Source organism: Phascolarctos cinereus, unplaced genomic scaffold, assembly GCF_003287225.1.
Source record: "Phascolarctos cinereus isolate Bilbo 61053 unplaced genomic scaffold, phaCin_HiC Scaffold_726;HRSCAF=1367, whole genome shotgun sequence".
NCBI classification, from domain to species: domain Eukaryota; kingdom Metazoa; phylum Chordata; class Mammalia; order Diprotodontia; family Phascolarctidae; genus Phascolarctos; species Phascolarctos cinereus.
The window spans coordinates 299535098-299669385 of record NW_027556098.1 but is presented as its reverse complement, the minus strand read 5'-3'; the positions used below and the strand labels follow the sequence as shown (position 1 = coordinate 299669385).

General features: G+C 38.3%; 2 protein-coding genes across 2 annotated transcripts; one reads left to right on the top strand and one right to left on the bottom strand.

Moving 5' to 3' along the window:
* Positions 1–237: 237 nt before the first annotated feature.
* On the bottom strand, positions 238–22143 carry RAB39A (RAB39A, member RAS oncogene family). Its single transcript, XM_020996132.2, has 2 exons — positions 21523–22143; positions 238–5159 (listed from the first exon to the last, which is right to left on the bottom strand). The coding sequence occupies exons 1-2, from the start codon at positions 21747–21749 to the stop codon at positions 4733–4735; spliced, it is 654 nt and encodes a 217-aa protein (XP_020851791.1). The 5' UTR covers positions 21750–22143; the 3' UTR covers positions 238–4732.
* Positions 22144–54475: 32332 nt separating this feature from the next.
* On the top strand, positions 54476–127874 carry SLC35F2 (solute carrier family 35 member F2). Its single transcript, XM_020996174.2, has 8 exons — positions 54476–54930; positions 99082–99257; positions 100343–100470; positions 107566–107725; positions 109499–109655; positions 111229–111281; positions 115059–115213; positions 126573–127874. Exons 1-8 carry the CDS (start codon positions 54827–54829, stop codon positions 126756–126758), a joined length of 1119 nt encoding a protein of 372 aa, XP_020851833.1. The 5' UTR covers positions 54476–54826; the 3' UTR covers positions 126759–127874.
* Positions 127875–134288: the final 6414 nt, after the last annotated feature.

Here is a 134288-nt window from a genome sequence, read left to right as displayed (position 1 = left end):
TAACTGTGATATTTTACATCTTTGTACTCCTAGTGCCTGGCACAGTAGTTTGCATGTGGATGGCATTTAATAAATATTTCCTGAATTAGATTATATTTTCAATCATTTTGAGAAATTTCTGTGAAAACTGTCAGAGCTGCAATTAACATGAATGTTAACATGAATGCTCCCACTAAAAAAAAAATCTGCTGTCTATAAATGCTATCGTAGATAACATAAAATAGTCCTCTGACAAGATTTCTTCACATTCTTTTTATTAACTTTTTTTTACAAATAACATTTACAACACATTTCAAAGAGGTTTAATACCATATGTTCTCTTAGCAATTTTCTTCAGTCAACTATCATCTTCCAAAAATGCTAAAATTTAGCTATAGCAAAACATCTTTTATTACAGGATATCTGCGATGAAAACTGAATCTGTGGAAACTGAATTTCATAGTGTTGGTTCAAAATCATTAAGATCAAACATTAACTCAGTGTCTATACGTGGAAGACACTATCCTAGGCACTATTCAAGAGAAGACATGAATTCTCCTTATAATCTAACAGAGATCAAACAAACAAGAAGGCTAATATTTTTAATTATTCTGTATTCTAGTTCTTTTCCTTTCATGTGGGTAATTTATTCTTTTCTGTCTGGTTCATTATCAGTATTGATTGTCATAGCTGAATCAGTCATGTTGTTCTGTAGCAATTAAGACTGTTGAAAAGAAAATATCAGTCATGATACAGTTTATTCTTCTGGCATTTTCTTTTGGGCTCAGAGGTGTGGTTTGCTAGTTATTTTAGGGTCCAATGGAGAGTTGCAGCTCACTTCCACTTAATAAGTGAAGGTTTCTGGAATGAACTTAATTTTGAGGAGGTTTTTGAAGAAGAGGAGACAGCTTATATATGTGAAGTTTCACGCCAATAGGTTTATAGTTGGTACCGCATTTCATTATTTTAAAATAGTAGGACCTAACTCTATAGTGGTTAAAGTAGCCTGCATACTGCATATGCCTCAAGCTTGCATATGCCCTCTGTATAACTAAACAACTGAAGGCACAGTTCTTTGTTAATAAAAAGCCAGGATATGTACTGGTGTATGACTGTTATAGGCTTGCAACATCTTACTTCATACACTCAGATATCAGCTCAATATAGTGCACAGTTTCAAGTAAATGGGGAGTCTGTAGTTGAATGTGTTCCAAAAGCACTATGAAAGCTGGAATAAAAAAAACAAAAAACAACAACAAACCTCTTGTCAAACTGCTAGTCTTGTGAATTCAAACCTTTGATATTATAATTACTCAAAGGTCTAGTAGATGAAGTCTTTGTTTTAGGAACGTGCTATTTTAACCCAAATAGAAAAGCATTCACTTCCCCTCCCAAAATGAAGTCCATTCAGGGCATGCTTGAAGTAAAAGGTTTTCTGAAACCATACAATATGTTTATAAGAAGTTTTGAATTGTTAAGTTTTTTTGAGAAGTTTAAGAAACATTTCTGGCTATTAAGTATGCATATAGATTTTTAAGGGCCATATTTACAAATCTTTACAGCAATGTATAATCATTTTGGCTCAAATATACCATTTAATAAATTGTTACATCATTAAATGCTACCACAGTGGTCTGAGTTAATGTATCACCATATAAGCAGTTATTTCTCAGGAAGTGTACCTATTACATAGGTAATACCAGAATATCTATCTTTCCCTTCCTTCCTTTCTTCTTTCCTTTCTTGTTGATCTATGACATTTAGTAATCAGATGTCATCATTTAAATTTTTTTTTAAATGAAATGGCTGACTTCCAAGAAACCACTAGGCAAAGTAATTTTTCTGAACCAGAAAGATTCTCTGGCATGACCCTACTGACCACATTCATACTAATGTTATTTAAGAAAACAGCATTTTCCACACAACTAAGTTTATTAGGCTTATCTCATGTAGAAGTGAATTAGAACTGGAATTCTCAGTTCTTTTCTTTAGATTATATTGTATATTACTGTTTGACTGTAAGTGTTCCCCTTTTATATCAACATATAATTTCACCCTATTCTAACCTGCTTGTCATTTGCACAGTTGCAGATATATCATGTGCCACATCCCATCCCACAAGAAACAGCATGGTAGAATCAAAGGGTACTTTCCACCACTGGATTTTATCCAGGCTTTGCTACTAACTAACAACCATGTGTGAGCCTGAACAAGGCACTTGAACTGTCAAGGCCTTGGTTCCGTTATCTGTTGGATTAGATGTTCTCAAAGATTAGAGCTTGTGTTTCTGTTCTAAATGTAATCCTACATCATAGCCATTAATCCAGTTCTAAGTCAGTATTATATATGTGTTCTACTATATATCAAAAGCACTTTGGTATTTTGGCTGCTTATCTAAGGAAACTTAGACCTCTGCAGTGTACACTGAGATGACATCATCAATTTCAAATGTGGATAGAGAGTCAATATATGAATTTGTCCCAAGTAAATTACTTGAATATACAATTAAAATCACATAATATTCAAAATAAATTGAACTATATTTACTTTCCATTTTTCTGGTCTTGTATTTTTCTTAAGTGTTCACTTTTGTAAGTGGTCAAAGCATATCTTCAACCATAATTAATTCATACATATCAATGGAATGTAGAGAGATTTTCAAAATATTTTGTTATATTTTAATTCATGTTCCTTTCTCTCTATAAGCCCTTAGAAAAAGAATACTTAACCAGGCCTAGAAAATGTACAAAGTATGTACAAATACATAAATACAGATCTTGAAGACAGGAAAAAAAAACCTCAACCTCTAAAGAAAAATGAATTAGTATCAATACATTTATATACTATATCTGTACTAGCAAAGAGGAATAGATAATTGAGACAATTATCTAGATAATTTGGCCTAGAAAAAAAGCTATCTTTTGCTTGATAATTCACCATAATAGAGTCTGTTAATGGGTGTCAGTCCCTCTTAATTGATACACTGACAAGATGGAAACTAGTTGGGAAGATCCCCAGTGGAATTGTTCAGAAAAAGTTATTGTCAGAAAAATCCCTGTTGTGGTCTTAAGAAAACTTTTAAAGATGAAGACATGCAATAATTTAGTCAAGTGGTTCAATGATTTAAATACCATGTTCCAGCCAGGGCTTCTAATTAACCTGAAGTTCTCTTGGCTTTTTCTGCCAATCACTTCTACTACTAAGAAGCAGTTTTTCAATACAGGAAGGCTGAGTCAGAGGGGCAGCTCAGTGCCAAGGAATTCTTTAATTATATGAAACTCAATAAGAGTTACCAATAAGGACTTTCTATAGGAAAGAGAAGGCAGAGGAAGAAGGGATTGGGGAAAAAAAAACGAGAAAACATGATTCTCAACTTTTTTGATGATATGCACAGAAGTACTTAATATACAAAATAACTTGTGATTTAACAATAATGCAATTAAGATTGCTAGAAGAAATAATATTTACTTGTCACTGCTTTCTAGTTAACTATATAAATGGTTGTAAAAATGCAGTAAAGTAAAAAATTTCTAATTCTGATTAAAATGCAATTATTGGAAATGAGCTACAAGAAGACAAGTAACTGTTTCGCATGTGTGTGTTTGTGTGTGTTTACACACATATACACATCAAAATTCCTGCAACTTTCACTAATGATATTGGAAGGTTTGAATGGCAAATGTTTTAAACAGTTTCCTTTTCTACAAATTACTCTGCAATATTGATACAGTATTTTATTAGAATACCCTTTCTACATCCTTGTTGAAGAAATGAAGTCTTCTTGGACCTAATAATAAATATTTTTTAAGCTTAAAAGTTCACTCAACTAGAACTTATGACCAAAATATTTTATATTTCATTTCTTTTTGTTTTAAATTGTACTTCACCAGTCTAGGTAGTTCCTAGTAAGAACTTCCTCTCTCAATGCAGATTGCTAGTTTCTCTGCAGTTTTTAGTTTTTAGAACAGTTACTGAGTACATTAAGAAATTAAATGACTTGCTCAGGATCACACAGCCAGTAGTATATATCAGAGGCAAGACTTGACTCTTAAGTTCTCCTGATTCCCAGGCTAGTTCTCGAGCCATTCCGCAATACTGCCTCTCAGATTTATTTGCACTGAAAAGTCAGAAAACAAACTGGATCTGGATCAATTGAATTTCCTCTCTTTGAAATTTCCAGGTAGATCTATGATTTCAAAAATGTGGGGAAGTTTAAAACATATTATTATCATTATTATATCAAAATGTTTGCTTATGAGTAATTCTTTAATTTCCTTTCTTTAAAGTTATTGGGAATATAATATACTGACTGTAATCTCAACTGTCTCTATAAAACATAAAAACTTTATTTCAGAAGCAGTGAACCAATAAAGGAAAATAATATTAATATAATATGTAATTTTTTCACATTCAATACTTGTTAAGACATAGGAATGCATGAAAAATCTGGTCCCTTGAAAATGGACTTTAGTCCTAGTCAAAATCTTTGATATGTTAACTTGCTAAGTAAATATTGCACTTTTGTTTACAAATATTAATGTCTTCAAAATAATATATTTTCTGCTTTAACTATATTACTGCTTTAGTATTTTAAATTAAATATCTTATAAAAGGATGCAAAAACAATGATTAGTGACCCAGACAAATCAATGATTTTTATGCTTCCATAACTATCACTTTGCTTTTAATGTTGGTATTTGTCTTAAAACAAATACCTGATCTACTCATACCCATTTTGGAGCTGCTTCTGAATTCAGCAAAGACATTGTTTCATAGGCTTTACTGCTTCTTCTGAAGAATGCACAATATTTGGAACAAAGCCACTTTTAACCCCTTCCCAACCATCTTGAATGCAAATTTCTCCTTTTTTAATAAGTTCATATATATCTCTTGTCAGGATTGTGAAAGATTCTTCAACATTTGTAGCATCTTTTGCTGAGGTTTCTATATACTTCATACCACAGGCTGCTGACATTTTTTCAGCTTCTTCCCTTGAAACTTGACGCTGTGACACAAGGTCACATTTATGTCCCACTAATAGAAATACAATCCGAAATGGCTGCACATACATTTTGGCTTCTTCTAACCAATCTCGCACATGTTCAAAAGATCTCCGGTTTGTGATGTCAAATACCAGAAATCCACCAACTGAGTTGCGGTAATAAGATCGAGTTATTGATCTGAAAAATGAATAGAAACTTGTAAGCAAAACATTTTTCTTTCTTTGCATTTCCAAACAGGGTAATGTGTTTGTGTGAAGAAATGCAGCACTGATGTCAAAGCTGGGAAATGGTACAAGCAGGGTGAGTGGGAATTTAGTCATCAAAGATGGGTCAGTTCAACTAAAGAAAAACATTCTATGAGGTAAAAAAGTAGGTGAGTTAGTTGTGAACTGACAGAATTTTGAAGTAGTAAGCAGCAAGACAGATTCTTAATAATAAGCACTTTCATAGTAATTTCACTTCAGATTGCCTGTTTTTCTTAACTTGAACTAGAAAGACCAAGATGAATAATCCAAATTCACTTCTCCTTTGACAGGGTGCCACCACTCTGGTGCAAGCCCTTATACCTCAACTGCTAGTCTCCTGTGAAAGCCTGCAAATGGGTCTCCCTGCCTCAACTTTCCTCATTTCAGTCTGTCCTTCATTCATCAAAGTGATCTTAAAACAGAGGTCTAATCATGTTTCCCTACTCTTAATAAACTCCAATGGCTCCCTATCACCTCCAGAATCAAAAATAAAATCCCCTGTTTGGCCTTCAAAGCTCTTCATATACTGCTCCCTCTTACCTTTCCAGTCTTCTTACACCTTACACCCTCCCACATACCCTACAATCTAGTGATGCTGGCCTCTTTGCTGTTCCTCAAACAAGACACTCCATCTCTAGGCTTTAGGCATTTTATTTTGCTGTCCCCCATGGCTGGAATGCTCTCTCTTTCAACACCATCTTTTGGCTTCCCTGGCTTCCTTCAAGTCCTAGGTAAAAATCCCACCTTCTAAAGGAAGCCTTCCCTGATTCCTCCTTGATTTTAGTGCCCTCTCTGTGTTATCTCCAACTTATCCTGTATATAAGTTGTTTGTTCATAGCTGTTTTCATGTCATCTCAGTAGACTGTGAGCTCCTCGAAAGCAGGGACTGTCTTTTACCTTTCTTTGCATCTACTGCACTTAGCACAGTGACTGGCACATAACAGGCATTTCATAAATATTAGCTAACTTCAAAACCACCAACTCTCTTTTTCTTTTTAACCCCATTAGTGTAAAATTAGACATAGGTAGGTATCAGAGGCTGACATACAGAGAAACTGGGGCATAAAAATTACCTTACTTATTCCTTAAGGCAGAACTTGTCCTAAGTAGTATGTCAAGATAACAGGAGTGACCAAGAAGGGTTCTATCTTCTTAAAAAGGGATGGTGCAAAATAAACAAAGGGACACAATGCTAGTGGCCTCAGTTTCTCATTTATAAAATAAAGATAAAATAAGATAAAAGTTTTAAAAAATTAATTTGTCACTATAAGGGTAGAAGTTAACTGCATACCCAAGCTGCCAAATTCTTGCTATAAGGCAGGTAGAACTCTTCAGAAACACCAAATTTTAATGTACTCCCTGCAATTTCTGTCAGAGCCCTTGGATCACAAACCCTTTGTTCTGCTATGTAGGGAAGAAAATCCTCTAGTTTCTCCCCATTACTCGTGCTTCTTTCTAATCCCCATTTGTATTTCAGAGTGTCTGTAGAAAGGCACAAACCAAAGTACGGGGTTAGGTTTTTTAGGGGGAGGGAGAGATCAAGAATTGCTAAATCATGGCACCCTTTTACAATCAAGAAAGATCTTTTCATCCTCTTCAGCAGACTGTGAATAAGACAGTGGTGTTTTAATTTTGTGTTAAAATGTAACTTGATATTTTGTATCATAATATCTCTATGTATATCTAGGCAGATCTATAGTTTTTTAGAAAAACTAGTTAAGACTTTTTTCATGAAACTGAAAGCTTTAAGTCTATTGACCACAGTCTGTAAAAAAAAAAAATAATAACCTTCCATCAGAGCAACTTTAAAAAGCATACTTTTTACAACTGAAAAACATCATTAGATATTTGCACCTTAGACACAGCTATAACTTACACAGCAGCCAGACCAATATTTTGTTAAGATTTTTAATTTTGGAAAGACATAGGGACTATATTAGGATAAAATCATAGCACAGTATAGATTGTATCTCTGTGTGTGTGTACAATAAACAGAAATCCATTACAGATACCTTATTACCAGAGCTGGGAACAAGACATGGCTGACCTACTTTCAGAAATTTTCCTACTCTAGATGCTGCCTCCACACATTGGGGCTGGGACGGGATACAGCCCTGTAAGTAACTGCTTCTAACCCTGTATCCAAAGGACATTTATGTGGTTTATTTGAGCAGAATGAAAACAAGGAAAGGGGAGGGACTGGCAATTACGGGAGAAGGAATTTGTGGAAAGAGAGGCAATAGCAGTGAAGTTGGAACAGGGTAAAAGGAAGCCCCCTGGGCCCCTAAGTAGTATGCCTTCACTTTGTTGGAAACTTCTGGAATGTGAGTTGAGTACTTCTGCATGTAGTGAAGTTGGAGGTAGGGGAAGTCATGTGGCTAATGCTCAGATGCCCTACTCAGGACACTGGGTTCTCCCCTTGGTTTCTATTTGTTAGGGCTGCTTCAGGAACAGAATGGAATGACATATCTTAGCATAACAAAGCAGGCAGTTTAGAAAAACTGTGGACACAGCACCCAGCCAAAGTGGAGCTGACATCTGCATAATATTCTGGTAGATTTGAGGAATATACACATTCAATCCATAGCACAGGCCACACATTTCACTTTCATCTGAATTACTTAACTAGCCCAAATTTACCAGACAATTAAGCAACTTCTGCTTTAACTTACTTACATGGAGATGTCATTTGCCAATCCTGTTTGAATAAAAAGCATAAACAGCATTATCACAGGGCCTATTGCAAACTTCTCAAGCTTCCTATATAACATTCTCTTTTTCTCTCAACAGATATCCTTAACTCCAACTTGGCTGAGAAAAGCAGGCTCTCTTGCTGCAAGCAACTGCTCTCCTATTTCATATGTGAAAACCTCTTTACCCATCTCTTTCTCTTTGTTAAAGCCCCTTTATTTGTTTCCTTTATCCCAAACCCTTCCCATCTTTTCCTGGAGTTTACCTCTCCAATATTCTCTCAACTTTAATCTCTCCTTATCTATAGGTAGGGTCCTTATTTGCTCCCTGCAAACATCCCCAGGTCTTAACCTGTTTTAAAAAAACAAAATCTCCACTGGACTCTGTCATCCTCTCCAGGCCTCATCTTAACATTTCTTTTCTTTTTCCCTGACAAACTGCTCATAAGAATAATCTGTATACTCTGCTACCTCTACTTCCTCACTTCCTGCTAGCTTCTTACAGTCTGACTTAGCAATTTTTGTGGTTCCCCTGCCACTCACTTTATGTAATCACAGAAAGTAAGGGGCAAAGGACAGAAACATGTTAACCTAAGGGAAAAGATCAGTCTATATGCCCTGTTATCCTTTGCAAAGTGAGCCTCAGATTTAGGAGGTGGGGAAAATACTCTAGCTACTTTTTTTATTCCATTTTAATAAATGCCTTTGTTTTGAGTTACTTGTACTCAATGGCTGTTTATTAATCGTAAGCTCATTGGTAGGAGCTCTTGAGCTGTAGTTTTAGGAGTGTGGACCCCCAGGCTATCTTTTGAACCCAAAAGAGCACTAGTTTTCCCTTGGGGAACCAATCTATAAATAACCGAGTGATAAGTTAGGGAAATGACCCAGAAAAGGTATTATAGCAATTGAATCTCCACCCCTATATTGTCTACCTTTGTAATGTCACCTACTACCTGACCAATCTTAGTGACCCCATTTGGGGTTTTCTTGGCAAAGAGACTACAGTGGTTTTCCAGTTCATTTTACACATGAGGAAACTGAGGCAAAGAAGGTTAAGTGACTTTCCCAGGATCACACAGCTAGTAAATGTGTGAGGCTGGATATGAACTCACATCTTCATTATTCTAGGCCTGGCACTCACTCTATCCACTGTGACACCTAACTGCTACTAGACATTATTCTAGGCCTGGCACTCACTCTATCCACTGTGACACCTAACTGCTACTAGACTACCTAATAAATTGATCATGCTTAGGCCACTGTCTCTCAGTTTACCTTAATTTTCAAAGGTAACACATTTCATTCTCTACAAAGCTGCCAAAATAACTTTCCCAAGGTCCAGGTCTGACCATATCACCCCACTACTCAAAAATCCTCAATGGCTCCCTCTTACCTCCAGGATAAAATATAAATGCCTCAGCTTGGCATTTAAAGCTTCCCACAACCTGGCTCCCATTTATCTTTCTAGACCTATTTCATATCAATCCCCTTCATGCACTTTACAATCCAACAATGTTGACCTACTTGCCATTCCCTGAACCTTGGCATTCCATCTCCTAACTCTGTATTTTTGTAGAAGCTGACCCCCATGGCAGGAATGCTCTCACTCCTCATCACTGCCATATATCTTCCTGCCAGGCTGAACTCAGGTACTATCTCCTATACTTATCTTCAGAGCCTAGCATAGAACTTTGCACGTGTTAGGGGCTTAATAAATTTGTTGAACTAAGCGGAATCCCTAATTCAAATTTGAATTGTGATTCAATGATTCACTGAATCTAGTAATGTCAGTTGTAGAATGAAGGAGATTATAAGGAAGAACAATTAGCTTATCCTTCTAGTCCTTAATGATTCTGATATAAAAAATAAAAGGCAACAAAATATTTAAACACTGAATAAACTAATCTGAAGGAATTAGTTGTTAAAGAAAATACTTAAAAATCTCCCAGATGAACTTGATAGGTAAAGACCAAAGAAGGTAAAAATGACTTAGCTGCCCTTAGTTGTTAACTAAGAAACAACCTTGTGATTGGTTAGTTGTCCTTTGTGTTCAAAGAGGACCAAAATGACATCACTATGTTGGGGTCAAGGTGCAATGTGTTTGACTGTGGCTGATCAGCAAATATGAGCTCCACCACAGGTCAGGCACATATGAACATTTGAAGTTGAGATGTCTCTAAAGTTGCACACTTCATGTTTCTTTTGAGCTACTGCATTTCTGCTTTATTCATAGAGCACAATGCCTTATTTGATGTGGGCACTCCATGCTGGGCAGTCCTGTGCCAGTGTCTCCCACGTCTCACAATTATCTCCAAACTTCTTCAGAGAGACCTTGAAAATGTCCTTGTATTGCTTCTTCTGACCTCCATGGGAGCATTTGCCTTGTGTGAGGTCTCCATAAAATAGTCTTTTGGGTAAACATACATTTGGCCTTCAAACATGCCAGCCCATCAGAGTTGCACTCTTTGAAGTAGAGTTTGAATGTTTGGCAGTTCAGTTTGAGAAAGAGCTCAGTGTCTGTTACCATATCTTGCCAGGTGATCTTCAGAATCTCCCTAAGACAATTCAAATGGAAGCAATTCAGTTTCCTGGCATGGTGCTAGCACACTGTCCAGATTTCACGGACATACAATAAGGAGGTCATCAAGACAACTTGTAGACCCTCAATTTGGTAGGCTGCCATTATAATACTTCCTCTCTCCCACACTTTCCTTCATGGCCTCCCAAACACTGAGTTAGCTCAAGCAATGTGTGCATCACCTCATCATTTATATGTACATCTCTGGAAAGTATACTGCCAAGGTAAGTGAACTTATCCAGAACATTCAAAATTTATCCATTTGCTGTAACTGATGGTTCCATGCATAGATGGTGTGGTGCTGGCTGGTAGAAAACCTCTTTTCTTGGTATTAATTGTCAGGCCAAAATTAGAACAGGCAGCAGAGAATCAATCTATTCTTTGTTATATCTCAGCCTCAGAGGTTGCATTGAGGGTACAATTATCTGTAAATAAAAAGTCATACACCAACTCTCCCCTCTACCTTAGTCTTGGCCTGTGTCCTTTTCAAGTTAAATAATTTACCATCAGTGCACTAGCTGACCTTGATGCCATTTTCATCCTTGTTGAAGATGTCCCACAACACCATTGAAAATGTCAAGCTAAAAAGCATGGGAGCAAGCACACAGCCCTGCTTCACTCCACTGGCGAGTGGGAAAGCACAAAAGCATTGTCCATTATCCAGAACTCATGCAAACATGCCATCATGAAAATGACCTACAATACTGATGAACTTCTCTGGGCAACCAAATTTTGCCATGATCTTTCAATACTGCCATGATCTTCCATGAATAAATATATATCAAGTTAATGATAAATAATTTCACAACTAGGTACAATTGAGCCCAAACAAAGACTATTAGGATACCTTACAAAATTTACTCTCTACCTGCTTCCCTCTTTGGCAAGAGATCCTGGTACTGTGAATTCTAGAGGCAGAACAACCCTTCAACTCCCTGAATCTTAAAGTCAGACATGTAGTTTAGCCTTATTTAAATAAATTGCCACGTTCCTAAGGAATCTTACCACCAGTAGATATTAGACCAACATCATAAGGACCATACTGGTATCAGTTCAGTTATTATTAACAGTCATTTCCATTATCAGAAAATCTTTGATCAAATTTGAAAAATTATTTTCATCTAGAAGGATGGTAAAAAAAAAATAGCTGTTGCCTTCTTTTCCAGTTAGTTTATGATTCATTATTGTACCTAAAAAAATTTGAATTAAGGCAAAGAATCTTACACTATGCTAAGGGAACAAAACTATGCAATTTAATATGTTTAAATATATCTTTCCCCAAACAGTTTTGTCTGTGTGGCTTATAATGAAATGGAGTGAGAGAGCAAACACATGGTTTGCGTGGGCTTGTCTTACTTCTCAAAGGAATCACTAAGTAGGAGGGAAGGTTTTAGTCAGAAGCTTTAAAGATCTGAGTTGTAAATAGGTAGGAAAAACCTTTGGGATGGAAGAGGAAGTAGAATAATTACAGAATAGGTAGGTCTCAAGTTCAGAGACATGGTTCAGCAAAGTAAACCATGGCAAATCTGATGTCTCTGATGGTTTAGGGTCCACTATACTCTTCCTCCTCTGACTGAATGGTCATTCTATTGGCTTGTCTGTCCTGATATTCCTTCCTTTGGACTGTTTTTGGGAGAGGGCTCAAACTGGTTATAAAAAGAGAAGTTCTCCTCTATCCCATCTTCATTTCCCCCATTAATTTGTACTGAATAGGCAGGAGACATCTTGGTTCAGGGTTCACTTAACTATCTCTCTCCTTTCCACAAACAAATTACACTCTTTCTCTGGTCAAGCATCAGGAGCTAATATTTTTTTGGTGGAGGAAGGGAGCTGGGGAGGAGGATATAGATGGGGATTCTTTCTATATAAAATCATATGACTTGGAGTCAGGAGGACCTGAGTTCAAATCCTGATTCAAACATTATCAGATGTGTGACCCTTGACAAGTCACTTGACCTCTCTGTGCCTCAACTTCCTCATCTGTAAAGTATGAAGATTAGAGTCAGCCTGTAAGGTTCCTTCCATCTTTTAATGCATGATCCTATGATCCTTTGTGTGGAGCAACAGAGGATATACAAAACTAAAGATGGCACCCAGTGGGCTCTATTCTCCCTCTTGAGCCTAGGAGAAAACTATAGAAATGAAGAGGGGAAATGACATTTCCACTGTGGCCCCTTTATATTTTCTTCTCAGAAGAGGTTGCTATATCACTGGTGGATGTGACTGGAATCCAACTCTAGACTTTGTTCAAATTGCCCAGCTAAAAGAGTTGACCAAAAGGAAGAATTCCAAGGGAGAATGTCTGTCACCTTTCAGGACATATGGTAGAGTTCCCTCCTAAGCTAAAATTGTTACTAGACTAGGTAAACTGGGAGATGCTGTATTCCTAGTATGCCTAGATTTCAAAATGACATTTGAACATGGCATTCGTGTTGTTATTCTTATGGATAAGATGGAAAGATATAGATTAGATAATAGTGTAGATAGGTAAATTTAGAACTGGTCGAGTGGCTGGAGCCAAATAGTAATCATTTAATGGTTTGATGTCAGTTTTTAAGGTCTCTAGTGGAGTGGCCCAGGTATTTGCACTCTGCATTGAACTTTAACAGATTTAGAGAAAGGCATACATGACAAGCTTCTCAAATTTGCAGATGACACAATGCCAGAAAGGATAATTAACACAGTAGATGAGATTCAGGATCCAAAAGGAACTTGATAGGTTAGAACACTGGCCTGAATTGAGTAAGAGGACATTTAATAGGGATAACTATAGAATCTTCCATTTGGGTTAAAAAAAAGTCCAGAAGCCAACAGCTGGAACTCATAGATCTTCTGAGGTTAAAATTATAATAGTGGGTTGCACATACCAGGTACTTAATGTTTATTAGATTGAGTTACTATTACTAGTAGTAATCATAATAAAATCAATGAGATCAAGGGAGAAAGAAAAGAGGAGAAAGTATATCCTTAAAGATATAACATTGCTTCCTATTACATTGGCCTTAAGACAGACCCAAATCCAAACCATATTTTCATACTTAATCTGGCACTTAGAAAACTTGACTGTAGCTTATAATCGAGCTTTTAGTGGTGAAGATACAGCTTAATCCTTCTTGGTTTCCCAGCAGCAGTGGAAACCATAGCAACTACTTCCTCAGCAGCATACATTAGCTAGGGAAGCCTGTGTCAGATGCTCTGGTTGTTCATGCTAAAAGGTAAGGGAGACCTATCTCTTCTGTCTTTGCATGCTTTTGGGGACTGCTAGAATCTCTGCCCTTCGTACCTCAAAATCAAGGATCTTGTGAACTCTCCTCTAGGCTGAAATGGATGAAGGGAGGAGATCTCCCAAGAGCTTGCAATTTTAATGGGATCTTCTTGTAGCTGCAGATGTGGTGGTCAAATAGGCAGGGGTAGGAAGAAGAACAGATAGATACACAGAAGAGTGGGGTTTACAAGCTTTGCAAATGAGTAAGGGGCTATCTAAAAGAGCAGAGGAAGAGGGGAAGCTGTAAGAGAAAATGAGCATAACTTAATGGTATTAGCTTTCTCCTGAGTGACAAAAGTCTACTGAATTTCTAAGTACCATGTATCTAAACTAGAATACTGTAGCAAAAATTTTTCAATATATATCTGCCTCTGTGTTCTACTAAAATCTTACACCAATGCCTCATCAAGAGTTCTCAAACGCTGTACAAGCAGTGCAAGTTCTAGAAGGTCCTATTTAGCTAGAAGGGCTTTGACTATAACAGACTGAGTCTTTAATTGGAGGATTAGCCTAAATTTGGAGGCTCTTCATCAAAGAGTTGGGGGTAAGGTGATAACTTTTATAGGCACAGCAACTCAAGAAGACAATTTACTAAATAAAGAGCAGAGAGGGTTGTAATCTCTATTGGCTAATCTACACCAATAAAATCACATTCATAGATTTAGACCTGGAAGAGCCCTTAGAGGCCATCTAGTTCAACCTCTCATTTCATAGATGAAGAATTAGGGCCCTACAAAGCTAAGTAACTTGCCCGAGATCACTAAGATGGAAAATAGCAGATCGTTGAAGTACTGAAATAAGTACACTTATTTTTTTCTTTTAAAGAGAATTCACTTCATTTTTTAAAAAAGATTCATTTTAGTGATATGGCCTACATTCTAAAAAACCTTATATTTGAACCATACTTGAATATCTGTATCTCTCCCAACCTACAATGCACAAAATTGACACTTAATAATTATCAGTAGAGATGAATGAATATCTTAACAAGCATTTATTAAGTATCTACTATGGGCCAGGCAATGTGGTAATCAATGGGAGTATAAATACAAAAGTTTGACAATGCCTGTCTTTAAGAAGCTTACATTCCATCCTTGTGGGGATACAAAATAAATGAGGCAGATAGAGAGGTTATACAGTATAGGAAAAAACCAAAGAAACAGGTAGAGGAAGAGATAGAAAGTAAGAATAATGGGAAGAAAAAGTGAAGGATGGAAAGTGACAGAGAGGGCATATGGGACACAATAAGAAAAACAGAGTGTTAGTGGCAAAGACGTAGAAGGAGAAATATACACAAAGAAACAGAGGGAAAGAAAAAGGCTGGAGAAACGTGTGTAGACAGCAGAGAAGAAAAAATCAGGTTTCAGGATGAGTGTTATTTGGAGGTCATACCCTGTTCAATTAGGCTAAGACTTCAGATTGCTATCGTTTATTATTTATTACTCTTTGGAAAGCTGATTAACCAGAATTCATACATTTTTAACTGCTCTAATGTTCAGTAGTTTGGACACTATACTCAGAAGGGGTTAACTGGAGTAGATTATTAAAATGAACTTATCCTTTGTGGCACTTTTCCGTTATAGTGCTGTGCAAATTCTTCCATTGACACTGTATGACTGTAATCAAGCCACTTAATTTAAGTCTCAAACAACTTTCTAATACGTGCTAAGACCAATGAAATCCCCAATCCTCCAGGCATTGGTGCTCTTCCCTGGGCAACAGCAGGAGCCAGGAGACTAGAGCATTATCATCCCAGGGCTCCACAAGGCTCCCTGAGGACAAATTCTTCATCCTAGCTCTAGAACCTGATAACAATTTCTTGTCTCACTTTATCTTTAGTACTTCCTTAATATCTACATTTCTTCTAGCTTTCTATATGAAAAATTCAAGTACAGTACTTGACAATTTTCATACTTTTGGGCCTTTCTACATGACTACTTGTACTAGACTAAACAATCTGCTTGTCTCTTTCCTAAGTTTTCTTTAGGAGCTTTTCTCACATTTGATTTTTTTTTATGAAAGCTATTGTTTGCAATAATGTTAATTTAAACTTAAATTGGGAAACCATGGGATTTCTATTTAATTTTTTAAAAAATCATTATACTGTTACCTTACAGTATATTTCTGTTTTCAAATGTTAAGGATGTAATAAAGTATAGTGGAAAGAGAGGCAAGTCTGAAGTCTAGTCAACCTGGGGTTGAATCCTAGCTCTGACCCTTCTTAGCTGTGACAATGAGCATGTCACAATTTCTTGTACTGGAGGCAAGACTGTATGTGGCCTAGAGTACTGTACTGTAGTGGACAGAGCGCTGTGCCTGGAGTCAGGAAGACTTGAGTTCAAATTTGACTTCAGACGCTCACTTGCTATGAGGGGAAGTCCCTTAACCTTTGCTACCTCAGTTTCCTCATCTGTAAAATGGAGATAATAAGTGTACCTCCAGGGTCATGAGGATTGAATGAGATGATATTTGTAAAGTATGCAGCATAGTGCCTGGCAAAGAGTGGGCACTTAATAAATGTTCCCCAACTCCTATACTCCAGGTGACTGACTGTTGTCAACCTCAGGTTCTGATTATGTATGTATGATATAACTGTAAGATGTAAACCTATATAAGAGGTTTCAACTAAAGACAGAAATGTTTTCAATAAAGAATAAATAGATATCCATAAATACATACATGTATAGTGACAGTTTTGCTAAATTCTTTTATTACTGAATTTTGAGTATAGTGAATTTTGAGTGGCCTCACTATACAACCATCTCTTCCTTTCCCCCATTTCAAGGCTATATGTATGTATATAATGTCATCTGCAAGGTCATGCAAGTGGTTCCTCAACATATGCACTGATCACATGCTCCATCACCTCTCATCAATAAAGATATTTAAGACTTTCAATTAAAAAGTCTAGAAGTGACATAGTGGCAAAAGAGGATGCTTTGTCTCATTAGTTAAAATGTTGGAAAGTTCGAAGTAGAGATTAAGAAGCAGGAAACCAGAGACAGTACCCTTGAAACAGGATCCCTGAAGTATAAAGGCACAAAGATTGAGCCACTGTGTACAGCCTTTCCCCATGGAAGACTCACACTTTATGTTGGCACAGGACTACAGAGGACCTGAAAACATGTGCTTGCAGGAAGAATTGGAAAATCATGTATGAGGAGCCAAAGACAGCAATAACTTGTTCTAATTAAGGATCAACCGGCTGTGGAGCATCATGTGTTATTTAATTAGAATAAACCAAGGCTACATAAGTGAGTTCATTGTTTTATTTCTCCAATGAAAGGTGTACAGCATTTTTCACTGCATCCAAACTCTGGAAATGGGAGGGCCTGATGACCCTGCTTCCTAGGGTGAATATTAAGCTTAGTGTCTCCTTCGTCCAGTAAAATTAAATAGTCTCTTGCCACCCCAAAACTCTTTTTTGAGCTTTAGGCAAAATGTGAATAACAAAATATTTCTATCATCCACCTTATAGGGTTGTTTTTAAGTGCTTTTAAGTACTATATAAAAGTGAGTTATTTTTACATCATGAACTTTCCCCTGTAAGTTTTCTTTCTTTTTTTTTTTTAAGGTCCTTCATGTTAAGCTGACTTTAAAATTGATTACAACTGCTAATAAACTTCAAACACGATAGTTGGCAGGAATCTATTTTTCATCAACTTAATACCTTCCCTTGGAATAAAATTCACTCTCCTATCTATAATTTAAGAACAAATACCTCTCATTTCTTTGATAAAATAGAAAATGCTTTATAGTAATTGTTTCATTTTGATTTTATTGCTTCTTAGTATGAAAACAGCCAAAGCATTCTTATGAATGAAATATGTGAAACTAGTTCTTCAAATATGTATGCATTACATTTTAAAGACAAAATATCTATAATACATATCGAATTAATAAAATGTTAAAAAAATAGTCTCAACCAAGTATCTACTTGTGAAAAGTTACTGAAACATCTAAGAAATCAAATCAAAGCATTTAACAACTCTTTTGTCTTCATGTCAAAAAGTTGACTGGGGCTTTTAAAGTGGCCACTTTTGAAGTGGGCTTTTAAAAATTTTTTTCTGCTTTGTGTAGCTGCAATTTAGCCCATAATGCTAAAAGTTTAGGAGAAAGTTTTTTTTAAATTATTACCATATCAACTACTGAGAAATTGGTTCAAGAACAGCTAAATAAACATACTGTCATCATCCAATATCTTGATTCACACCTGGTTTATATAACAAATAAGTCTAGTAAACAAGATCAGAATCATAGAATTTTAGAGCCAAACCACCTAAACTAATTCTAAAATGAGGAAACTAAGGCCCAGAGAAGTTAGTTTAATCAAGCTTGACCTCCCGAGAAGGCTGAAACACTTCTTGCAATGAGTTATTAGTACTGCATAAATAACCCCTAGTAATTCATAGCATGTTAGAAGTGGAAGCAACATTAAAGATCCAATACTGAGGCTCAGAGTGGTAAAGCCACTTGCTTCAGAGCTAGAACTAGATTGTAATCTTCCTGAGTTCAAATCCAGCCTCAGGCACTTACTAGTTCTGTGACCCTAGGCAAGTCACTTAACCCAGTTCACCTCAGTTCCTCTACTGTAAAATGAGTTGGAGAAGGAAATGGCAAACCACTCCAGTATCTTTGCCAAGAAAACCCTAAATGGAGTCACAAAGAGTCAGACAGGACTGAAACTACTGAACAACAAACAACATACATTCATATATAGATATATGAGTGTGTGTGTGTGTGTGTGTGTGTGTTCCTATATAAATACCTAAAATGCACATGTATTCATTTCAGTTCAATACCACCTCCCAAGTGCAAGGCACTGTGGATACAAAAGCAGTCTCTACCTTTAAGGAGTGTGCATTGTTCTGGGGGATACAACATGTAAATACAAAATATGAGGAGTGTGAAGAGGGAGAGAGCATGAGGGTGGTGGTGAGGTTGGGAGGCAGAGAATCAAGAAAGGAATCCCATAGGTTGGAGTACCTGAGCTAACCGCTATTAGAAACTAAGGATTCTAAGAGGCTGAAATGAGGAGAGAGCGCACTCTAGGGATGGGACAGTCTATGCAAAGGCATGGAAGGGAGAGATGAAATCCAAACTTTGGGAAGCAGCAAGTAGGCCAATTTGGCTACTGTGCAGAGTGTATGAACAGAGAGTAATGTATATATTCTACATTTCAGCCTCAGAACTGAGAATATACAGCAAGACCTTGAATCATTACCTAGTGTGCTCATATGGAAGCTGATGTCATCCACAGAGGATGACAGTGTAGGGAGAGGTTAAAAAAATAAAAGACATCATTTAAAACTCCATAGAGGATGACAGTCTGCTGAGAGGGAGGTTAAAAAAAAAAGACATCACTGGAAAATTCCACTCCTACGACTCTGTCGTGTTGTTGAATATATGGTACACATAACAAAGTACCTGTTTGTATGAACTCAATCAGTGAAGCTTATCTTTCCTTTTTCCAAACTTTCCAGTCATTTCTCCTCCTCATTTCCTTCTCCCCAAAAATAGCCCTTACCCTAATAATGTTAAAAATGTTGGTCCATTTGTTTAAAGTGGTAGAATAGTATAATGCAAAGAACAATGGATTTGGAGAAAGCCCTAAGCAGGCTTAGAAAATGGCACTTTTTAGTTTGTTGCTCTCTACCAGAGGTTTTGAACCTTCAATGTAATAAAGAATATTCAAGATGCAAGCAATTTTATAAATTGTTTAGTCCAACCCACTCATTACATAGATGAGGAAACTAAGACCCACATAGGCTAAAATAACTTCCCTAGGTCATACAAGCATTAAGTAGCAGAACTAGGATTCAAAGCCAAGATGTCATACTGCACATATACCACCCTTTCCACCATACTGTGCTGCACTTCTGCCACAATGAATGGAATTTCTGGCATTAAAGAAGTAAATTTATGAAAAGCAACATTAAGGTATCTCTCCCTTATAAGCATCCCCCTACCCATTATGGACTTTTAGTGAATCCTAGAACTAGTGGCTTGTTTTAGGCATATGAAAAATGTTTGGTGATGCGCTGCTTCATTGGTTTGGAGACTTGGTTTATAATTCTGCCTAAGTAGCTGTTGTTCAGTAATGTAGTGTCTAACTCTTCTGGACTTGGCAAAGACTCTCGGAGTGGTTTGCCATTTCTTTTCCCAGCTCATTTTACAGATGAGGCAACTGAGGTAAACAGGGTTAAGTAACTTGCTGGGTCACTCACATGGTTAGTAAGCGACTGAGGGCAGATTTCAACTCGGGTTTTCCTGAGTTCTGACTTCTTTGCTCTACCTACCTGCCCTAACTAGCTGTAACCCTCACCAACACACTTAACCTTTCTAAACCATGTGCATAAAGCAAGAAGTTAGATTGGACCAACTCTAAAGTCTCTTCTGGTTCTAAAATCTTATTATTTTGTAATATTTAGATAAGAAATAAAATGTTGCTTATTCCTGAGAATTTTAGCTGTGTGACCCTGGGCAAATCACTCAACCCTTGTTTGCCTCAGTTTTATGATATGTAAATATCTGTAAAATGAGAATAATAGTACCTACCTGAGGATCAAATGAGATAATAATTGTAAAGTGTTTAGCACAGTGCCTAGCACATAGTAAGTGCTATATTAATGTTGGCTATTATTTTTTAAATCTTTCATTCTAAGTATGAAAAATCAGGTTTTTTTGTCATCCTTCCTTTTACATAATATTAAGTGAGGATGCAGTTTTAACACGCTGCCATTTACCCAAGAAAATTAAATACGAAACATGCAATACAGGTAAAACAAAACAACTCCTGAGATTTCTGGATGGCACCCTTCCCTAAACAGAACCTCACCTCAGTGCTTGAAAACTTGTGAAGGGAATTTACCCCTTTAAAAAACCCTTGGCTATGCTGTTCTGCCCCTCATGTTTTGTCCAATTTTGAGGAAGAGGCACTCAAATCTCTACCCGTAGCCACAACAGGATTACAGATCTAGAGCTGGTAGGGACCTCAAGAAGCCATCTGGTCCCAAACCCCTCATCTCACAGATGACAAAACTAAGACCCAGGGAAATTAAGCGAATTACCCAAGGTTACAAATGTGACACGTATGTGACACATATCCTGAGGAAGGATTTGAACCCACTTTTGTCCTCTGACACCACAGCACACCACCTTCTGAAGTACTGCGTGGCTCCAGTAATCATCATCCCATTCATCTCCCTCCTGACGGTGCTCAATGATCTCATACAACCAAACTGGGTTGGAACAGCTTTTGCTGTAAATCTGACAAATGATTATTAAAAGCCTACTATACTCAAGGGACTGGGCTCCACAAAACCTAACTATGATGTCTATGAAGGAGAAGGACAGATGAGTCATGGGGTATGGCAATATGGGAGAAAGAAAAGGGGGACAGGGGATGAAGGGTCACAAAGGGCAAGTGGGAGCCGGGGCTCGTGGACAACAGTGCTGGCGTTGGGGTGGGGAGGTGGGAGAGCAAAGTGAGAGACGGGAAGAAGTGCGTCTGGGGGTGGGAGGTGCGTGGTGGGGAGTGGAGGAGGGTGTATCTGGAAAAAAGTGAACCTGGGGGCGGGTCGCATTTGCAAAGGCAAGGACACAGGAGAGGGAAGTGAGAACCGGGAAAAGAGGAAGAAGCCTTTGGATGGCCGGAGCATGGGCAGGGCCGGGCCGGGCAGGTTGGCAGGGGCAGACTGGGAAAGCGGAAGAGGGGCGGCCGGGGGCCGGGTCAGCCCGGGAGGTTGTCACGGGCGGGTACCTGAACCTCTCCTGCCCGGCCGTGTCCCATAGCTGCAGTTTGATCCTCTTGCCGGGCTCGATCTCCAGCAGGCGGGAGAAGAAGTCCACTCCAACTGTGGGGTCGCAGGCTGGGGACAGCATCCCCGGGAAGCGGCCCTGCGTGAAGCGGTGCAGGAGGCAGGACTTGCCCACCGTGGAGTCGCCGATCACGATCAGCCGGAACTGGTAGATCCAGATGGCCTCCATGGCTCACATCCCGCTCGCGCCCGCCCGGCTCCCGAGCTCCGGGGCTGGAGTTCGTGGCCTCGTGGCCGGGCTACCTGGGTCAGGGGCGGAAGGTTCTGGGCGGGAACTGTCCCTTCAGCACCGCCTCACTGCTTCGCGGTCGCCTCCTTCCAGCACATTCCTCCCACTTCGGCCGCCTGGGTCTCCACCCTGGAGACACGGGGTGCGGGCCCAGGGAGAGGCGAAGGCGAAGGCGGGGCGGGGCGGGGCGGGGCGGGCGGCTGGGGCGCGGCTAGGACACCCTCACGGGGCGGGGCGCGACGCCGGAGCCGGAGCCGGGGCTGGAACGGGAGACGCCCCGGGCGATGGACCGCTCACCTCGCGCCATCCGAGAGACTGAGCATTCCTTTTCGGGGGCGGGCCGGGGGGAAGTGGGGGAAGAGAAGGGGTCGAGGCGGGGACTTGGACATCGGGAGGAGATTGACAGCAGAGGTAACCAATCAGGACTAGGCAACGGCGGCCGCTCCAGGCAGATCCGAGCCAATGAAAAGTAAGGCTTCTGAGTAGCCGCCCAACCCAGAGCGCTTTGACAAAGGTTTGTTCCGAGCTGTGGTTTGCTAAGCCTAGTGCTGAGAAGGGGAGGATTACAAAGTTCTGTACCCACGAAACACGGTAGTTAGAACCCCTGTCCAGAAGACCTGAGTTCAAAGCCTGCCACAGACACTAGCTGGGCACTAGATTCCTGCTGTGCCAGTCATTTGTCCTCTCAGCCTCAGTTTCCTCAGGGCGCTCTCTGCCTTTATGAACTTACAGTCATCGGGAATTTAGCCAAGATACATCAACAAAACAAGGAAGAAAAATGATGCACAAATCACTGAGCGAGCATACTCAACAAATTTCTCCAACTCTGGTTTTATTTCCTTCCCCTTTTTCATATCTTCGTGTCCCAATTTCCTTCCTTCTTTCTTATGTAAGGTCTTTCCCACCAGAAATTTACTGAGGTTTTTGGTTCTTAAAAAAAAAAAGTACCTTGGTGTAGTGGTTAGAGAGCTAACCCTGGAGGCAGTAAGACCACTGGTTCAAGATCCTCCCTCTGACATACGGAACAGCCAACTTTCTTAAGACAGTAAACAGCAGAATAGATATCAATCTCTAAGAAATTCCTTACTAGTGAAATCACTGATTTGGGAAGGAAGGGGGAAAAGTGCTTTAGAATGATGAAAAACAAGGTGTTAGTTGCCTTAAAGTATCCCTCCACCTGCTTCCTGGTCACCATTTACAAACTATAACCCCCAGCACCTCTCCTTCCCGCATTCTATATCTCCAGTATGTGTAATCTTCCTCGATTAGAAAGAAAATTCCTTGAGGGCTGCCTTGATTTCTTGTCTTTGTAGCTGGAATGCCTGGAACTAAGTGCCTAATGAATGCATTTTCTTGATGGCTGGCTACCCAGCAGGTCATAATCCATTCAGTTGATCCATTTCTTAACCTTCTACTCTCTCCAAACTTGCTGCAAACTTTTCTTGTCAAAGGCATATACCTTAGTAGGAACACAGCTAATAATAATAATAATAATAATAATAATAATAATAATAATAATAATAATAATAATAGAGTTAGGAGGAACAAAGGTTAGACTAAGTTCACAGTACCAGAGTTCTAGAGGGGCAAAACATTTACTGTCACTCTTTCTCCCCATCCCTCCCACCAAGTGCTTCAAATTCCCAATCCAGTTGCTCTGGGGGAATAATCCTACCTTAAAAGGGAGGAGAGAGAATATGAAATATTGAGAAGCCAGAATCTGATTTAACTGAACCTCTGAAGCCATCTAATTCCTAAGAAAAAAATTAATTATGTTTAAAAATCTTTCAAAAGGGGGTACTCTGGCTTCTACTGAAGATCTATGATGATGCAGACCTCGGGACTTAAAAAGACACATTCCATTTGGGGACAGATTTTAGCGTTAGAGAGTTGCCTGCATGTTAAGTTGAAATTTGCTTCCCTGTCACTTTCACCTATTTTTCCTAGTTTTGCCCTCTGGGACCAAGAAGAATAAATCTACACCCTCTTCCAGATACAGATTTTTGAGGTCAAATATCAAATCCCTCTTAAACTATGTTTTCTCCAGGATTTTCAACTGATCTTAATATGGAATGGTTTCTAATCTCCTGACCATCCTATTTACCCTTTCTGAGTGTGCTCCAGCTATTCTGAGATCCTTTGTAAAATGCAGTGCCCAGAATTGGATAGAGTGCCCTAGAAAAAGACAGAGTACAATGGAATAGTTACCTCCCTTACTCTGCACATGATAATTCTACTAATGCAGGCTATGATCTCATTCGCTTTTTTTTTTGGTATGCTTCATAGCTGTGTTTACTGAGATTGAACTTGCCAACCACTTAAAACCCTTAGGTGTTTTTTCATATGAGCTGATTTCTATCTATGCCTTCCTTATGCCAACCAATCAACCAATTGAAAAGCATTTATTAAATGCCTTCTATGTGCCAGGCATCATGCTAGGTACTGGGTACCTAGACAAAATGACACAAATGAAAATCCTCTAGAAACTCCACATTCTGTTGGGGGAGACAACATGTATACACACACACACATTTATGTCTGTATACTGTGTACAGACATACACACACATATATAGATATAAGTATACGTATAGGTATTTGGTGTGCATAGGTGTGCAGCTTCCCTAAGGGGAAGGAGAAGGACAAATGAAAATGTTCCCCCAGAATGTGCTCCTACACCTGGCTATAGCCCTAGGCATACAAGATGTATACAAAATAAATATGAAGTAGTTTTTTTGTAAGGAAGGAAAGTAAGCTGGAGGGGAATGTAGATCAAGAAAGGCCTCATGTAGAAAGTGGTACTTAATCTGAACTTTGAAGGAAAAGTACTTGTGTAGTTGAATTTTTGAACCCATGTACAGGACTTTACATTTATACCTATTAAATGTTATCTAATCTTAACCCATGACTTGGGCCTGTGGAAATATTTTTTGGATCTTGATTACTAATGTATTATCAGCTGCTCCTCCTAGGTTTGTGCCATAAACAAATCTGACAAATTGCAACTATGCCTTTATCCACATCACTTTATCCACATCACTGAATAAATTTGTTGAAAGAATAGGGCCAAGAATAGAGCTCTGGAGCCCTCTACTACAGTTCTGTCTACAGATTGACATCTAGCAGAGGTAATCTTTAACCAAGATAATCTTCTTTAATCAATACCATTTGTGTCTATTTAGTCAAGCAGCTCCAAATTCACCTAACTGAACAACCTTTTTGATCACATCTGGTTTACAAGTACATACTGAGAGCATTCCTCTTATCTACTAGTTAAGTAAGCCTGTCAAAAGAAGAAACTTGGCTAATTTGGCATGGATTATAGAATGTGGAACTGGAAGGAACATTAAACATCATTTCATTAACAAGCAACAAATTTTGCCATGCATCAGGAGAAAGGCCTTCTAATATAAAGGAGATACATGATTTTCTATATTCATCACACATAATTTCTTACAGTATAATAATACTCCATTATATTAATGTACTACATTAATGTTTAGCCATTTCCTGATAGATAAGTATCTACTTTGTTTTCATTTCTTTACTATCACAAAAGTGCTGATATATGTGTGTATATGTATGTTTATGTATATGTGTATACATACACATATATATCTTTTTATCAAATGGCTTCCTTGGAAGATAAGCAGTAATAGAGTATCTGGTTTAAAGGATATGAACATTTTAGTCACTTTTTTGGCATAATTCCAAATTGCTTTCTAAAATGGTAGTATCATTTTACGGCTCCACCAACAATACAATGGTGTACCTGTCATTCTACAATTCCTTCAGCATGGACTATAGCTATTTTTTTTTGTCATCTTTGCTAATTTTCAGCATGTGAAATGAAACAACAGATTTTGATTTGCATTTCTCCTAGTAGTGATTTAGAGGATTCTTTTATGGGATTGATAGGAAGATTTCCTATTCACCCACTTCCCTTCTTATCCTACATATGTTAGTGATGGGCTTAGGGCCCAAGCCCTTAAGACCTTTGCCCCTTACCCCAAAAAGAATTTGGATCCTATTTAATCTAAGGGATTCTCCTTGAATTCTTCCACTTGATCAAGGAGGTCTCTATTGTTCCCCTGAGGCTATAATCCTATCAACTGGCCTTTCATTATTACCTATGCCCAATCTCCCAATTCTCTGTTACCCTTAACCTAGCCTAGCCCTCCACTCTTTTACCTCCCTATGTCCCACCCACCCCCACTCTGTCACTTCCCACCCTCAATACTATCTAGGCTCCATTCTCCCTCCAGGGAGACCCTCCAGGTCCCTGGCTTTCTTTTACCTGGAAGTCCCTGTGCCCCCCCCCCAACTACTTGGCCACTCCTAGATCCTTCCCATAGTCTTTCTGTATATAAGGTCCAACTTGTCTCCACTAAGGTGCTCAGATTCCTTAAGAACCTAGCCAGTAGCTCCCAAATGCTCAGATTCCTCAAGACCCTAGCCAATATGATGGATCTTTAATAATAAACCTTGTCTTTGGCTGAAAGAAAGCTGGGGTCGAATTCATTCGGATAGGACCTACGTGTTGTGATTTTGGGGTCCCAGCACCCCTAAACCTCTAGACATCAACATTACTTTTGTCTATGCAGAAGCTTTTCAGTTTCATGTAATCAGTTATCTATTTTATCTTTTATAATTGCCTCTATCTCTTGCTTAATTAAGAATGAATCTCCTATCTAAAACTATGAAAGGTACATCATCTACTTCTCTTTTACTTTTTTTTTAATAGTATGATCTTTAATATTAGGGTCACAGATACAAGAAACACATCTTAAAAATGAAGACATAGGGACAGCCAGGTGCCACAGTGGGTACAGCACTAGCCCTGAGTCAGGAGGACCTGAGTTCAAATCTAGCCTCAGACACTTACTAGTTGTGTGACCCTGGGCCAGTCACTTAACCCCAATTGATGGGGTTGGAATCTGGACCCCAAAAAGGAAAAACCCTGGATTTTCCCACATGGCCAAATCTCTGGGCATTTGCCTGAGGTTATAATCCATCAACTGGCCTTTCATTGTGGCTACTACCCAATCTCCCAGTTCTCTGTTACCCTTAACCTAGCCTAGCCCTCCATTGTCTTGCCTCCCTAGGGCCCCCAGCCACTTCCCACCCTTAATCCTAACTAGGCTTCATTCTCCCTTGACCATGTGGTCCAGGTCCCTGGCATTCTATTATCTCACAGTCCCTTCAGACTACTTGGCCACTCCTAGATCTCTACTACAGTCTTTCTGTATATAAGGTCCATCTTGTCTCCATTAAGGAGCTCAGATTCTTAAACTCTAGCCACTGCTGAGATTTAAGAACCTAGTCAATAGCTCACAAATGTTCAGATTCTTTAAGAGTCTGCCCAATATGGCAGATATTTAATAAACCTTGATCTCTCCCTGAAAGAAGGTTTGGGTCACATTCATTTGGGCAGGACCCACGTGTCTTGATTTCAGGGTCCCAGCACCCCTAAACCTCTAGACCTCATCACAATTGCCTCTGTCTCCTCAAATGAAGACAAAACAAAAATGAGGGATAAAAAAAAAGTTTGCTATTTTTGATTGAGAACAACCCCCAAAACCTGAAAATTTTTAGAAAGAATTTTATTAAGCCATTTGGCTGGAAAAAGGTGCCACTACCCCTTGAATCTCTGCTAAATTTCACATTATATAGAGTTCAAACAAGGGTCCTGGGTTTACTTGAGACATACATTAACAGATAAAATATAAACATTCCATAAAACTTGGGCAAAGCCAAAACATGAGCTATTGAGCACAACCAAAACATAAGCCTTGAATGAACCCAAGACAAGACCTAGGTGGGATCTAAGAATTCTTTTCAGCAGTCTCCAGCTTCCTTGGAGGGTTTCTGAGGTCAGTGGTTTAAACCAGGGGTGGGGAACATGTGACCTCTAGGTACTCAAGTGTGGCCCTTTGTCTGAATCCAAATTTCACAGAACAAAACCCCTTAATAAACAGATGTGTTCTATAAAATTTGGACTCAGACCCAAGTACCTAGAAGGCTACATGTGGCCTTGAAGCAGCAGGTTCCCCACCTCTGAACAATATTTTAGTCACATAAAGCTTAGTTCAAATAATATTAACAAATAATGAAATATTTTCCCCATATCATATATAAAATGAATCTAAAAAAGCAAGAGTAGTAATTATGCTATGAGACAAAGCAGAAACAAACATGCAAAAACTTTAACGATATAAACAAGGAAACTACATTATGCTGAAAAAACCCCACAAAAACCAGTATCAACATTAAACTCATATATTATAAATTTCTTAGCATCTAAATTCATAAGGGAAATGTTAACTGAACTACTTCTTTTTTAAAGGTCCACTGAGAAATCAGATCTTCTGGCCCAATAGCCAGGCAGAAGATTGTTTCATCATTTCAAAGCACTCATGTCTTGCAGTGCTGAGTCACATGAATAGTCAGGTCATTTTCAATGCACTCAAGTACAGCAGATATAGTCATCCAGAACTAAGAAGAGCACTTGTGAGCATTCTCCAAAGGATAGCCCTCATTATGTAGACACAAAAAGAAGACATAGACAATAATATGACAGCAACGGGAGATTTCAATGTCCCTCTCTTAGCTTTGGATAAATCTAACAGATAAAAGGGAAAATATAGAACTGAACAAATTGCTGGAGAAACTAGAACTATAAGACTTATGCTGTTTTCTAAATAGGATTGTGAAAGAATAAACATATATCCCAGGATTACATGGAAATTTAAAAATATTGACCATTAGGATACAAAGAAATTGCCAAAAACAAAAAAGTAAAAAGGTAGAAATAGTAAATGCATTCCTTATAGACCATAACACAATAAAATATTAATCAATACAAATCTAAAAGTAGAAAACACCTAAATGGAGACTTAATACTGGAATCCTAAAAAATGAGTGGACATTGAACAATAGACAATGGACAAATCTTAGAAACAATTGATAATTATCTAAAAGTAAATGATAATGATGAAACAACATACCAAAATTTCTGGGATACAGCTAAAGCAGTCCTCAGGAGAAAAATCATCTGTATAATCTTCATAAACTGAACGTGCATTTAAAAGAATTAGAGAATAAATGAACAAGTCTAAAATAAGCAAAAAGGAAGTTTAAAAAGCATTTAATAAGTACCTACTATGTGCCAAGCACTGTGCTAAACTCTATAAATATTATGTCATTTGAGCCTCACAATAAGCCTGGAAAGCAGATGCTGTTATTATCCCCATTGTACAGTTAAGGAAACTGAGGCAGTCAGAGTCTGTGACTTGCCCAGGGTCACATAGCTAAGTAAGTGTTTGAGGCCACATTTGAACATAGATCTTCCTGACTCTAGGCCCAGGATTCTATTCACTCTGACTCTTAGCCAAGTCTATGTGAGGAGATATTAAAAATTAGAGGACAAAGAGATAAATTGGAAGGAAATAAACCTATGGAAATGATCAATTTAAAAAACTAGTACTTTGAAAAGGCTAATAAAATTGATAAAACTTTAGTCAATTTGATTAAAAATAAAAGGATGGAACAACAAAATATTAAACAAGCAAGGTGAAATAACAACAAAGCCATAAGAAAAGAAAAAAATCAGAATTTATTATACACAGTAATGTGCTAACAAAACTGAGAACACAAAAGAAATAGAACAATACCTTAAAAACTAAAAAATACCCAGATAGGAGACTAAATAGAAATTGCAAATAATCCAATCTTAGAAAAAGAAATAGAACTAGCTGTAAAAGTACTACCAAAGGGGGAGAAAAATTACTGGTCCTGCTGTATTTATAGGAGAATTCCATCAAACTTTTTTTTTTTAGGGAATTGGGGTTAAGTGACTCGCCCAGGGTCACACAGCTAGTAAATGTCAAATGTTTGGTCTGAGGCCAGATTCGAACTCAGGTTCTCCTGACTTCAGGGCCAATGCTCTATCCACTGTGCAACCCAGCTGCCCCTCTATCAAACTTTTGTAGAACAATTAGTGCCCACACAACACAAATTATTCCTAAAAATTGAGAAAGAAAGCACTCTTCCAGGATCCTCTTCTAAGAAAACTATAGGGGCAGTTAGGTGGCACAGTGGATAGAGCACCGGCCCTGAAGTCAGGAGGACCTGAGTTCAAATCCGGCCTCAGACCAAACACTTGACATGTACTAGCTGTGTGACCTTGGGCAAGTCACTTAACCCCGATTGCCTCACTAAACCCCCCCCCCCAAAAAAAGAAAACTATAGCCTTAACATCTAAACCAGGGAAGGACAAAACATAGGAGAACAATCAACCAATATCATGAATAAATATCAACTCAAAAATTTTAAATAAAAAATCCTGTCAGACTATAGCAATTCATCGAATAAATCACTCATTATGATCAAGTGGGATTTATATCAGTGATGTAAGGAAAGTTCAACATTAGGAAAAAAAATCAACATCATTAATCACGATGAAAACAAAAACATCCCAAACCACATGATTATTTTAATAGATGAGGAAAAAGCCTTTAACAGAGTACAAAACTCATTTATACTAAAAGCCTCTACAGTGAATAGGCATAGAGAGACTTTTTTATTATTATAAGAACTATCCATACAAAAAGCAAGCATCATATGAAATGGGGACACATTAGAACCTTTTCCAATAATATGATATACATTCTCCCCATTGTTATTAGTTCTAGGAATGCTAGTGATAGAAATGACAAGAGGAAAAAAAAACAACTAAGGGCATAAAGGATAGATAAAACAAAATAAAGCCATCTCCATTTGCAATGGTTTCCTCCAAAAATTCTAGGGAACCAGCAGTTATTAATTGATATAATTAATAGTTTCATCAAAGTTGCAGGCTACAAAATGAACCGTCAGAAATAAACTGCATTTCTATATAATAATATCAAAACCCAAGATGTAAAAAAAGAAAGGGATATCCTATTCCAAATAAGTACAAAATGCATAAAGCATTTGGGAGCCAATTAGTACCTGTCACATAGTAAGTGCTATGTAAATATTAGCTTTATCATCATCATCATCAGCAGCAGCAGCAGCAGCATTATCACCACCATCAATCTATGAAAGCACAGAAAATACAGATTCAATTACAGAATGCTTTATTTCTTTGAGAAGAAAAGAACAGCTTAAATAACAAGGAATATTCAGTGCTTGTGGCTGGGCATTGCCAATATAATAAAAATTACAATATTTCAGTATAAAAGTTCTATCTTTTTCTGGTCCCACTGACCACATCCCTCTCCTTCTAGTCAGAATAGTAAGAAAGTTTATAAGCAGCCAGAATAATGCAACAATAGCATGAAGTAAGACTGCAAAAGGTAACTTAGAGGTCATTTACAGACTATCCTAAAGATCAAAGGAACATAATTTGTAAATTGAATCATATATTACCTAAAACTCACATCCTGAGGCCATGTGCTAAATCAGGACCTTCTGATTCTATGATACATAATTTTCAAATAAGCTTTAGACATCTGAAATAAGACTAGCAGAATACAAAATGTTGCTGGTAACTTTGAGATGATGTGAATATGTTAATGAACTAACCCTAAGGTAGCATGGATAAGAGTTAGTCTATACCACACCAAAATCCTATGAGACCCCAAAATCCTGCCCCTCCCCTACTTTTCCATCTCCATCTGAGTCCATGCTGCTCAGTTCTCCAAATTCCAATCTGTAGTTATTTAAGTTACTCTATGTGCCTCCCTACTCCCTATTCTCTATCCCACACTGCCTCCCTTACTCTACTACCTTATCCCTGTTTCCATGCCCTCTGCCTCTTCCCCTTTTTGCAACATTTGTCTCTGTACTTTCTGTGCTGTGCTCTTTATCTCTGTACTTTCTGTGCCATTTGTCCCTATACCCTCTGTGCCTTATTAAAATGTTATTGAAGCTGAAGAAATTAAATTGATTCTGTAATATTTTATAGTTGATTCTATTCTGTAATTGATCCTGTTCTGTATGATTGCCCCATTCTGTCTCTTTGCGTATGAGCTAAGTTTAAAAGTTCAGTTCTTCTTCTAATCACTCTTCTATTCTTGCCTCAAGAAAATCTGTTATCCTTGAGGGACATATGTGGAAATCAGGAAGTCTGATCTATCTCTTATTTTGCAGGTGAGCTCAAACAACAAACATTTCTTAGTCACAGAAGTTTAGCTTCTCCTCTGACTTAGCTAAAAGAAAAATTACTATCTCTCATACCTTCAGCTCCTTAAAAATTCCATGACATCTGTTTGCTATTGTTACTTCTTTTTTTTTTTGTTTGGACTAGGCAGTGGGGTTAAGTGACCTGCCCAGGGTCACACAGCTTGTAAATATCTGAGGCCAGATTTGAACTCAGGTCCTCCTGACTCCAGGGCCAGTGCTTTATCCACTGCGCCACCTAATTGCCTCTGTTTGCTATTGTTGAAGGCCTACAAGGTGACCTGGTCCATTTCCACAAGATATACTGTCCATCCTTGCCTGTCCTTGTACAGTTAAGAAGAGTCTTATCTCCTTCTTAGGAGCTAAGGAGTCTGCTATCCCTAGTCCACTATCTAGCCTTAGGATGTAGATGGGTCCCCTAAATCAATCAAACATTACTAAGACAGAGAAGGGTGGTTGCTAGCTCTATGTGAGTGTTAGCCTACTCTTCTTAATGTAACCAATCATGTTGTCCTCACCCCTATAATGCTGCCGACTCTATAACCAATTTTATTATTTTCCTCACTTACCTACTTCTGTTCATTTTTCTATACTTATGAATAGAAACTATGCATCCTTCTGGGTCATTAGCATAACTAAGGTAGATATCTGACCCACTTTGTTAACAGATTCGTACTCTGCTAATAAACTGAAAAAGCTCAGAATTCTGTGTCTTAGTTTACCTTTATTAAATTCTTTTTTTTTTGCTTAGGTAATCAGGGTTAAGTGACTTACCCAGGGTCACATAGCTAGTTAGTGTCAGTGGCTGAGGCTGTACCTTTATTAAATTCTATCAAGACAAAGCATTACTCCCAGCTGCCATAATGATCTTTCTTGGTGAGTACCCAACTGTTTATGAACTGTTTATGCCTGCCCCCATTTCACAATTCCATAAATTAGTTAGCAATTCAACTACCAAAGTTTTACAATTTTAATATACACCAATCATGTTTTTTAAAAAGCCTACTTTGCAGAACTTGCTAAAAGAGTAACACAATTAACCTGCAAAAGATGCAGAATAACAAGGGAAACAATCAAAACATATATGAATGAAGAAAGAATAGTCCTTCTAGACCTTAAACTATATTATAAAGCAGAAGTTATCAAAACCGTCTGGTATTGGTGAAAAATAGAGAGGTAGATAGATGGAATAGACTAGATATGTGTGAAACAAAAATAGTGGAAACTAGTAACTCAGTGCTCCATAAAGAGGAAAACACAAATTACCTAAGAAAGAATTCCACATTTGATTAGAAAGAAACTTCTGGGGAAACTAGAAAACAGTCAGGCAGAAGTTAGGTTTCAACCAACACCACAATTCAATCTAAATGCATATATGACTTCAATATGAAAGACCATTCTTACAAAAATTAGAAAACAAGCATATCATATACCTCTCATAGCTATGGATAGATGTATTCTCAGCCAAACTGAGGATAAAAGCAACTACAAAAGATAAATAACTCTGATTACATGCTACTTAAAAGCTTCTGCATAAATAAAATTAATCCATTTAAGATAAGAAGGGAAGTAACTAAACAGAAAAAAAAATCTTTTCCCCTCAGTCTTGAACTAGTAATGGTCACTCTTTGCTTTGTGGCTCCCAGAACTCTTTTGCCACTTATGTTGCCAACAGAGGGACAAGATCATCCATCCATAAGTATTTATGAGAATCAACATTAAATTCAGATGTATATTTTAACATAATTTTTTAAAAAACACATAATTAAGGGATACTTAGCAGTGGCAGGGTAGGAAACACCTGTTCCTTGTTCTAGTTTCGTCTCAGGGTCCCTGCTACTGGAGTGAGCTTCTATAATAAACACAGTTACATATCTCTCCTTTTGTCCATTTAGAAGTCATCTGTCACAATCTTCAATAAAGGAACTGCAGTTGTCAGAGACTCGGGCTGTCATGGTCATACTGTTACCCTGGGATAACTACCACATCTCTCTTCTCTTTTTGTTCTCCTTGAGAGTTCCTCCAGACTCCTGCCCTTACCCTGAACCTGAAAACCTCCACCTTCCCATCCAATGGCTGATTTTGTGTTAGTTTCCTCTGTTTCCAAGCTGAGAAGAGATACAAATCCCAGTGTCTTTGCCGCTAGCCAACACCTTACCAGAGATTGTTACAAAAGCATACGTAGCTCTGATGAAGACCAGACAGAGAGCTATTAGTCAGCTAAGTAAACAAAAACATTTATTAAACCCTTATATGTGCCAGGCACTATGTTGAACTATCTAAAGAGAATGAGGTGGTTGCAAAGAGAAATTCATTGACCAACTTTGGTTAAGGAAAGACCTGTATAGAAGATGATAATAAGGTAAATAGAAAAAAAATGGTATAGTGTGATAAGAATGGTGCTATCACTAGAGCTCAGAAAGTCTTGATGATGAATGTTAAATCCTACAAAAAATGAAGTTGGAGAGCTAGAATTGTTGTTGAATGTTTGTGAGCTTGGCAGTAGGTGTGGTTTGAGAGTAGTAGTGAAAAGATCAGAATTAATATTACCCTGAGTTTCTGCTCTATTGATTTCTACTATATTGATTCTACAACGTAATTGATTTTATGCTGTATTGATTTTTATAAATGAGTCTGCATCTGCCTAAAGTTACCTTTCTATGTCCTTGAGTTGAGCTCAGGAATCTTGATTTCCCAATGACTTAGTGTAAAGTTATAATTAAAAGAAAATTTATTATTCCTCATACCTCCAGCTCCTGGCAAACTCAAGGATATCAAGCCAGCAGCTCAACAGGCGTGAAATCTGTGAACTGCTACTGGTAGATATCTGTCCCTGGGGAACAATTGAGGGGCAACCTTGTGAAGACTAAGGTAAAACCCTTTTGACTCAGTTTCCCATACAAAAAACTTCCTACCTGGTTAATCTGGATATGCACCTCTGTTGTATGATTGACTGTTCCAAAAGGTTAAATACATTTCTTACTTGAAATCAAATGGAACTAAAGATGCTTTATCCTATCATACCTATGTTGAGTGACTCTGTGCCTTTAGGCTTATGCCTGGAGGACCAGTTTTCATGCTGTTATAATCATATCCCTGTTTCTTCTCTTCATAGCAAATCTCTCTAACCAGGGCAGGTCAAACTGTAATGAATCTTATTGTTGTGATATTCCAGCACCTCTGCACTGCTATAGGATGCAAGTTTATAGGATCTTACTGTTTTAAATCTGAAATTATAATCATTTCCATATCATAAACAACTAAGTAGATGAGTACTTGGGATTGTCATCTATCCACTAATAATAATATATTCATATGTAAGGTTATGTCCTTGAAATAAACTTTTATATAGAGCATGCTCTGAAATTCAAGCAAATTACACAAAAGTTACCTGAAGTACATCCCCATTGTTTAGAGAGTATTTAAGAGCAATTGTCGGTCTGTGTAATGTCTCTTCCATTTGAACATGGTTAACAACACATGCTATACACTATTACCTGTATATAATTTAGATTTAATTACTTAGCATATTTACATATCCTATCCCAGGTCTTTTGTTACAATTGGAGTTAAATAAACATATTTTAAGTAAACTCATTTGTGTAGCCATTGAACCTAGAAATAGAAGTAATTATAAAGAGTGTTGTTACCTATGTGTTTGTGTATGGTATGAGATCCTTAAGAGTCTAATCCTCTTGAGGTAGAAATTGGCTGGTGTGGAATTAGCTGGAATGGAAAAGTTTGAAAAAGTAACAAGATCAGATAATTATATATGTCAAATGTAAGTCATTCTAATGGGACATGTTTTAATAATAAGTTCTAAAAATTTGGTTCAAGACTTTATACATATGTGCATATACGTATATATATAAAATTACTTACTCTCTACACAAACCAGGCATTTTCTGTTTATTTGTTTGTTTGTTTGGGGGGGTATGCTTAATTTAAAAGGTATTTAGAGTTCTACCTTCTGTGGTACTTTAAAATGTTTAGGTTTTGATATCTCAGTTGTTATTTGAATTTCCTAAATATATCAACATAACAATTTGCTAATTTACATCGCAGCACTGTTATAAGTAATAAAACTGAAGTTTTTTCCTTTATGAGGCTTAAATCTGAGATAAAGAATGAAATAAATGAACACCAGTCTTAAGAAGTTGATAGTGGAATCAATGCCATTTTGGAAAAGCACTCTTAACTGATAGAGTCTGAATACAGATCAAAGCATCCTGTTTTTGACTTTCTTTAAGTTTTTTCTTTTTCTTTCTTTTCCTTCTTTTTATTTTGGTTTCTTTCACAACATGATTAAAATGGAAATACATTTTGCATGATTGCACATGTATAACCTATAGCAAATTGCTTACTGTCTCAGGGGGTAGAGAGAAGAGGGAGGGAGAGAGAGAGAATTTGGAACATTTTAAAAAGACAACTGTTAAAAATTGTTTTTACATGCAATTGGGAAAAATAATTTTTTTTTAAAAAAAGGAAAAGCAATCTTAACCTTAGCTTACATGTCTACTTTGGAAAATACTAAATCTTTAACCAGAAGGGCTTATGTTACAAGTCAGATCCTCATGAATTTCTTTTTAGTATTCTTCCTTCATCTTGTTGTTAGCAATGTCTATATCAGGTACATACAGGGTTATATAAAAACTTAAATTTTCTGATGTTTCATGTGAACTATGGGTTCCTAATATGACATTCCTCTTATAACTCTGTTGTTAATAGGATTAGAACCATAAAGTTTGAGCTAGTTTTCATCACATAAACTAGTGAATGGAAAAGCAAGAGGTTGTACTAAATTGTATTGTCTTGTAACTGGCAGATTTTAGGAGAAACATCTAAGAATCTCTACAAGTAATCTGAACCAAAGAAGATCTTCCAGGAGAAGCCCTTCCCTTTAGAGCTGCTCTGAGAACAGGCCCATTCCAGAATGCCCAAGAGCAGATGTTTTCAGAAACCAGATGACTGCATGAGATATCTGAGTTCTAAGATATGATGTGCTGATGAAATGGACATTGGGAATGAGTAACTAAGAAAAAGCCTGAATGTTCACCCTTTCTTCTCATTCTTTCCCCATCACTACAATCTCTGTAAGGCCTGCTTGCCTAAGAGGATTGTCCCCAAATGGATCTCCTCTCGTTCTCCTCTCACACTATTCCCATCATGGTAGAATATCTGGGCCTAACAATTAACAATCTTTAACGAAGTGTTTAATGCCTTCAGGTCTTTTTGTATCCTGGTGATTCAATACTGAAAGGCAGATAGATTTGATGTCATTTGATTATTGGCATGTCAGTTAGTGATTCATTGAGGAAGTGTTGTCATTGAATCAAAGGAGGTTGATTTTATGCCATATTGATTTTTATAATTGAGTCTACATCTGCCTAGAGTTATCTTTTCTAGACTTATCTATATGTCTAGAGTTACCTTGAGTTGAGTTCAGAAATCTTGCTTTCTCTTTGAGTTACTTTAATTTAATTAAAAGAAAACTTGTTTTCCCTCATACACTTAGCTTCTGGAAAATTGCAGGACATCTGTTTATCTGTCTTTAAAGGCTTACAAACTGACCTGGTATATTTTCACGAGATATATTGTCTGTCTCTTCCTGTCCTTGTACAAATAGGGGAGTTTTTATATTTTCCAAGAAGATAGCAAGTCTGGTAATTTTGATTGCCTGGCAAAGATTACAAGATGCAGATGGGTCCCATAAAATAATGAGCATTCCTTAATTATCAGAGAGTGGTGCTTACTAGCCCATGTGGGGGCTAGCCAGCTTTCTTTGATGTAATTAATCATATTGTCACCATACCCACAATACTATAAACCAATATAACCAATGTAACCCTTAACCAATCACATTGTCTTTTTCACTTACCCAACTCTATACTTCCCAAAACTATATGAAGGCTAGTAGGGCCTACCTTTGGGGTCTTTATTGAGAGGCTATGGATACAATTTATTGGTTACTGCTAGCTTAACTAATAAATTGATCATGCTCAGAGACAATTGTCTTTCAGTTTACTTTAATTTTCAAACATAACAGTAGTGTGGAGAGAGATTTGATCAAAGTAGATCAGAAAGGGTGAGTAGAGAGTGAATGAGGAGAAGATTCAGTGAGTATATATGGAAGAGAGCGAAAGGAACTGAGATGTGAGAGAGCAAGCAAGTCAGGAGCTAATACAACTCATCTGTGTCTGAGTCTTGAGTTTGGCTTTAGTTTGGGTCCTAGTACCCCCATATTTGGTGCATTTACCAGCAGGGAAGATCAGTTCAATGAGTTTCTCTGAAATTAACTAGGTTGACCCTTAGATAACAGATATGTTAAATCTTCAACTGTCCCATACTTGAAGCCTTTACATCTTGGAACATATAGGGTTTATATCAAGCATACAATTCAATATTTTTTAAAAAATTCATTATTGGTTCAATATATATATATATATATTTTAAAACTCCACTATCAATCAAAACATCACAAGGAACTGGAAAACAGGCACTTTGTCCTTTGAATTTAGGGTGACCCAGGTCATGAAGGAGAAAACCAACCAGAGTGGTCTGGATGGAGATGGATTCCCTTGTCCAGATTGCTGGAGGCAGGTGAGTCTCATCATCAAGCCACATACTCAACAGGAGGAGGTGAGATTTCTGGCCCACCTCATCATTAAATGTCCACCAATTGTCACTTGTCAGAGGTATCCCCCTTTCTAAAAGTATATTAAAGCTTTCAGGCTCTCCATATTTTGTCTTTGGTTTGCCAAGAGAAACCAAAGACCATCAATTTATATATTATTAGCTATCTTGATTAATAAATTGATTATTAATTACCCAGAAACTCTGCCTCCTGAGTTTTTCAGTCATTACATTTGCTTTTATCTTTCTCTTTCCATTCCCATTCTCACAGCTCTTATTTAGGTCCTTATTGCCTTATGCCTGGATTATACAATAGTCTCCTAATTGGCCTTCCTTCCTCCAGTGTTGCACCGCCTTCAATACATCCTGCACACCACTGGAAGACGATTCAGATGCTTCCAGGATTCATTATTTTATCATCATTGATATTTCTATTCCCTGTGAAGATTACAACCCCTTTCCAACTTAGTAGATAGTTTTCAAGAATTGCTATGTCTAATAAAATGCCCTATGTACACCAAAATATTCATGGCAACCTTTTTGTAGTAGCAAAGAAATGGAAACAAAGTAGATGCCCATTGACTGAATGATTGACTAAACAAACTATGGTACGTGAATGTAATGGAACATTAATGTCCTGTTAGAATAATGAACAAGATGAACAAGAAGCATGGAAAGACTTATAGAAACTGATGCAAAGTGAAGTAACAGAACCAGGAGAACAATATACACAAATCCAACAATGCAAATGGAAAAAAACAACAGCATAGATTATAATGACCAAGCTTGATCCTAAAGAAGAGATATGAGTAGGCATTTCTGTTAGTTCCTTTGCAGAACTTCGAGATCATGGGGGTTCTATATAGGATGTAATAGCAGATTTTGGAGGGGCAGCTAGGTGGTGTAGTAGATAGCACTCTGGCCTTGGAGTCAGGAGGATCTGAGTTCAAATCTGGCCTTAGACACTTGACACTTACTTGCTGTGTGACCCTGGGCAAGTCACTTCACTCTGATTGCCTCACCAAAAAGCCAAAAACAAAAAACCAAAAAGCAAACAAACCCAAAACACATCAGACTTTTTGATAGATTGGTTTATTTTGCATAACTTCTTTCTTCTTTTAAAAATTCTTTATCATAAGATCCGGCCGCAGACCAAACACTTGATACTTACTAGTTGTGTGACCCTGGGCAAGTTACTTAACCCCAATTGCCTAAAAAGAAAAAAAATTCTTTATTATAAGGATAGCTTTCTAGAGGAAGTGGAGGGAAGGACACACTGGGAAATGTAGATGATATGAAAATAAAAACATCAATAAAAACTTATTTAAAAAAGAGTTGCTGGATCTGAAATAGTCATTATTCTGTGACCCATCTGGTAATGAGTGTCTCTAAATGTATCTGGGATGGTCCTCAGATGGCAGACACACCATTTAACCCTGCCTCCATATTAACAGGTCTTCCCAAAATACTTTTTTCATCATGCCATTCCTCCAATCAAGAATCTTAAATGGCTCTCTATTGAGGGTAGGATAAAGTCTGAGTTTCTTAACCCAGTATTTAAGGCCCTGATTCTAACCTAAATTTTCTACTTTTTTCTTCATTGTTTCCTAATAAACTCTTCTCCCCTTTTCTATTCAGGCTATTCCTAGAAAGCATTTTGCTTATTTCTGCTTCTAAATATAGGCTTATGCTACTTATCTGGTTTCTACTTCATTCCAGAAGCCTTCTTTGATTTTTCAGCCCAGAATGATCATTCCTTCCTCTGGACTATTGCTTCCCTGTGTCTAAGTGATAGAGGCTTTTATTATGTGTTGCCTTATATTATTAATTTTCTTTTCATTTATATGCCATCTCCCTAGCTAGATTATATTGAGGGGCAATATGCCACCAGGGATAGCAAGACAGACTTGGAGTTAGGGAGATCTGAGTTTGAATTCCACCTCATTTTCCTCATCTGTAAAATGGGGTGCAGTGGATAGAGTGCCTAGACATGAGTCAGGAAGACCTAAATTCAAATCCAGCCTCAGACAATTATTAGCTCTGTGACCTGGGTTAAGTCACTTAACCCTGTCTATCTCAGTTTCCTCATCTGTAAAATGAACTGGATAAGGAAATGGAAAACAATTCCACTATCTTTGCCAAGAAAACCCCAAATTGGGTCACAAAAAGTTGGACTTGACTGAAGCAACTGAACAATAACATCAAAATGGGGATAATAGCAGCTATTTTGCAGGATTGCTGTGAGGATCAGAGATAATGCATCTAATGTGTTATATAAATGTGAGCTACTATTATCATTGTGATCTTGGGGAGCAGGCAATATGATATAGAGCAATGGTTTTCAATCTTTTATTAACATAAAAATTGAGCAATTGTTGCCCATTAAGAGCCAGAGGAAGAAAAGATGAATTGTAGTGATTAGTGACTCCATGCTAAGAAGTACTAAATGTTGACCTCATAACATACAGATATCCCCTGTTTTCTGATGGCTTGGGTCCAGGATATGATAGAGAATCTCCTAACATTCCTCAAACCCAATGACAACTGCCCAATTCTGGTGGTTCAGATAAAGCTGGCTCTGTCTGCAAAAACTTAAGAAAACAAACAAACCAAAACTGAATTTATCATCTTCCCTCCTAAACATATCCTTTCCCTCTAACCTCTTAATGACACACCTCTTCTCCTAGTCTCCCAGGTTCATGACCTTGGAGTTATCTTTGAGGCACTAAAGGATTCACAGGCACCATTCATAATTTCTGGCTCTGGATGAGGTGTTGGAAGTTGTGGGTTTGGTGGTTTATTGTGTTTTTTTTAAAATTAAGGCCTTTATATGTATGTATGTATGTAAGTACATATATATATATGTATGTGTGTGTATGTATGTGTGTCACACACATGCACACACATACACACACACATATATGTATATATATATTCAATATACCTCAGTCTGTCTATTTGGAGGTGAATAGCATGTTTTGTAATGAGTCCTTTGGAATTGTGCTTGGTCATTGTGTGGATCCGAGTTCTTAAGTCTTTCAAAATTGACTATTTTTACAATACCATTATCATATAAATTGTTCTCCCAGTTCTGATCACTTCACTTTTCATCAGTTCGTATAACTCTTTGCAGGTTTTTCTGAAGCCATCCCCATAATTATTTCTTAAAACACAGTAGTTTTCCATTATATAGATATACCATTATTTGTTTAGCTATTTCCCAATTTCTAGGTACCCCCTCAGTTTCCAATTCTTTGCTGCTACAAAAAGAATGGCTATGAATAATTTTCTACAAGTGTATCCTTTTCCTCTTTCTTTGATCTCTTTGGGATGTAGACCTAGTAGCAGTATCACTGGGTCAAAGGCACAGCTTAATAGCTTTTTTGGCATAGTTCCAACTTACATAAATGGTGACTTTGGATGAGATTTTTTAATGTAATAAATGCCATGACAGTACAAATATAATGAAGTTCAAATTTATTTAACATTTATTAAATGTCTTCTATATGCTAAGTGCTAGAGGAACAAAAATAAATTTGACCCTGACTATTCTCAAGGAACTTAGATTTTAAGAGAGGGGGAGAGGGCAAATATGCAAATGAAAGATAATACGAGGAAGAGGGAAATGTGTGCAAAGAAGATATCAAAGTATAGGAAATTTGAGGAAAAGATCATTTTCACCTGGGAGTTGGTCCAAGAAAGCTTCATAAAAGAGGCAGCATTTTAATAGCATTGTAAAGGATGGGGAGGAGGGGTAATCAACATAGAGAGGGAAGATGAAGTTCATTCCAGACATTAAGCAATGTTGTGAGCAAAGATATAGAGAAGAGAGCTCAAGACAAATATAGGAGATGGAGAGTAGTTCTGTTCGGCTAGATGTTTGTTTGTAACTCTCTTTGTTTTGTGACATTGAGTTGTTTGTGTGACTAGTCACATTTTGTATCATTCTATGCTTAATATTTTGTAACTACTTAACCCAGGAGTTATAGTACCTGGTTCACCTATCATAAATGGACAATTCTAAAAGTTTCCCTATACTATAGTGCTTGGGTTCCATCATAGGATTCCCTGGTGGTATGAACTGATTGCTATATTTGTAGGCCTCAGTGCTAGGATAGTCCCCAGTGCTAGTTCTGTGCTAGGATAGAAGTTCAAAAAAATTTTAAGCGATTGATAAAGGATCAGTTACATCTGTGAAGACAGCTTGCAAACTTCATGCCTAATTTAGGACCTTTTTCACAGAAGCAATTCAGTTTTTCCTCCTCTAAGCTGGTGTTACCTTAGAAACAAGCTGTTTGGTACTAATGATTTGAAAGATTAACTGCTTTTTATTAGACCTGATTTAATGAGAAAACAAGTAACATAAAAATCAAAGACATTCAAGCTCAGATGGTATTTAGCTGATTTATTTGATGAGTGTTTCAATTATTTAGTTATTCCGAATTTATATCATTTTAATTATTTATGACAATATCATGTACTGCATTAGTAAATGTCTTGAGTATATTTTATAGATGTAGAAGCATCTGAGTAATAAGATCACCATAACCATACCGTTTAATTTTTGCTGACAAGTGGGATGAGATGGGAGGGGTGGGGGAAAAGGGTATTTGTGAGAATTGTTAGGAAACAGTTTTCGTGCAATGGGCTTAAATTGATACAGGCCAGTTCTGTGTTTGCATTTTCAATGCTTTGCTCCACTATGGTTTTTCAATACTTTTCAAAGCTGTCAGCAGTCTAATCGTATAGTTAGTTCATTATCTGGCCTAAAATATCACTTCTACATGCACTCAATTCTGCATGGACAAAATTCTCAAGTGCTTACCTCCTTACTTTTTGATAAGAGCACTTTCTAAAGATGCTTCATTACTTCCTAAATGTCCAAACCTCTTTCCTTTGTATTTCTGCTTGGCAAAGTTTCAAAAGCACTCCAATGTTCCAGCATTAATGTAATCTACTTGCTATGCCTATAAAGTAATAAGACTGATTTCCTTAGATCATACAGGAAAATTAATATCATGATTTATTAGTTTCACTTTTCATATATTATTAGACATGTTCTCTTCCCTTTATTTCATTTTTTTCCTTTAACATTAACCACAGGGCACTTCGCATTCCTCAGTGAGGTGATGTGCTACCACTAGAGCCCTAATCTGGCCTCCGACATTTGCTAGCTGCGTGACCCTGGGCAAGTCACTTAATCTCTGCCTGCCTTAGTTTCCCTCAACTGTAAAATAGTATTAATAATAGCACCTACTTCCCAGAGTTGTGATGATCAAATGAGATATTTTTAAAGCATTCAGCACAGTACCTGGCACGTAGTAGAAGCTTCATAAGTGCTTGTTTCCTTCCTCTCTCCCTCCTTTCTTTTCTTTCTCTTTTCTTCCTTCCCTCCCTTCCTCTTTCCTTTCCTTCTTTCCAATCTTTCATTGTAGCATGGAAATGAATCTGTGTTCTCAAATGTTAGAATAAAATAAAAAAGAACTGGAAAAGAAGAAAATGTAAGCTATCTAATATTAAAAACAACTGACCTAGAAAACAGATCAAGGAGAAAGAATTTAAGAATTATTTCCTGAACTTCTGAAAACTGTGAGAGTACAATGCTGAAATGTGTAGATGCCCCTGCCTCCAGCAGTCACAGTTGCCTTGCTGCTTTGTATGAAGAACCCCATTATCTCCTTCTTCTGCTCTCCTTGCCTTCTCTCTTCTCTCTCTTGGTAAATCTGTAAAACTTCTACCATTTGATGGGGGGGAACCCACTCTCCTTTTCTGATCTCCCATTAGCTTCCTGTCTTGCCAAGCTGAGAAGAAATACAAATTTCTTGGGTTTTGTGGTCAGCCCAAGCCTTAATTGAAGTCTGTTACAGAAGCACAGACAAGCAGGACAGTTTTAAAAGTAATGTGGAATTCATTACATACTTTTTTTAAAAAAGCAAATTATATGAAATGATTCATAGCTTCATATACATTTACTGGAACATTGTGTTCTGCTCTGTATATGGAAATACTCTCTTTTTTGGTATTTAAATTTAGAATAGGAGAAAGAAAAGAAACAAAGAAAAGAAATTACAAAAATTAACAACTATTTAATATCTTGGGAAAGTAAGAGAAAGGAATCTAGTATGATACTGAAGTAGTTAACTGGGGTAACTGGAAGCATGGTCATTCCCTCAACAGTATTAGGGAAGTTTAGGAGAGGGGAAAGGTTTGGGAAGAAAAAAGATAACGAGCTATATCACCTGATCATGACCTGTATCACCAGACTGGAGTTCAACAGAGAAACTAGGATTTGATATACACATCTAGGAATCAATTGCATAGAGATGATAGTTCAATCGATCAAGTTGATGAATTCTCCGAAGGGGTCTAGGGAGATGAGAGAAAAGGGTCAAGGACAGAGCCTTGGGGGCACTGACAGTTAGGGGGAAGGCTATGGATGATGAGCTAGCAAAGGAAACTGAGAAGGAGCAGTCAGACATGGAGAGAACCAGGAGAAAGCAGCGTGTCATGAAAAATCAAAGAGGAGAGAATACTCAGGAAGAGAAGGTGGTCAACAATGTCAAATGCTGTAGAGAAGTCAAAAAGTATGAAGACTTGAGAAAAGGTTATCAGGTGTGACAATTAAATGATCATTGGTAAGTTAAATAGTTAACTAAGACAAACATATAAGATCAAGAGCCATTCCCCAATGGATAAGTGAACAACATTTTTTTAAAAATTGTAAACTATTAACAATCACATTAAAAATTCCTCTAAATTACTAATAATGAGAAAAATACAAATCAGAATAACTTTAAGTTTCACATCACACCTCCCAGGTCATCTTCAGTGTACTAGTCACTATCTCCTCTTCTCCCCATCTTGACCAATTCAACTCTATACTGTCCTTTTTTCTTGAAACCTTCAGCCTTGCATCACTCTCACCATTTGTCACTTTCACTCCTACACACATGCTGCTTAATGAAGGTGAAGAAAATCACACAACCATTTTGGCTGGGTCCACTACAAATTTATGTTACATAAGCTCAACTGGGTCCTCACTACTACTAGGCAATCTTACTAAATCTCCCATTTCAAATCACTATCCCACTCTCCACCATGGCTCTTCCAAACCTTTTCATCCCTTTCCAAATTTCTCATGATTCCCCCTCCTACTCTCTCAACTGAAAACCTTGCCTCATATTTTAGAGAAAAAAAATTGAGGCCATTTTCCAAGAACTTCCTCTCCTCCCCACTTCCTCATTTCCTATTACTCAGACGCATCTTGTCACTTTTTCCTCCTTCACCCATGTATCACGTGATAAAATGGTCTTATTCCTTACCACGGCTAGCTAAGCCCTCTACTTGTCCAAGTAATCCCATTCAATCTGCTCAATAGATTGTCTCCTCATCCTCACTCTTTTACTTGTTTTCAATCTCTTCTGCTCTACTAACTCATTTCCTGTGGCCTATAAGCATGTCTCCCCTATACTGGAAAAAAAAATTAAAACCTTTACTTGATCCTTCCATCACTGGCTGTCTCTCATCCCTGAAATGTTGTCCAACCTCACCTCTGCCTCCTGGTTTCCCTGTCTTCTTTCATGATTCATTTCAAGTCTTGTCTTCTTCAAGATGCTTTTCCTAGTCCCTTCCACTGTTAGTATCTTCTCTCTGAGATTACTTTCCGTTTATACTTTACATGTTTTGTATAGTTATTAGCATTTTTGTCTCCTCCTTTAGAATGAGAACTCCTTGAGGGTAAGGACCATTTAAAAAAAATCTTTCCTGATACCCCCAGCACTTAGTACCTATACTAAGTTTGGCATGTAAAAATTGTTTAATACATTCATGTTGACTTACATGAACTAATGCAGAATGAAGTAAGTAGAACCAGGAAAAACAATATATAAAATGACTACCATAATGTAGATGGAAAGAACAATAACAACAATAAATAAAATCCAAATCTAATGTTGTGTAATATGACAGAACTTAGCCTCAGAGAAGAGATGATATATTCTTCCCTTTGAAGAGGAGAGTAACTATAGTTCAGGAATGTTGCATTGCATCACCTAACTTGGTTGATATTTTGGCTAGTTTTACTGATCTGCCTTTTTTTGCCCTTGCATGTTTTTTTTTTTTAAGGATTGGCTCATTGGGTAGGGAAGGGGGAAGAATATATTCAGAAATGAAGATGAGCTAAAAACAAAATATATTTTTTAAAATCTAATAACAGGAAAGTTAAATGCTGAGGCTTGAAGCCAAATTACAAAGGGTCAAGAATTGAGTGTGGAGAAGAGGCAAGGAGTGTAGATAGGTTTTTCTAGTTCTATAGTGAAAAGAAATAGAGATATATGACAATAACTTGAGGGCATGGGAAAGTGAGGATTTTTTTAAGGATGAGGGACACTTGGGTGATTCTGGAGACAGCAGAAAGGAGACAGTATCCTTCTGTATCCTATAGAATCCTTTGGGAGTTATACATACACCTATACACATATACTATACATATACACCTATAGCCTGTTTGTCCACTCATCCCAATTGGAGATTTCTTAACATGTAGACTCAGCTAAGGCAATTGTGAAATATTGAGTACCTGTTGAAGCACATGAGAAAGACTGACATATGTATAACAACACAGTTTCAGAAAACTATTTATGAACAATGGTCCTGAACAGTAATGTTCTGTGTAAAGGAAGATATATTTTAATTTTCCAGGCAGTGTAATCTTAGAATCTACCAAGAAGCAGCTTTCTTGAGCAAGGCCAGTCTAGAGGTTGGCTGCCTTAAGAGTAACCCTAAGTTCAAGAGTTCAGGATTAGCAAGAGCAAGCATTACCTGTAAAAGGGATAAGCTAGAAGACTTTCCAATAAGGTCAGGGGTAAATCAAAGAGACCCATTATGACCATTACTTTTCAATGTTGTACTAGAAATGCTATAGCAATAAAATGAGAAAAAGAAGTCAAATAAATAGGCATATGCAAAGAGGAAACAAAACTATCACTTTTTGTAGATGATATGGTGATTTACCTAGAGAACCCTCGAGTGTCAACTAAAAAACCTAATTGAAACAAGTAACAACTTCAGCAAAATTTCAAGATACAAAACAAACCCATGCAAACCATTAGCATTTCCATATATTGCTAACAAAATCCAACAGGAAAAAATAGAGAAATTCCATTTAAAATAACTACAGACAGTAAGGGAGTCTACCTGCCAAGACACATACAAGAACTATATGAATGCAATTATAAAACATTCTTTATACAAATAAAGATGTATAAATACCTGGAGAAATATTAATTACTTATGAGTAGGTTGAGCCAACATGATAAAAATGACAATACCACCTAAATTAATGTAATTATTTGATGCCATACCAATCAAACTACCCAAGAATTACTTTACAGAACTAGAAAAAAATAACAAAATTCATCTGGAGGAACAAAAGATCAAGAATATCTAAGAAATCAATGAAAAAAATAAGAAGGGGGCCTAGCAGTATCAGATCTCAAGAATACTAAAAATCTATAATCATCACAATAATTTGTTATAGGGTGAGAAATAACAGCAGTTAGGTGGTGCAGTGAATAAAGCACTAGAATTGAAGTCAGAAAGATTCATTTTCCTGAGTTCAAATCTAGCCTCAGACACTTACTAGCTGTGTGACTGGACAAGTCACTTAACCCTGTTTACCTCAGTTCCTCATCTATAAATTGAGCTGGAGAAGGAAATAGCAAACCATTCCAGTATCTTTGCCAAGAAAACCCAAAGTAGGTTCATGGAGAGTCAGACATGTCTAAAATGACTAAACAAGAAATAGCAAGGTTGATCCATGGAACAGATTAGATACATAGTATACTGAAGCAAATGAACAGTCACAATATTTGATAAGTCTGAAGATCCCAGCTATTGAAGCAAGAACTCACTATTTGACAAAAATGATTGGGAAAGCTGGAAAGCGATCTAGCTGAAGGTAGGCATAGACCAGCTTTTTCACTATTCATCAAGATAAGTTTAAAATGGGTAAATGATTTAGACATAAAGGGTGATATCTTAAGCAAATCAATAGAGCAGAGACAAAAGAAAAAAGGAAAATGACAAACGGTGGAATGGATGTGAGGGGAGAAAAGGCACACTAATACATTATTGGTGGAGCTGTGAAGCAATCCAACCTTTCTGGAAGGCAATTTGGATCTAAGACCCAAAGACTACTAAACTGTGCATACCCTTTGAACCAGCAATACTGCTACTCAGACTATATCCCCAGGAGATGTAAGAAAGAAGAAAAGGACCAATACATACAAAGTTATTTTTAGCTACTTTTTTTTTTGTGCATGATGACCAAGAATTGGAACCTGAGGGGATGCCCATCAATTGGGGAATGGCTGAACAAGCTGTTGTATATGAATGTGATGGTATACTACTGTTCTGTAAGAAATAATAAAGGGGATAGTTTCAGAAAAATCTGGGAAGACCTGTATGAATCGATGCAAAGTGAAGTGAGCACAACCAGGAGAACAATCTACGCAGTAAGGGGCAGCTAGGTGGTGCAGTGGATAGAGCTCTGGCCTTGGAGTCAGGAGGACCTGAGTTCAAATGTAATCTCAGACACTTGACACTTACTAGCTATATGACTCTGGGCAAGTCCCTTAACCCTGATTACCTCACCAAAAAAGGGGAGAAAAAAAAAGAATCTACACAATAACAGCAATATTTTAATGATAATCAACTGTGAAAGACCGAGTAACTCTTGTCAAGATCCCCATGCCAAGACCACCCCTCTTTTTTTTAACTCCTCTCTTAGGAGACACCCTGTTTTCCAGAGATATGGCCCAGCAAGCAAGCTGTGCACTGATCTTGGCATAACAACAACACTTTGTGCTCACTCTCTGTATGAACTCTTCTACAGCAAAACCCCAGCACCAGGTGTTCTCTGAACTTGAGCAAGCACCTGCAGTACCCATGTTCAGGTCATGAAGCCCTGCTATGAATCCAACTTGTTTCATTGTTGCTGTCACCTCTCTGTGTCAGGGTTACAACTTACTGCAAAGCCATTGATATATGTGCTGAATCTGCCCACATGAAAGCAGGTTCTCCACTGAGGGGGAGGGGTGGCATGAGTGCATAGTTTCTATACTTTCTTAGGAAGGAGGACTCTGTTTACAAACCATTTCCCTCATAAATTAAACTTCTGTTGATTCCTAATTCTCCTGTCTCTTGCCTGCTCTGATCGGTTTGGCTCCAGCCACGCACAGGTGAGAGATCGGTTTAGTCCAGTTGACACTCTGATTAACACAATGGCCCACCACAATTCCAAAGGACTCATGATAAAACATGCTATCCACCTCTAAATGGAGAACTGGATGGACATAGAATGTAGAGTGAAGCATATTTTTCTCCTCTCCTCTCCTTTTCTTTCTCTCTCCCTGGAATATGGCTTATGTAAAAATTTATTTTGCATGACTATACATATGGTAATAGGTTTTATTTTTCTTGTCTTCTCACGGGTGGGGGAAGGGCATCAGGAGGGAGAGATTTTGGAACTGATAAAAAAAGAATAAAAAAGATTCTGTGCTTAATAAATGAATGGAACATTTTAAAGAAAGAAAAGTGGTTTTTGAGCAGTGTGCCTCTTGGAGAATGAAGAATATCACTCATGTGACTGAGCAGTAAGACTAGTCACAGCAAAGAGAAGCAAAGACAGGGGCAGCTAGGTGGTGCAGTGGATACAGCTCTGGCCTTGGAGTCAGGAGGACCTGAGTTCAAACTTGGCCTCAGACACTTGACACTAGCTGTGTGACCCTGCACAAGTCACTTAACCCCAATTGCCTTACCAAAAAAAAAAAAAAAGACAAGGAAGGACAATTTTTGCTACTCTCCTATTCACTTCCCTCCCCTCACTGTTACAAAAGTGAGTTATTCCTAGTGCAGGTTTAATGGGGAAGTGATTGCCTTCCTAGAAGCTCCAAAATATGCTTGCTTTCATGCCTTCTGGGAGAAGTTTATATAGGACCCTGTGGGAAAGAGGTATTTCATTGGAATGTCAGAGTTCCCCGGCTATCAACTTCAAATTCAGTTCCTTTCCAAGGAGAGCCTGTGACATTTTTATGACATATATTTATGCTCAATAAATGATTAGTTGATTGATTAGCTTATGTTATACCTTGTGTTTCCTATAGTGAGATATTTTTAAGGATCTGATTTTATCAGTGTGAGGTCTGTTCCTTTAGTTAGTACAGACTACAATCTCTTCCTTGCATTCTTATCTGATTTTCATCCATGTCCTTCCTCCACCAAAGCCCTGGAAGGCTTCCTTTACTACTCTGAAGGATTTGTAATATCATCAATGTGGATACTCCTTCAATGATCCAACCCATCCACGCCCTCTCAACCTGTGAAGGTTTTGTCCATGCCTTTCTGTACGTTCTTCCAAGGGGGTCCATCCAAAGTGCTGGGGAACTTTATATCTCTTTCCATGGATGTTTGTAGAGCATGTAAGTTGTCCACTGGTTGTCCCTGACTCTTACCACATGACCAACCCACCTTTTCTGATAGTTCACTTCTTTGATGACACCCTTTATGCCACTTCTACACAATTCTTGGCAATATGATGCAACTTAGATGTGCCCACCACATGCCTTCCATTACCCTTTCAGTGACCCTCAACTTTAATTCTTTAGAGATTATGACATTCCATGATTTGCAGCCATACAGTGTCACCATAAAGGCTTTTTTTCAGGAAGAATTTTAAGGGTTATTAAAATGTCAATAATCATTATGTGAATTTTGTCTGTAGAGGGTTCCCACAACAATGAAGATTTTATACTGCCTATAACTTAGTGGATGAATACAAGCCAGTTGCCTGTAGCTCAGAGAACTTAAGTGACTTTCCTTGGATTACACAGCTAGTAAATGTCAGAGGAGGAATTTGAACCCAGATTTTCCTAGTTCTAGGTCTAGCACTTAACTACATTTTTGTCTCTCTGCAGTCATTAAAAGGGAGGCATAGTTTTCCAAAGACAGGCAATCCAGCCTATTCTCCTCCTTTTCAGTTCCAGGTACAGTTCATTGCCCACTTGCTGCATCTGTCCAAGACATATTTTTTCATGGGCAAATTGGTGTATCCATCCAGTAATACAGCATAATCTGGAAAATATGCATTCCCCTAATAAAAGAACTAATCAAATGAATTTCTCCAAGCAAAAATGCTATATAAGCACAGAATAATATTGATTTGTTCTCCTTTTTGGTCGATTGTATCACTTTCTTGAAAGTCTTAAATAATTCTGGCTTTTTGATTTTTTTTGGTTGATTGGTACCTTATGTACTTAGGGCAATTCAGATAAAAAACAGGTTGATTCTGAGTAGGATTCTTCAAACACTCTTGTAAAAGCAAATACTGAAAACACACCGGTAACACTCATCTATGAATCATGGTGAGCCTCTAGTGGTGACAAGTATATTTACCAGAATGATAGCAACAATATGTTTTTTTAACATAGACTTTAAGTAGTCACACACACACACACACACACACACACACACACACACACAATCAACCAAAGTATAGTTCACATTTTAAAAGTTAAAATTCATAATGTCTATCATGGGACTTACAGTTTAATTAGCTTAAACATTAATCATGGGATAAAGAAGTTATGAGTACTTATACCCACAGTTTCCCTTATTTCCCCCTCATCATTTTTCTTCCTTTTGCACATTTAATTTCTTTTCAATTAAAAAAGATATAATTTAGTTAATATATTCTTATCATGGTGTTCAGATATGACTCACATAGCAATCATAAATTTTCTGACTTGTCAAAATTATATATAGTTAAAATTATAACCTTGAAATTCTCAATTAGTGCCTTAAAAAATGATACTGTTTCCTTAAAGGATGCATGTATCTTTTATCATTCCATGTTATATTAGAGCCACAGATTTATGCTTCTTATTAAAAGCTGAAACTCTGGAACTTTCTTTTTCTCTTTTTGAAATCTGTTACAGATAATGAATAGGAAAAGGATTGTCACAGAATCTTCTCCAAAGGAACATAACATACACAAAGTCTTGTTATATCAGTTGACTCCGATAAAACTTTTCTTTTTGTACTACTAAAGCCTAAATTATTTTTGCAGCATTTTTTTCTTCGATAAAAGATTATGGATAGATGCCCAGAAACCCACTCAAAGTATTTTAATCCTGATACTAAAATAATGCAGGCCGATCAATATTCATCTGTAGGGGATGACCTCATTTTGGAGTATTGCTGGGGCAGTGTTAAAGTTACTGCCAGTATTCAAATTCCCTGTTAGGTAGTTGGGTATAACAGAAAGAACATGGGACTTGCAATCAGAAGACTGGGGTCAACTTCCAGCTGTGCCACTCAATAACTGGGTGACATGGAACAAGTCACTGAACCTCAGGTTTGTAATTGATAAAACTGAGATAATAATAATCTTGCTACTTATCCCATAGGAATAATGAGGAAAATGTTTTAGAAACCTTAATGTATCACACAAATCACTGTTATTATCGCTGTTTTTAAAGGAGCATTTTTTTTAGAAAACACACAACAATCATCAAAACAATATTTCATGCAGTTTTAAAGAATCTGCATACATTTGTCACCATTTCCTCCTCCCACTAAAGTAAATTTCACATTTCAGAGGCTGTTGTAGTAGAAAGAAGCTTAAACCAGAGGTCAAAGGACCTATGTTCAAGTCCTTTTCCACTTCACTATCAAAATCGCTTTATAGTCATATATAAAAGTAAGGTCTTATTTATTAGGAGATGAAGTTAGCTCCCTTCAAGTGTACATACTTTAAATCATAACGTATTGGAATAATTCCTTTTTTGTTAACATGAACATGTAATAGTTTCGGAATAATCATCTTCTTGCCCCACATTAGAAAGTCATGTAAATGTCACTTTTTTAATTCCACTTGATTTTTTGGGGAGGGATGTTGGATTGATAGGTATATCTTTTCTTTTCTTTTTTTTTTTTAAAGTTTGATAATTTAAAAAAGAACAATTAACATTGTTACTTCCAATAGACCTTCCCCATCAAAAATAATGCTCCCTGTAACAAAGAAATTTAAAACAAACAAAACCTGACACATTGACCATGACTGCCCATTCCATATCTTCACTCTACCACAGAAGAGGGAGATATGTTTCATTATCAATAACAAGTGTTTCTTTTCAACATTAAAATATAAATTCTTACTAGAAGTCTCTTTGGAGTTGCCAAACCCTTTAACTCTTGGCAAACTTCTTTGAATTCATCATAGCTTGGATCATTTTGGGAGGAGCAGGAAAAAGCCAAGGTCAGATCTTTGTCTCCAAGTGCTTTTAGAAGCAGAGGGAGGTCATGCTTCCTTCTCGGGGTACACAATGGTCTGAAATAATAACATGAAAGAAATGGGTTGATCCAGAAGCTCCAGGCACCAGTTCCAAGAGGTCTGATATTGCTTTCAATTTCTTCTCAGCACATGGGTTCGGCTAATGGAGTGGCACAGGGACAGGGCATCCCAGAATTGGTGCCAACCAGCAGAGCTGGCAAACTTACTTTGTTTTTATGCTGTCACAGCTTGCTGCAACTCTGAATATAAAGAATCAGCTAAAACAGGTCCAACAAGGAAGGAAATACACCATGCCTCACACAACAGAGAAATGTTCTCGCTTTCCTTTTATACTTTCATCAGTATTTTCAAAGGAAAATAACACCGGACCAAAAACGGTTTAGATATTTTCTGTTGAAAATGCCTTTTGCAAATAAATCAGAAGGAAGGAACTTGGGAGATACCGGGGAGGGGACAATTCTTTAAAAGAATGTTTAGGTATCTGCTAGCTCTCTGTCATCTGCTGAAAGCAACTCTGGGAATAAAAAAAAATCATCTCGACATTAAAAAAGAGTCATAAAAATATGAAAAGCACATAAGTTCTCAGAACCGACTGCCCACGAAAGTAAGCTCCCTTTTCTCTGCCTTCTGTGTTCTTTGCACCCCATAACTGCCAGTGTTATAATTTGCAAATGGATTGTCTGGCTCTCCTCTCTCTACTGTTAATGATTTGCTGCAGAAGGAGCAAGGCAGAAAGGATTCCGCGAGTTGGAGAGGAGTCTCAGCCAGCTGCCCACAAGCGCCGCCTCCTCCCTTCCCCGGCCAGCAGGCACATTTTGGTGGAAATCCCACCGTGCTAGACTAGAGCGAGGCAGACGTAGATCCTGCACATGGAGGCGGCTAGTCCACAAGCCCCAAGCTCCTCTGAAGCACCGGGACTTCTTAGCAATTTCATGAACCTCCTGCTCAGGATCAAGGAAAAACTCTTCACCTGGTGAGTACAAAGAGCAGAGGGTGCAGCTCTTTGGGGAGGAGGCGATGGAGGGACGGAGAAGGGGAAATGCCTTGGGAGGCAAGCTGTTCAGCTACTAGAAAAGCCACCCACGTGGCTCTCCAAAGGAATCACCTCACCCGACCGGAATTTCTGATAGGGAAGCAGGGGATGCAAAAGCTTGATCTTTGAGGGACCCGAAACCTGTTTTGGGCGGTACAACCCAAAATAGATGTTAAAAGTCATCTGGCTTCTTGAGGGTGTCTGTGCGTGCGTGTGTGTGTGTGTGTGTGTGTGTGTGTGTGTGCGGCGGGGGGGGGGAGGGACGGACATTTTTGGGAATCCCACCTCCGTCTCTCGTGCCTGTCATTCTCTGCTTCTATCTCTGTCTTTGTCTCTGTATTTCAATCTCGCACACGCACGCACACCTTAAAAAGTGTATATATGTTCTGGATGATTTGGGAGACATCCACCTTGTTGAAGCTTGTAAGGCTGGTCCCGCTTTGATTTCTGGTTGGGGAGAAAGAATGTAAGTTCTTTGAGAGCAGGGACTAACAAATAATACCGTACTTTTATTTATGACTATAAAACAATTTTGATCGCTGAAGTGGAAGAGGTCTTGAAGAATCTAGATCCCCTGACCTCTAGTTTAGGTTTCTTTCCACTACAGGAGGCAGCCTCTCAAAAGTGAAATTTACAACAGTAGGCTCTTAATAACTACTTGTGGATGGTTTGCTTACGTGGGGGCGGGGGCTGCCGAGAGAACAGGGAACTTGTGTCGCGCCGAAGGAGTGCTGATAGGTTAAGGAGGTGAGCTTGCAGATGGGACAGATTCTTGCCTTCCGCTTACATGCTAGTAAATTCCTGTTTGCTTCCTTGACTATCAGGTAGGGAGCCAGTTGACGAGTTATGGGAGAAATCTGCCTTTAGCCGTCTGCTGCTCAGCACCCGACTGTTCCTTCAGAATGTGCGTGGGCACGATGGGAAGGGCGCTCCCCTAAATCAACTGAGGCAAAGACAGGACTCCAGTCTTCTCTGTCTTTTGTGTCTCCTGCACGTCTGGGACCTGATTCGGTGAATGGTTGACTGGCAGGCGGCTTCTTGCCTTTAGAAAGTAGGCGGTGTTTTCCGTGGCTTCTGATATTTGAAAAAGGCACCGACCGGCACCCAGGGCAAGGCCAGCAACCGAAGTGACAGTATGGGGTGGGGAACTTGCGGCCTCGAGGCTACACGTGGCCGTCTAGGTCCTTAAGCGCGGCCCTTTGACTGAATCCAAACTTCACAGAACAAATCCCCTTAATAAAAGGATTTGTTCTGTAAAACTTGGACTCGGTCAAAAGGCCCCACCCAAGGACCTAGAAGGCTGGCTACACGTGGCCTCGGGGCCGCTGGTTCCCCACCCCTGGATCATTAGCCTAATAAGATACATTTAAAAGAAGAAAAATAGGCAAAATGGTTGCTAGCTTTTATAGATGTGGAGGTTCTGAGTTATTTAGCTCCGGGTTGTCAGATCTTGATTTGCTCAGTGAGGATAGTTGGTATTTCACCCGGAGGATTTCTAAACTCCTGAGCAAAAGAGGCTATTGTACTACTTTTAGAAGACAGACCATAGTTTTGAAATTAAAAAAAAATTCAAAATGTCTGAGTTTTAGAGTATGGGGTACTACACCCCCACCCCATTTCTGAACAAATCACTTTACTTCCTTGGGCCTCAGTTTCCTTATCTGTAAAATGAGGTTGGATTGCATGGCCTCTGATAGCCCTTCCAACCTGGCAATGTGATCCTAATATCCTGTGGTGTAAGGAACAAAAGCAACTCAACTGCAAATTATACTTTCAGTTACCTAAGACTACTAAAGAGATTAATTTGACTTGCCTATGGTTACACCACTAATGTGTGGAAGAGGCAGTACCTGAACCCAGGTTCTCAACCCAGGGCTGAATCCAAGGCTGGCCATATAAGTCATAGTGCCACTCCATACTTCCTCTGATCGATCATATTAGTCAGTCATATCCAACTCTTCATGATCCCATTTGGGGTTTTCTTGGCAGAGATACTGGAGCAGTTTGCCATTTCTTTCTGCAGCTCATTTTACAGATGAGGAAACTGAGGCTAATAGGGTGAAGTGATTTGCCCACAAAGCTAGTAAATGTCTGAGGCCAGATTTGAACTAAGAAAGATGAGTTTTCCTGACTCTAAAGTGACCGTCACTTTATCCTAGACATCACCTAGACTGTATCACCTAGACACCTCCATCTTATGTATATATAATGCTATGAATGAGTCCCGTTTCCCCCATCTGGCAGTGATTTCTTTCTCCCTGGCCTCTCACAGTACTTTGCTCCTACATCTCTTGTAGGGCTTATCACATACTGCTCTGTATTACAGTAATTTTTATTCCCATCTTATCATTCCCACTAAATTGTAAATTCCTTGAGGGCAAGAATGATTCACCTCAGATTTTCCTACAGCACCAGGTCTGGATCTCTCCTTTGCCTCTATCACAGTCTGTTTTGTATTATACTTACTTAGGTATTCTCGTGCTCTTCCCATTTTCCTTCCCCCCTTCCCCAATATTGTATAATACTTGATGGTAGGAACTATAATTTTTCATCTTTGTATCTTCCCACTTCACAGAATCTCACTGTCTTTAAGACACATCTCAAGCACTGCCTGCTACAAGATGCTTTCCCTGATCTCTCCAACTGCTTGTGCCTTCTCTCACTTGTTATTCAGTAGTTTTAGTTGTGTCCAACTCTTCGTGACCCCATTTAGGTTTTTCTTGGCAAAGATGCTGGAGTGGTTTGCCATTTCCTTCTCCAGCTCATTTTACAGATGAGCAAACTGAGGGTTAGGTGACTTATCCGGGGTCACATGGCTAGTAAGTGTCTGAGTCAAAATTTGAACTCAGGTCATTCTGACTTCAGGCCCAGCACTCCATGCACTGTAGCAATCCTGTCTTCCTCACTATCTTGTATTTATTCTGTACATACTCAACCAGTGTTGTACAGTCGAAAAGTCTCTTGCTCAGAAATCAAGATATTGGTTCAAATTCTATCTTTAGCTCTTGGTGCCTGTGTGACCTTGGATAAGTCCCTGGGCTTCACTTTCTTATCTATAAAATAAAGGAGTTGAACTGGAAGGTTTGCGAGAGCCCTTCCAGTTTTAAATTTGTCATCTGGTGTTGTCTTCCCTGATCAAATGTAAACTTGAGATCAAGAATTGCTTCCTATTTTGTCTTTATCCTTTGTTCCTAGCTCTTAGCACAGTGTCTGGTGGTAGGTAGGCAATTTATAAATGCTTGTATATTTCCTACAGGGAGCCTTTCCTGACCTCCTCAGTTGTTAGTGCCAACTCCTTTTCTATGCTGGTGGGCATAGGCCCAGAGCTCAGTAGGAGCACCAGCAGGGGACCTTTGGAGTGGTTGTGGTGGCAGCAGCAGTCCAGAGACCATAAGGGAGTGGGACAACTGGGCAGAAAGAGATTACAGGGGATCCTTTGCTGGCACTGATTGGCAACTCCATTGCCCGTAAGAAGTTCTGGGTTGCAGTTCCAGGGCGGAAAGGAGCACTCATGAGGGAGCAGGGGCCCTGGTTACAGTACCAGGGCCAAGAGGAATGCTAGCACTTGGGGCTGCAGGGGGAGCAGGGACCCTTCCTAGATAAAGACTGGAATGCAGGCCAGGACAGCAGTGACCACACCTCTTCCAGGATAATACCACCTTGGGAAGCACCAAAAACTTTTAGACCCCAGAACTAACTCTGAAAATAGAAGCACAAAAAAAGCCTGAAGCTTGGGACAGTGCCTCTGCACTCTTAGAAAATGAGCAGACAACAACAACAAAAAAAGAAAAGCTCCTATGGTGTCAGGAAAGACCAAGAAAAAAAACTCAGAAGACAAAAGTGTGAAAACAGCTATAAGAAACCCTCCCTCCTCCCCCAAGAAAACTGCTAAATTGGACCCAAGCCCAACAAGAATCCCTAGGAGAATTAAAGAAAGAGATAAGAGTGGTAGAAGAAAAATTGGGGAAAGAAATGAGAGTGATGCAAGAAAGGTAGGAAAAGAAAATTAATAGTTTGGTAAACGTAGGCACCAAAAAATACTGAAGAAAATATTACCTGAAAAATCAGAATTGCCCTAAGGGTAAAAGATGGGGCAGCTAGGTGGTACAGTGTTGGGCTGGGAGTCAGGAAGACTTATCTTCCTGAGTTCAAATCTGGTCTCAGACACTCACTAGCTATGTGACCCTAGACAAGTCACTTAATCTGTTTGCCTCAGTTTCCTCACCTGTAAAATGAGCTGGAGAAGGAAATGGCAGACCACTCTAGTGTCTTTGCCAAGAAAACCCCAAATGGGGTCACTAAGAGTCGGACATGACTGAACAACAAAAGTAAAAGAGGCACAAAAACTCACTGAAGAAAAGAACTTTAAAAGTGGATTTGGCCAAATGGAAAAGGAGGTACAAAAATTCACCAAAGAAAAGAACTCCTTAAAAAGTGTTATTGGCCAAATGGAAAAAGAGGTACAAAAGCTTGACTGAAAAAATAATTTTTTTTTCAGCCAAAGACAAGGTTTATTAGAACATCCATCATATTGGGCAGACTCTTAAGGAGTCTGAATGTCCCTGAACTATTGGCTAGATTTTAAGAATCTGAGTATCTTAATGGAGACAAGACAGATCTTATATACAGAAAGACTATGGGAGGGATCTAGGAGTGGACAAGTAGTCTCTGAGGTAATAGAACTCCAGAGGCCTGGACCACACAGGCTAGGGAGAATAGAGCCTAGATAGGATTAAGAGGTGGGAGGTGGCCTGGGGTCATAGGGAGGTAAGACAATGGGGGGGCTAGACTAAATTAAGGGTCACAGAGTTGGGAGGTTGGGTGTAGGCAATAACAAAAAGCCAGTTGATGGGATTATAGCTTCTGGCTAATGCCAGAGATTTGGCCTCGTGGGAAGATCCAGGGTTTTTCCTTTTTGAGGTCTAGATCCCATCCTCGTCAAACAAATGGGACTCAAATTCAGGTCAGTTGGCTTCTGAAACTGCTTCCTGCTGGCGAGGGGCTTAGAGCTGTCCCTGCCTTGAGGGGGTCCCAAAGAGGAGGTTGACTGGAAAGGAGCATAGGCTGCATCCAGGGAAGGATGGGGGGAGGGGAGGGACATTGGCTGGTATCAGCTGTTTGCTATCAACTGTAGGTGAATGGCCTGTAGTCTGGAAGTCACAAATCTGACAGAAAAGACTGCAGGGCCCAAATAACCAGATAAAACATCCTTAGCTCTGTTTGGATTCAGAGAAATCAGTTTTCCAACCATGCAGTTTCAAATCCACCTCATAGCCAGTCTCAGAAGTAGCCAGGTGGGTAACATTTCTTTTCAAAGAAACATAATGGGGAAACTGAGCCAGGAGAATCCCATCTTAGACTGAGGCTAAAATTGTCATTTCAGCTTTTCCTGATGCTGACTTCCCACCAGTATCACATTCTCTTGAGTAGCTTGTGGCATTTCTCTCAGATGGGGGATTATTGATTATCGATGGATTATGATCCATCAGACAGCTCAAAATAAAATCCTAGGAGCTTTTACCTCAAACAGCAAGTTTCATTGATCACAGCTTAGGAAAACCTTTTCCAGGATTTACATCTCAAACTTAAATTTGTCCTGGTGTAAAAAGTCAGTCATGAGAAATTTCTATACACTTGTAAATTCTCAGCAAGCCATACATAACCCAAACAAGCTTTTTGGCTAGTTTGCACATTAAAACAATAACCAACAATAGCCATATTATTTTAGCAGTAAATTATGAAAAGTTGTTTGACATAACTGATACAAAGAGTTCACCAATTTGAAACTTGAAACAAACCCACTGCCAATCAGGTGACTTCAATTTTGTTAAATGCATTTCCAAATTACTTTACACACCTCATCATTAACAGTTAAAACTACAACTTTAAGAAGAGCATGCTTACCCAAGTTCAGAGGCTAGCTTCTTTACCTGAGCAGGATGTGCTGAACCTGGGTGATGCTTCCAGGCAAAGGTTGCCTGAGGGCCCAAGGCAATTGCCAGGGGGGCCCACACTGTAGCTGCTGCCCCTCCCTCCTCTTTCCTTTCCCAGGTGGGGGAGAGGGAAATCAAAGGTGAGGGGTAAAGGGGGAAACTCTTCTGTCCTATGAAGAGGGGTTAACAGATACCCTCTTGACTCAAGGGAAGGGAGTGGGAGAAAGGAGTGACCAGAGTTGTAAGGAAGCGTTTCAGAACTCCTTAATGATCAATCACAAAACCTGTAAAAATCTGCCAAGATATTTTTAACTGTTCTAACTTTTCCCTGTAACCTCCATGAAGTAGGATTCAGAGGTGTAGAGGGAACTGACAGAATTGGGCATACACTTCCAGAGAGGGCATCTATCATTGCCCTCTATGCTGTGGAAGGTGTCCCCAGGTCCATGGCCTCGAATGGAACCATTGGACCGAGAGCCTGAGAGCGTCAGGCTGAGTGCGAGACAGCCTTATAACTGTGTGCCTGGTGCTTGGAGAGCCACCCCCAACTACAGAGCAAGAAGCGTGGGGGAGGCTTACGTACCTTCCAATCTTGGCTGGAGAAGAACTTGGGGTTAAGCAGTTTCCCCATATGGGTCACCAAAATGTTGAGGTTTAGGGGTGTTGGGACCCCAAAATGACAAAATTCGTATCCTGCCTGAAAGAATTTGACCCAAGCCTTCTTTCAGCCAAAGACAAGGTTTATTAGAACATCCTTCATACTGGGCAGACTCTTAAGGAGTCTGAATGTTAGTGAGCTATTGGCTAGAATTTAAGAATTTGAACCCATGGCTAGATTATAAGAGTCGGAGCCAAAAAAAAAATTTCTTAAAAATTAGAATTGGGCAAGTGGAAGCTAATGACTCCATGAAACTTCAAGAAACAATAAAACAGAGTCAAAAGAATGAAAAAAAAATAGAAGAAAATGTGAAATATCTCATTGGAAAAACAACTGACCTGAAAGTTAGATTGAGAGATATTTTAAGAATTATTGGACTATCTGAAAGCCATGATAAAAAAAAAAGAAAGAGCTTAGATATCATATTTCAAGAAATTAACAAAGAAAACTTTCAAGAAATTAACAAGGAAAATCCTAGAACCCAGGGGTAAAATTAAAATTGAAAGAATCTACCAATCATCCCCTGAAAGAGACCCCAAAATGAAAACTCCCAGGAATATTATATCCAAATTCCAAAGCTTCCAGGTGAAGAAGAAAATATTGTAAGCAGCCAGAAAGATACATGTAAATATTGTAGAGCCACAGACTGGATCATACATGATTTAGCAGCTTCCATATTAAAGAAGAAGGGGACTTGGAATATGATACTCCTGAAGGTAAAAGAGCTAGGGTTACAACCAAGAATAACCCGCACAGCAAAACTGAGTATAATTATTTAAGTGGAAAAATTGATATTTAATGAAATAGAGGACTTTCTTTTGTCTTTTTTTTAAGGCAATTGGGGTTAAGTGACTTGCCCAGGGTTACACAGCTAGTAAGTGTCAAGTGTTTGGTCTGAGGCTGCATTTGAACTCAGGTTCTCCTGACTTCAGGGGCAGTGCTCTATCCACTGCGCCACCTAGCTGCCCAAAATATTCTTTTTTTTTTTTTTTTTAATTAAGCTAGGCATTGGGGTCAAGTGACTTGCCCAGGCTTACACAGCTGGTAAGTGTTATGTCTGAGGCCGAATTTGAACTTAGGTCCTCCTCAATCCAGAGCTGGAGCTCTATTCACTGCACTACCTAGCTGTCGGAAATAGAGGACTTTCAAGCATTTCTGAGGAAAAGACCAGAACTGAATAGAAAATTTGAGATTCAAATACAAGACTTGAGAGAAGCATAAAAAAGGTAACTATGAAAGAGTAATCCTAAGGGACTCAATAGAGTTAAACTGTTTACATTCCTATATGGGAAGATAATACATGCAGCTTCTAAGAACTTTATCATTATTAGGCTAGTTAGAAGGAGTCTACATAGACAGAGGGCATGGGTGTGAGTTCATTATGTTAGGATGATCTCCAAAAAGAGAATGTACAGGTGAGAAAGAGAGATATGCCGGGAGAAGTGGGAAGGTAGAAGTAGAATGGGACAAATTTTCTCACATAAAGGAGAAGTACAAGGAGGGAAAAATAGGGTGTGGTGGCAATGCTTGAACCTCACTCACTTTCATTGGAATTGGTTCAAAGAGGGAAAATACACACACATTCAGTTGGGTATAGAAATCTATCTTACTCAATAGGGAGATATATGGGGAAGGGAATAAGAGCTATGGAGGAGAAGATTATAAGGGGGAGGACGAATTGGGGAAGGCAGTGGTTGGAAGTAAGACAGACTTTTGAGGAGAGACAGGATAAAAGGAGAGAGAGAGAAGGACAAACAGAAGAAAATGAGATGCAGGGAAATGCACAATTAGTGATCTTAGCTGCCAGTGGGAATGGGATGAGCTAACCCATAGAAAGGAAACAGAGAGAATGAATTGAAACCAGATCCTAACAATATGTTATATACAAGAGACATGCTTAGGACAGAAGGACACATACAGAGTTGAAATGAAGGGCTAGAGCAGAATGCCCCAAGCTGAAGTGGATGGAGAAGGAGGTAGAGAATCTGGAACTCAAAGTTTAAAAAGAAAGGAATGCTTAAAATAAATAATAATTTTTTTTAAGTGAAAAAAAAACTTATTGGATTGAATTGGATTATTTTTCCCCCCCATGAACCTTATACCCCCCAGCACCAGGTGAAATGCTCTATAACAATAAAAAAGTATTTATTAAGAATCTCCTATGTGTTAGGCAGTGTGCTGGGTCCTGAATGTAAAAAGCAGACACAAAAACAGTCTCTTTACTCAATGAGCTTACATTTGAATGGAGGGAAGCAACATGTACACTGATAAATAAATACACAATATTTTGTTGTTCAGTCGTGTCCTTTTCATGACCTCATTTGGAGTTTTCTTGGCAAAGACCAAGATACTTGTTTAGTTATTTGCCATTTCCTTCTCCGGCTCATTTTATAGATAAAGAAACTGGGGCAAACAGGGTTAAGTGACTTGCCCAGGGTCATATAACTAGTAAATATCTGTAGCTGGAAATGAACTCAGGTCTTCCTGACTCCAGGCCCAGTGTTCTATCCACTGTGCCACCTAGATGCCCTAATACAAAATATATGGAAAGTCAATATAATGTTGAGGGAGGGGGGAAGATGGGCCTAAAGACTAGAGGAGGAGCCCCTAATCTTTTTGTTTTGTCATAGATCCCTTTGGTAGTCTGGTGAAGCTTGTGGACCTCTTCTAAGAATAATGTTTTTAAATGCATAAAATAAAATACGAAAAGGAAAACAATTATATTGAGATACATTTACCTAGATATTAAAAAAAAAATTACAGACCTATTGCGGTCTATCCATGGATACTTTGGAGGTCCATCATCACCAGGATAATTGAATCTTGAATTAGAACTCTTGAATTAGAGGGATCTTCAAAGACCTTGTGTGAGAAGTGGTACTTCAGCTGCAGAGGTAAGGAGGGCTTGCGTTCCAGGCATAGAAGTGGGAGCTAGAGTGCTGGGTCTACAGGGAACATCAGATATTTATATAGGTAAGAAATGTTCAATAATCTTGAAAACAGACTGAATCTAGATTATGTGCCAAACTAAGATGTATTTTATTCTCAAGGCAGCAGAGACTTATAGGAGCTTCTTGAGCAAGGGAATGACATGATAGATCTGTGCTTTAGGAATATCAATTTGGCATCTGTGTGAAGAATGGGTTGAAGAAAGGAAAGAGTGGAGGCAGGGAGTCCTATTAGGAGCCTCTGGCCGTAGTACAGGAGGGAGGTAATGAAGACTTGAACTAGGGTGGTGGCTGTGTAAGCAGAGAGAGGGGGACAACTGGAGATGTAAGAGATACTGAGGGAATAGAATTAATAAGATTTGGCCACAGGCAGCCAAGTGTCATGGATGACTCCTGGGTTGTAAACTTCAGTGACTAGAGGGATGGAGGGTACTTTTGAAAGAAACAGGAAAGTTAAAAAGAAGCAGTATTTAGAGGAAAAGATGATAAGTTTGGATGTGTTGAAATTGAAACGCTTATGAAACATCCACTTGAATTGACAACTGATAATGAACGACTGGAGAGGCTATACACAATTGGCACTTAATAAAAGTTAGAAATGAAATTAATTGAATGATCCCTTGTTTCTCCCTCTCCTTTTTAGATTTGGTTTGGGGAAATGAGGGACCTAGTGGTGCTATAAAGAAAGACTGTTAATGTTAGAGTTTAGTATAGCCCAAATCAGAGTAAAGAATCAGTGACCTGTATTTCCAAGGGATTCCAGTATATCAAGGCATGCCAAAAATTGTGGCTGTCTAGCTATGTCTGATTTGTTTTCTTTGGTGACATGCAAACTAAGAATCCTGGCTTTTGTGCACTTGCCTTCCCTTAATTGTTTGGGCATTTTTCCTTGATATGATTTGGGCACACGATAACCATTGATAGACAGTACAGACTATTCAGTTACAGGTTTGTTTTCAGTTCTTCCCTATTACCTCCTTCCTCCTGTTCTCCCCCACATTGCCCTCTGATAATCTTATTTCCCAGGGTTTCAGGACTTATTGTGCTTAGATTCCCTACTTTTGATGTAGACTTTCTCTGCCAGCCCAATTCAGGAAACACCAAGAAGTGTGTGTGAGCACAGCAATGTTAAGGATACAGATGTGGAAAGGGAGTGTTTGTAACAATCATGAGGTCTTCCCGTCATTTTTAATCAGAAACATCATGTTTAGTAGCTAGGAACTGGAGACAGGGAAGCAGTTTGTTAACCCCACTAGATCTATAACTGTGGGGGAGATAGGATATATGGTAAGGTAGTCACTAAGTTTCATTAAGTTTTTATTAAGCACTTACTGTGTGCAATACTAAGCAGTGGAGATACAAAGAAAGGCGTTCTGTTCTCAAGGAATTCACATTCTAATGGTGAAAACAACATATAAATAAGTAGGTGTGTTCAAGATATAAACAAAGGAGATAGAAAGTAATTTCTGAGGAAAGGGTAAGGGAAATGGGAAAGGCTTCCTGTAGAAGGTGGGATTTGAGCTGAATCTTGAAGGAATTCAAAAGTGGCTGGGAGGCAGAGGCAAGGAGGAACATTGCAGGCATGAGGGGCATCTAGGTCAAAGGTGAAGAGTCAGGAGATGGATGCCAATGTAGCTGGATTATAGCTTCAGTGTATGGAGGGAAATAAAATGTAGCATAATGCAAGAAGAAAAGTAGGCATGCACACATTTTGCTGTGCGTGGAATCTTCAGGCCATTTCCTTCTTTCATTTTAGAAATAGAATTGAAGACTCTGTTTATAATCATGACTTCAGCCATTTTGTTCTATCATGACATTAAATGACCAAATGCCATATTAGGAAGTTAGACTTTCAGAAGGTAGAAGGTAAATAATAACAGGTCTAGGTACAGTTGTTGTTTTTTTTAAAGATACCTAGGCATCTGTTTTCAAGATATTTCAGAAGGATAGAGTCTAAAAGAATCACGGATGATATTTATCACCAGTAAAAGGCAACCACAAAGATATCAGCAGTTACCAGTCCTTAGGACTACTTTTTCATTTCTAGCTAAAACTTTGAGAGTTATGTTGAAAGATATTCTTTATGAAAACATAAGGAAACAGACAGTTTTCTATAAAAGGCCACACCCTGACACACAATTGAGAGAGGTAAGGAATGTGAGTTTCTACTTTGGCTATTTATTATTAGCTCTCCTCTGCTACCCCTACCCACCAAAAACATTGATAAAGGAAAATGCAGCTTTAAATGTAAAATCAAATAGTATCTTGCCCAGTTTATAAAATGCAACTAGATAGTGATTGAGTTAGTCTACTAGTATATCTGTGTTGGTAAAGCAATGTAGATGGATACCAACTGAACTAGGTTCAGGATTGAATTGGAAGAGTACAGGCTGAGCAGCACTTTCAACAATCCAAACTGCTAATGGTCACAAAAGCCCCACGTATACCTACTGACATCACTGTTTTCCTGGGGGTTGCTATTTGGCAGTGAAGCATGGAACACAGTGATCTCAGAAGAATAAAAACTTTTGATGACCCAGAGGGCAATAGAAAGACATATGGTGGGTATGAGTGGGCAGCAGCATGTTCTTGGCAGTGGTGTGCTTGAAGATTGGCAGCAATGCCACATAGAAAACATAAGACTGGAAAATGAGGCTGGCTGGAGATAGAATGGAGCTAGTGGAACCTTGGTGGCACAAAAGACAGTGCCAGGCCTGGAGTTAGGAAGATCTGAGTTCAAATGCGGCCTGTGACACTTTCTAGCTGTGTGATCCTGGGCAAGTCTCTCAGCCTCTGATAGCCTGACAAAATGATCTGCTGGAGAAGGAAATGGCAAACCAGTTAAGTATCTGTGCCAAAAAAACCCCCTGTGCACAGTTGGTCCATGGGGTCACAAAGAGTTGGACACAACTGAGTGACTGAACAACAGCAGCTGGGCACATGGTAGTTATAATGAGTACTTGAGTTAAGTTGACCCACTTGTCATATTCTCATGTCATTTTTGTTGTCCTGGCTGCCAGGGGGTACGATGGATAGAGAGCGGGGCCTGGAGTCAAGGAGACCTGATTTAAAATCCAGCCTCAGAACCTTATTAACTTTGTGATTCTGGGCAAGCAACTTAACCTTTGTTTCAGTTTCTTTATCTGTCCAATGGGGATAGTAATAGTGCCTACCTCTCAGGATTGTTGTGAAGGTAAAATGTTTTGCAATCTGAAAAGTACTACGTCTAAGTGCCAGCTGTTATTATTATTAACTATAATGAAAAACTTACTAATAATTAGTTCTTATAATTAGGTACCTCTAATAATTCTAATAATTAGAGGTATCCAAAAGTGGAAATTGACTGCCTAAGTGGTTAGTAGGTTCAACACTCATTGAAGGTCTTCAAGCCAGATGACCCCCTGTTTGAGAGTCTGTGGAAGGATTTTTGTTTAGGTACTTAAACTAGAAGGTCACCATGGTCTCTTCCAACTCCCAAACTTCTATGACTGTGGTTTGGAGCTTCTGAGGTTCCTTTGGACTTTTTGGTTCTGCCACCACGTGACCATAATGTGAGTTGGCTAGTTTTTTGGAAATGCCATTTAGTTGTGCCTGAACTTAGATTGAAGCTTCTATAGGAGCACCACATCCTTCATTGTATATCATCTCTCAACAGGCATTTATTAATCATTCACTGTGTAATGGGTCTCATGCTGGGTGCTGGGGATACAAATATAAAGTTGAGACACTCTTTGCTCTCAAGGGCTCACATTCTACTTAAGTCTTCCTTTTATTTTATCAGTGGGAGCAACTCTGGCCTCAGGATTTCTTGGTAATATAATTTAAGCCAAAGGCAGGGAATAGTAGCATTGTGTAAAAGGCCATAGCCCTACAGCAATTTCTTATAGGAGGTGTTTATCACCTAAAGTATTTATTGTTGGTTTTTTGTTTTTTGTTTTTAGGCAGTTGGGGTTAAGTGACTTGCCTAGGGTCACACAGCAAGTAAGTGTCAAGTGTTTGGTCTGAGGCAGGATTTGAACTCAGGTCTTCCTGACTTCAGGGCCGGGCTCTATCCACTGCGCCTCCTAGCTGCCCCTAAAGTATTTATATAATGAGGTGATCGATTTTTAAAAACAGTTGGCTCTCTAGAGCCAGTAAGAGCTGACTAATGCCTGTTAATGTCTGATAATGTCTGACCCATTCTGTACTTATAGTTCTTACTCTTCTTCTGAGAAGAAGAGAAATGTTTGCATTTTAGTTCTCTGAAATTGAGGATATTGTTGTTCTGATGTCTTTCAAAGTTGTTTTCCTTTACTTTTTTTTGGGGGGGTCGCTGTATAAATTGGCCTCCTGGTTCTATTACTTTTGCATCAGTTCATATATGTTTTTTCAAGTTTCTCTGAATTCTTCAGTCATTGTTTCTTAAATTCCACAATTTATGGGCACACACTTTGGTCTCCAATTTTTTGCTGCACAAAAATTATCCCCCCCCCAAAAAAAAAGTATTACATATAGATGACCTTTCCCTCTGTCTTTGACATCCTTGATCTTTCTACCCAGAAATAATGTTGCTGAGTCAAAAATTTAGTGAATTTTCTAGTTTAGTTTTCCTGGTATGTGTGTGTGTGTGTGTATATATATATATATATATTTTTTTTTTTTTTTCTGAACAGTTGGATCAATTCACAGATCTACCAACATTGCAGTAGCTTGACTTTTCTTCTTACCTGTCCCTTGAATTCCTTCAACATTTATCATTGCATTATTTGGCAATTTTTGCCAAAAGACCTCAGCCATTGTTCAAAAAACTTTTGCAGCTTTCATTTTTTGAATTGCCTTAATATGTTATTTTGAATTGGTTGAGGAGAAGCAGCATGGTATAGTAGTTAGTACTGGACTAAGAGTCAGGGGAACCTGCGTTCAAGTCTCATTTCCAGTACTTACTAGCTTTCTTACCATTGGTAAGTCACTTAACTTAGCCAAGCTTCAATTTTTAAAAATTAATTTGTTTTTAGTTTTCAGCATTCACTTCCATAAGATTTTGAGTTCTAAATTTTCTCCCCCTCCTTCCCCAAGATGGCGTGATATAGACTCTACATATACATTCATAGTAAACCTATTTTCACATTAGTCATGTTGTAAAGAAGAATTAGAGCCAATGGGAGGAACCATGAGAAAGAAAAAACAAAACAACAAAAAAGAGAGCAAATAGTATGCTTCAATCTGCATTCAGACTCCATAGTTCTTTTTCTGGATGTGTATAGCATTTTCCATCAGGTGTCTTTTGGAGTTGTCTTAGATCCTTGCATTGCTGAGAAGAGCCAACCTTCAGTTTTCTCAACTACAGAATGGAAACAATAATCAGAGTTGTTTTGAGGTTTAAATGACATAATATATGCAAAGTCCATTTGTAAACCTTAAAGTACTATGTTAATATCAGTTATTATTATTGAAATTTCAAATTGAAATGAGCCCTTGGGACTTTAAAAAGATTCCAATCCACAATTTTTAGCATCCATTTTTTGAAAGTTTCAGGGTCCAAATTCTATCCCTCCCTCTCTCCTCTCCTCCCTCCCTGAGATGGCAAGTAATCTGATATGGGTTATACATGTGCAATCATGCAAAACATTTCCATATTAGTCATTTATGGAAGAAAACTCAAACCAAAAAAAAAAGGAAAAAAGAAAAAGAAGGAAAGAGAAAGAAAGAAAAAGAAAGATAGGGTGCTTTGGTCTATGTTCAGATGTCATTAGTTATTTCTCTTTTATCTTGAGTCATTTGGGGTTGTCTTAGATCATTACGTTGCTGAGAATCACCAAATCATTCACAATTTTTTATTGTACAATATTGCTGTTACTGTGTACAGTGTTCTCCTGGTTCTGTTCACTTTACTCTATATCAGTTCATGTAAGTCCAGTTTTTTGTGAAATCATCCTGCTCATCATTTCTTATAGCACAATAATATTCTGTTGCAATACATACAGCAACTTGTTCAGCCGTTCCCCAGCTGATGGGCATCCCCTTAATTTCCAGTTCTTACCCACCAGAAAAACAGCCTTTGTTAAATCATTGATCATAGGCTATCTACAGGATTGCTAGTATCTAATTCTGTAGGATTGAGAGAAGGGATTGTGTCTTATTTATCTTTGTGTCTCGTTGACTTGATATAATAATAACAATAATAATTAGCATTGATAGAGATTTGAGTTTGCAAAGCACTTTACATATATTATCTTATTTGATCCTCACAACAAGCTTGGGAAGGTTGGTGCTATTATTATCCCCATTTTAAAGATGAGGAAAGAGGCTTTGGAGTCAGAGTACCTGGATTAAAATCTGCACTGCCAACTACTGTTCATTTAAGTTGGGAAGACTTGAGTTAAAATCCAGCCTCAGACACTTACTAGTTGGGTGACCCTGGGCAAGTCTTTTAACCTCTGTTTGCCTTAGTTTCCTCATCTGTAAAATAAAGACAGTGATAGCATCTACCTCCCAGAGATGTTGTAAGGATCAAATGAGACAGAAGTTGTAAAGCACTTAGCACAGTGACTGGTACAGAGTAAGCACTATATAAAGATTAGCTATTATTATTATATTAATAATATAACATTAATTATTTTAGATGTTATTAACACAATATGAATATAATAAAATAATATAGATGTTATTCTATTGCATTAATGATATTAATAAGACTTCTCTGGGCCTCAGTTTCTCATCTTTAAAACTAAGGTTAGATTTGATGGCTTCTGAGGCCCCTTTCTGTTCTGTATCTGTGGTTCTATAATTTTACTTCTTTATTGGCCCAGAGATAGAGAACAGAAAGGAGGAAGAGATGAAGCAAAGATCTTAGGTAATCCGTAGACTAGATGATCCATTCTCTGATTTTGCTGAGAGTTGATTCCATTATGAGGATGCACAATTCAGGCTAATAAAGGCCAACAACTTGGAAGTTGATTTCTGGCTTTTCTGGTTTGAAAGTTTAGGCCTGCCTGAGGAGGAGCTGGAGGGTGTGGGATGACTCATGGGGAAATGCCAGTTACATTTCTTCATCTCACTTACATGTGCAGAATCACTTCTGGAGTTCTGTGTGAATGCTTAGAAATGCTGTTGAGTCATTTTTCGGTGTTGAGTCATTTTTCAGTGGTGTCCAACTCTTTGTAACCCCATCTGGGATTGTTTTCTTGCCCTTAGAAACATATTGAGTACATTAGTGGATGATGGCAGAAAGTCTAGTTTGGGGGATGAGAGAGGAAAGCAGTGTAAATAATAGGTAAGAGTAAGAGTTTTTGTTGACTTTGGTATCCCAAGGGCAGCTAGGTGGCCTAGTGGATAAAGCCCTGGGCCTGGAGTCAGGAAGATTCCTTTCCTTCAAATCCAGCCTCAGACACTTACCAGCTGTGTGACCCTGGGCAAGTCACTTAACCTTGTTTGCCTCAGTTTCCTCATCTATAAAATGAGGTAGAGAAGGAAATGGTAAACTACTATCTTTGCCAAGAAAATGGGGTCACAAAGAGTTGGACATGACAAAAAAATGACTAATTGGTACTCCAAAGAGATTCAAGGCAATTTTAAAATCTGAAGCTTTTGTTTTGATAATCTACACAGAAATTAATTTAGGTTTTGACAAAAAAGTTACTTTGCAAAATTTTAACACAGTTTACTGACTGTGCCAGAGTTGCCTCAGATTTAATGGGGTATGGCAATTTGCCTGGCCCTGAAGGATGAGAGGGGTCTGACCTATTCTCCTACTCTCATGAAATGCCTTTGTAAGGCTTGGGTTGATGGATAGTTCTTTCGGGAAGTAGCCTGAGGACGGTGGCCCATTCCAGGAACTTGGTTTCAATTGAGTTTCCAGTGAGGCATCTCATCATAGCAGCAGTTATCATTGCTGTTGCTATAGGGATTTGGGAGTAGAATACACAGAGGTTAGTCAGGAAGAAGCTCCCTAAACTGAGTTTAAGCTGAAAAGGGAGGCTGGGAGGAAGAAGGGTGTTGATACATACAATCTGACTTCATTCTTGTTAAGAGAGGGGCAGCCCACCCCTGTGATTGGTGGGAATGGTTGAGGGTCTGGATAATACAGAGCACAATCCAACTCTTCTTTGGTGTAGGGTTTGGAAGAATGGTAAGGCCTGTGAGAAGGCCAGGGAGACAGTGAGGCAAGATGCAAGATGGTAGCTGCTGCGAAGAAGAAATGTAGGGGGACAACTATAAGGAGAAGAAAGGTCCTTCCCACCCCCAGGAAGCACCACTTCCCAGATATCAGTGCCAGGGGATAAAGCTCCATTCTCCTGATGATAAAATTCAACAGTGAGCCTTGATATGACTATAAGCAAGCAATCAATTAATAAACATTTATTAAACGCTTGCTGTGCACCAGGTACTGTGCTAAGTGTTGGGGATACAAAATAGGCAAAATACAGTTCCTTGTCTTCAGGAAACTTACAGTCTAATGGGAGGAGAGACTACATGCAAGTAAATACATACAAAGTAAGCAACATACAGGATAAATAGGAAATTATCAACAGAGGGAAGGTACTAGAATTAAGAGAGCTTAGGGAAGGCTTCCTTCAAAAAGATGAGATTTTAGTTTTAAAGGAAGCCAGGGAAGTCAGTTAGAGCAGAGGAAGGAGAATATTCGAGGCACAAGGGACAGCCAGAGAAAATGCCTGGAGTGAAGAGATAGATTCTTGTTCATGAAGCAGATAGAAAGCCAGTGTCACTGAATTGAAGATTATTTGTCAAGGAGTTAAGTGTGAGAAGACTAGAAAGGTAGGAGGGGGCTAGGTTGTAAAGGGCTTTGAATGCCAAATAGAATATTTTGCATTTGGTCCTGGAGGTGATGGAGTTTATTGAGTAGGGAGTGACATATGCTTTGGGAAAATCATTTTGGTGGCTGAATGGAGGATGGATTAAAGTGGAGAGAGACTTGAAGCAGGCAGACCCACTAAAAGGTTATAGCAGTAGTCCAAGTGTGAGGTGAGAAGGACCTGCACTAGAGTGGTGGCAGTGTGAGAGGAGAGAAGGCGTGTATTTAAGAGATATTGCAAAAGTGAAATCAGCGGGCTTGGCAACAGATTGGATGTGGGAGGTGAGATAGCGATGGTCAAAGAGGAGCCTAAGTGATTGGGAGATTAGTCTTGTCTTCCTCCTTCATAGTACTTATTACCTCTTCCAAGATTCTCCAATCATCAACCAACCAAGCATTTATGAAGTCACTACTATGTGCCAGGAACTATGGTAGGCATTGGGGATGAAAAGACAAACCTGAAACAGTCCTTTGCCTTCAAAGAGCTTACATTCCATCCAAATGATTGGAATGGAGCTACTTCCTCCTTATGGGAGGTCTACTGCACTTCCTCCCTTGCATCATTCATTGCCTTCTTGTGCCTCTCATAGGCCCTGCCTTTTTACCCAAGCCCAAAAGGAGGGTAGAGGAGTCAGATTGCCATCTGTGTCATCTTGGTCCCTCCTTCAGGCTCTAGAGGAGGGGTTCTTAACCTATGTCATGGCATCCTTTTTCTGTCTGGCGAAGCCTGTGGACGCTTTCTCGAAATGATGCTTTTAAATACATAAAATAAAACACACAGGGTTAAAAAGGAAACCAAACATATCAAAGTGAAGTTATAAAATAACAAAAAGTTAAACAAGGTCACAGAGCCCAGGTTGAGAGCCCTTGCTCTAGAGCACTGGTTTTCACATATTATTCTACAATAATCTCCAAGTCTCCCTTTCCCTTACTTCTCTCTGTAGTATTCTTTGACCCTTTATTTCAGTGTTCTTGAGGGCCCTCCATTTCTTATGTTCACCCCAAGTAGTACCACATCAAGGAGGCATTCTGCACTTCACAGCTCTGGCTGTCCCTCTTGGTGTCATAGAAAGTCTTATACAATGACCCTTTCGTTCACACAGTTGACAGTTTGACGTTGGTTCTGACCATTGATTTCATTCTCCTCTTAAGACTTCATTTATTATGCATGTGTACAGTTGTTTTGTAATTTGTAGTCTTAGAGAATTGCCTGAACAACTGAGAGGACAGGTGACTTGCCTGTGGTTACATAACCAGGCTGTGCCAAAGGCAGGACTTTGAGCTTGGGTCTGTCTTGATTTTGAGGTTAGTTCTCCATCCCACTATACTATACTGCTTCTCAGTTTGCCACTACATCACCAAAAAGCTTCAGATTCTGTGAATGAACAAATGAATAGAAAAACATTTATTAAGTGCTTACTATATGCTAAGCACATTTGTTAAGTGCTGAGGGAAAAGATATAGTCCTGTCCTTAAGGAGCTTACATTCTAATAGAGAGAGAGAGCCTGTGTGGGAAGGAGCAGCAGAAAGGGTTGGGGGAGGGGATTGGTAATACCCTGTGGTCCTTAGAGTAGCAGCATCAAAGTTAATGGCAAATCCCAGAAATTCAAAGAATGCCCTGACAAGTTGGATGGCAAGGCCCAGAGAGTGAACGTCACAAACGAGACACTGTCGGTGGTGATTCATTTATCAATGCAGTGGTTCATCATAAGCCTGGACCCATTTCATCCATTTGTGAACAGCCACGTCTGTGAGTCCCATGTTCTCTTTGGAGTTAATGACTTTCATTTGGGGAGATACTGCTTTGGACTAAGAACCTAACCCTTTATAAATATGTATCACAAATTTACTTCATGAACATATTTTTGTTCCAACCAACCAAAAAATGAGAAAGGTAGGGCACCTTACATTTATTTTATGCTTACTCCCTGATTTTTCGTTAGACCTGCCCTAAATACTTTTTAATTATGCTTTGATACGTGAAGAAAGTGCTCATTTTGGCAGCAGGACTAATTAGTATACATTGTCAGATAGTCAAGCTGTCTAATACTCTCATTTTATACCAGTTTGGTCTCGTCTACTATGTATTATGTCATTATTTAAACTGATAGAATGTTAGCACTAGAAGGAGTCCTAGAGACCATACAGTGCAGATCTACACTTCTTGTTGTTCAGTCACATCCAACTCTTTGTGACCTCAGTTGGGGTTTTCTGGCAAAGATGGTAGAGTGGTTTGCCATTTCCTTCTCCAGCTCATTTTACAGCTGAAGAAACTGAGGCAAACAGGGTTAAATGACTTGCTCAGGGTTGCACAGCTAGCAAGTGTCTGAGGCTGGCCTGACTTCAGGCCCAGTGCCCTCTCCACTGTGCCACCCAGCCGCCTACTTCTACCCCCAACAATTTTATGGATAAGGAAACTGAGACCCCAAGATGCTAAAGTCACACAGTAAGGTAGTGGCAGAACCAGCACTAGAACTCAAATTTCTTGATTTCTAGTCTGGTTTGATTATGTCCTTTCTTCAACTTGGACGCCATTCCCAATCAAATTACCTTGCCCCCCGTTCATTTAATTTTTAATACGTTTTCTCTTCCTCTCTCATTATATATGTTGAATGAGAGAGCCTGTAAACAGCCTAAGAATGTTGCCACTTATTTTTATGTGACTAATCTCATTGTGCAGAATATATTGTATATGTAAATACTCCAATGAGTCTCTGATCTCATCTCTTCCCTTTTTTAAAAAAAATTATTTTCAGGCAATTGGGATTAAGTGACTTGCCCAGGGTCACACAGCTAGTAAGTGTCAAGTGTTTGGTCTGAGGCCGGATTTGAACTCAGGTCCTCCTGACTTCAGGTGCTCTATCCATTGTACCACCTAGCTGCCCCCTCTTCCCTTCTAATGATGCAGGATGCAGCCTATCCATGATTTCCTATCCTGTGCAACTCTTTTTGCTATGCAGGGTTTCACTGACCTGGAGAGGATCTCAGAAGTCACGTAGTTCAACTTCTGTGTTTTAGAGATGAAGAAATTCAGGCCAAAGAGATTAAGTGACTTGCTAAAGAGATTGTTTCCATAGGTGGCAGGGCTGGGATTTGAACCTTGGTCCTCTGACTTCAAAGCCAGCAGATTTTTCTGCTGTACTGCTCCTCCTCCCTATATGATGTGAAAAGGAATGACTGGGAGCAAATAGTTTTCATTTTTCTTTCAATTAATGTAACACACACAAGGTTGACATTTCCTTCTTGAGATTCACTGCTCTTTTTTTTTTCTTGCAGCAGAACAAAGTTTGATATAAGGTGGCATCAACTCAGCTGAATTTAGTATTGTTTCAAACTCTTTTCCCTTAATGTACCTACCCTACTGCCAAGGTACTTCATTGAATTCAATATAAATACTGTCTATTGCTGCATGAATGAGGCAACCATTATTTTAAAGTATCATTGACATTGTTGGTTCAGTAGTAGAATTTTAAAAAAAAGACTCAAAAGGAACTTATTTGAAAAACTGAGAAATATAATCAATGGGATATTAGTAATGATGTGATCTGAATAAAAATATGAAAGCCCTAGAAATTAACTCATTGTGCACTGTTTTTCAGCATTTCTTATATGGTTATTTCCTTGTTTAACATATTGTGTGTGTGTGTGTGTGTGTGTGTGTGTGTGTGTGTGTGGCAGAGAAAGAGACAGACAGACAGAGAGAGACACACACAGAGAAGGAGACAGACAGGAAGGGAGAGAGACAGACAGGGAGGGAGACAGGAGACAACAGAGCATTTGAATTAGAATGTGATCTCCTTTTAATGAGGGACTATGTCTAATACTCCTGTATATCCTACTGCAGTGTCTAGCATAAAATATATGCTCACTAAAAGTTTGTTGATTTGATTTTTGAAGTCAGAGGAGAAGTGGTGTGGCATAGTAAATAAAGAGTTGGCTATGGATTTAAGAAGAATTGGGTTCAAGGCTTGAGATAACGTAACCACACAGTAGGTGAGATCCAGTTGAAGCATACTCAAGATCACATCTAGGAAAAGATTTCATTTGCTTCAACTTCTCTTTCTATCAACTTTATCATATCGTATCATATCTGTCTCTGTCTATCTCTAACAGATTAGCTAACCCATGTGTGGCACCAAAAGATAAATATTTGTATAGTTATCTTCTGTTAGCCCAAGTCTCTGTCTCATTTAATCATTCCTTTATATCTCAAATAATTGTCTGTGACTTTGTTCTAAATTTGCTATGTTTTATAGAAGATCACATGGCTCAGTAGAATGAAAATATTTATTGACTTGTAATATGTTGGTGGTATGACACAGTGGATAGAGATCTGTCATGGAGTCAGGAAGACCTGAATTCAAAATCTGGCCTCAGACACTTAGTAGTTATGTGATGCTAGGCAAGTCACTACTTTATCATATTATATCATATCTATTTCTATCTACCTTTGTTTGACTCAGTTTCCTTGTCTGTAAAATGAGCTGGAGAAGGGAATGGCAGATTCCAGTATCTTTGCCAAGAAAATCCCAAAATGGGGCAGCTAAGTGGTGCAATGGATAGAACACCAGCCCTGGAGTCAGGAGGATCTGAGTTCAAATTCAGCCTCAGGCACATAATACCTCCTATCTGTGTGACTCTGGGCAAGTCACTTAACCCCAATTGCCTCATAAAAAAAAAGAAAATCCCAAATGGACACAACTAAAAAAGACCAAAGAAACATATTTATTTGAATGAAAAATGTTGTGTAAATACTAGATAATCATATAATAACTCATCACATAAGTGAATTACTTAAAGAAATTGTAGATTTACATAATCCTTTAATGCTCACATAAGAGGAAATAGAGACTTGAATGCCCAGATCTAAGGATAAATGAACCAATTTTAAGGCTAGCCATGGCAAATTATTTTATTCCTTTAAACTTGTCATTTTCTTCATCAGTTATGTAATGAAAAGAGAAAAGACTTCCGCATATATCAAATGGACTATGTACTCTCCAAGGGCCCTATATCTGTGATTTTATTTTAATAGAGAAACTAATTTGGATAGGTTCATGATCATGAATCTGATAAACATGTAGGTAGATAGACATTCAGATGTTTTTCTTTTCTTTTCTTTTTTTTTTTTTGGTATTAGATGGTGATCAATGTCATATGGCCATGCCTGAGAGATTTATGCAAACAATATTGAAACTCTGGACTGTCAGTGGCTTTCCCAGGGCAGAAAAAAGTAGGGAACAAAAAAAGAGAAAATGGGCAGCAAATCTGGTTTTAGCACTACTATTATGCCTGAAGAGCCAGGAAAAGTCTTTTTCTAATGTAGCTTCAGTTGAACCACACCCTTTTAGGCTGTTCCAAATAAAGATACCATACAAATCTATGGTACTATCATTGTTTTCCAGCCCTAATAAAAATTCCTCTTATTTTGCCTTTCCAAGTCCTACCCATTCTTCCAGGCTCAGTTCAATAAAGTTGTCTTTACTTCATGAAGCTTTTCTGCTTCATTCTAATATATAGAGATCTTTCCTGCCTAAGTTCTTGCTTTTTTCATGCTCTCTTCTTGTACTTCTCTGATTCTTTTACAGTTCAAGTAGTAGAGTCATTTCTCAGGGGGTACTTACTGAGTACTTCTATTAAACCCATCCTTTTCCAATTTAGCCTGGAACTTTTGTAAGAGAAAGCATGTCCTAGAGTTCAATAAAGTCTTTATGTTATCTTTAGGACAGCTAAGTGGTGCACTGGATAGAACACTGGGTTTGGAATCAGGAAGACTCTTCTTTATGAGTTCAAATATGGCCTCAGATAATTAGCCGTGTGACCCTGCACAAGTCACTTAACCCTGTTCTTCCTCATCTGTAAAATGAGCTAGAGAAGGAAATGGCAAACTATTCAATTATCTTTGCCAAGAAAATCTCAAATGGGGTCATAAAGAGTCAGACATGACTGAAACAATTCAACAACAAAAATGTTATCAGTTATTTGCAGCAGCTTTTACTTTCTATAAAAATATATATAGCTTGGCTTTTTTGCATGTCCAGCTCTGCCTACTATTTCCTAAAGGAATTTTAATCTTTAATAATAATAGTTAACATTTATATAGGCTAGATACTATGTGAAGCACTTTTACAAATATTTCATTTGATCCTCACAACTGTGATAAGTAGGTATTATTATTATCCTCATTTTACAAATGAGGAAATTGAGGCAAACAGAGGTAAAGTGACTTGTCCAGGGTCAGACAGCCAGGAAGTTCCTGAAGGCAGATTTGAACACCGATCTTCCTGCCTTCAGGTCTGGCTTTCTGTCCACATACCTAAAGGAAGTGGGAAACCAGGTAAATAGCAGTGGAGGAGATCCCTTCTTTTAGGTCCAGGAACTCATCTATCACTCTTTCCATCATATGCCGATTCTTGGTCCTTTGGAGCTTGTGTAAATATTACCTCCAAAAAGCTAAGTGAGTCTGTGTCTTTATGTTTAGTCCCTCTCCTCTGTGTACCTGTAGTGCCTCTCTTTTAAAAGGCATAATAAGACAATCATATAATGACTACTGTGTGTCATCAATCAACCATCTCTGATTTAAATGGGAACAGAATAAGTAAAAGATAGAAGGGTGGGAGTGTAATAGCACTATATATTAAGAAATTTGGCAAAGAATTTGAAAGAGGGCATGCCCATCAATTGGGGAATGCCTAAACAAGTTGTTGTATGTGATTGCGATGAAATACTATTTTGTGCTATAAGATTGTGATGAAATACTATTGTTCTATAAGAAATGACAAGCAAGGTTGTTTCAGAAAAGCCTGGGAAGATTTATATGAACTGATGCAAAGTGAAGTGAGCAGAACCAGGGCATCATTGTACACAGGAATAGTGATTATTATAAAGATGATCAACCATGAAAGACTTTGCAACTCTGATCGAGATGATGACCTAAGACAATTCCAAAGGACCCACGATGAAAAATGTTACTGACCTCCAGAGGGAGAACTGATGATCTCTAAGTACAGATTGACGTATATTTTTTAAAGTTTTCTTTATTTTTCTTGCTTTTTTTGCGTGTTTTCTTTTGCAACATGGCTAATGTGTAAATATGTTTTACATGACTTCACATGTATTATTGCTTGCCTTTTCAAGGGAGGGAGGGAGAGAATTTGAAACTCAATAGAAAAATGAATGTTAATTTTTTTACATGTAATTGGAAAATATTTAATGAAAGAGATAAAAATATATTTTTAAAAATTATACTCATGCAAGCAAATCAGTGAATCAGAATGGTAGAGAACATTTGGATGATGGTCACTAGGGCAGGAATAGAAGCAGTCTTTTTATCAGAGTATACTGTAGACTGATTGGATAGGAAGAAGAAATAAACAAGAAACTTGGGAAACAAATCATAAGCCTGGCACAGCGGGATAAAATAACAGAGGACTTCACTTATCTAGACACCTGTTGGAGAAGAGGAAGAAGAGGAAAAAGGAGAGGAGAAGGAAGACACGCTTTTATTGTGGAAAGTAAAATTTTCATCCAGGTCAAAAATATTCAACATGACACGTTGGTAAAATATGTAGAGAGAAGAACACAATGTTAATTTGGTGATTTCATTTTCATAGGAAATGTGAGAAACATTCAGTGTGCCTTGTTATATATATATATATATATATATATATATATATATGTGCATATATATATATGTGTGTGTATATATATATATGTGTATATACACACACACACACACACACACACACACACACACACACATATATACATGAATAATTACTGGGGAAAGTGCTTCATTAGTTCATCTATTAAATGAAATTGGGCTATCCTCTGTGCCTCTGAAGTAACTTTTTTACATTTGCTGCTTTTTCTTTTTTATTGCTATGAACTTGACAAACATCAATAAACATGATAGTTTCCATATACAAAGAACAGAAAAAGATTGTATATATGAGATTATAGATCCTTATATTTCAATAGTGTTTTAAAATGCTTTCATCACAACCCTGTATAGTCAATTGTTCAAATACAGTAATCAATCCCTGTAACACAGATGAGGAAAATGAGACTTAAAGAGGCAAATCCCTATTATGTGTAGCTTGTTTCTTTTAAAATGTATAATACATTTAACACTCCAGTTCTAAAACTGCCCTATCTGCTGAATATTTTAAAAATATTTAATTGGTGTTTTTTCCTTTTCTTTTTTTGGGAATCCCTATCCCTACCTCCTTTTCCCACCATATACTCCTCTCTAAAAAGAATAAAAACCATCTCTTACAACAGATAAGCATAGTTTTGCAAAACAAATCTACACTGTCGTTCTGCAGCTCTAATCAACCATCTCTTTGTCAAAAAGTGCAAACCATGATTCATCATGGGCCCTTTGGAGTCCTGGCTGGTCATTGTATAGATCAGAGTTTTAAAGTCTTTCTTAGTTGTTTTCCTTTACAGAGCTGTAGGCATTTTATAAATTGTTCTCCTGGTTCTGCTTACTTTACCTTGTATTAGTTAGTACAAGTCTTCCTAGGATTCTTTGAGTCCATCCCTTTTGTCATTTCTTTCATTTTTTTTCTTTTGGCTAGGCAGTGGGGTTAAGTGACTTGCTCAAGGTCACACAGCTAGTAAGTGTTAAGTGTCTAAGGCCGATTTGAACTCAGGTCCTCCTGACTCCAGGGCGGGTGCTCTATCCACTGCCCCAACTAGCTGCCCCCTAATAATCCTTTTGTCATTTCTTACAGTTCGATAATATTCCATTGCATTCATTTGCCATAATATGTTTAGCTATTCTCCAGTTGATGGGCAGTCAGTCAGTCAGTCAATCCCTACTGTGCTATGGATACAAATACAGATAAAAACAAAGTGTCCCTCCCCCAAGGAGCTTATAATCAAAAGGGGGAAGACAACACAAAAAAATAAGCTGGGGTGGAGAGAAAGTACCTTACTTTGGGTCATGATGGAGAGTTCCCAAGATGTCCAGAAGCAGTATAGCTGGTGGGAAATGGGAAAAGTGTCTGATCGACCTCTTTAAATAGAGGCCCTGGAGCCCATGGCTCTGCTCTGCAGTTAAAGGGTTCAATCAGAGGGGCAGAGGTACAGATGAGATGTGAGCACCGGGTGGGTTTAATTTTGCGGCATGAGATTTCCCAATGATAAGTTTCCTGGGGAAGGAAGGTATAATGGGGAGACCCAAAGAAGTCCAAAAGCAGTGTAGCTAGTGTGAAATGGGTAGAGGGGCACCCCCTTTATTTCCAGGTTTTCATCTTCAGTAATCTTGATAGGACTGCTGGCAGAGTTATAGAGTTCTGTCTCCCCATTGCTGTAGCTTAGCTCTTATCTCTTGGCTCTGTAAGTCTAGACTACCAGTGGTCAGCTCATAATAGAAACAGCTCTATGATGAAAAACTGGCCCATGCTACCCAAATTCCTCCTCTTCACGCACACAATATTTACAAGAATAATGTGCCTTAAATCTCACAGGCTGGGGCACCTGTATCTATGCGCTGCCTTTTTGGTCACCCTCCCACTCCTTAGGTTTGCCTGAGGAAGCAGTGTGTTGTCTGAGGAGCCACACTGGACCAATCCACACCCGTTGATCTGCATGCTGACTTTCGGTCCTACTCCCTGCACATACTCATGTTAATTAACTTTCTGTTTCCATAGGCCTCCTGTTTTTCACACACTCAGAATTTCAATATGCATGTTGCTATGTCACAAATACTCTCTATCTAGGGGCTAGCTTTCACATCATCTACTCCACAGACCAGCCTCAAATTAATACCTAATGTTCACTTTTAATCCCAAATGACATAGTTCTTTACTGTGGGTGGCATAATTCTCTACGGCAGGTAGCTGCAAGCTCCCTTTTCTTTTAGCCCTAAGGTTGTGAGGGCTGTGACATTATGGTGACTGAATTTTTGTATTTTAAAAGTTTAGGAATAAAAAAGATATAATAAATCACATTCTTATTCGTGATCTTTCTCAGTAGACAGAATTATTTCATATAATTTTATTGTCTAGCATTTTCTGCAGCCTGATGTAACATGCCTTAGGCAAGCCAATGAGATTGATTTTGTGCTGCTAAATGTAGAGATTTTGACCAAATGAATATGGTTCCTATATTTTTTAAATGGGTTAAAATGATTAATTTATCCCCAAATCACTCAATGACTTGGCAGGTGTGGTGGATTTTTCAGATCCCCTCTAAGAAATCACATTTTATGTAAGACCATTAACCCCAACATTATAATTTCCTATCATTGAAGTGCAGGGAAAACCTAATAGGATACCTTTATTGCTATATTAATTAACTTTGAATGTGTGCTTTGAACTCAAAGAATATATATTTGCAGTTAATTTGAACCTCACTTCGTAATCAGATGGGAAGGATGACCTAAATTGGGAGTTCTTAAGAAGAATCAGGAATATTCAAATAAGCAAGAGTCGAGGGCTCCAGGAATGAAATCTATTTCTTCATAATTGAGGGTTTTTTTTAAACCTTTAGCTGAAAACTGTAGTTTAAAATAAACAAAAGATCAAGTCAACAAGCATTTATTAAGCATCTGTTATGTGTTAGGTACTCTCCTAAGTGCTGGGGATATAAAGGCCCAAACAAAACCAAACCAGGCCCTGTGCTCAAGGAATTCATGGTCTAATAGGAAGAGACAACAGCAAACAAATATGTGCAAACAAGATCTATACAAGATAAATCAGAGATACTCTCTGAAGAAAGGAACTCAGATTAAACAGGACTGGGAAAGGCTTCTTGCTGAGCCTTGAAGGAAGTCAAAAGGCAGTGAGGAACCATTGCTGAGGAGGGAAAGACTTCTGGTCATGGCAAAGTCAGCGAAAATTTTGACCAGAGCTGGGAGCTACAGTGTTACCTGGGAGGAACAGCAACAGGGTTTGAATCACTGGATTGCAGAGTATGTGGAAGGAAGTAAGGTATAAGAAGATTGGAAAGGTAGCAAGGAGTCAAGCTATAAAGGGCTTTAAAAGTCAAACAGAGGATTTTGTATTTGATCATGGAGCTAATAGGGAGCCACTGGAATTTATTGAATGAGGATTAGATCTGCATTTTAGGAAGATCAAAGAAACTCACAGGATTATGTTTTCTAGTCCAAATGATTCCTTGGTGGGTGTAGAAGATAAGGCTAAGAGATATACTTTAGGTTGGCTTGGAAAGAAAGGTCAAATAAAGTAACAAAAAAATTAGTGTTTTCAAAACATTGGATTAATGTTCTTATGCAACAGTGATAATCATCATTCCTATAAATATATGATAATAAACAATAATGCAATCAGGATTTCGTCATTTCCATCCTTCACCCAAATTCTTGGATTCCTGACTCTTGGTCTGTATGTAGGATGAAACTGACTTGTCATACTAGTCTGAGACCATATCCTGCCATTCATATTTGTCTTCAATGCAAGTTCCTTTTGAAAACCGTGACAGGATATACCCTCTGGGCAGTCTCATATTACTTAGGCCAGCAACCCTCAGAGAACAAAGGGCTTTGGTAGGCTGTACCAGTGTTTATCAGATGGAGGTAAAGGAACATCACAAACTATGCTAAAATGCAGGTTATCTATGGCCCTGCCCAAATTCTGTCCTTGTAAGAAAAACTATTTGCCTCCCTCTGGTGTTTTGGTGAGTTCCGTCTGTCTCTTCTCTCTTTGTCCTCAGTTCCCTCTCAGTTCACAGCTTCTATATCTCTCTTCCATTATCGATGAGGTCATTGTGACTTGAAGCCAAGAAATATTCCTATACCTCTGCATCTAAAGGCTACTGTACAACCCGAGCTCAAGACTGTTACAGTTAATGGCTGTGAAACAGCTTCCCCCATTGTGCTCAGATGGACAAAATTCTGTTTTTACTGCAGGAATTTTGTGAGATTTTAGTGAGGAACAAATATTCAACTACTTGCCTTTCATTTGGCACTTATAGTTCAAAGTCCATTACTGAAAATGATAGAATGGATTTAATTACATTAGCAAACATTTTAGAAGTAGATTTGCATTTTTCAGCATCAGAATCTGGCCATTCTCTTGTTGCTTAGGGGAGGAAGAGGAGCCAGTTGGAATCTTTAGTTGTAAGAATGGGACAGAAGTAGTGCTAAACTCATCTTTTCCCTGCTACCAGGTGTTAGGAGCTCTCTTGCTTAAGAGAAGGCTGCTCTGATCTGGACTAATATCTTTTCCTAAAGCAAATTCAGTTTTTGGTCATGGATTTGATGTATCTTCTCAGTGAGTTTCTGGTCCTATTAATCTGCGGGTCTAGACTCATAGTCTGGATTCATAACTCAGGCTGAGCACTTTGCTTGATCAAATAGCCTGATATATGTTAGAGTCTTAGATTTTCTGCTTCTCTGAGCATGAAAATCCCCATTCCTGGAATGCTGTCCATCCTTTATTTCCAACTCTTAGAAGTCTTAACTCCCTCAAGCCTTGCTCAAGTGCCATCTCCTTAAATTCACTAACTTTAAAAATATTTTTAAAAATTAACTTTTTAATAATTTTTGAAAATTATTTCCCAATTACATGTTAATAAATTTTTAATATTTAAAAAAACTTGAGTTCCAAATTCTCTCACTTCCTCTGGCCTGTTTCTCACCCTGCTTTCTCAGAAAGCAGGCAGTTTGATATCAGTTCTATACATGAAGCCATGGAAAACACATTAGCCACATTGCAAAAGAAAACACAAATAAAATAAAACAATAAAAATTTAAAAGTTTAAAAAGTATGCTTCAACCTGCATGCAGAGTTCATAAGTTTTCTCTCTGGAGGTCAATAGCATTTGTCATCATGGATCCTTTGGAATCATCTTGGATCATTGTCTTGATCAAAGTAGCTAAGTCTTTTACAGTTGATCAGTCTTACAATAATGCTTTTACTATGTACAGTGTTCTCTTGGTTCTGTTCATTTCACTTTGCATCAGTTCATGTAAGTCTTCCCAGGTTTTTCTGAAATCATCCTGCTCATCATTTCTTAAAGCACAATAATATTCTACCACAATCATATACTACAGCTTCTTCAGGCATTCCTCAATAAGCATCCCCTCAATTTCCAATTTTTTGCCACCACAAAAAGAGCTGCAATAAAAATCTTTGTGCATATATGTCCTCTTATTTTTCTTTGATCTCTTTGGGATACAGACCTAGTAATGGTATTGCTGGGTCAAAGGGTAGACATAGTTTGATAGATCTTTGGGCTTCTAAATTATTCATCAGAATGGTCGGATCAGTTTACAACTTTACTAACAGTACATTAGTGTACCAATTTTTCCACATCCCCTGTAGCTTTTATCATAATCTGATAGGTGTGGGCTAACATCTCAGAGTTGTTTTAATTTTCATTTCTCTAATCAGTAGTGATTTAGAGCATTTTTGATGTGGTTATTGATAGTTTTGATTTCTTCTTCTGAAAACTGCCTGTTCATATCCTTTTACCATTTATCAACTGGGGTATGGCTCTCATTTCAGTAAATTTTGGCTCAGTTCCCTATATATTTGAGAAGTGAGGCCTTTATCAGAGAAATTTGTTATAAAATTTTCCTGTTTCCTATTTTCTTTCTAATTTTTGCTGCATTGATTTTGTTTGTGCAAAAGCCTTTTAATTTTATGTAATCAAAATTATCTATTTTACTTCCTGTAATCCTTTCTATTTCTTGTTTGGTCATAAACTCTTCTCTTATCCGTAGACCTGACAGATAACATTTTTCCATGTTCTATTAACTTATTATATCACCCTTTATGTCTAAGGCATTTATCCATTTTGACCTTATATGGTGTGAGATGTTGATCTATGCCTAGTTTCTCCCAGACTGTTTTCTAGTTTTCCCAGCAATTTTTGTCAGATATTGAGTTCTAATTCCAAAAGCTTGGATCTTTGGCTTTTTCAAACACTGTGGTCATTTACTACAGTGTATTGTGTACCTAATCTATTCTACTGATCCATCACTCTATTTCTTAGCCAGTACCAACTTGTTTTGATGATTACAGCTTTGTAATATAGTTTGAAATCTGGAACTGGTAGGCTGCCTTCCTTCATTGATTCCCTTTTTTTTGGGGGGGGGAGGTTTTTGGTTTTTTTTTTTAGTGAGGCAATTGGGGTTGATTCCCTTGATATTCTTGACCTTTTGTTCTTCCAGATGAATTTTGTTGCTATTTTTCTAGCTACATAAAATAATTCTTTGGTAGTTTGATAGGTATGGCACTGAATAAGTAGGTTAACTTAGGTAGAATTGTCATTTTTTATTATATTATCTTGGCCTAACCGTGAGCAATTCATATTTCTCCAATTATTTAGATCTGTTTTTATTTGTACAAAAAGTGTTTTGTAATTGTGTTCATATAAGTTTGTCTTGGCAGGTGAACTCCCGAGTATTCTTTATTGTCTGCAGTTATTTTAAAAAGGAATTACTCTTTCTTTCTCTTCCTCCTGGGTTTCATTGGTTGTATATAGAAATGCAGATGATTTCTGTAGGTTTATTTAATATCCTGCATTTTGCTGAAGTTGTCAATCATTTCAATTAGTTTTTTTAGTTCATTCTCTAAGGTTCTCTAAGTATATCATCATCTGCAAAGAGTGATAGCTTTGTTTCCTCATTGCCTATTTTTATTATTTCAATTTCTTTTTCTTGTCTTATTGCTATAGCTAACGTTTCTAATGTGATATTGAATAATAATGATGATAATGGACATCCTTGCTTCATTCCCATCTTATTGGAAAGGCTTCATGTATATCCCTGTTACATATGATGCTTGCTCTTGGTTTTAGATAGATAGATACTACTTATCCTTTTGGGACAGCTAGGTGGTGCAATGGATAGAGTGGCTGGGCTTGAACTCAGGAAGACTCATCTTCAGATACTAGCTATGTGACCCTGGGTAAGACATTTAACCCTGTTTGCCTTAGTTGTTATCTGTAAAATAAGCTGGAAAAGGAAATGGCAAACCACTCCAATATCTTTGCCAAGAAAACCTCAAATGAGGTCACAAAGAGTTGGAAATGACTGAAAAACAACTCATTTTAAAGAAGGCTCCATTGATTTCTATGCTTTCTAGTGTTTTTAATAGAAATGGGTGTTGTATTTTGTCAGAAGCTTTTCCTGCATCTATTGTTGCAATCATATGAATTTGTTGTTATTATTATTGATATGGTCAATTATGCCAATAGTTTTCCTAATATTGAACTAGCCCTGCATTTCTGGTATAAATCCTACCTGGTCTTAGTATATATGATCTTTGTCATATACTGCTATAATATCCTTGCTTGTATATTTTATTTAAAATTTTTGAATTGATATTCATTAAGGAAATTGATCTATAGTTTTCTTTCTCTGTTTTTGCTCTCCCTTGTTTAGGTATCAAAACTGTATTTGTGCCATTAAAGGAATTTGCTAGGGCTCCACCTATTTTTTTCAAATAATTTATATAATATTGACCTTAATTGTTCCTTAAGTGTTTGTTACCAGTCACTTGTAAATCCATCTGATCCTGGGGATTTTTTCTTAGGGAGCTCGTTGATGGCTTGTTTGATTTCTTTTTCTAAGATAAGGAATTTAAATATTCTGTTTTTCTTCTGTTAATCTGGGCAGTTTATCTTCTTGTAAATATTCATCCATTTGATTTACTAGTTCACTTTTTATTTATATTCATAGCATCTATCCCAGAGCCTGGCATAGAGTGGGTGCTTAATAAATGCTTGTTGAGGGCAGCTAGATGGCGGCAGTGGATAGAGCTCTGATCTTGGAGTCAGGAAGACCTGAATTCAAATGCAGCCTCAAACACTTGACACTAGCTGTGTGACCCTGGGCAAGTCACTTAACCCCGATTGCCTCACCAAAAAGCAAAAGAAAATAAAAAAAACCAGATGCTTGTTGATTGATTCACTGATAGAGAGCAAGGGGTTCTGTGATTTGTCGCATTGAGAAAGAATAAAGAAAGCAACCAAGTATTTATTAAGTGAAGGGAAGGGATAATGAGTAATCTTAAGTATTCATGCAAATTAGCTCAAATTCTAGCTTCAAAGGGCAGTGAACAGATCAATACAATGTATTCTGCTTCCATAGTATCTTTCCTCTCTATTTTCTCCTTTCCATTGGCAACTATCTATCACCTTAGTTCAAGTGTTTAGGACTTATAGACTAGGTTATTATAATAGTGATATGGGTGTCACTCTACTGTACCTGCCCAATCCATTCTACATTATCACATTTTCTTTTTTAAAAATTTATTTTGTTCTGAACTTCAATAAAACAGGCACTTCCATAACGTAGTAGAATAGAAAGAGATGATTGCACATGAAACAGCAAATCTGTTACATACAACTTGCTATTCCTTTTAAATATATAATAAAGTTATCATGTAACTTTTTCCCCTTTTTTTCTTCTCTCCCCCCTGCCCTGGAGATGTCTACCATTAGACACAAATATGTATGTATGTGTAAAACTGTCCTATAAATACTTGTATTTATCAGTTCTTTTTTAATTTATCAGTTCTTTCTCTTGGTACAGATAATGTGTTCTTGCATAGGTCCTTTGTAGTTAATTTGAGTATTTGAAGCACAGCTTTGATTATATCCCTCTCTGCTGGAAAAGCCTGACCTCAAAATCATCATGATTGTCATCATCATCATCATCATCATCATGACTAGCATTTATATGGTGCTTTACGATTTACAAAGCACTTTATAAATATTATGTCATTTGATCCTCACCATAACCTTGGGAAGTAGGTGTTATTTTTTATCCCCACTTTAGAGGTGAGGAAACTGAGGCAGAGAGCAGTTAAGTGACTTGCTCAGGGTCACACAGTTAGTATCTGAGGCATAATTTGAACTCAGGTCTTTCTGACTCCAGGTGCAATGCTCTATCCACTTTGCTACTTAGCTCAAGGTCTTCTTTAATATTTTCTCCAATCTCCTTTCAGCCTTCTTTCCCACTAGTACTCTCCTAGACTATTCACGGTTATCTGAGCATATTTAATATTCTCTTGTTTCTTGTAGAATATTGTCTCCACTTGTCTGCCCCTCAAGTCTCATCTCACATGTGATCTCCTTTAAGAGGTTTTTCTTTATCCCTGTCTTCATCTCCCACAGTGGTTTTTGATTTCTCTCTCCTCTGATTGTCCATAACACTTTGTTTGCACAGCTCTTGTGGCATGTATTATATTATGCCATATATCATAAAATAATACATGTAAAGTGCTTTTCAAATCTTAAAGCATTATATAAATACTGTTTCTTCTTCAACATCTCAAGATATGTACAAAAAATCATAATAAAGATGAGGATGTGATAAATACAAAGGAGTGGGATAAACATTATCCTGTAAGAAATGTGAGGAGGTAAAGGTCAGCTTAAGCTTTGGGGGTGGGGTTGATCAAGGAAAGTTTCACTGAAGAGGTAGTACCCAAGATGGACTTTGAACGACATGAAGAATTTCCTCATGTGGAGGGGACTTAATCTAGGCATGAAGGAATTATAGGAACAGAGACAAAATAAGGGAGGATGAGAATGATCAATAGTGAATTTTCCTGTTTGGCTGAAGTATGTCATATACGAAGGGGAGTTCTAGAAGTGTAGGTTATGGCCAGCCCATTGAAGGTCTTAACTCTAAGGCCCCTTGAAGATCTGAAAATATAAGATTCTATGATTATGTCTATGTGAAAAGCTTTTTGTATCCTAAAGCACCTAGCATATTTCCTTTAAAATTTATTTTTATTGATCATTTAAAAATATTACCTCCATTCCCCATATAACTCTCCCTTCCCCCACCCAGAGAAATATTCCTTATAAAAAAAAGAATAAAAAAGAGAGAGAAAAAAAGCCTTATCAAAACTAACCAATATGTCAACCAAGTCTGGAACTAAATACACTGTTCCATGCCTGTGGTCCTCTACTTCTACAAAGAAGGGAGGTTGGTGAATTCTGATATCTCTTTCTTTAAGGCCGTCCTTGGTCATTATAGTTACATAGTATATAGTTTCTTTCTTTCTTCTTTCTTTTTGTATTGTTCTTTCTATCATTTTTGGTAGTTACTGTATAATTTGTTTTCCTTGTTTTACTTCACTTTTCACTAGTTCATCCCATGCTTCTTTGTATTCTTCAAATTCCTTATTTCCCGGGGCAGTTAGGTGGTGCAGTGGATAGAGCACTGGCCCTGATTTCAGGAAGACCTGAGTTCAGATCCGGCCTCAGACACATAACATTTACTAGCTGTGTGACCCTGGGCAAGTCACTTAACCCCATTGCCTAGCCAAAAAATAAAAAGAAAAAAATTTTTAAAAAGCAAACTCCTTATTTCTTATAAAACATTAATATTCCATTACATTTGTGTACCACAATTTGTTTAGTTAGTCCTCAGTAAGTGAATGTGTACTTTGTTTATAGATCATTGCTGGATTAGAGGAAGCACTTACTGTGATCTAGGCACTGTGATATGAACTGGGAATATAACAAGATGGTGCCTAATGTCAAGGAATTTACAGTCTAATGAGGGAAAATGACACCTAAAGAGGAGTACAAAGTCTTGGGGGGGCGGGGTGGAGGGATCTATTGATGTGGAGTTAGAGCAGATGGGAGAGTGGGAGAGTGTGCCTGGAGGGACTGAGCAGCATGGCTGAGACTGGTTCATATGTTAGAGCAGAGCAAGGACTCAAAATACCTAGCATACCTTTTTCAATATGTAAATGCTCAATAAATACTTGTTTAATTGAATTGAATTGGAAAAGAAAAAAAAACTAACAAAAGTTTTATTATTAGGAAAGGACAATAATGGAGAAATTGTATAGTGTATCTGTGGTCTTTGTTTTTGTTTCTGATTGTAGAAAGGAAAGCATTAGCTGTTCAGAGAGGGGAAAACTGGGGCCTGTTGTCCTCGACTCCTCCCCCTAGCATGAAAGGTTATAGTAAAGTTGGGGGTGGAGAGGAGAACTGTTTCTGCTTCTCAGCTAAGTCCCTTGGTACTTTTGTTGTTATATCTGAGCCAACACCAGGTTCTCCTTCCCCATCTTCCCATCCCTCTCATCTTTTCAACAGCTCCTTAGAAGAAACTTTTTCATTTTGCCATGACCTATAGAAATTGCCTTTCCACAGCACTAAGTATATGATGGCGCAGAAAACACCTTGAATGTATAGGACAAAGAAAATAGTGATGTTTATTATTTTGAGTACACCTCAAAGCTTACTGGTTCTTTGGTGAAAAGAGGGTAACTTGCTATTCCCTGTCCTCTCTTGTGAAGGCTCATGATCGTATGATCATCATTAACATTGTTCACTGGAATTAGTATAACAAATACGTAAATGTATATGCTCACATTTCTAAATGTGGCATTCTAATATACAGTCTATAAATTTTGCCTATTACATTAGGCCATAAAAGTGCCTCTGACATTCCTTGGTTGTATGTATGTACAAGTAAGTAATGGTTCTAGTTTCTCTCACATTTCTTCCTCTCTCATGACTATTGCCTTAGAAATGCAGATACACTTGATTATCACTTTTTTTTTCTCACGTTTCATTGGGCTCATATCATCCTCTTCCCTCTTCCATGTGTGATGCCAGTTCCCACAGTATCATCTTGTAGTCTCATGCCAGTGGCAGTATATCAGCTTAGCTAATCTCAGGTTGACTGTATGGATAGTGGTATTTTACTGTATTTCACTATTATTCTGGAATCATTGGATATACCCATAATGCCATACCTGTCCAACAGAAAGGAAGTGTATTGCTGATCAAGGTATAGGGAAAGTGATCAAAGACATTTGTGGATTGGTGGAAAGTAGTCTTGGATAGGGTCTCTTTTGCAAGAGTAATTAGAGTTTTAACAGAGGAAAACCTCTAAGTACAACATTTATTGGTACTGGCTAGACATTTTAAAGTCATGGACAAGCCCTAGCAAAATTAAGAAATATTCAAAGTGAATTTAATTTGCTCAGGCCTGAGGAAAGACCAAGATTATATTAAGTAGTGGTCACCCTTAACTGTTTTTTTTTTAATTTTAATTTATTTATTTTGAATTATCAACAATCACTTCCATAAGCTTTTGAGTTTTAAATTTTTCTCCCTCTCCCTCCCCACTACCCTCCCCAAGATGGCACACAATCTGATATAGACTATACATATATATTCCTATTAAACATATTTTCACATTAGTGATGTTGTAGGTAAGAGTTAGAACCAATAGGAGGAACCACCAGAAAGAGGAAACAAAACACAACAGAAAAAAAATAGCAAATAGTATGCTTTGATCTGCATTCAAACTCCATAATTCTTTCTTTGGATGTAGATAGCATTTTCCATCATGAGGCCTTTGGAGATGTCTTAGATCCTTGTATTGCTGAGAAGGGTTAAGTCTATCAATATCAGCGTTGCACAATGTGGCTGTTACAGTATACAACATTCTCCAGGTTCTGCTCATTTCACTCAGCATCAGAGCATACAAGTCTTTCCAGGTTTTTCTGAAGTCAGCCTGTTCATCATTTCTCGTAGCACAATAGTATTCCATTACATTCATATACCACAACTTGCTCAGCCATTCCCCAGTTGATGGGCATCCTCTCAATGTCCAATTCTTTGCCACCACAAAAAGAGCTGCTATAAATATTTTTTGTAGATGTGGGTCTTTTTCCATTTGTATGATCTCTTTGGGATATAGCCCTAGAAGTGCTATTGCTGAGTCAAAGGGCGTGCACAATTTTATAGCCCTTTGGGCATAATTCCAAATTGCTCTTCAAAATAGTTGGAATTGTTTCACAACTCCACCAACAATGCATTAGTCAATTTTCCCACATCTCCAACATTTATCATTTTCCTGTTTTGTCATGTTGGCCAATCTGATAGGTGTGATGTGGTACCTCAGAGTTGTTTTGATTTGCATTTCTCTAATCAATAGTGATTTAGAGCATTTTTTCATATGAGTCTAGATGGCTTTAATTTCTACATCTGAGAACTGCCTGTTCATATCCTTTGACCATTTATCAGTTGGGGAGTGACTTGTAACACTTAACTTGTTAATGATCAGTCAGTTAAGGGTTGATGAAAGAGGTACCTAGAGGTTTATTTTTAATGATTTTAAGTTATGTATCTATATGGCAGAGTAGACAGAGTGCTGGACTTGGAATCAGGAATACCCAGGTTTGAATTTTGAAATCAGATCTTTACCAGCTCTGTGATCCCCCTGGGGTAATAAGAAGGGCAGTGGCTTTGGAGTCTGAGTCAAGTGTCAGACCAATCTCTGTCACTTTCTACCTGTGTAACCTTGCGCAAATCATTTAATCTTTTTGATCCCATTTCCTCACATGTTGTAAAAGGAGGTTGGACTAGGTGACCTTTCAGGCCCTTTCTTACTCTAAGTCCATGATCTTATGCCTTTCCATAAAGTATAGTTTCCTCATTTGTAAAATGGAGATACTAATATCACCTACCTGACACTGTTGTGATGAGGCTCAAATAAAATTATTTAAATATTGTACTTTACTGACTCTTTAAAATGCTGTATAAATGTAAGCTATCTCTGTGTGTATACATATATAAAATATATAAATGTATATATAAAAATGTGCTATAGATGCACATATAAGCTATATATACCTACATATAGGTACATACATACTGTATATAATGTATTGCCCATGTAGGTTATGTATGTCCACATGGATAGTCTAAAAGTGGTTCGCGGGAAGGCATAAATAGCCTTCTGTCTGTAGTTTTGCCATTCCCTCCTGAAGGGATACTTATATTCCTTCCTGGATGGGAGCAGGAGAAAGGGCCACAGGTTAGCCAATGTATTCTCTGAGACAGAGGTATATTACACTAGAATTATTTCTGTCTTCCTTTCTACTGGTCTAGGGAAAGTTTGTGTTTTTTTTTTTTAAGCTTAAAGTCTCTTTCCTTGTGACTATCCCTTAAAGGGTGAGATGTACCCTAAGCTTGTATCTGTAGGTTTGGTCCTCTCCTACCAAATGCAAGTGACATATATGATCATCTCAAATAGTGATTATCAGGCAAACCCAATTATCTAAGCAGAGAGCAAACAGAAAATAGAGAAGTTATATAAATTAGAACGTAATAAAAAATACATAAAGTAAATGGGAAGAGGAGAATGGGGGTGAGATATTTCAACTCAACCAGTAGATTAAGGTTCCAATTTTCCCTAGTTAGAAGTTCGCCAAAATCCCTAGGAAGGCAAGCTGGAAATGAAGGACATGTTGAGGAGCTGAGGAGCTGACTTTCACCTATATTTCTATCTTCCAGTGCCTGTTCTTTTTCTCCTTGGGTCTCTGCCTAAAGATAGATAGATAGATAGATAGATAGATAGATAGATAGATAGATAGAGCATTTATTAGGTACTTAGTACTTACTATGTGGAAGTACTAAACTAAATGATGGAAATAGAAATACAGGCAGAAGAAAGAAATTCCCTCCTCTTTGTACTATGATAGCGGATGGCAACAGATAAAAGAGAGCTAAAAATCCGGGGGAATAGGGAAGAAGGTACTCACATGGGGACAAAGTAGAAAATTCATGCTGAGAGTCAGAAGTTGAGCAGGATTAGAGGTGAGCATGGATGGCTTGTATATTTCTTCAAATGGAGGATCTCATCCACAGGAGGAAGAGGTGACAGGGGTGGAGGCATTTCCAGCATGAGAAAGTTACTGAAGTAGAGGTAGAAAAGTAGTGTGGGGAGTCAGAAGTTGACTTGAAGTGAGTCTAGAACCACATATGTTTTCTATCAAAGCAGGAAGGAAGCATGTCCCTCGTCTTCAAAGCTCTGGCACCAACTCTGTCTCTGAGTTATCATTCTTCCCAGTGAGGAAAATTTTGCTCTTAAAAGTCTCAAGATTTTGAAATTCAGGTGTTTTACACACACACACACACACACACACACACACACCACACACACACACACAGCTGCAAAGATATGTGTGTATATATATGTATTATATAGGCATTAGTAATTGCTGTACTCTTGTGAATTTAACAGAGAATTCTATTTTGTAGGAAAAGTTCAAATTTCTTATCTGTAAAAATGGGAGTTAGACTAGGTGATCTCTGAGGTTTCTCCCTGCTCAAAATCCTATGCTCCTATGATTAGGTCATGGGCTTTAATCTGTGTATGCTGGAGCCAGCTCACAAGGGAGCCATTATTAAATTTTCAGTGTGAGCATTTATACCTCAGAAACCAGTGAAAACTACAAATTTAGGGCTTGACTTATTGTTTAGACTTAAGAAAGTGATGGAGTAAATCTTAATAATGCAAATTAAACTTTAAAATGTGTTGTGTATGTATGTACATATGTGTGTATGTATTGTGTGTGTATATATATGTATGCATGCATATACACACACACACACATTTGAGTGTGTGTATATATTATATATAAAAGAGTCAGTTGTTAAACATTTACCAGCACACCCTTGGATTGAATTCTTTCAGTTAGTTAACCATATCTTTACTTGGATCATGGTGCCATAATCTAGGTGGCACATGGCCTGGAGTCTCTGCTGTTGGGAAAGCTGAAGGTGGCAGATTGCTTGAGATCAGGAGTTCTGAGTTACAGTGGGTTAAGGCCATTGAATGTCTATACTGAGTCCAACACCTGGTCAGTCAGTGGGAGTGGGGAGTGACCAAGCTGCTTCAGGAGGGGCAAACTGGCCTAGGTTGTGAATAGAGAAGGTCAAAGCCTCTGTACAGATTGATTAGCGGTGGGATCAGGCCTGTGAGTGGCCATTATACTTCTGGCTTGATGCAGTTTTAAAACAAGAAGGAAAAAAAAGAACCCTGATCTAGAACAATTTTGGCTACATAGAAGGAGCTTCTAAATATTGGCTGACTTTTGAAAAGGAAAGGTTTAACTGAGCAGAACCAGAAGAGGTAGGATTATAGAATTTATTGAACTGTATGTATTTCTTTTTGAGTGAAAAATTATCTTAGATATCATAGACCTGGTATTTTTAAAAGTCACCATATTCCAAATAGGATGTTATATGTAGTGAAAGATTGTTATTTCTCATTGAAATGACCAGTTCCTTGAGATGATTTAGACTCAGAATTTTTTGAGTCCTTAAAAATATTGGAAAAATGTGAATACTCTAATGAAAAAAACCAGTTAGAACTAAAAATGAGTATATAGAGGATTTATGAGAGATTCTAAGGTAAATAGTATTAATAGATGAATTAACTTAACCCACAGATTAAGTTAATTTATATTCAGGGTAAAAATTACCTTCTTTCATTGGTATAAGATAAATTCTTTTGAAGATGAAGAATATGCATGTTTTGCCTTAATGAGACTATGCTAGCTTTTTTGGTATAATGGCACAAGAAGGAAAAAAAAAAACAAGAAATATTTTCAAGATAAAATGTTGCCCAGCAGAATACAGTATTTATACTATCTCAACATCTCAGACATTGTTTGCATTGTTCTGAGCCTATGGTCAAACTGTCATTTTTGCTGAAAAATGGATAAGCCATATACTTAGATTTGGAAAGAGATCAAGGTATGGCCAAATGCAAATGGGACTGTACAGCACTATGCTTTGTGTAGTAAGAGCCTTTTGTGGTATCTTTGCACCACAAATAGTGACTTCGCTAGAATGTAATTTAATTAAACTTAAAACATTCATTAATCATGTTCAAGTACTTGCTAGATGCAAGGCAATGCATTTTCAAAGATCAATAATTGGTGGTCCCTGCCTTCAAGAAGCTTGTTTTCTGCTTAAAAAACCAAACAAATAATGAAAATATGAGAGGGAATACGTGCATAGGACAAGTATAGGATACTTTAAGATGTCTGAAGACAGATTACCTCCAATTGCAGTATATGGGGGTGTGAGAGTGTGTGTGTGTGTGTGTGTGTGTGTGTATATGTGTGTGTGTGTGTGTGTGTGTGTGTTCACATGTTGGTAGTGGAGGGGAAGCTGAGGGAGGAAGAGACAGATTGCTGAGGGAGGTAGCATTTGATCTGGAACTTGAATGAAAGGATTTGAACAGGCAGAGATTACAGCGTGAGTTTTAAGATCATACGTTTTTGGAATAAGGGATGATATGAGTTTAGACTGTAAGGAATATGGGAAGAGCAGGATAAGTTCAAGGAACAGTGAGTAGTCCAGTTTAACAGGACCATGCAAGGGAACTACATGAGATAAAGCTGAAAAGCAAAGTTGAAGAGTTCTGGACTAAGAATTTGGATGACTTGTGTTTCAAATCCTACCACTGGCACTTAATAATTGAACGACTGTGAGCAAATCACTTAATTGGACGAGTTTCATTTTCTTCATCTATAAAAGGGGGGACAGTTGTGGCCATAGTATTCATAGTGACCCTGAGAAAATCAAACAAGATTATGGATGTGTACAGCATGTTCACTATATGCATGTGAGGGCTCTGCAAACTTGAAACGTTCTATGTAAATGCCAATTATTTCTTTTAGGAATTCTATAAGATGGTTTTGATCCAAATTCTATCTTATTTTTAAAAATTTGCAGTGTGCCGCAGAAAAACCATTAAAAATGGACACTCAAAAGTGTTTGGGAAGTGTGTATCTTAGAGATGGGGTAAAGGGGGCAAAAAGCAGAATTCTGAGAAATAGGAGAATCAGTAGCTCAAGAATAACTGGCTTGTTATCTGTTATCTGTACGTGTTGTGCATGTGTGTACACTTGGAAATATTAGACTTTTTTATGCTTAAAATAGAATGTTAATTTTCTTAAGCTGTTAGCTTGTTGCAGACTAATATTATTTTATTTTTTCATTTCCAGGAACATCTTGAAAACAATTGCTCTAGGCCAGATGCTGTCCTTGTGTATCTGTGGGACAGCTGTCACCAGCCAGTATTTGGCAGACAAGTACAAAGTGAACACTCCTATGCTTCAGAGTTTTATCAACTATTGTTTACTGTTTTTCATTTATACAACAATGTTGGCATTTCGACCAGGTGTGTAAAACAGGCCCTATCTTTCGGATACTAAGGTCCTTGACTACTTTGCTGCTACCTCACCCCATCCAATCATTTTGTGGCTCCCCATCTCCTAAAGTCTAAACTCCTTTAACTGACATTCAAGGCCTTCTACAACCTAGCCTCAATTACTTTTCCAGCCATAACTGCTACTACTCACCTTCAAATACTATATGCTTCACTCAAACTGTAGTTTTCTCCATTTGTTGAGCACGTCTTGAATTTTCCAGTTCTTACAAGAATATAGAGGAGAAAGGAATTCTCTTTCTGTGAGATCAGGGAAGCTTCTATGGGAGATCTGGCAATTGATATGGGTATCAAATAATAGGTAGTATTTCAAATGATGTTCAGAGGTGAGAGGGAAGAGGATTTTAGGAAAGGGAACAATGTGAACAAAAGTCTGAAGTTTGTCTGGAGTGGGAGATGCATGAAAGAGAAAAAGGCCAGAAAGGCAGGCTGGGGTGAATTGTGGAGGATCTTTAATGCAATGCTAAGGAGTTTCTGCAGATGATGGGGAACCATTAAAATTTTTGATTTGGGGAATAACATGAACTAAATGTGCTTTACAAAGATTACCGTGGTAGTAGTATGTAGGATGGGTTTCATGGGATGGGAAGTACAGGTGAAAGGTTGTGAGGTTCAGAGTTTGAACTAGGGCAGGGGTTCTTAACATTTTTTTAATGTCATCAATCTCTTTGGCAGTCTGGTGATACCTAATAACCCTTTATCTTAGAAGAACGTTTTTAAGTGCATGAAATGAAACACTTGGGGTTCTAAAGGAAACCAATTATATTGAAATAGCTATCAAAATGTTATCAAAACAAGTTCAGGGACCCAGGTTAAGAATCCCATAGATGTATAGAGAGAAGTTAGAAGGCTATTACAATAGTCTAGCTGAGAGGTAAGTCATTAATCAGGATTTGAACTAGAGTGAAAATGAAAAAGGGATGCATTCAAGAACCATGACAAAAGAAGAAATAGATGGTTTTTGATTTTACACTATTAACTAAAGAAGTAACATTTCATTTATGATTAACATATATGCCAAATCTTTCTCTGATGAGGTACCGAGAACCTTTTGCACATCCTGAAAGGAAAATGGTGGAAGTACATCTTCTTGGGACTAGCTGATGTGGAGGCTAATTACCTGATTGTCAGAGCTTACCAGTATACTACCCTCACGAGTGTCCAGGTAAGCTGAATCTCCTTTTCCATTTTAGATTTTAGAACTTCAAGTGAATCATTGCATTTAGTGTCAGTGACCAGACTGTGTTGGAGATTGCTCATTGGGGAAAAAAAGAAAACCAAATCCAAACAAACTCTCTATATAGGTGAATACTGTCAGTTTTTCATGGAGCATATGCTATCATGAGTAATGTTTCCAGGAATTAGTGAAAACGTGCTCAAGCTAATCAGTGACAAAACTGTTAACACTAGGGCTCGTTACTACATCAACAACTCAAACAGTCATAAACATTTGACTAGTGGGGAATGCTGTGCTGATGAGAACAACTGTTTTACCGAATGCTCAAACACAACATATAGGAAGCAAAAAGATTCATAGATCCTACGCTGCAGGCAGATAGAGATTTGAGAATGAGAATGAGAGAACCTAGACAGAAGAAGTAGTCTGAGTTTCTTGAATTCAAAGATTAATCTTTCAGCATGAGCCAAATAGGCTTCTGTGGGCCAGTCTGGAAAGCTACTCATCATTTATAACATTGCTTCTGTGGGCAAATGCATTCCAGGTTTCAAACAACTAATTTAGAAATGACATTTTGGAAAAGGACGTGTTTTGGAATTCGAGTGTTTACTGCATCTGGAGTCTCCACATAGTGAGAGTTTATGACTAAATGTACCAGAGTATGAAGCAGACACAAATGAGATAGTATTTGTAAAGTGCTTAGCTCAGTGCCTGGCACATAGTAGGCACTTAATAAATGCTTATTCCCTTCCAATTTACCCCAGAAAAGTCAGTGAAGGGGGTTTTCAATATGGACTGAAGTGACTACGGAAAGCCAATTAAAAAAAATAGAGCTAGAGCTGGATTCCACCATAACAGCAATAATTATAGTTGACATCTATGTGTTGCTTTAAAATTTGCATACCCAGTAAGTAATCGCAAAGTCTTTACTTGAAAAACTCTAGTCAAGAGAAACCCAATACTGCCTCGGGCAGCCCTCTTCATTTTTCACAGTATTTATTGGAACTTTTTCCCTGATGTTGAGCTAAAATATGTCTTCCCTATAATTTCCACCCATTCATCCTAGTTTTGCCCTCTAGAGCAAAACAGAACTAGTCCAATCCCTTTTTTTTTTGTTATAGCCTTTCACATTAAAAAATTTTTTATTTCATCAAATTTTCCCAATTTTTAACAATAATAAAAAAGCAATTTGAGTTCCAAATTTTCTCCCTTCCTCCTGCCCCATTCCCTCCTTGAGAAGGCAAGCTATTTGATATCAATTGCCCATGTTATTAAGTTTCCTATGAAGTCTTCTCTTTTCCATGCTAAACATCTCCAGTTTTTTTAATCATCCTCTGAAAGGGATGGTTTAGAGTTACTATACTAGTATAGTTGTAAGTTTGATTGTCTTCCTCTGGACACCTTTGAGTTTTTCAATATCCCTTCTAAAAAAGGTGCTTAAAACTAAAATAAAATAAAACCCCCCACACTCCAAATGTGGTCTAGGGAAGTACTGGTACCTTCATCATTCTAGAACTTATGCTAATCAGAATACTACACTCTGATAATAAAGAGAGGAGGATTTGTGTTGGGAAATAATGGGAACCAGAGTTGATAGGTAGGGTGGCTCTGGATCATAGAAATTGTGTTCCTTCTCTGCACCATTTGACCCCCTACCTAAACCTCCATTGCCAAGAGTTTTCTTGTTTTATTCAGGTTTTTTAAATGAGGAAAGTCACCACTACTTTTAGTAACTTGTTGAGCTGAGTGTGTCTGTAGCCCAGTTCAGCATTCTCAAAGTGTGGACTGAGTACTTGTGAAGGTCCCTGGGACCCTTTTAGAGGGTCCTTAAGGTCAAAACTGTTTTCATGATAACACTAAGGTGTTTTAATTTCGAATACAGCCAATATCTATAGCTGCAACCCACATAAAAGCTTTTTGGGCTCCTCAATAATTTTTAAGAGTATAAAGTGGTCTGAGACCAAATGTTTAAGAACTAGTGTTCTAGTGTAACTTTTCAAATGAGTCTGAAGGACATAAATAACCTAAAGAGTAACCATAGGAGGGCAACCAGAGTGATGAAGGGCCTTAAGTCCATGTCATCTGAGGATTAGTTGAAGGAACTGAGGATAATTATCCTGGAGAAGAAAAGGCTAAGGGGAGACGTGGTAACCGTCTTCAAGTATTTAAAGGGATGTCATATGGGAGGGGAGTTAGATTTGTTCTGTTGAGTCCCAGGGGCTTGAACCTAGGAGCAACAGGTAGAAATTGTGAAGAAGAAGAGGTAGGCTTGATGTCAGGAAAAACTTCCTAACAATGATCTGCCACAAAGTGGAATGGCCACATTGGTAGATTCCTCCTTACTGGAGCTCTTCAAATGAAGGTTGGATTGGATATGTTATTACAGGGACTTCTTTCAACTATGAATGGCACTAGAAGGCCACTGATGTCCCTTGTGACTCTAAAGTTCTGTGGGTCTCTGACGATATGGAGACCCTAAGGGAAGGATGAGGACCACAGTCATTTAATGTCTTCCTTAGAATACGTAACTGTTCCTGATTTTTTCAGAGTGAGAGTATCGCTTAATAACTTCAGTACCTAAATTGCTGTTGTGAAGCTCAAATGAGATAACAAGTGCTTTGTAACCTTTAAAGCCCTTTGTAAATGTTAGATACTTAGAAGGATCTGTAAATGTCAGAAGACTCTGTCAAGCCAGAATGCTATGGAGATTTTTCACCAGTAGCAGATTCCAACCTATCTTAGATGCTAAACGACCTGTCCAGAATCATGTAACTATTAATAAGTGTCAGAGGCCAGAGCTGAGCCCAGATCTGCCTGATTTCAGACATAGCACTATAATTAGCCTGTCCCAGCACTATAATTAGTCTTCCTTCCTTCCTTATTCTTTCTTTCCTTCTCTCTTTCTCATTCTTTTTTCTCCTTCCTTCCTCCCTTCCTCCCTTCCTTCCTATCTCCCTCCCTTCCTTCCTTCCATCCTTCCTTCCTTCCTTCTCTCTCTCTTTCTTTTTTCTCCTTCCTCCCTTCCTTCCTTCCTATCTCCCTCCCTTCCTTCCTTCCATCCTTCCTTCTCTCTTTCTTTTTTCTCCTTCCTTCCTTCCTTCTCTCTCTTTCTTTTTTCTCCTTCCTTCCTTCCTTCCTTCCTTCCTTCCTTCTTCCTTCCTTCCTTCCTTCCTTCCTTCTTCCTTCCTTCCTTCCTTCCTTCCTCTTTCTTTCCTTCTCTCTCTTTCTTCTCCTTCCTTCCTTCCTTCCTTCCTTCTTCCTTCCTTCCTTCCTTCCTTCCTTCCTTCCTTCCTTCCTTCTTCTTTCTTCTCTTCCTCCTAATTCTCCTCATCTTCTTCCTCCTCGTCCTCCTAATCCTCCTCCATCTTCTCCTCTGACCCATTTTGGCAGCATAACCCTGAGCAGGTCATTTAAAGTTGCTCTAGGCAGCTCTCTGTCTGCAAGTTGTAGGTGCTGCCTGATTTTCAAGGTAAAGGAAATTTCTTTACCTGGGGGTCCTCTATACTAATCGCAGGCCCAGTCCCTATCCCTGTTATTTTTCTGAGAGATTTTTGGGAGCTAGCATTCCCAGTTGGTTTGTATGATTAGAAACGAAATGATAAATTTGGAGCAAAATATTTCCATTTTCCAGAACCAAGAGGAAAAAGGTCAGTATTTAAGAAGTTTCATTTGCTACGGTTCTATAGAGTTGTTGTTTCCTTTGGGTAACAGTACTATTTCGCATTTGAGGTTCTTTCCCATATCTTTCATTGGTACCTATTCAGTACTGTTCCACACCAAAGACATTATTTAATTTTGAAATATAGAAGTTAGGTCTTCAATATAAAAAATAAAGTCTATTTGAAAAGAATAAGCTTAGGTGATTTCTGTTTGTAGGACTTTATCCAGGCTTACACCAAAATAGAGAGACTCAAAGGATCTGAACAGCCAACCAAGAAGTATTTATTGAGCTTAATAATGTCTGGGGTTGCTCAGGACGCAGAGAGCTTAGAACTTATTGGAGTATTAATTCTGAAAGACAGGGACAATGCCTTAGGACAATTTTCTATCTGTCTCCCCCCAGGGACTAGCACAATGCTCTGTACGTAGAAGGTACTGAATGAATTATTGAATACAGAAGAAATATAAAGCATAGCCCCTGCCCTTAAGGTGCTTAGAATTAATTGAATTTAGTATCTTTTCTTAGTGCAGTCAGAGAATAGGGTGGAAAAAGGCAACCACCAGTTAGTTTAAAGGAAGAAAGGAGATTGGTAGTGCTTGGAAAATTCTGACTTTCTTATTAACAGTTTTTCTAATAACATTATTAGCATGTGAGACTCTCAGTTTTTAAAGACAGAAGAATATAATATAAGCATAGATTGACATACAACTAGATGTAAAAGTAAATCATAAATAAGTGCATATCTAAGACCCAGGAATGAAAGTAAAAGTACACATAAAAGGTGCCTCTTCTAAGTCAGCACTAGGCTACATTGCCCATGTTATCATTGCTAAGCAACATTGACCTTTCCAGTGGGTTGGTTCAAAAGTGCTTAATTGGGGGCAGTGAAAGAGATAACTCCTTTCAATATCAACCAAAGGATTATTATGCCTGAACTATTTAATTATTATTGAGGGATGGGAGAGGGGGAGATTCTTTGTCAGTGAAAGAATGCTCCAAATCACTAATAATTAGAGAAATGCAAGTTAAAATAAATCTGAGGTTCTACTTCGCATCCACCAGAGTAGCAAAGATTCCAAAAAAATGGAAATGACATGTTGTTGGAGGGGCTATGGGAAAATAGGCACACTAATGAATTATTGGTTCAGCCAATTTGGAATGGTGACTTAGTCTAGCCGTTCTAGAAAGTGATTTGAAACTATGATACCACTACTAGGCCTGTGCTGTAAAGAGATCAAAGAAAGTGGAAAAGGACCCTATGTACAACCATTTTCATAGCAGCTTTCTCTATTATAGCAAAGAACTGGAAACAAAAAGGATGTTCATCAATTAGGGAATGACTAAACAAATTATGGTATATTAATATAGTTGATTGTTATTGCACTATAAAAGATAATTAAAGGTATGGTAACTTCAAAAGATATGTATGAACTGGATCAGAATGAATTGAAGGAGAATAATTTATAAAATAACACCAACATTGTAAAAACAACAACTTTGAAAGACTGAAGTACTTTGATTGTTATAATAATCAACCATGGTTCCAGAGGATTGATGATGAAGCTACCTACTTCCTGACAGAGAAGTGATAGAATCAGGGTACAGAATAAGACATATATTTAAAAACACTATGTATGTGGAAATTTATTTTTCTTGACTATACATATTTGTTACAAAGGTTTTGGTTTTCTTTTTTCTCAATAGGAGGGTAGAGATTGGGAAGAGGGGGAAGGGTACTAGGGATAGGGTTGCCGTCTCCCCAAATAAATAAAAATGTCAATAAAACATGTTTTTGAAAAGCAGAGAAGAGAACTGAAAGGAAGCTGGAAAGAATCACGAAGAAGACAGTTTTGGAAGTAGCATGTTGAACTTAATATATATTTAAGAAAAGCAAGCTGTAAATAATAGAAATTTGCAATTCCATGTACAATGCCTTTTTTAAAAATTCTGCTATGTATATAGAAGTGTTCATTTTGGTTGATTTTTTAAGTTCAGCATAGAAAAATTTTTATTTTAAAGTTTGCTCTATCCTATCCACATACCTCCTTTCCCTGCCAAAATAAAAAAGGGGGAAAAAAAAGAGCGTTGGCTCTAGAGTCAAAGGACCTGGCTTTAAATACCATCTCTGGTGCTTATTACTCTGTGACCTTGGACAAATCACTTAACTTCTCTGGGTCTCAGTTTTCTCTTCTAAAATGAGAAGAATGGACTAGATGGTTTTTCAGCTCTATATCTAGGATTCTGTGACTCACAGCCAGGAGACCTAGATTTGAATTTTCCCTCAGAAACCTCTGATGATATAATTAATAACTTATGTAATCATGAGCAGTGCCTCAGTAAAATAAAAAAAATTCTTAGAGTATATACTTTTTGGAGTTGTTGTGAGGAAAGTACTTGAAAACCTTGAAGCATGAACCACAAGAACTGATGCATATGAGGAATTCAGAGAAATGTGGGAATACTTGTGTGAACTGATGCAGAGGAGAGTGAGCAGGACCAGGAAAGTGACATAGACAATGATTACTGCATTCGTAAAGGAAAAGAATGCAAAAATGAAATCAATTCTGTCCATCTATAATGACCAATCTTGGCACCAGAGGAGAGACCCTAACGCATCTCCCCCCCCTTTCCTTGGAAAATCAGCAGTTGTGGTGATATTTTAACTTATCCATGCACGCTGTCACTTGGCATTGCATAGTCGTTTTTCTTGATTAAAAGAAAAGGCTTGCTAAATGGCGAAAGGGAAGGGAATAAGCATTTGTGCAGCGCCAGTGCTTTTACAAATATTATCTCTTTTGATCCTTATAACCACACTGTGTGATAGGTGCTATTCTTATCCTCATTTTACAGTTGAGAAAACTGAGACAAACAGAGGTTAAGTGACTTGATCAAGATCAAGATCAACACAGAGCGTTAGTAGCAGGTGAAATGCTTTATAAATATTTTCTTATTTTATCTGCACAACAATCCTGGGAGGTAAGTCTTATCTCCATTTTTCAGTTGAGGAAATGGAGGCAAACAGAAGTTAAATGACTTGCCCAACCTGAGGTTGGGTTTGAACCAAAGTCTTCCAAACTCCAGGCGCAGAGCTCTATCCACTGTACCACCTAGCTGCCTCTCACCAGCTCAGTAAAGGTAGCCTATCTGGACATAATTATGCTTTAAAAACAAAAGGCATCAACAAAACTTCAAAAAGAAAACCCTGAAAGGCTATAGAAATATGAGTTGTTCTGATCATCAACCTGCCAGTATCAGTGTAGGATGGAAGAGAGTGAATGGGACCATTAGCTGTTGTGGATTCTGTTGGGATGGGTGAGTTGATGGATTAGTGTTGGCCCTCTGTGCATCAGACCCATTTCATCACTCCCCTAGCACTGATCCAGGCTAGTTTAACAGCAGATTGTTCCTCTCCATGTGAACAGCTTTTGGACTGCTTTGGGATTCCAGTTCTGATGGCCCTTTCGTGGTTTGTTCTTCATGCAAGATACAGAGTGATCCATTATATTGCTGTGGCTGTCTGTCTTTTGGGAGTAGGGACAATGGTTGGTGCTGACATATCGGCTGGGAGAGATAACAGTTCAGGTAAGATTTTCTTTCTCAGCCCGAGGCATTGCCTCATAGATACTTTAGGAGACATTTTAACTTAAAATAATGATAATTAAGGCACACAGACACCAGATAGACTCCTTGGGTAAATTTACAATTGTGTTTTCCAGTTCATTTTCTCCTAGTTTATATTGCGAAGCTGCTTTTGGAAAGTGTTGAGAGAAGTACACAATTTCCTTAATTTAATAACAAAGGAATATGGTCAGTAGGATAATGTGGAAAAACCCCTGGGCTGGGAATGAAGAGATCTGGATGCCAGACACGGCATTAGCCGTCTGAGATCTTAGACAGGTCTCTCCATCCCTCTGAACCTCAGTTTTTTCATCTGTATAATGCAGAGCTGGGACAAGATGATTTCTAGTTTTTCTTAGCTCTATACAATTCTAAATGTTTAGGTGCCCTTAGATAGTCCCTCTATCTCTTTTTTGACGTTACATTTTTCCTTACCTGCTTTGGGAAAGAACAGTCTTCATTATTTCCCTTCATTTGCTTGTATTAACCCTCCTCTTTTTTTTTTTTCAGCTAGGCAATGGGGGTAAGTGACTTGCCCAGGGTCACATAGCTAGTAAGTGTTATGTGTCTGAGGCCGTATTTGAACTCAGATCCTCCTGAATCCAGGGCCGTTGCTGTATCCACTACGCCACTTCACTACCCCCAACCCTCCTCTTCTTGAAGCTCCAAAATTTAAATTAATTTCCTGAGTATCTATGGCAGACTCTGCGTTTGCTATGAATTTTTTTATTTTAAAAGATAATATGAAAAAGAAATCTACACAGTAACTATCATATATTTAAAAGGAATAGCAAGTTGAATGTAATAGATTTGCAGTTTCATGTGTGATCACCTTTTTTTTAATTATACTATGTCATGGAAATACTTGTTTTATTCCATAAATTAAAAATAAATAATTTTTTTAAAAAAGGTAATATGTATTCACTGGGTGACCTCTCTTTAGATCTTATTGCAGATAAAAAACTGTCCATTGTCTCAAAATTCAGGTGAAAAATGAAACTGAGGCAGAGTATGCATTTTACTTATACGCCCCACCGCCCCCCAACATCTGCTTGGAGTTAAAACTGAGAGAAGTATTGAAAAAATACTTTCCTTCCCTGTGATTTTTGGAAACTGACACGGTCTGTCTATGTTTGGTAGCACCATTATTTTTGGAAAACCTGACCCTCCTGGGTATTCTACATTGAGCCTCATCTTCCTGGTGACTAATGAAAGTCTAAGGGTAGGAAGAAATATAAAAAAAATTCATAGCCAGATCGCCACAGATAGCATCATCCTTCAAGCTGCAGTCTTACATTCCATAGACTTTCAACCTTTAAAATCTTGAGATACATCTTCCAGAGTGTCTAATGGTATTCACAGTGGTGGTGGGTGGGCAGCATGGCACAGGGGACAGAGAACAGACTTAGAGACAAGAAAACCTGGGTTTTCTGGGCCTATCTCTGACCTTACTGGTTATGTGACCCTGAGTAAGTAATTTAACCTCTCAGTGACCCAGAAAACTCTCCAAGACTCTAAATTGCTGACCTTCACTGGCACGAGGTATGCCTGTCTAGGAGTTAGGCCAATAAAATCACAAGTCCATTCCTTATCCCTAGCCATGGCCATGAACAGCAAGCAACTAGCTTGTCCCACACTACTCTCCTGTTCTGCCCCAGGATTTATCCAAGGGAAGTAGAAATACTGATAGTGGGGATCCTTTTATTGTGGATTAATTTTTTTCCTTTTCTCATACAGGAAGCAATGTGTTGATTGGTGACATCTTAGTTCTTCTTGGAGCTTCTCTCTATGCTGTTTCTAATGTGTGTGAGGAGTACATTGTGAAAAAGCTGAGCCGAGTAGAGTTTCTAGGCATGGTGGGCTTGTTTGGGACATTTATCAGTGGTCTCCAGCTGTAAGGTTCTGTTGTTTTCCTTTATACTATGATAAGAAAATACAGTACACATGATGACTGTCCTACTACTAAATGATATTTATTGATTTGAAACTATTGAGAAAATTAATTAATTTGGCTTATAATCCTATAGAGCTTTCAGAAAATTATTTCAGTTTTGGTCTCAAAAACGGTCAAAATTTATTTTGGGAGACTAATTGGTTAATCATTTGCATAAAAACCACAATTATAGGGAACACCAATTAATTAATAATTGAATTAAACATGGGGTAAATCTCTAGCTAAAACCCTAATTTTAAGCTATTTACAGCTTAAAGAGGAAGCTAGGTGGTATAATGGATAGAATCAAGATGGACTTGGAGTCAGGAAGACCTGAGATTGAATCCTACCTGAAATACTTCCTAGTTGTGTGATCCTGGGCAAGACCCTTAACTTTTCTCAGCCACGGTTTCCTTGTCTGTAAAATGAGGATAATACAGATATCCCTACCTCATTGGGTTTTTTGAGGAATAAACATGATAATATATGTAAAGTGCTTTATGAACCTGAAAGTGCTGCACAAATATTATTGTTGTTGGTCAGTTGTTTCAGTTGTGGCTGACTCTTTGTGACCCCATTTGGGGTTTTCTTGGCAAAGATACTGGAGTGGTTTGCCATTTCCTTCTCCAGTTCATTTTACACATGCGGAAACTGAGGTAAACAGGATTAAATGACTTGCCCAGGTTCACACAGCTAGTAAATGTCTAAGGCCAGATTTGAACTCAGGAAAATGAATCTTCCTCATTCCAGGCCACATACTCTATCTGCTGTGCTACCTATTTTCCCATATAAATATTAGCTATTATGATTGATAATAATAATAATAATAATCAAATAGAGAAAATTACCAAAATTATACTATGCATCTTAACAAATTGAGATCAAATGAATCAACAAAGATAACTTGCTCTGTGTCCCCTTTTGGATTTGTCTGAATCTCTATTTACTTTGTTTTTTTACTTTTTGTATCTAATTATAGCTTACCTTCATGCTGTTTGGATTCTCTTAAGCTCGTTTGGTATCATTGCCTATCTTTGTCTCTTATAGGAATATTGAAATATGGCTTGTACTTTCCTTTGTTTGTTGAAATGTATGAGGTCAAAATAAATTAATTATATGTAAAAAGAAATGTACGGGTCTTTAGGGCTCCTGCCTCTAATTCTATAATGGTGTATATAATGGAGCCTTGCTTCTATTAATCATTTCTAGGACACAACATTTCATCAGCAGACTTTGAGAGGGAAGACAAAGTGTGCTTTTTCTGCCTCTTTAGAATTAAATCTACTATTATAAAATATAAGAGAGTGAAAGTTAAGTTCTTTAGGAACCCATTTTAATTTCCTCTGCTGTCTTTGTTATATCTAATTATTGTATAGTCTTAAGAAATTCCTTGTTAATAGGAGTAAAATACATAAGAGATATACAGATTCTCATATAAGATGATAATCCCTTACCTAAAGTATATACAAAGTAGGTATTAAAAGTAATCTATGAAATTTACATTCTAACTTTTTGTTTTTTAACTGTTCTTCAGGGTACTTATAGAATATCAAGATATTGTTGACATTCATTGGAACTGGAAAATTGGTATGTTTATGAATGATAGTACCTTTCAATTATGATTCTTTCATTTATCTCATTAGAATCTATATTTCCAGCCCTAATCTGTGTGCTGAATTGTAATTCTGAATCACTAGTTGCATATTGGATTTTCCAGTGGGATGTCCCTATAGGTGTCTCAAGTGGAACTTGTACAGAACCTTTACCTCAATCCCACCCCACTTCAGAATTTCTCTGTGTTTTCCGGTGTTCCATCATTCTACCAGTCATGCAGGTTGAGTGTTCAATAGACAATGCCGTGGTAGCTAATCCTCAGGTTTCCTTGGACCCTTGCTGATTGACACCCTGATTAACAGTAAAACCAAGTGGGATGTTTTAGCTTCAGGACCAGACAAGATTAACCTTTGATCACAGTCAGCCACATTTATGTCAGAGTAATGCCCAGGTCACCGAGACCTTTGTAAAGTCTTCACTTTCCTTATCCCTGTCTTTGTTAAGTATTGACTTGAGAAATCTGTGTTTAATCATGAAAAATGTAATGTTCCTCCTCTCCTCCACATCCTCAGGTGTTAATATATATGATGACACCCCAAGAAAACTACCAAAGACAATTTAAGACCAGATTTAAAGCTTACATCACTGTGAGACAAGTAAGGGAAAGCTTAGAGAATTCTTAGGTTTGGAAGGGACTTCAGAGAAGTCTTATTCACCCCCTATTCAAATCATGAATTCCCTCCACAGTATCCCTAACAAGCAGTTATTCCGTGTTCACTTGAAGATGATCTGTGATGGGAAACTCACCGTTTCACAAGGTAGCGCCTCTCTGATTCAGACAACCGTAATTGTTGAGAAGTTTTCTAAGGAGCCACAATTTGCCTTCCTGTAAACTCTATCCTTGAAGGTCAAGTAGCATAAATGTAATCTCTCTTCTGTACGATGGCTCTTCGAAAGTAGCTGTCATATCTCACCCAAGTATGTTTTTCTCGTCTAGATATGTTCCATTTCTTCCATATGCCTGTAATGCCTTCCCCCCTCCCCACCCAGTTCCATCTCTTAGAATCCCTAGGTTCCTTCAAAACTCAGCTCATGTGCCATCTCATATGAGAAGTCTTCTTTAATCCTGGCATTCCCCTGACTTAAAATGGCTGAGTGTGACCAAAGGTTAATCTTGTCTGGCCCTGAATAAAAGCTAGAACATCCCACCTGGTTAAAACAAATGGAGTTGGTTTCTATGGGTATTGGTTGGCAGTGGTCCAAGGAAACCTCAGGATTGACTACCATGGCATTGTCTACTGGACACCCCGGGATTTTGTAAAGACTGGTGAAAAGTTTTCAAATGCTTCTCCTTCTTTAATCCTAATTCTTGCTCCTTCTTCCAAATTATAGTATATATTCTATCTGTTTACATGCTGAATTCCTGAATGTAAGCTCCTTGAGGGCAAAGAGTCTTCTTTGGTTTTATCTTTGTATCCATGGTCCCAGCACAGTGCCTTGCACATGGTAGGTACTGCATAAATGCTTGTTGGATTGGATTGAATTCAACTAATCCTCTTGTGATAATAACCAAAATTTACCTGCTACTTTAAACTTTGCAAAGTACTTTAAATATATGCTCTCCTTTGATCTTCATAATCATCTTGTGAGAGAGGTACTATAGTATTATTATCCCCAATTTACAGATAAAGAAACTGAGGAGATGAAGTGATTTGCCTGTAGTCATGCAAGTAGTGTCAGAGGCAGTATTTGAACTCAGATCTTGTTGGACCTGAGTTCAAATGTGGCCTCAGACACTTGACACTTGCTAGCTGTGTGACTCTAGGCAAGTTACTTAACCCCATTGCCTAGGGGGGAAAAAGATATTACCGTGATGTGTGGTTGGACAATTCATTTCTGACAATCTAAATTGTTATTGAGAAGTTATCTGTAGTGATGAATTTCAAAGCAATGCACCTGCAGAATCTGCATAATTTAGGTAAAAAAAATTTCTTGCAGAGAGTTGTTACCCCTTATGTCCTTTATTAAGACTAGCGTGGATCACTGTCCTTTCAACATCTCCTGCTCTATCACAGTATATTGGCCTCATATACCTCTTTAGCAGCATACAGCAGAGATAAGGGACCTTGAATTTATTCAACCCCTTTGACATCCTTGATTCAGAGCCAGGTGATACAAAATTGAGCCCATCAGGAACCAAAAAAAGGAAGTCATTACAGTTTATAATAATCACAACAGTGGCATAGCATAGTTGACAGAAAACCATCCTCAAAGTCAGGAAGATGTGCGTTCAGTTCTTGCCATTGGATATATATTGGCTGGGTGACCCTGAGTAAGCCACCTGCCCTTTCAACGCCTCAGGCAACTCTTGAAGACCAAAAGTGGCAAAAAAGGTGGCCAACCTGCATTGGTAGAGTTTTTCTCACATGGAGCTTCTCATACCAATGAAATTGCAGGTCTGTACCAAAGTGACAACTCACATTTATTCAGTACTTTAAGATTCACAATATACTTTCCTCATTCATTCAAAAAGCAGTTATTAAACAGTAACTATGTCAGGTATGGGGCAAATAGGTGGCATAGTGGATAGAGTATCAAGGCCTGAATTCAGCAAGACTCATCTTACTGAGTTAAAATCTGATCTCAGATGCTTACAAGCTCTGTGGCTCTGGGCAAGTCATTTAACCTTGTTTGCCTCAGTTTTCTCATCTGCAAAATGAGCTGGAGAAGGAAATGGCAAAACACTCCCTTAACTTTGCTGAGAAAACCTTAAATGGGGTCACAAAGAGCAGACAAAACTGAACAACAACAATATCAGGCATTGGGAATACAAAAATAGAAATGAAAAAGTCCCTGGCCTTAACCAGCTTACATTTTATTGAGGAATGGAAATAGCACGTGCAAAAGAAAAGTAAATATCAAATCCTGTTCAATCATAGAACTTGTTGATTGGGAAGGGTCTTCAGTGTCATCTAGTTCAGTCCCTTTTCTAGAATCTGAATGTGCTCTAGAGCTTCATCAACAAATAGTATTTGTAGATAGGTAAATCTCAGGTTTGGAGACCCATTTGGGAATACTCATCACCTTTGGAAAAGGGCAACTGCTGCAGACTAGGCCCTTGTTAAGCATTTAGTAACTTTCTGTTAATGAAAACGTTAAGTGACCTCTGACTTTCGAGTAAAATAACGAGCCAAATAATTAGAAAGCTTTGCTCTGCTGACTTGGAAAGGCAGAGAAAGGCAGCAGATTTCTTCTCATTTGAGCTGGGGAGAATAAACAACCCCCTGCCCGAGTCTGAGCTAACTGTCCTAGAAATGAATTTTAAAGCTCAAAGGCACCTTAGAGATAATCTATTTCAACCCCCTCATTTGGCTTCTTCCCAGAAATTTCTAACCCCTGAACTAGAAATATGTTCGTCTTTTTTCCCTCCTTGGAAAGCTTGGTTTTTCTCACTTTACTGACTGGATATTACTAGGGAAGAATGTTGATATGTGCTACCAAAGTATGTGTACCTTGAACATGGCTTCCAGACACTAAAACACCCTTCCCCGACCCTGTCTCACACAACCCTGCCTTCACCTCTGTTATATGCACTCATTTTATATTACTTTTTAGCCCAGTTTTTGTGTGTGTGCGCCATATTTCCTACCAGATTATGTATGCACTGTGGCCTATCTAAGTTTGTTTGTTTTTTTTAAAATCTTACTCATCAAACGGGCTAATGCTGTATGTAGTTCATCCCTAATAAATATTTGCCAAGTTTGCTAAATGGAATTATTTCCCACCTGTGATTTTTTTTTTATTTTGCAGCCCTGCTATTTGTGGCTTTTGCCCTCTGTATGTTCTGTCTGTATAGCTTCATGCCAATGGTCATCAAAGCCACGAGTGCCACCTCAGTCAACCTGGGCATCCTGACTGCTGATCTCTACAGTCTTTTCTTTGGACTCTTTCTTTTTGGATATAAGGTAAGCAGCTAAGTGATGCAGTGGATAGGGTGTTGGGCCTGGAGTCAGGAAGACTCATTTTTCTGAGTTCAAATCTGGCCTCAGATACTTACTAGCTGTGTGACCCTGGGCAAATCACTTCACTCTGTTTGCCTCAGTTTCCTCGTCTGTAAAATGAGCTGGAGAAGGAAATGGTGAACCACTCCAGTATCTTTGTCAAGAAAACTCTAAATAGGGTCACTGAAAGTGATTAAATAACAACGATAATCAAGTAGACCTGATATATACTTGGCATACTTCCCACAGAGTTTTGTCTTGGCACAAATCTAGATTAAGGGTGTTTTCTTTTTCAAGAATTCAGACTTGAAATAAAATCTCATCACCTCCAAGAAATGAGCTTTGGGTAATGGCCCTTGGCAGGTCAGGAGTTCCCCCTCTTTGCTCCCCTTATTGCTGTTTTCTAATTAGAGAACTCTGCACAGAACTTGAAAGTACTCCAGTGAAGCACTTTCAGATTAATGAAGCATAGCCAATTTGCTTGGCAGAGGAGGCCATGGCTACAGGGCAATGACTTCTGGAGAGGCTAAATTTGTGTAAGCAGGAATGGAGCCAAGATGCTAAGAGCTGTGCATGATAAGATAGTTGGGCCTTTGCGAGTCTTAGATCCTATTATTCTGTCCCCTTCCAATTAACCTTCCATGCCCTCTGCTCACAAACCAGAGCACGGAAAGTATAGGATGGGAAACGTGGGGAGACAGACATATTTATGGTTTTGTACACTGACAGCAGTTAGAATAATTCCATTTCTGGTGTTAATTCTCCTATTAACATAGTGATAGAATTTTTGAGTAGTGAGTAATTTTAGAGATTGTCTCGTTCACTTTTCTCATTTTTGAGATAATGAAAGAGAGGTAAAAGTGACTTGCCCAAGGGCACACATTTGAGAAGACCCAAGTTTTCTGTCACCCAGTCCTATTGTTTTTCTGTTATATCAGATAGTAAAAAATGAGAGTTTAACATCAGTCATGTTAAAGTATCATATATGAGGGGAAAAAAACAAGATATAACTTTTTTTGCCTTTGCCAAGTTGGTCAGCTAGATTGCAGACTCCTTAGAAACCTTAGAAACTATTTTTTTTGTATCCCCTTATGGTGCTGAGTGAGCAGGGTGCAGAGTGTTGAAGTGGATAGAGTCAGTGATTGGAGTCAGGATGACTTGGGGTCAAGGTCTGCCTCTGACACATATTGACTGTGTGACCATGGGCAAATTACTTAACCTCTCAGTGCCTCATGTCAGCTGTCTAATATGAGACAGTGACAGTTGCAATATATGTCAGAAGAGAGGGTGTCCACACTGGGAGTTTCACATATTGATCTGTCAACAAGAATTTCTTTTAGCATCTATTATGTGCCTGGCTGTTGTTGTTGTTGTTTTTCTTTCCTTCTTGAAGAGGATCATAAGGTCAGGGAGGTGATGCCATTACTTGCAGGTGAGTTTGGATTTAATTGAGGGAGGGCTGTGCAAAGTCATCAGTCTCACTTTCTCCCTCCAGAGCCATTTGAGTCCAGTGGCAAGATACAGATTAGGATGACTGGAGATGGCCCTGGATGCAGTGGGAGACCTTGGGCCCTTTTAAGCTAAGGTCTTTAACAGCTCTTAGTTTGACTGAGGCAAAATCTATTCAGTCATTAAAGCTAGGTAAGAAATGAGGCAGAGAATGACCTCTTTTACCTAGTCAAAAGAAAGAATCAGTATAGGAGGGGAAGATCTCTGGGTTTCTGGCCAAAACAGAAACAATTGCTATTTACATTCACTCATAGCCAGTTAGGGCCCAAACGGTGATCACTAAGTGGTGCTTGGGCTGGGACCTATTGTTGGCCAATCCATGAGAGCCAGAGTGATTTGGGTTTAAGGCATGGTCTTTAAGAAAAAAGTCTGGCCAGTAAACCCCAAGGTACCTTGGAGGTTTCATCAATCAAAATTTACATTCCTTTGGGCAGAGCACCCGCAGGTAAGGGTGTCATATACCCTATGTGGACAGAGGGAAGGGAAGGGAAAAGAAAGGAAAGAAAATAGAAAAGAAAGAAAGAAAGAAAGAAAAAGAGAGACAAAGAACAAAACGAAGAAAGAAAGAAGGAAGAAAAATAAAGAAAGAGAGGGTGGAGCCAAGATGGCAGAGTAAAAGCAGTGACTTGCTGGAGTTCTCCCTCAAACTCCTCCAAATACCTGTAAAAAATGGCTCTAAACAAATTCTAGAGGAACAGGACCCACAAAAAGATGGAGTGAAACAAATTTCCAGCCCAAGACGACCTGGATGGTTGATGAGAAAGGTCTGTTGCACCAGGATGGGAGAGGAGTGCAATTCAGCCTGGGCTATGCAGGCAAAGACTGGGCCTTACTGAATCTGGAGCAGGCCTTAGGGGACTGAATCACTAACAGCTGGAGCAGTTTCTAGCCTTCTCAACCCACAAATGCCAAAAACAACTTAGAAGGTCAGTTGGTAAGTTCTGTCAGACCTGGGCGAGAGAGGAGTGTGGCTCAGATCCCAGTTCTGGTGTAGCCCTGGAGTGGTGGCCCACAGATGGTGGGGGAATTAAGCAGCTGATCAGAGGGGGATTGCAGGGATCTCTTTGCTGGTACTGAGGGAGGATTCTCTTGCTTTGCCCATGCTTGGATCTGAGTTATGTCCTGGGTGGTGGTCCTAGGGTGAGGAGAAGCATTGGTGTGGTTCCAAGACAGAAAAGAGTGTTTGTGGTCACTAATAGACCAGAGCACAGGCCAGGAAAGGAGTGAACATTTTGCGTTTGATTGGGCCACCTTGGAAGAACTGGAATTTACAGATCCCTAGAAGTTTCTCTGAAAACAGCTGCACAAAAGCCCTGAGGCTTGGGACAGCACATCCTCCACACTGGAAGCAGACCCCTACCTTAACAAAGAGTTTAAAAGTAAAGTAATTGGCTGGGGAACATGAGCAAACAGCGCAAAAAAAAAAAAGTCTGACCATAGAATCTTACTTTGGTGACAGAGAAGATCAAAACATACAACCAGAAGAAGACAACAAAGTTAAAGCTCCTACATCCAAAGCCTCCAAGAAAAATATGAATTGGTCTCAGGCCATGGAAGAGTTCAGAAAAGGATTTTGAAAAGTAAGTAAGAGAAGTAGAGGAAAAATTGGGAAGAGAAATGAGAGTAATACAAGAAAATCATGAAAAACTAGTCATCAGCTTGCTAAAGGAGACCCAAAAAATACTGAAAATAACACCTTAAAAAATAGCCTAATCCAAATGTCAAAAGAGGTTCAAAAAGGCAATGAGGAGAAGAATGCCTTAAAAAGCAGAATTGGTCAAATAGAAAAGGAAGTCCAAAAGCTCACTGAGGAAAATAATCCCCACCCCACCCCCTTTTTTTCTTAGGCAGTTAGGTTAAGTGACTTGCCCAAGGTCACAGAGCTAGTGTCAGGTGTTTGGTCTGAGGCCGGATTTGAACTCAGGTCCTCCTGACTTCAGGGCCGTGCTCTATCCACTGCACCACCTAGCTGCCCCGAAAATAATTCCTTAAAAATTAGAATGGAGCAAATGGAAACTAATGACTTTATGGAAAGTCAAGAAATTATAAAACAAAACCAAAAGAATAAAAAAATAGAAGAGAGTATAAAATATCTCACTGGAAAAACAACTGACCTGGAAAATAGATCCAGGAGAGATAATTTAAAAATTATTGGACTACCTGAAAGCCATGATCAAAAAAGGAGCCTAGATATCATCTTTCAAGAAATTATTAAGGAGAACTGCCCTGATATTCTAGAACCAGAAGGTAAAATAGAAATTGAAAGAATTCACCAATCACCTCCTGAAAGAGATCCCCAAAGGAAAACTCCTAGGAATATTATAGCCAAATTCCAGAGTTCCCAGGTCAAGGAGAAAACATTGCAAGCAGCCAGAAAGAAACAATTCAAGGGTTGTGGAATCACAATCAGGATAACACAAGATTTAGCAGCTTCTACATTAAGGGATCAAAGGGCTTGGAATATGATATTCCACAGGTCAAAGGAGCTAAGATTACAACCAAGAATCACCTACCCAGCAAAACTTGAATATAATCCTTCAGGGGAAAAAACAGTCATTCAGTGAAATAGAGGACTTTCAAGCATTCTTGATGAAAAGACCAGAGCTGAATAGAAAATTTGACTTTCAAATACAAGGCTCAAGAGAAGCATGAAAAGGTAAACAGGAAAGAGAAATCAAAAGGGACTTATTAAAATAGAACTGTTTACATTCCTACAAGGAAAATGATATTTGTAAGTCATGAGACCTTTCTCAGTATTAGGGTAGTTGGGGGGGATATATATGTGTGTGTGTGTGTGTGTGTGTGTGTGTGTGTGTGTGTGTGTGTGTATATATATATGTTATATATGTATATGTGTATATATATAATGTATATATGTGTATATGTATATATATAATGTATATGTATGTATATGTGTATATAGAAAATGTATGTGTATATATAAAATGTATGTGTATATGTATGCATATACATACATATATATATATATAGGCACAGAGTGAGTTGAAGATGAAGGGATGATATCTAAAAAATAAAATTAAGGAATGAGAGAGGGAGAAGGAGAAAGGGAGAGGTAGAATGGGGTAAATTATCTCACATAAAACAGACAAGAAAACAGACTTTTATAGTGGAGGGGAAGTGGGGGAAGGTGAGAGGGAATGAGTGAATCTTACTTTCGTTGGATTTGGCTTAAGGAGGGAATAACATACACATTCAATTGGGTATGGAAATCTGTCTTACCCTACAGGAAAATAGGGAGAAGCGGATAAGAGAGGGAGGGCATGATAGAAGGGAGGGGAGATTGGGGGAAGGGGTAATCAGAAGCAAACACTTTTGAGGAGGGACAGGGTCAAAGGAAAGAACAGAAGAAATCGGGGTGGAGGGATAGGATGGAGGGAAATATAGTTAGTTTTTCAACAACATGACTTATGGAAATGTTTTGCATGTTTTGCATGACTACACATGTATAATCTGTATCAAGTTGCTTGCCTTCTCAATGAGTGTGGGTGGGGAGAGAGGAAAGGAGAGAATTTGGAACCCAAAATTTTAAAAACAAGTGTTAAAAATTGTTTTTACAGGCAACTGGGAAATAAGATATACAGGCAGTGGGGTATAGAAATCTATCCTGCCTTATAGGAAAATAGAAGGGGAAGGGGATAAGAGAAGTGGGGGTTGGTGATAGAAGGGAGGGCAGATTGGGGAAGGGGTACTCAGAATGCATGCTATCTTGGTGTGGGGAGAGGGGAGAGAAAGGAAGAAAATTTGGAACTCAAAATCTTGTGGAAGTGAGTGTTGAAAACTAAAAATAAAATTAATTTAAAAAAGAAAGAAGGAAGGAAGGAGTTGTGTTGCCCTAAGTAGCCAATTCCAGTTGGGTCCCTATGGGGCAGCTCCTGCCACTACTCATTGAGGTCGTCGTTTGTCCTTTGTTCTTGAAATATGCCTGCCTCTGTGTTAGTTACTAGGGATGTAAAACAAAAATGAAGAAATCATAGTTTTTCCCCTCCTCCTCCTCCCCCATGATGTCTTATTCACAATGGTACACGCACAAAGGTAATAAAAAAGTTTGCTGGCTGACAACCACAACCATTTGACTGCCGCAGAAATTTCACTTGATAACGAGCCGTTGGTAGCAGAGGTGATTCAGTGTTGTGTCTTTGTCCTTTTGAAGCCGTCTCACATTTCAAGAATTTGTGATTTTGTAGTAGAATCAGGGTGGATCCAGTCTCTATAATTGCAAGTTGCCACTCCGGCTCCCACCCCTGCCAATACCCCCCCACCCCCCACCTGTTTCCCATAGTCTTTAGTCTTTGTTGGTTGCTGTTTCCCAGTGACCCCGCTGCTGCTGAACATCTCCAGATTTAGGTAAGCTGGTTCTCAGATGATGGGCACGTAGTCTATCGATGACCTTGGCTGGGTCCGTCAAGACAAGTGCTCCAATGGCATGGCTTTTAAGAACTCAGGGCTACCTTTGTGCCATGATGGAGGATCAGAGCAGGGCTTGAGTGGAGATTGCTGCTGTCTATCCATACAAGAAAACATCTTTCAATGAGTGCTCTTCCTTGAAGCGGGTCATGTTCTTAGTTGAAGGACTGACCCCTGAGGTGAGTAGATTGTTAGAACAGACTGCTTAAGAGGCTTAAAACCTGACAGTAACAAGATATATATTTGACTTAACTGGCTGTTATCTCATAACTGATAACGAATGTTCCAAAGCTGAAAATCATGTTTATTGCTGCTTTATAGCATAATAATCTATTGAATTATAATTTATTATGTTCACAAGAAATTCCATGTGACATATTAAATCAGGCCCATGGCTACACAGTTCAGTTTTTATTGTCTAAGAGTGGTGCTGTAAAGTTTCCATTGCCAAAATTGGATAATTAGGATTCAAAACAAGTTCTGTGGAGGTGTTTTAACTCCCTTAGGGAATTATGTCTGCATTTTGGGTGACTGAGATTTGCTGACTGAAAAAGTGAAGATGATCTATTTTGTATAAGTACAGTTATATAAGAGATCAATTATTTTGGGATAACCCATGTTCAGTAGAACAGGCATTCTGAAGTTTTCATATTCCAGGATCGGGGGAACAAGTCTGTTCAGTCTGTTCACTTTATGTTGTCATGATTTGTTTGATTTCGATCATATTTCCCTTCATTTCTCCCTGTTCATTTCATCTTATTCAGTTTGGCTCAGTGTTCTAGCCTGTCAAGATCTTTCTGAATTCTGACTTCCTTAGCCAACGTGTCAGCTATTTCTCCCAGCTCTGTGGTCCAGAAATGTGATAAGTGTTTGATGTATGCTCTTACTTAAATCATTGATATAAATGTTAAATGACACAAGATCAACCAGATATTCCTGTGGCACTGCACTAGAGACTTCTTCCAAGTTGATACTAGTAATGATGACTTCTGAGTGAGGTCATTTGACTAGTACTGAATCCATCTAATTGTCCTATGGTCTCGTCCATATCTAGCTATATTTTCCATAAGAATAGTGTAAGAGGGTTTACTTAATGAGGTGCTAAAAGTTAGGTTAGCCATAGCCATAGAATTACACTGATATATTTGTCTTGTAAATCTGTTTTAAAAAATAGTGTCTGGCATGCAGGCATTTAATAAATATCTATTGATTAATTGATTGATGAAGCTAGGTAGGCTCTTTGTGAATATTATTTTCTTTCTACATGCTTATTAGCTGTCATTTCAGTCATATGTTATAGAATTTTGCCAGGAGTCAAAGTTAAGCTCACTGGCCTCTGGTTGGAAGACTTCATTGTCTTACCTTCTAAAAAATTAAAGAAAATTTCTTCAGTCCTGCTCTACCTCTCATGCCCCTTATTCTTCATGAGCTTTTGAAGATCCAGTAGTGACTCAGTCAGCAATCACATTGGCCATTTCTCTTAGGACCTGAAGTTTTAGTTCTTTTGGGCCAGGTGGCTTGAACTCATACAGAACTTATAGGTGCTTTCTTACTGACTGACTGACTTATCTCCTTATTTACCTTGGTCCATTTTTCTCTCTATTATTTCTAGTCCAAAGCTCATTCTCCTTGGCAGGAAAAAAAAGAGAGCAAATCTCTTCCTTCTTTTTTGTGGTCATTACCAGAGTCTCTTTTATCCCAAATAATATTCCTATTTTTTTTTTAGCCCTCTTCTTTTATCCCAATATAAATTTTAAAAAACCAAATCTTTTTCATATCTGTAGCTTTTCAAACTACCCTCAGCTCATTCTGAAGTTTACCTACTAGGAGAATGTCATGCCCAGCCTTGGACCTGGGTTCAAGTCCCATCTTTGACACATACTGGTATGACCCTGGGCAAGTCATTTAATTTATCAGTTCTCTAGGCAAATCTTCTTCAATCAGTTAGACCTCACTGAACCTTGCAAAGAAGGTGCCAATTTCCAATTATAGTGGGAGTTTCCTCATCTATAAATTCCCTAAGCCAGTGAATCACAGATCCCATACTTATCTCTATTCCCTGTCCTTTTTTCTATTTTTCTGAACATTCTTTAAAAAAAATCTAAGTTGGTTGATGAGATTCCTGTACACTCATGTTGGTCTCTTCTTCATTATAATTGTTTCTCTTTTTGTCTTAATAATTTCTTAAGAGCTTCTTTCCTATATCTCCTCAGCTTACTTTCTCTATAGCATTTTAACCCATGGAATCCTACCTGTCCTTCCTCTGAACACTTTGGAATTCCCTTTCCAAAAGCCTAAGTTTGTTTCTAGCTTTCCTCTCCTTGCATCACAAACTCCAAGCTGGAATGATCACTTCCTCACAAAGTTCTCATCATTTCCAACTCAATGACCAGTGCCTACCTGGTGCTGAGAATCAGATGCAGAATATAGTTTTTTCCTTGTTAAAAATTATCAAGGCAAGTCACGAATGTCTTAGCATCTCTGGCTTCGATCAGAGAGAGTTCTGGTAGGTGGCCAGATAATTGAAGCCCTCCTCCCACAGCTCCATCATGCTTCCATGTTGGGTGTGGGATCAGTTTCCTGAACAGATCACAGTACTTTTCCATATGAGTAGGAGAGTACTTTCTCTTTTCTTTCTAAACAGAGGTGAAACAGAAAAATTTTGTCTTTGTTTTAAAACAGGTATTGGCAAATACTGCCTGTTTTTGTATCGCTTATGAGCTAAGAGGGGAGCTAGGTGGCCCAGTAGAGTGCCAGGCCTAGAGTCAGAAATGCTCATTTTCCTGAATTCAACTCTGGCCTCAGACACTTACTAGTTGTGTGACCATGGTCACTCAACCCTGTTTGCCTCAGTTTCCTCATCTGTAAAATGAGCTGGAGAAAGAAATGGCAAGCTACTCCAGTATCTTTGCCAAGAAAACTCCAAATGGGGTCACAAAGTCAGACAAGACTGAAGTGACTGACAGCAACAGCATAAGCTAAGAGGGTTTTTATATTTTTAAATAAAGTTTTATTGTATTTAAAAATGTAAAATACATTCTTAGGTCACCAGCTGAACAAAAACAGGCTGGATATGGCCCAAGTACTATTTTGCCAACCCCTGTTTCAAAACATTCTTGAGGGAAACATATGCTTCTAAACTTGTACAGCAATTTTAAAATTATTCTCCAATACTCCAATGAATTTATTATCTCATTCATATGGGTTTCCCATCACTGATGAAGAACATAACCTATCTACACCTATCCATACTGTGTCACTCTCTCCAGGTTTCTATGTCAATTTTGATTATTTTTTGTTTTTAAATCACCTCAACGTCTCCTTCTTCTTCCTAGTCCTTTAGAGTCATACCTTATAAAAAAGAGAAAAAAAATTAATTTGATAAACCTAGCCAACATATTGAAAAAGCCTGTATATGCAGTGTTCCACACCCATAGTCTTCCACTTCTGCAGGGAGTGAGGGAAAGTACTTGCTCATAATCACCTGTTTGTTTTAGTGGTAGAGAAGAAATAGTTGGGGGAAAAAAGCTGGGAGTGTCTATACTTTATTCAAAAGAAGAAAGACACTTCAATGTTCATACAATCAAAAAACAAGTTGGTTGTTTTAGCAGCATAGCAAGGCCTTTAGTTTTTCTAATTCTGATTCTCCTTTGGAAATCCATTGCAAGAGACCTATTATAAAGACAGTCACTAGGTGGAGTAAATTGTAACATTTGGTGAGTCTACAATCCTCAACAGTGAAATAGAGCCAAGGAAAGTGGGAAAAAGGGAAGAAAAAGAGCTTTGGAAAGAAATGTCCAAAATGGACATATGCAAGCACAGACTTGAAATAATTATGCTTCTATATGCATTAAAAACACGGTAGATAAAAGATAGAGGGGAATATAGAAGAAAAAAATTAAGACATACGTAAAGGACTCTTTAGGGCAGCTAGATGGCACAGTGGATACAATGCTGGCTTGAAGTCAGAAAGAACTGAATTGAAATTTGGCCTCAGACACTTAGTAACTGTGTAACCCTGGGCAATTCACTTGTTTGCCTCAGTTCCCTCATCTGTAAAATAAGCTGGAGAAGGAAATGACACACCACTCTAGTATCTTCGCCAAGGTAACCCCAAATGAGGTCATGAAGAGTTGGACATGATTGAAATGACATTATTCATTGTTGACATTGATAATTTTCCTTATTGCTGGGCACTTTTGTACATCTGCCTTTTGTTTTTGTTTTTTTTAAGGGAGGGAGTAGTGAAAAAACAAACAAATATTGGGCCATTTAAAGAGACTAAATAAGGCTCAGAATCTCCTATCTCATAAAATATCAAAAGACACTATGTTCTGTCCACCTCAAGCCACCTTAGGAACCTAGATTTGAATTGGGCTGGATTTCTTGGGGCCTATTCTGGTATTGCATTTGTTCTGTTTTAAAGGGTCATCTCTTTACAAACATGGTTGTTTCTGGATTGGGGTAGACATTTTCCGAAAATGTAGCATTTCTACTTCAAGTTAGATTCTATGTAGGCAGTGGGGCGCATAGGAAAAAGTTCTGGATTCTGAAGTCAGAGGACATTAGTTCAAATCCCAGCTTTGCCACTTATGATCTATTTGACCTTCAGCAACTCATTTAACCTTTCTGGGCCTCAGTTTTCTTGTCTGTAAATCGAGGGGAGTGGACAAAGTGACCTTTGAACCCTTTGAAGTCTAAATCTCTGATACATAAAAATGCATAGTAAATTTGCCACATACTGTTCCTGCAGCTTATGAGTTCATCAGTGAACACTAGGATGTTCTGTATCACATTAGGCAGTTGAGTATAGTGGGAGCCAGGAGAGACCTGGATGAAATTCCTGCCTCTTGCTATTTATGAACTGTGTGACCGTGGGCCAGTCAGTTCATCTGTCTGATTCTCAGTTTCCTAATCTGTAAAATGGGGATAATAAAACTTGTAGTACTCACCTTATAGAATGTTGTGAAACTCGTGTGAAATCATAGAACTAAAGTGCTCTGCAAATCCAGAAGTGCTAAAAGAAAAGTTTGGGTGAAGTGATACTTTGGCAAAAGGCCACGTGGAAAAGTGTGTTTAATAAGTCATAATTATATATCAGTTTAAGTTTAACAAAGCATTTTTCACACATATCACCTTATTTTCATCTTCACAACCACCCCATAGGATGGTGTTCTTATTAACTCCATTGTTCAGATTAGGAATCTGAGATAAAAATAGGTCTTAACCTGATGTGTCCAGCGTCACCCAGCTAGTAAGTGTTTGAGGTAGAATTTGAACTTGGATCTTCTGTCTTTATGTGCAATGCTTTATCCTCAGTGTCACAGTGACCCCCATGATTGTTGACAATGATGCGGTCAGAAACCTAATGTCTTCTTCTTCCCCTCAGTTTTCAGGGCTCTACATTCTCTCCTTCGGTGTCATCATGTTGGGCTTCATCTTATATTGTTCTGTCCCTACTCGAAATGTGGAGCCACCTGAAAGCAGCGTGCCACAACTGACCAGCTTTGGGTTTGATAATCTGGGACTAAAGATTGAAGAGAACAGCCAGGAAGTTAGCCCTGCAGCCATGTAGCCAAAGAAGCTGTGGTGCAAATGGACTCTGGATAACTACCAGATAAACTGGGTGTTGCCTTCTGGTGTAAATGGAAACTCACTCACTGTTGGAAGCAACACTCTGAAATATCAATGAATTTGTCAAAATGTGAACATTGTGTCAATGTCTGTATATGTTGTATAGAATTGTATAAGAAATAGAAAACATTTTCTAAAAAAAATAGAAATGACGACTAATACATAGCAGAATTGAGTGTTCAGAACATGACAGAATACGTATGATAATCAAAAGCTGTCAGTGTCAGGATGGTAGGTGGCAGGGAGTTGGATCTGAGAGAGCTGGCATGAGGCTAGAAATGAAGAATAAAGGATGCTTTTTGGAAGCAACTTAGGAGCAAGCTGTAAATTAGAGGTCAAGATTAGAGCTGAGGTCAGGTCCAGTTGGGCTGTCCAAACTAGTCCGATTTCTCCCTTACCTAGAGGCTTCTTATATATTTCTTGCAAAAAACCCCATCTATTTCTAGGATGGGTTATCTAGTGCCCACAAGTAAGAGTAGGTAAATGAATGCACTTGATTGGAAAGGGTAATATATGGGGTATAGTTGACAGATCCTGACCATACCTTTTACTGAACTAGATACTGTATTGATTCAGGGAAGCCTGGCTCTCTTTGACTATTGTAAAAACAGAGGTTAAGACATTACCAAATATTTATAATGTGCTGTAAATTTTTTTTTATTTATGAAAGATATATGTATTATTACTACTACTTGCAATTATCATAAAACCAACTAATAATGTGTTCCACTTTAAGCAAACCCAGTATGCAAAAACTTTAATGTTTAAAATAAACAAATAAAAGGGCAAGTATTTACATTATAGGAGGCAGTGAGATGGCTTAATGGATAGAGCTCTGGGCCTGGAGTCAGCAAGACCTGGGTTCAAAACCGACCTTGGACACTTACTAGCTGTGTGACTCTGGGCAAGTCACTTAACCTCTGTTTGCCTTAATCCGTTGGAGAAGGAAATGGCAAACCACTCCAGTATCTTTGCCAAGAAAACCCTATGGACACTGTGCTCTATGGGATCACAAAGAGCTGGACATGACTGAACAATAAATTACGTTATAAAATGATGCTTTATTCCACAAAATAATTCATTGTTGGATTCCTTTGGGATAGCATGATCCCCTGTTACATTTAAAATATAATACAATTTCTAAAATTTTATTTTTGCACTCTGTCCTCTGCCCTCCCAAGAATACATCTACTTTATGAAGTGAGGTATATTTAAATAGAAGCACTATTTCATGTAACAAGAGAAATCAAAATTGATTTGGAGATTATTTGGGAGAAATGAAAAGGTTTTCAATATTTTGAGTTATGGAAATTGGTTTTTCACTTAATTTACAAAATGTAAGGGTGTCTCAATTACAATATTTCATTGAAAGTTCTTGGTAACCAACACAGATTGCCATTTTAATTTGCCACAATATGGTTTACATGATTTCTCTTAAGGATGTGATCATTAATTCTCAGGTTTTTTATTTTGCCACTTTGATGGATCTGGGATCTCTTCTGCATGAGTATATCCTTTTCTGGTACAGGTTGCATCCTGGCCATTTTTTATCATCTCATACTATTCTTGTCCCTGTTTCTACCCAATATGCTAGAGGCCTTTGTTGGTTGCTTTTAATGTTTTATGGATACCAAGCCAATACACAAGCTATCCCACCTTTTATCCTTAACTTCTTTACATTTCTAGCTCACCTTCCTTCTGGTTATGATAAAGATTTTTATGCCACTTCTCACATGCAGTTCTTCTTTGTTAATGTGATACAGCACACTGCACCCTTTGGGGCATCTGCATTTTTAATTGATCTGACATTTAAGTATTCCTTGAGGCATATCATATGGAATCACTGTAGGAAAAATCCATGTAAAAACAAGCTGTTAATTTTGAAAAACAGCCAGTTTGTGCAATGGGCAGCCTTTGAGTCTGGGTCTGGAGATTTGGGAGGGAAAGCAAGAAACCCCTCCAAGGAAGCAATCTTTCTTTGTTTCTCAATTCAGAATACCTGGGGAATGTGTGGCCTACAAAGGTGAATTCTCTTTTGTAGATTTAATTCAGTCCCTGTTCTGCCAACAAAGAGTACTCATGTTATTGACAGCCAAGAATTTCCTCCCTGGTCTCTTCCTTTCTTTCCCCAACATTACATTTGGGATAGCCATCACAGGGGAGGGAAGATGTATTTCTGTCAGCTTAAGTCAGAATTTAGATACATTTTGCCATAGCAAAACAACTTTAAAAATGGTATTTGGGTATAGCTGTAACAATACCTTTACTACTAGTCTCCAGCTACAGTACTTGATTTCAAGCTAAGTCTAATCAACAAGCATTGTAAACATTTATTTTGTGTTGGGCACTGTGCTAAGCTCTAAGAAGTCAAAGTAAGGCAAAAAACCAGGTCCTGTTCTCAAGGAGCTCACAGTTTTAAGGGAACAAGGGAACAGGCAAACAACTATGTAGAAACAAGATATGAGCAGGGTATATTGGAGATAATCTCAGAGGGAAGGCACTAAGATTAGGGACTGGGAAAGGCTTCTTGTGGAAGGTGAAATTTTAGCTGAACTTGAAAGAAGCCAGAGAAACCAGGAGGCAAGAGTATGGGGAGGGCGGGGGAACAGTCTTTGAGTTGGTTTGGGAATCTGTGCTCCATCTTTAATATTGTTTCTATGGGTAATTGCATCCTGAATTCAGAGACTTTATTGTAATTGTTGAGAGAGAGAGAGAGAGAGTTCATAAATCAAGTACTACCTATGTTTTAATTTTAACTGTATCTGAGCAAAGTATCATATTAATGTGCAATGCTACTTTCATTTAAAAGGTATTTTTATTCCCTAGAAACCCTACCTCCAACATCTAAGTTTCTGGACCCTCAGTGTTCCTTCCACAACACAGTAACTGTACCAGAAAAAGAACAGTAGCACTAGGAAAATGAGTGTGTTTAGAGAAGGCAGTGCTAATTCCATTTCTATATTTGCATTTTAAAACTAGACTTGGAGGTGGAGCCAAGATAGCAGAGTGAAAGCAGTGACTTGCTTGAGCTCTCCCCCAAACCCATCCAAATACCCATAAAAAAATGGCTCTAAACAAATTCTAAAGCAGCAGAACCCACAAAAAGACAGAGTGAAACAAATTTCCAGCCAAGACAACCTGGATGGTTGATTAGAAAGGTCTATTGTGCTAGGCTGGGAGAGGAGCATAGTTTGGCAGGGGCGTGCAGGCCACAGCAAGCCTGGAGCAGACCTCAGAGGACTGAATCGCTGGCAGCTGTGGTGGTTTCCAGACTTCTCAACCCACCAACGCCAAAGACAACTTAGAAGATCAGTGGGAAAAATCTTTCTGTGGTGAGAGAAGAGCTAGGTCTCAGCCCCAGTTCCCGAGAGCTCGTGGCCCAGGAGCAGTGTCTGCCTCCTGAGCTACCAGCCCACAGACTGAGGGGGAATGGAGTGGCTGATCAGAGAGGGACTGCAGGGATCTCTTTGCCAGTACTGAGCAGGAATCTCTTGCTTTGAAGTATCTCTGAAAACAGCTGAACAAATCCCTGAAGCTTGGGACAGTACATTCTCCACATTGGAAGCAGACCCTTACCTTAACAAAGAGTTTAAAACTCAAGTAGTTGTCTGGGATCATGAGCAACCCTTAGCAAAAAGAGTCAGACTATGTTATCTTACTTTGGTGACAAAGAAGAGCAAAACATACAACCAGAAGAAGACAACAAAGTCAAAGCTCCTACATCAAAAGCCTCCAAGAAAAATATGAATCAGTCCCAGGCCTTGGAAGAGCTCAAAAGGGATTTTGAGAAGCAAGTCAGAGAAGTAGAGGAAAAACTGGGAAGAGAAATGAGAGTGATGCAAGAAAATCATGAAAAACAAGCCAACAGCTTGCTAAAGGAGACCCAAAAAAATACTTCTGAAGAAAATAACACCTTAAAAAAAAAGCCTAACCCAGATGGCAAAAGAGGTCCAAAAAGCCAATGAAGAGAATATTGCCTTAAAAAGCAAAATTGGCCAAATGGAAAAAGAAGTCCAAAAGCTTACTGAAGAAAATACTTCCTTAAAAATTAGAATAGAGCAATTGGAAGCTAGTGACTTTATGAGAAATCAAGACACAGTAAAACAAATCCAAAAGAATGAAAAATTAGAAAACAATGTGAAATATCTCATTGGAAAAACAACTGACCTGGAAAATAGATCCAGGAGAGAGAATTTAAAAATTATTGGACTATCTGAAAGCCATGTCAAAAAAAGAGCCTAGACATCATCTTTCAAGAAATTATCAAGGAAAACTGCCCTGATTTTAGAACCAGAGGGCAAAATAGAAATTGAAAGAATCCCAGATCTCCTCCTGAAAGAGATCCCCAAAGGAAAACTCCTAGGAATATTGTAGCCAAATTCCAGAGTTCCCAGGTCAAGGAGAAAATATTACAAGCTGCCAGAAAAAAACAATTCAAGTATTGTGGAAACATAATCAGGATAACACAAGATTTAGCAGCTTCTACATTAAAGGACTGCAGGGCATGGAATATAATATTCCTGAGGGTGAAGGAGATTGGATTACAACCAAGAATCACCTATCCAGCAAAACTGAGCATAATCCTTCAGGGGAAAAAATGGTCATTCAGTGAAATAGAGGACTTTCAAGCATTCTTGATGAAAAGACCAGAGCTGAATAGAAAATTTGACTTTCAAATACAGGACTCAAGGAACATGAAGAGGTAAACAGGAAAGAGAAATCATAAGAGACTTATTAAGTTGAACTGTTTATATTCCTGCGTGGAAAGATATTTATAACTCATGAGACCTTTGTCAGTATTAGGGTAGTTGGAGGGAAAAAAAATATATGTATGTATGTGTATAGATAGATAGATAGATAGAGGGCACAGGGTGGGTTGAAGATGAAGAGGTCATATCTGGAGAATAAAATTAAGGGGTGAGAGAATTATACTAGGAGAAGGAGAAAGGGAGAGGTAGAATGGGGTAAATTATCTCACAAAACAGAAGAAAAGCTCTTACAGTGGAGGGGAAAGGGGAAGGTGAGAGGGAATGAGGAATCTTATTCTCATAGGATTTGGCTTAAGGAGGAATAACACACTCAATTGGGTATGGAAATCTGTCTTACCCTACAGGAAAATAGGGGGGGAAGGGGACAAGAGAGCAGGGGGATGATAGAGAGGAGGGTAGATTGAGAAAGGGGTAATCAGAAGCAAATACTTCTGAGGAGGGACAAGGTCAAAAGAAAGAATAGAATAAATGGTGGGGGCAGGATGGGATTAAGGGAAATAGAGTTAGTTTTTCACAACATGTCTACTATGGAAGTGTTTTACATAACTTTACATGTATGGCCTGTATTGAGTTGCTTGCCTTTTTTGAGGTGGAAGGGAGAAAATTTGGAACCCAAAGTTTTAAAAACACGTTTAAAAAAAATGTTTTCAGATACACGTGGGAAATAAGAAATACAGGAAATGGGGTACAGAAATCTATCCTGCCCTACAGGAAAATAGAAGGGGAAGGGGATAAGAGAAGGAGGGGAGAGATAGAAGGGAGGGCAGACTAGGAGAAGGGGTATTCAGAATGCATGCCATCTTGGGTGGGGGGAGGGGTGAGATGTGGTGAAAATTTGAAATTCAAAATCTTGTGGAAGTAAATGTTGAAAACTAAAAATAAATTTATATTAAAAAAACCCCCCAAAACAAAAAAAGACCAGACTTGGTCATGTGGGCACTCTGCCAAATGGCTTAGGGTTCCTCTTTCAATGGGTTAGATGCTCAGTTTTTCCAGTGGAGTACACCTGGAAACAACCTCATTACAAAAGGTACAAAGATATGCAAAACAGACAATGAGTAGGCTGCTCTAATATGCTAGATATTTATGTAGTCCCTAACATGGATTATCTTATTTGAACCTGCTGTGTACTTCCTGTACTTAGAACACATTCCTCCTAGCAAATTTAAGGGTTTTGTGGAGGTTCTCACAGTAGCTCTAAGTAGCAGCTATGCTGGGCTTGGAGTAAGGAAGATCTGAGTTTGAATCCTGTCTTAAATACTATTTGTGTAACCCTGGGCAACCAAACTTCTCGGCCTTAGGTTCCTCATCTGTAAAATAAGGATGATAATCCTTCATCTGAGGTTGTTGTGATTATCAAATGAGACAAGATACACGAAGTACTTCACAAAATGAAGCCCTATATAAATGCTAGCTATTAAAATTATTATCCAAATGAGGAATTTTGTGGCCAGAGAGGGCAGAACACCTTTCCTGAGATCCCTGAGTATGTAGTCAGTGGCTAGGTTAAAGTCTCCAGAATTGGGTCTCCAGGTTTCTAATTTCTCATGGCTGCCTGAAGACCCTTCTTCTTAAGAAAACCAACACTAACTAGCTGGTTCTGCCAAGCTTGAGATGGCACCTTGACCCCTTTGATAGTTGATGAACAGCAAGTGAATGTATTCTTAAACTGTAGAGTCTGCCTAGGTAGGAAAGGGCTACACCTTTAAGACACCTTACTATATTCTCAAGGAACCTCAGAATTGGAAGGGACCTCAGAAGTAATTTAATTCAACTCATACCTGACCTAGACTCCCCTCTGCAGCATCCCTTATAAGTGGCCACCCAGGCTTTGCTTGCAGACCTCTAAAGAGGAGGAACCCTTGCTCTACCTCACAGGCAGCCCATTGGTTTTTTTGATAATCTCCCATGTAAGCCTCTCAGATCTTTGATGCATGCACACTGACTGTGCTCTTTTCTGTCATCATTATGTTAATTTGTGCCATCTGCATCAGCACTAAAACCATTTATTCATTGGGTTTCTGGCTCAGGATCCAAAAGATATCAATAAATCAGGAATATTCTGAGGACAGCCACTTAGCTGATTAAAAGGCTGAGGGATTTATAAGGAAATTGTGTAAATGCTGAAACATGCAGTTTTACAATAAACTATTTAAAGTTTTCTCAGAGGGTGGGGAGGAAGTATATAAATAGCATAGCATAGGGGCTGCAAGTCTTCAGGAATGCAAAAATTTTACCTGTCCACACAAGACTGGTCAAGCGGAACAGGCTATTTCCTCCCTTGTATGATTTGAGGGTCACTGGGAAGGTCATCTGTCTCCAGATTTCTTTTTACTGATGCCTGACATCCAACCATTAACAAATTAATTCTTTTGCTCACCCTTTATTACATATTTGAAGTTTGAAACTACATATTAATCCCCTAACATTGTTTTCACCTCTGCTCAAAAATCTTTATGGGTTATTTGTTATCTGTATGATAAAATCCATACTATTTTACTTAGATTCACAAGTTAACATATTTAGACCCGAAAAGAACCTTAGAGGTCGTCTATTCTAAGCTCATTTTACAGAGGTGGAAACTGAGGACAAGAGAGGTTAAGTGAGTTGCCCAAGGTCACAGAGATGTTAAGTGGTGAAGCTGGGATTTGACCTCTGGTTCCCTGGATGCAGATTCTGTGCTTTTTTCTCTGTACCATGAT

Coding starts and splice junctions, on each gene's coding strand:
- RAB39A (XM_020996132.2), bottom strand. CDS start 21,749: ATGGAGGCCATCTGGATCTACCAGTTCCGGCTGATCGTGATCGGCGAC. Junction 5,160..21,522: donor GCCGGGCAGGAGAGGTTCAG/GTACCCGCCCGT, acceptor TTCATTTTTCAG/ATCAATAACTCGATCTTATT.
- SLC35F2 (XM_020996174.2), top strand. CDS start 54,827: ATGGAGGCGGCTAGTCCACAAGCCCCAAGCTCCTCTGAAGCACCGGGA. Junction 99,258..100,342: donor AATGTTGGCATTTCGACCAG/GTGTGTAAAACA, acceptor TTCTCTGATGAG/GTACCGAGAACCTTTTGCAC. Junction 100,471..107,565: donor CTACCCTCACGAGTGTCCAG/GTAAGCTGAATC, acceptor CCATGTGAACAG/CTTTTGGACTGCTTTGGGAT.